Here is a 144,179-nt window from a genome sequence, read left to right on the forward strand (position 1 = left end):
CCCACCCAAATTTCCCTAGTAGAGCGGCGCCCGCTCACTTTTGTTATTACGAACAAGTACATACCTTGGTAATGCGATATTTTCGTTGTAAATCAGCAGTTGATATTAAAATAAGTTCAATAATTACTGACATCACGTGATCCAAAATTTAGGCGGGGAAGAGAGGAACACGAGGAAGGAGGAATCCAGTCTATTTTTTCACATCTGGAATATTAAATTGTGAGCAACAACACAGATGTTCTTTTGTTGGCGTGGTGAAGTGACCTAAAGTGATAGACAAAATGATGTGAAGTCGGTTGGAGGAGAATAATTGCAATTGGTGGCTGAATTAAGCCATACGATTATCTCAAGAGTCAGGCTGGAGTATAAAGAGTTGTGTACAAGTATAGATGAGTTAAAGGAGACCAGACAAAGAATTTCCAGCTTCTATATCATTCATACAGTAGCATTAGACTAGTGAAATAAGCTGCAGGAACAGCAGTGTAGCGTATTACTAGGTAGCTAAATACATTTATGTACTTTTGAAACAGTTTTAAACCAAATGTATATGGAGTCCACTAAGTATGGACTCGTATTTTATGCTAGTTAGCCTGGTTGCGTGGGGTGAAATGTGTGGGTGAGTGTGCCCACCCATCCGTGGAGGCCTGGCTACGCCACTGCATGAATGTATGGTTAAATCATTCCAATATTGTTGTAACTGATGACTGTTTGTTTTTTTATTCATTACTGTATTGCTTATACGCATTGTTATACTACACATAGCTAACTATTACTTTGTTTAAATGATTACAGTAAAAAAATGTAGTGCCTTAAAATGTCAGATAATTTATAATCCATGCATGCATGGGGAAAGTATAAACACTGAGTGGACGGACTACTGGAATAGACTAATGGACTGGAGTTTTTTGGTTTTTAATTATATTTCATTGAAGAGAGATACTGCTAGATTTCCAAAGACACAGTGTAAAATTGTTCAGGGGACTATAGATGTTGAAATGATATAGGGTCATTCTATACCAAATCAAACAAAATAAATCCTGACCCCTTCGGATTTTCATGAAATTTGGCATAGACATGGACTCTACTAAGAAATGTTCTCACACCAAAATTTGGCCCATTCTATTGATCTCCCTACACAGAATTAATAAAATGGCCATAACTTTGTCAGTGATTACCACACAACCTTTCTGTTTAGAGTTTTGGAAATTGGAATGCTTATTAAATTCTCTTTCAGGTGATATATAATTCATTATAATCACTCAAAATAAAAGGTCAAACCACAAAAATGTGACTTTTCCCTTTTGATCTTAGTTTTTTTCAAAAACGGGTATTTTAATTGATTTCATTTTTTGTTCAAATATTTTTTTAATACCCTTCTTTCATGATAGTAAGTTTGAAGTTGGGATGGCAAAGAGATCATGATACACATGTAATTCTTACTGATGTTTACGTGTTACAGGGGGTATATATAACTATGAAACAATACAAACTTTTTAATTCAATTATAGTATGCCGGGAATCTCATCAGAATGTGATAATTTAATACACGTACAGTTGGAGGAATAGTACACAGGTATAATCATGAGATTAAACGGAAGTATATATCAATACTCTCCATTGCTGAAGTCACACCAATATACCCATGTTGTGTATGTTAATGCAGTTATGATAACTGGTGCAAATACCGTCAAAAGTCCATAATAGAGATTGTTTACTAAATATTGGGAAGGTTTGGTGCTAAGGTTGGTGAGGAAAATAGTTACTGATAATGGGAGGGTTTTAATTTGGTAAATTAAACAAATTTTCCAAACAATTTCTCCGCTAAACTTTTCTGTTATTATAATGTATAGTCCTTGTCTGACATGTATAATTTCTTTTGCAGGGTCTGTATGTAACATTGCTTTATGTCACAGCTATACTTCATAAAATCACAAGGAAACCTCCAGTTAGGGAACAACACAGACATTAGCATTGCCTTGTCATCACAGATATGTACTATAACAATTTAGGTGGTAGCATATAGACTGTCTGTGAGATCAAAACCCTCTAGCTATATATCTACTCTGTACATCGACATAAATTTTCAAAAATGTATTACACCAGTAACACTTAGAAGCTGCACCACTGGAAAACTTCATATGTGGACATCGACATAGACATCATTGCATATTTCAAAACCAAAAGAAATTTGTAAAGTAATTTCATTGTCTGAAACTTAGTATATCAGTGGGTTGCATGCATTCATTGCTGGACATATGTGTAGTAGTTCACCATCAGACAATGTATTCTTTTTGACCGACAGTGGTACTATATATGCCCAGCAATGAATGGAATCCATGCATGCACTAATATACTAGAATACTTAACTTTATTTTCAACAAATCCTTACCATTTCACACACTTTTTGTGTTGCTTTTCATGAACTAATGGATGAATTGTAGGCCACTTAGCTTAGATTATCATATTTTTTAAATTGATAAAAAATTATAAAATTTTAGTCTGCATAGATTAAGCAGTGTACATATACACTAGTTCCATATGAACTTGCATAATTTATTTATTTATATATTAGGACTTTACAGCACAAGTGTTGAAGGTCTGTAGGACAGTTGTTACAGAAAGTATATGTGTGAAAAGGTGGAGAAAGGAGAAAAATCCATAACTGGACCTGGGCAGCCTTGAACCTGCAGCCATTCAATTAACGCTCGAACGCTCACAGGAGTCTGCCAGGCGGTCAGGATGTTTTCTCCTTGTAATTGGTTTGTATATAGTTGTGTGTCTGTCCATATAACTATGCTTTGAACAGCCATGCTGGCTACTATGAAGTTCCAGGCTCTATATAAATCAAATCATATACCTCAAGGCAATTAAGAACTTGAGAAGCTCATGATCTGGCAGATATTCTAGAAGTACCATTGAATTTTAAGCCCCTATTTGGTGATTATTAGTTTCTCATCCACCACCCGCATCCTTAACCATTATTTACTCTGTGCATGCACAGAAGAACACGTGATACCAAACCGTCCGGCATAGTTTGTATTGAAACATGATGGCATTTTTAAATTAATGCTACAGTATACTATGCATCACCAGGAGAACTGTTGTTTCCTTGGCAAATTACTGCAGTGGATTCTATTTTTGACAGTTTTTCAATATTCAACTGAAATCCTGCTGTGATGAAGTCAATATGAGCATGATTGAAACTAAAAACTAATGTTAATTTGTGGGAGGAAAGAAAGACAATTTGGACAAGGTCTGTACATCAGTGTATTAATAATTATAATGGCCTAATGGTAAACCCTCCCGCCTGCACCATAATAATTAGAAAGACTGGATGAGTCACCAAATAGGGGCCTTATATGGCATGCATGTAACAAACTATGTTATTTTGGTGACAAACTGACAATAGGAGCACAATATAATGGCACACCTCATCTATTCCAAGTCAGGCAGCAGTTTGGAACTGTGATTTGTAGGGGTTCTTTGGGACTCAGATCACCATGTTCATTGCCATGCGAAACTTAATAGCTACACCTTCCTAAGTTAGGTAGAGATGCATGGGGACTAGAAGGTGTACTAAAGTTTTGCATGGCAATGAATAGATGCATAACTCCTGTAGCTTCATGCAGGGAGAACAATTAATAATTATTTATATAGTTCATATAAATGGTAGGAAGAAGTAATTTCCCAGCTATAATAAAGGTGGCATTTCTATGTAGGTAGTATCTGTGATGTAATAATTTTAAAGCCTGCACCCGCTAGCTATACTCTAATAAAACAATCACTTTGGTATATACTTTCGCAGTAGGATATAGGGCAACGCGAGACTATAATTAATTAATCAGCAAAAGAATCACATATCGGACTCGATCGGACAGCTGTGCACCGATAATATACTGGAGATCACGTGCGCCTGCTTATAATCAGTATTGCGGCGCCCGATATCCTGACGTCATGTTGTATCTATGGATGCAGTAACGAAAGCTCTTTCAACACCTCAAGTGATAGTTGAGTGTTTTTTCCTGAGTAGCTACAGTGTCACTTCCAATAAAAGTAGTGCCGTATTTCTGAAATAAAAGCTGTACTACTGCTCTCAAAGAGAACATCTTTTACCTTGATCGTGCAGTTAGCTATTACAATTTTGGCGGCTCAAATGGGTAAGTTCATCGTATCATAGATGTAATCTAATAACATAATTACATGTACAATCATGTATCATAAAACTACATACTATAGCTAAACAGTGATGCATAGCTAACAGAACGTTGTAGCTATTATAATACGTTGTTTTAATTGTAGACTCAACCACTTTGTTTCTGGTCGTCGATCCTACGACGACAGCAGGTGCGAACAAGTTTGTGTAAAGCTGCTCGAAGTGTTAACTTGTTTTTTATTAGTGATGGTCACACCGACAATTATGATAACCGATTCAGACGACGATCTATCTGGTGGAGAAATAGCTGGAATCGTTGTCGGATCGGTCGCAGCTGTTGCAGTAGTCGCAATAGCCATGACGCTGATAATTGTAGCCATGTAAGCATCTAGCTAGCTACAATATTAAACCATTCTGTGTTTTACATCAATTTTACTTTACAGATTGAAGGCAAAAGCGGCATCAGCGGCAAAGATTCTTCCAATCGTTGCAAGCTAATCAGTCATCACTCCTACCGTACCTTTTAAACGTGGATGTTAATACACTAATTTTTAAAAAAAATCTTGTTTCGTGTGTTATACTGTATACCCAATACCCTGTGTTGAAAAATTTTCAATGTTTCATTTTTTCTTTGTTACAAACAAGACTGCATATAGATATATACTCTTCACACAGACTACTAGCAAGTTATATATTACATAATAATGTACATTATTACATACAGTTATGCCGCATACAACATTATTCATGGTAAACATTATAACAATACAATATAGAATTGACACATAAAAAGATGAATATCTGAAATGACATGACATCCAGTACAGCAGACTGAAGGGAGTGTTGGTACAAAATAATGGGCTAAAATTATTTTTTTAAATTTCTAGAGAATTGTTATCACTGATATGGCCGTTCATTGCTGTAGGCGACGAATCACCATTGCTGTCTACAAATCCGTTGACAGGCATGCAGCTTGCATCACCAGGTAAAAATGCTGAGCCGTTTAAGTATGAAACTACTTGCGGAGGTCCAGACGATATGCATGTTGATCGACTGGGCTACAAACAAATCCACAAAAAACATGTGTACTTATGTACATAATATTCTAACTGTAACAAGACACAGACAATTTACAACAAGATAACTTACAGCTCCCATTTTCTGCTTTGCATATTCAATTCTAATTCCACTCCCACGTTTTGAACTGTCCATTACATGGCTAAAACATAAAGGAAATTATATAACGCACTCTAAAGCATGAGTTGACACATCATGCAGCTAAACTGTATAATTTAAGGAAGATACCGTTGCTAATGTTAACACAATTCACTGTGCTAATTATCACATTGTCACAGTAAACTGTGACAGATCCAAAAAGGAACACCACAAGGGCAAAGTAGCTGTTAATGTGAAAATATTTAAGGTTATTACTATATAGTAAACAGCCTACAAAGTAAACAGTTTTTTTTTTGCTTTGAGCAAGTATATATGAATTAGCATATACCATAGACACCATCCTACACAAATACCACAACATTAACACAGTGAAACCTCATTAGTGGGACCAAAAATAAGGACTCAATAAAGTGGCCTTACTAAACCTTTACTAGAAGTGGCCACTACAATGAGGTGGTCTTATCAAAGAGGTGGCTGCTCAGTAAGGTTCCACTGTACATTAATTCACTTACCCTTGCATATCATTCATAGCTGTAGTTGCTGATTCAACATCCTAAAATATACCACTTGATAAATTAGAATAAATTACACAATATAGTTCTATGATGGGCTGGCTACAAACTGACTGCTCTGTTAGAGTAGTAAGCTGTTGCATTCAACAACATAAGAATACTAGCTATGGAAGCATTACAGAAGGCACAGTTAGACAATTAACAGTGAACATACAAATGGAAAACACTTTCAAGGATTCCAAGAGGAAATTTATTGTACAAAAAATTGCTTGATACTTTCAACTACAGTTTTAAACAAAATAGCATATTTACTCGATTTGTGTTGCACCCTTCAAATAGTACCACAATGCAGTACCATTCAAAGGGTTTAATCCATGTTTCTGAAACTAATTTTATAACACCCTCGAATAGTACTGCTCTACATATGTGACCGTCTCAGCGAAAACCCGTCTAGTTCGCACAAGCATGCGTATTGAGAAAATCGAAATTTAAAAATAATTCATAAAATTACGCATGCTACAAGAAAAAATACGAAAGTTTTTATCAGGCCAGTACTCGAAGAAGGAAGACTCAAATCAATTAAAACTATACACCATCTTATTCGCCTATTCATGGGGAGTCGAAAATCTTTGTTTCATTTCTGTAGCCCCAATAGTTTGCGTGTGATATGCACTTGCTTACGATGCAGTAGACGAAAACAAAATCATTGCCATTTCTTCAACAAAACCGCCTTCATACACCTATGCGCAAGTAACTGCAGGGCTAAAACTATACCTTGGTTGATCTGCCAATCCATGATGAACATTGTAAACCAAATTTCAGCTCTGTAGACTAATCCAAACGGAAGTTATGGCTGCGAATGCAAGCGCCTGTAGTTTATTTTTAGTATAGCCACTGTACAAATCGATTTCCTTGTGCTTCCTACTTTCTAGCGCTGTAATTCCAAAACTATTCACCACAGAAGGCTGAAACTTTGGTGAACTATTCCTTGGACAATGTAGATAATGCTGAGAAATTATAAAAAAATTTGGAGGTTGTGCGAACTAGACGGGTTTTCGCTGAGATGGTCACACATACTTTTGTAAGTACTCATTACTAGTGCTCTTATACTTATAGTGTTCATCTCTGTAGTGATTTAAGTAAGGTATTGTCCTGGTAAACTTAAACAGCTGTCACATAATCGAAATTCCAGATATTAGTCAGTAAACTGAACACGTAACATGATACATGACCGAGTCGTACTTGGGAGATTTTTTTATAGAACAAGTAAGTACAGCAGCGTGTTGTGATTGTTTGCTTGTAGCGGCAGGTTTAACCCTTAAACCTGCATAATCCAGAAAACTGGATCTAATACTCATGTCTTAGACAAAGCGCTATAACTATCAAAGCATAGCTCCTACTGCTACGCAATTTACACTATTCTGCTCGTGATGTAATAAGGATTAAAATGGTACCTAGGGTTTTACCCCAATGCTAAACTCGCAGGCTAAAACTTGCCGTGTAAGCAGCGTTCTGGCAAAGAAGTACGCAAACCCTTTACATACCTTTATAAAATGATCCATGACTTGATAAAGGTTGTTCCAATCAACTTCAAACAAACACCACTCGACTCCATTAAATTCTCCGTCAGGCCATATATGATGCACGTGATTAAATCCACAATCAAAACTAAACATGAGGCAAGATCAATTCGCAGAATCGCTCATCGCCATCCTTCAACGCTTCATAACAAGTGAGTCTTTGTAGTTACAGTGTTCATTTAAACCTCTCCAGTGAACAGACTTTTGACCAATGTTTAGTTCAGGCTGTAGAAGTCAAGTTACCCCATTTAAAGCTGCCATGTATGTTTGTAATGTGTAAATGTGCAAAAGTTCTATACGGGTTTAAGGGTTAAAATAGTAGTAGCACACCATTGAAGTGCGGCACTTTTTATCCTTATTTGTGGGCAAATAAATAATATCATAAATCAGGAAAAATTTGTTTTACGTCAATGACTGTATCGATGAAAACTTAAATGATGAATTATTTTTAACTATACGAATCATACAAATATTAACATATAGTTATTCTGTCAAAAATTTTCCGTTGATTATGCCAGTGATGTTGTGTCAAAATTTTAATACACAAAATTTTTTAATGCCAAAATTTTCCTGATTAACGATAGTATCCTTGCGGCACAAATTGAGTAAATACGGTATCTGAATTAAGGGGGAAAAAATAACAAAGAGTTTTGACCTCAACAGGTCTGAATAATTTTACCTATAAAAGTGGAAAAACACATTATTGTACCAAAAGGGACCGAAATTCTGATCCCAAAGTGTGTGATATATTTGCTGCAGCGTAGTCACTTACCTTAAACTCTACAAAACAAACAGGGGGACCACCCTTGGTATACTGCTTGGCCTTGCCAAATCCATCATATCTGTGGGAGAAAATTAGCACCTGTGGCTTGAATTTTAGAGAACCTATCAACACTAACTTTTCAAATAAATGACCAATGTCATTTTCAGTGTGATGAGGCTCGAGATTGGCCACAAACAGAGTTGAACACGGCTGACTCCCTACCAAGTCGCTTGGTGAAATATCGCCAAGGCTACCTGTAGACAGGTCATCAGGAGCAGTAACATTGATTTGCTGGGGAACAGCTTCGTTCATATAATGTGCCTATAATAAAAAAATACATTGTAAATATCATAAAATAAAATACACTGACGTGTACATATGTTGTTTATAACCTCACAATAGACTTTAAAATTATTAATCCAAACTAACTGAGTATAATTAGTAATCCAAATAGAATTGAGTAAGTGAAATAATTAGAATCACTAATGACAATTACTGTGACATTAAAACCCAAATGTACCATTTCATCTCCTGCGATGTAAAACTGAGGTTGTGGTATCATATACTACAGGATGAACGGCAGACATAGTATTAACAGTACAAGAGCAATGTCCCTTTTTGTCAATGCTGATGATGTGGCAAATGCCCTAATGAAAATTTACTACAGCACAGTAAATTTCACACCAGGATTTCACTATTACAAACACACAGTGTATATCGTATTTACTTGGATAAATGCCACAGTGCTAGTTCAAAACATCAATGCGGCAACTATTCAAACTCAACCACTACTTGTTGCTCAAAAATTTATATTCAACATCAATTGTTGCACCACTCAAGTGCAGCTACTGTTGAAGGTACAGCATTTAACCAAGTAATTACAGTATATAAAGTTACGCACTTTTCCAACTACATAACTGCCAAGGGGTCAGTCACTTGGAAATTCACAACAATAATTGAAGCTTGTCCATCAAATTTCACACATTTCAGTGGCCTAATTTCTACTGTAAAGCTCTGATTTTTTTACTCAGAAAGTCACAAAGACTTTGCTCATCACTTGGTGACTAGTTACAGTGGATCCTCAGTTATCCTAACTCCAAAACTGATTGTTCTATTACAGAGGTGTGTGCTCTATTAGAGTATTTCAAATTTATTTTAAAATAATAAATTGCAAATGCGTTAAATACATTAATCATAAATTTGTTCAAAGTTGTGGATTTTTCAGCTATCTGAAGCTGAACTGGAGGTGGTCCCCAGGGGTTCAGATAACTGAAGTTCCACTGTATGCGGAAATATCTGGAAACAGTTGGCATTCCACAAATTTCATATTTCAGCACTTTGATCAACAATATTTTACGGAGTGACGGACCTCTTGTGAATTCTAAATCCAATTACATGCTTTCATACACACATACACACACACACATACACACACACATACACCAAACACTTCTTAACACAACTCTCCAAATTACAGACACAATAGAAAAAAACCTCTGCTATAATTTTTGATTCCAACAGGTCTGGCTTCAAAAAATGCAAAAATGGGCTGAAAATTTGAATGTACGTACATGCTGAGTTCAAATTGGTAAAGTACAAATACACAGTGTTTATGGCTTAGTAGACTTTGTCATGCAGTACATATACAACATCAAGTATCATTACACATGTATGCATATGTACATGGGGACTGATCCAAAAATATTACTATTCACGTAGAACCTTCAAAATGTTTGGATGTTTGCCCAATCACAAATATTATATTTTTGACAGTCTTAAGTTACACACTATAACAACTAGAGAACTTCTGTTCACCAGCAGTACGATTTATAGCACTGTAAGTACTTGAAAAATGCTGATGCTTAGAGTATATGCTAAATATAACCATACGTATATGTTAAAGATATAATTACATAATTTCCTTTAAATTTGGTACTAACTGAAACATATACCTATTTATAGCGGAATACATTTTTTCTATGTAATTTTACATCAACAGCATTCACAACAGTTTAAACATTGCTCAAGTGCGTCAATTTGTATAGCAGCTACAATTCGTGCCGCTAAAAATAAACACACCATATTTGGATAATAAACTGTATCACTGGTAGGAAACTGCAGAAAGAAAACATCCCACATACAAACAGCCCTCCCAATTAATGCCATACATTAAAAATTTGTGCTATCAGCCTTGAAAAATATACAGCTATATACACTTATTTTCATATGGTTGGTGGGTGTTAATTAGAAACTACATACACATCCTATTAATCTAATGTAGCAGAATCGCTAACTTACTCAGCTATCTGTTGCTTTGAACAAAAACGTGCAAACGCGTATACATGTACAGTACACATTACACGTACAACTGTACACATACACACAACACAATACATTACACACACCACACACGCACGCACGCACGCACACACACACACACACTACATCACATCAAACAAAACATACGCACGCATGCACACACTACATCACATCACACAACACAAAACAAAACACACACACAAATACTACAAATACATAGACAAACGGACGGACACTCACTGCAGTAGTTGACATGTGATCTCCATCGTTCATCACCTGAACAGCTGACATTGGTGAGGGTGTGGTCTGCCCCATCATGTGACCATGTGATGTCATCATGTGACCATGTGATGTCATCATGTGATTCCGTGCATTACCGTATGCCAGCTGCCTACATGACCAATGACAATATACATATAACCTTGTGTATGTGTAGATACTTATGGCCCAAGCACAACACACACACACACACACACACACACACACACACACACACACACACACACACACACACACACACACACCACGCATGCACACTTACATTGATGTTTGTTGAGCACTCCATGGATCTGGTGACAAGTGGGCTTGAGTAGAGTAAGGATTTCCAATCACATCTACCAATACAAAAATTAACAGCTCCTCGTGATAACACACACAGCAACATGACCATAAATAGGCAAATCCCACCAAAACTGCTAGATCAACAGAATTAAAGGAAATTGCATTACTACCTATTGATAATTAAAGTTACCATGGGTACCACCTCAATATCCTTATATAATGGGGGGCACTCTTCATGGTAACAATATAGCGACTACTGATCTCAGTGACTTGACCATCACTGTCAACTAATGCAGTTTATAAGTAGCTATAATGGGTTGTCACTAATGGCTGGGTTATACAGCGGGTTGTCTGGCAACACTGGCTTTCTGAAAGGAATACTACAGCAATCTTTGTGTTTATAACATAGTGGTACAGTACGCGAATGTATCTGCACAGCTTTATGGGTTGACTTTTCAAAGTGGATCAGAAATATGATTCATCATTTGTACCATATTCTAATGATAGATCGTTGATAATTAATCCATACAGCTGGTAAAAACTAGGCAATGGGAAAAATTTCAAATGCCTAACTAGCATAGTTGGTGTGTTAGAACAGTACTGAGCACACACCCAACATCTCGGGATAAGATGGGAGCTACACCACCTGCAATATGTACATTTTCTTTGATAACGTCATTTGGCCCAAATTTATACTACAATTTATACCAATTTGTGCCATGCTGTACCCAGGTCAGACAGTAGGGTGAATGGCCAATATATGTAGTCCCAATGCAGCAACCTTTCTTTATCTCAACACAAATAATCCCAATCAGTTTGATAGGCATAGTTTCACTGTGTCAAGATCTTGCAAGTCAGTTCCATAGTATTTAACATGCAGTAGTTACATATGTAGTAACAGACAACACTAAATTAAGTGAGGAGTTGTGATGTCAGAAAATACTCCACCATCACCGTATTTCTTCAATAAATGGTCAAACACGTCATATGAGTAATGCCATTAAGAATGCACTATAATAGAGTCTGTCTAATCGACCATTTCTGAATCAGTAAATTTCTAAACTTAAAGTTGGGTTACTAAAAAAGATTACCATGATACAGGTGGCCAAAAGACAGATTCCATGTTGTACAGACATACAGATTACAGTATACGTATATTCTCTTACATGTATTTCTGTTAGGAGTCAATGTTGTACCCATGGGAACTCCATTAATATAACGAGGTGACGTCCGACTATTAGCATGAGCAAATTCTAGTCTTAATGTGATATTGCTTTCCGGATCAAACCGAACACCCTAAAATAATATGACATCGTAATTACTCAATTTCATTATAGTCAAGATGATGTTCTAAACAACATAAGAAATAACATGACTTAGCACTGAGATTTTTAATATTTTAAATACACTTTTTTGCACTAGTAAAATACTACTGCAAAATTCTACAAAATTGCTTCAAGAAAAATGTACACCTTCATTATCAAGGTGTGGTATTTTTTGAGCTTCAATTTATTAACAAACAAAATAAATAATAAGAAAACTAAAACGCTTGCTTTTCTCTTGAATGTCAAGTAAGTAACAGCTACAACACTGTATCCCATGGCTACCATCTTTAAATTTACATCACATACTATATGGCAGTGTACAAGAAGCAATGTGCTCATTGTTTGGTCTAAGTCACATCATACACACGTATACAGAAACCACATTGACACACTCACATGACTTGAAACCACACTCAGCCGATCTCTTACACTGCATGCATAATAGGGTTTGAATAATGATTTGGTGAAATTCTACTTCATGCACCAAAAATATTATCTAACTAATATTCTCCATGCTGCATTCTGCAACTAATGTTAGCTATGAACAACCAGTTTGCCAAATCAACAACCAATACACACAATAGTGGCTTATAACATCAACCCGTGCATACCTACATACAATATATACAGCAGTTACCATTCAGTAAAACCGGATGTACACAATGGAACAAACATCTTTTAAATGGACAATGTTAAACCATGCAAGCTTATTTAAAAAGGTAGTCCATGCATACAGAAGGATATATGCTACGCCATTGGACCAAATTTAAAATACTCATTGAGTAAAATGACTTTCAATTCAGTAGGTGTTTATCTACACATGGAAAACAGTAGCCTACAGCATGTATAAATTTTTAGTCAATTTCTCAATAATACAGCAATGTTACAGTATTATTCACACTGTACACATAGACATTAAGGCTTCAGTGTACTGCAAAATACATGCTGTCATCCTGCATAAAATTGGTCCACAAAATTTGTACAAACAGCAACCCAACATATAAGAGATATGACTTACCTGTAGATCATTTTTCGCTTTCAGTGCTTGTAATCGAGTTTGAAATGATACAAATGCTACAGGCTGCAGAAAACAATACAACACATGAAGTTGATGAAACAACAACAAAGACCTGCTAAGCAACTACAGTGTAATTTATAGTGTATGATAAAAACAAGTTGCATGTCATAATCAAATGTATTTACACTTACACAGATGAATACTGTACAAGTAGAAGGAATTTTAAGCTGGATTAGGGATCAAAGGAAAAAAATAATGAAGGGAATAGCTAAAAAGTTGTGAAACAAGAAAGGTTGCCTATACCTGCAGATATACTAGAAGACATTAAATCCCTAAACTTCAGTCTATAACCATGACTGAATTACGGATTAAATGTCCACTAGTATATCTGCAGGTGTAGACAGCCTTCCTTGTTTAGCTATTCATTACTTTTTAAACTTGGCGTGCACCCACAGCCAACCAAAGGCCAGCCAGAGGCCAGCTGTGGACGCACGCTTGGTTTACTGAAATTTGTGTGTGTGTGTGTGTGTGTGCGTGCGTGCGTGCGTGTGTACCTATCTACATTACCAATGTTTGTCTGTACGTACCCACGTGAGCAAAATCGTTAAAAGGTAAAAGCAGCTTTTATAAGAAGTAAACACGAAATGAAGTCTGCATTAAACTTCTGCACAGGTAAACTTTGCTCTGAGGTGGTTTCTTTTCGGTGGTCTGAAATACGGATGTGGCAATTCTCCTCAGACTTTGTGAATTACCTTCCCTTCGGGTTATACAGGTGTTTAACAACTGAAAAACAACTGTACAGGCCTCATAGACTACTATCCCTTCGAGTTGGAAAGGGGGGGGGGGTGTATCCCCAATGTACACGAACAAAAATGAAGAGCAGTTTTGAGAATTTGTGGGAAAAACATGATAGTCAACTTATAAAACAGTTTAGAAGATACTCCAGTACGTAATGCGTTGTTTGTTTAACAAGAGTTTCCTTAGCAGTGCATAGCAACATAAATGAAGAATTACGAAAATTACATGAATTACAAAATACTATGTATTATTGCACAACCAAAAACCTATTGGTTAAAATAGTAATGCATTGTTGGTTAAGCTAGCTAGCTGCATGGCGCCTGGCTTTTAGAAGTAGCACAACATCAACTTGTTTTCTTTGATCCCTAATCTTCCTAATTTTTCCTTCTACTTGTTTTTATAACATAACTGTTACTACTGAAGCAGTGCATACCGCATCAAAATAAAGAATGGCACCAGGAATGTCATAAAAATAAAAACGCGTGTCCCAACAATCAATTACAGAATGGAAAAGGAGGTGGCCATTACGCTTGTTTTCAGCTATGCTCCATCTGTTACACAGCGCTACAAACAAAGAACAGTACGAGAAGCGTCGCTGCAATCAATCCAGTCACCATGAAAAATATGGACAATTCACGAGCCCCAATTACTCGAAATTGATGTGCTGGCCATTACGTTTCACTTTTGCCTATGCAAATCAACACCTTGCATTGTCAGCGAAAAGAACTGGAACACAAAGGAGGACAATTGTATTGTATGTACTGCGGTTGACAAAAAAGCACATCTGGGGACAAAGCAACGTCGAACAGTGAAGAAATCAAACCTATAGCCTTACCCATTGTTGAGTTATGTTTGGCTGGAGGCATCAGTTAGTTAGTTAGTCAATCAGCATAAAATTCTGTTAAATAGAAAATTTATAAAATTCCATAAAAACTTTTTGGAAGGGTTTGGGGTTGGTCTGAAGACATTTTTGGGCTTGGCTGTGCCTAACCAATGTTGCTCTAAACTGTCATGAAGGAAATTGAGGCTGGCTTTAGGGTAATAGTTTTTGGCTGGAAAAGCCAAGTCTTTCATGATCCCTAATATACAGTACTACTATACTGTATGATACTTATCGGCACTGCTAAGCACTGCTACAGTGCAAAATAATTTCTGTGTTACAAAGATAACATCGTTGAATTTGTAATGGCGTGAGTTGAAAATTTTGAAGGAACATGACAAACCTCTACCGACTGCCCTAGGCTACTTATATGCACTAGGTCATTAGTAGAGTAGTAGAAAACCAGCTGAGAATTTTGTAAGTAGCATAAACAAATTCCATTCATAGCATTATACTCATACCTGCCCGTTTTACCGTGATAGTTCCTTTCTGGATTATACTAACAATCAATCTTCATTTATCGTCCACAGGATCCAACACTTGAAAATATTAGAGTACCACAAATAGAGATCTCCATTTTTAATTGTGACATCATGGAAAGGCTTATTGTTTACACACCGTGATAGTGTGATATATTGAGTTTCATGATTTGTCATCATATGTGACCGGATCTGCAAAAACCCGACACAATCGCGCAAGCTTAAATTTACAGTATAAAGCATTGAATACATTGGGTGAAATACTTTTGTATTGTTCCGTAAATTTTTTGAACGCCCCTTTCTAAGTGAAGGAAGGGACTAACAATAAACCTTGGGTATCATCTTATTCGCCTACTCAAGAGGAATTGGAAAATCTTTGTTTCGTTGCAGTAGACCCAAGGATACGGAAGTTATGAGCGTTTGTTTACGTCACGTCAAAGCGATCATACACGATCGATTTTTCTTCACAAATTCCGCCTTTGTATGCGGTGAAAAAAGGTGAATAAGGAAAAACTTACCCAGTAATTGATTCCCCTGTTCATGGCGAACACAAAGGTGAAAATTGTAGCTCCGTACCTCAATTCGTTGGTAAGTTACAACCGTTTTTTGTAGGTGCCTGTAATTTATTTTCCCTATATTTGCTGTACAAATCAATTTTTCTGTTGCTGCTACTTTGTAGGGCTGTAACTCCTAAAGTTATTGGCATATGAGGCTGAAACTTTGCTACAGGGTACACTTGGCTAAGTAGATTATAAATATTTAATAAACAGGAATTTGAAAAATGCATGATTGTGTCGGGTTTCGCAGATTCGGCCACATATATTGCTTACAAAATGAAATATTGAAGCTATCTTACAAATCAGCGAATGGTTTTCAATATTTGTATTAGTGATAACTTTGGAGGTGTTTATGAGATGGATCTACTATTACAAGTTATCGTTATTACTTGTTCATATGTACATTTCGTGGCTTGCCTAATGTGCACATGATTGTCATGATAAATACCCCCCAAGCCCAATATTGCCTAACCTTACTTGTGTGTGGTGTGTGTATGAGGCAGCATAGCCAAGTGGTTAGAGCACCAACCTGGTATTTGAAGGGTTCCAGGTTTGATGCTCCATGATGCCCAGTTGCTGTTGTTTCCTTGAGCAAGAAACTTTACTCACATTGCCCCAGTCTACCCAGCTGTATAATGGGGACTTGGTGGCCTGGTGTCAAGTGGGGAGCCAAATGCTCAGCTATCCTTGTCTCGCTTAGTGGTGTTGGGGTTGTCATTGAACTTTCGGTTTTGCAACCTCTCTCCGTGAGACCTGGACAGCCCTACGGTGGATCACTAGTCCTGTCCCAGGAATATTTGCCTGACAGACTTGGGTGCCTGAGTGGTACACAGGCATCCCAGTTCTGGTTATAGTTGTGTTTCACACGGCTGGCTTTGTGCGTGCGTGCGTGCGTGCGTGCGTGCGTGTGTGTGCCTATGTGCCTATGTGTGTGTGTACACTTGCATCATGAATGAATTGAATAATATACTGAGAAGGTGATGTGATGCATGTTGAAGAACTGGGTGATATATTGGTATGAATCATAGGAGAAGTTTTTCATTTAATGATACTGTTTCCATTCTGGATGAGTTTAAAAATATTTTCTGACTGTCTAGAGTTAGATGGCAGCTGATTCATAACATTTAACTGTGAATTAATTGCATTAGCCCTTTGGCCCCAAGGTTAATAAAAAAGTGTTCCGTTAAACATGAACGCGACTATGGTGGCTCTCATTACATGCATGCGTCCAAACGCATATATCTCGTAAACGAAATATCCTATGAATATACGGTTTGGACCACGCTACTCTGCGGTTAACGCATATTATCCTATCTGAACATTGTAGTGTGCCAAGCGTGATACAAGGCGAATCTGCATTTGAAAGAATTTTCAGCCGTTTCTAAGATGATAATTACGTTACCTGTCACACAGGAGAGACGAAAAAAAAGAAGTTTAGTAATGATATTGTAGCTCTGTCTTTCGTGAGTAGTTTAATGCAAACCACAGAGGAATAGGTGGTCCCTACACGAATTAACAGGAGCCCAAGGTTTGTATGTAAAAATGCATATTTTATGTAAATAAGTTGCATTTTTAAGAACCAAAGCCACTATAGTGGCATTCAGGGGCAAAGGGTTAAATTCATCTTAGCATTTTTCATAACCATTTATCACACTTTCCAAAAGGAAGTTTTTATTACAACTACAATCCATACTGTGGTATATATTTATACTGTGTAATAATACCACACCGGCTTTGACAGGTCTCATATTTCCCATGTTGTACAAGGAAGGATATTCACAATACAATATTATTGTGTTAGAGCAATAGTTTATTATATTAAGAACCACTTATTTGCTAACTGGATTTGTGTATGGGTTACTATAGACGGGTTGCCTATTTAGGGCGTGTCCCTTGTGTAACGCAAAAAAATGCGACTTTCCGTTTTACACATGTTTACAATGTTGGTCAAGAAGTCAACAAAAAATTCATTTTAAAAAATAGTTTGACAAACGTTTTTGATTCTTCAATGGTACAAGGTGAGTTAAAATCATCCAGTCTATCATTCTAAGTAGTAGCAATGTCTTACAAATGTTTTCAACGAGTTTTATCGCTTTACAAAAACCTGAGATTGAGAGAAAATTATCTTCTCGTTCAGCTTTCACCTTACACGCTGGATATGTTATAGCTCGAACCTTTCTCTATGACATACTTTCTGTTCTGAAGGCTGGCTAACTCTTGCTTGCTAAAGTTAACCGAAACGTTCATTTTCTCCATTAGCCGTAATACATTTTTGACTCAGCGAACTCGGAAAGTATGTGGAAAATTTACAGTAAAACGACCACGCCTTAAAAAGGCAACCCGTCTATAGATGGTTATGCCACGAATATATTATAGTGTGTAGTAAAACATGATAAGTGTTCACCTGTAATATCTACAGCACATCTGACAATAGTCTAAGTACTCTGCTATAGTCAGAACCTTTTTTAAAATTAATTGGGAACTTTTTAAAATAGCATTTAGTTCATACCTCTATATGCAGTCTACTATTATAGCCATGGTCCAAGACTTGGTGTCTAAAGGCCAACTGTGTAGTATTTTGTGTTGTAAAACATCTGCAGAGCTTGTAGCTAAGATAGTGACATGGTTTAGAATGCACATTTTTTATATTTAGCATGAAAGGACAACTTTAGAGTGATGCTTATCTGTACTGCATTTAAATGTACTAGTATAACAAATATTGTGGTATATCGAATCTAGAATTATTTTGCAACAGAATCACAAAGTTACTTCTGAAGAACAGGTTTAATGCAGTACAGCCATAAAATGCCAATCAAGTAGGTCGTGTTTACAGTGTAATGTCATGAAGCTACGCTATCTGCCATTTTAATGTGAATCGTGTTTGGGATATCATGACGATATTTTCATTGCCACCAATCGATCGTTTTATCATATTCTGTATATAACACTAGTCTCCTGGTATTTAGTGGTCTTTCATTACTTGCTTTAATTAATTAATTAATTAACCTTTGAGGATCAAATTAATTTTCAAGTATGGAGGGACGCATAACTTTGTGTTATAAGGAAACCACTAGTCTTCTGTGAAACAAAGATTGATTATTATTTGGCATAACTGTGACAATAATAAACAACCAATGGTGTCTCTACTAAATTTCCTCTTTGTTTTCTCTTTATCGCGTATTCATGAGGTAGTCATGTGATCTTTTGCATACCGATCAAATTGCCACCATGTGTCGAGTCTAACGGCTTAGGATGAAGCACTATTGAGATATGGCCGATCAAAGTAGTGGGTGTAGAGAAATCGGCAGATGATAACGGAAGTGGACTTTGGCTGTAGGGGTGTAAATCACCAAGAAAAACCAACTACCACCTATCACTTAGAAGACATCATGATACTAGTGCATAAACGAATGCTAGAATTGAGCATTCGAATGTTTGAATGAAAAACTGTGGATTATTCGAATGTTTCTAATATTTAAAACCCACAATCAAAAATTTTAATATATTGAATCTAAGGAATAAGACCTATTGTTGTGAGGATTCTATGCACTTACTTGTAATACTCTTTGATATAGACAGTAAAGTGAGTGCAAACAGCACCAAAGTTAGTAGTTTTATCACTGTAATCAACATGCACCTGGTGCAATCAAACAGGTGTAGCATTTTTGGCTTCATATGCACCTGACTGTAGAGAACAGGCTGTTAACTAAGTGTAAACAATAGCGAAGTACATGTTAACAAGTTGACACTCGTGTCCTGTACCATTTTCAGCTGCACATGACCTAATTACCTAATTATATACATTGGCACCGCCCACAGGATCAGAATGCTATGAATTTGTATTCGAATGCTCCCAAATGAACGAAAATTCGAATTTCAGAACATTTGTTTATGCACTACATGATACAATATATATCACGATATTGTTTCAGATAGGTAACGTGTTTATTTCATGAAACTGAACCTGCACACTTAGTGTGTATAAGCTGATGACACATATTTACAAGTAACACATCTGAAAGACATGTGCACTTAGCTACATGGGTGGGTATACCTTGAGACATCTAGGTAGTCACACTACTGTTGACAAACTTTGTGCCAGCCATTTTTGCATTGAAATCGTGCATGCAATCTGCCACGTACAGCTATCACGATGTGAATATATTTTAATATTGGTATCATGATAATAAATTTTATATCAATATATCAGTATATTGTGCACATCCTTATTTGGCTGTCAAAGGAAAACTGTTCAGAAAATTGTTGGGTGCAGGCAAACACTTACATAATGATCATATACATGCACACTCGCCCCCACACACCCACACATGTCAGAAATGAGTTCATGAATCCTGATATGTACTCATACATGGCTGCAGCTGCGGTAAAAGGCTACTACAATGAATATTTCATTTGTATTATAAAATTGAGGTGGTCTGGTTAATTAGGTTGCCTGTTGAGATTTACTTGACATTACCACTATTAAAGAGGTGGTTACTAAGTGAGGTGTCACTAACCATACCTGATCGCTGCACCTTGATATAATCTTGCAATAAATAAAAAAACATTGGCATCATTGGAAACAGTACTCAAAAATATAATCAAATAGAAATTAGTATGACATCATTATGGAAAAGGCTTATCCTCGATGCTGTTTACATATCATGATTTTATCACAATAACAATGGACCTTATCTGCATTGATGTCATAATTGACAAAATGGCCGCGTTAGTGTGGGGACTTTGTCACGTTTTTAATAGTAGTAACTAACTTGTGTGCGGCTTTCACAACATGGGAACATTGGATAATGAAGGTAAGAGGCTAGTTAGTGTGATGTGGCGATGCAAAATAATCCCACCAGGTAAAACCAGACCTAAGTTTTGATACGGATATAAAACTGTGTGCATTTATCTTGTAAGTAAGCATGTATGCCTCACCTTACCCCTTACTGCTGTATATTAACGTTATCATAGCAAAACGCCACCTCTCCCAATACAACCCTGCACAAAGTCCCCACACTGTCGCTGCCATTTTTACATTGTGACGCCATTGCGGATAAGATCCATAGGTCGGTGTATTTCCCAACCTTATACATTAGCACACTTACATGGTGCATATAAATATGTCCAATATGTCCAATATGTACAGTGTAGAATATGACCACAGATATGTACAATGTGTAGATTATAAGCAATCAAATCAAAATTTGAACTTTGAAGGAAGTGCAATACTGTCAGATAAGGAACACAGACCTATTCCAACACACAATATAAAACATGCTAATACCTCGGGCACTATACATTTATTCTGGACAGTAATGTATGTATTTACAGCACCTGAGGTATCTTTCCGTGTTTTGCCATTAACTTTAGACTGGATCCAGTATAGCCACTATATGTTCTGAATAGTAAGTATATTTCTCTAGGTCTAACATCCATTGGGAGACCACTGACGAATAGTGTTCGGACCTAAACAATAGGTATTCTATTTAATGCCACTCAAAAACACGTTATACAATGACAAAGAACGTCCATGATGCAGGTGTATACATTCACAACCATGCAAGAAATTGCAGTGCGTGAACAAAAGATGTTTACAGACATTATACGGCGTGAGTTGCGAGCAAAGATGTTTGCATTTTAATAATCGCACCTCATCTTCTTGATCCGAATGATTTTGGTCCTGGTCGGGTAATTCCATAATCAACTTGGTTGTAGCGAAAGGTGAATAATACGCGAAAGCTTCCTCTATCGACATCCAGCATATACAACTCTTCGATATGTTTAATCCGGTTATTCTTCGTGTTATGTTATGATGGATTACGGATTGTGTGTTAGTTTGCTATTTTCCATAGCAACCACGAAACAACGTTAAGAATTAGTAGTTTTAGTTTTAATTTTATAGCTCGTTTATTAGTCAACAAAGTGCACTTTTAAAATGGTAAGGTGAACCCAATAAGGTTTATATGAACGAAACGATACATTTTAAAGCAATACACCATGTGTTCTATATAATGCTCACTATTGTAATATCTGACCAAATGTGTATTCGCGTAGGCAATGCTAAGACGTAGCTACCTCACACGAGCTCAAGAGGAAAAAATCAGATCAGATAACAGGAGGAGGGAATATGAAGTTGAGGACAGAGCCAAGATGATTGCACAAGACAGACTCCTAAGGTATGGTAGTAATTTGCGTAGTAAATTACACAAATTAGATTTCTTATCACTGTTACACCAAACCTACCCCCAGGTAGGGCTAGCAGCAGTAGAAATTTGTGAGGAGATTTGTAGATTTACCACCCTAAGTTGTCCTCAGGATAGGGACCCTGTGTGTGCCAAGGCGTGGTCTGCACGATAGTTTACGAGAAAAATGAGGGCAAAGGTATCAAGCGTTCTATTGCAAAAACCTTCCCTAGGCGGAATAACTCACTATGCAGCAAATATGTTATATACTTTTACCCAGTAACTCAATCTTTTAGCACGATTCCTTCGTATTAGCATTAAAAAAATTTCGTAGGCATAGAATGCATACGTTTTTGGCCCTCAAAAAATGGCGGATACATTATTTTGGTGATGTAATAAAGTGCCACGCCTTAGCGTGCACATGGTCTTAGGGTATATAGAAGCATTTGCACCTCTCTGCAAGTACAAGTGCCATTGTTAGCAATGCTGTAAATAAAAGGAGGTTTGCAATTTGCAATGTGAAACTATTTCCAGGTGTGGTGAATTTGTCCTTGCTTTTGTATTTCCCCAATTCCTGGAGTATGTTAATGATTAGTGCATTGTTCTAACTGAGAGGCTGCTTCTGTTTTAATAATGAAGTTCTTGTTTCATGGACACAATTTTGCAGTAAATTTTGATAACATTAATAAGTCTATCAATTGTTTACAGGGCTAGCATGATGAGTGATGAGAGAGTGGAAAACAAACGTTATGTCAGAAGAATCCATCAAGAAGTCAGAGAAAGAGAATTTGATGAGAGACTGGCAAGAGCTGAGCAGGAAAAGATACTACGACAGAAACAACTGGAACAAGAAGAGAAGCTTGCAATGGTACAGATCACGTACTTTCTGTATGGTGCTGGCTATGTGTTCTGGTGTCTGTGTATACGTATGTAACATATATATGATGTTTGTGTTGCATGTGCAGGTGTGCACATGGGCATGTGTTCATATGTGTACATGCATTTATGCTGTGGCACATTCCTGTTTTTCAAATTCTGCATGTATAATCCAAATAGGAATTAGAAAGGCTGAAGCTAAAAGAAATGAGGGACCTCAAATACCGACAAAAAATCAGAGAGACAAGGTATTAGCAGATCTGAAATAGTCCAACTTTACTATGTGCATCTTGTAGTGATGAATTGAAAGAACTGGAAGCTAAACTAAGAGCTGGGTACGTCAACCGAGAAAGGGCTGCCCAGTTGGCTGAGAAACAAGCCAGCCAGATGTTGGATCAGGTAAACTACCTTATGCATTATCACTGTACCTAATTATGTGTGTGCAAATCTTTTACCCCACTGTGTTGAAATACTTTCTAAATTGTATTCTAGCAACGGGAAGCAGAAATTGCTAAGATGATGAGAGAAGACTACAATCAAGCTATGAGACAACAAGAATTGGACGAAGAGGAAAAGTACAAGATGAGCATCCAATATCAAGATGAACTGGAGAAGCAACTTGAAGAACAAGTATGCAGAATAATGTATGGATGTTTTAGTCTATGTTTGCTTATTGTATAGGAGCAAAGGAGGCAAGAAGCTTATGAAGAATTCTTGAAGGAGAAATTGATGATTGACGAAATAGTGAGAAAGATTTATGAAGAGGATCAAAGGTATATGAAAACATACATATTGAGAACTGGGACACAGTTATTTTACTAACATCATGTAGAGAGTTAGAGGCCATGCTTGAGAAACGAAAAGCAACTCAAAGATACGTTGAAGAGTTTAAACAAAAGCGTGAAGAGGTTAGTCATTATTTGCTTGTCATGTACATCAATTGTTTGTTGTTTTAGTGGAAAGAACATGAAAGGATGTTGATGGAAGAAGAGAACCAGCGTATCTTACAGTATGCTAACGAACAGCAAGACAGAGAGATTGAAAGAATGGCACAAGCAAAGCAATCCGAAGAAGCCAAAACAATGGTGTATCAAAAGGTAAGTTACCCTACCATATTCATACAATATGAATTCTGTTTGTGGTAATCAGAGTGATTTATGTAATTATATAGATTAGTGATGAAATATCTAGAAAAAAAGCTGAAGCTGATGAAATGGAGAAGTATGTATGCATCATAACTCTTTACATTATTTTACATGCAACTTGTTTTAAAGAATACGTAATGATTTACATTTTGAAGAACAGGAAGAAAGGGAGAGGCAGAAAGAAAGGGTAAGACTTGCGTGTACTTGGTCAGTAATATATACAGAATTTGTTGTGGTGTAGGCGATGATAGAAGCTCAGCTTCGCCAGCGACTTGAGTTACAACAGGCTCATCAGGATTACCTAGCATTGAAGGCCAGGAAGTTGGTGGAGCAGAAGGAAGAAGAAGCAAGATTTAGGGAACAGGTGTATTTTTAAGTTAAATCGTCTGCGTCTTTTATTATTTTTAATAATCAGATGATGGCAAAATATGCTGAAGATGATAGGATAGAACAACTTAGTGCTCAGAAACGTCGAATGAAACAATTAGAGCACAGGAGAGCGGTGGAGAGACTTATTGAAGAAAGGAAAACACAGTTTCAAAAACAAAAGGTTTGTTATATGTGCAATTTCTATAGAGCAGTTTTTATATATGTTTTCAGGAGATTGAGTTACTTGATAAACAAGAAGAAGAAAGAATGGAAGCTCTTCGTCGCTCTATCATCGAACAAGAACGACAGAAATTACTCAAGGAACATGCGTCTAAGCTCCTGGGATATCTTCCAAAGGTGTGTACGTACCATGCATACAAGCACACTTTTGACAGAATATTAATTGACGTTTAGGGAGTGTTTAAGGATGACAGAGACTTGGAAAATTTGCCAGATGATTTCCGTGAGACTTATAAAAAGCGGCATGTGGACATATTCTCAGATGAGGGGTGGCAGTAGTGCCCTAAGTGTTACATTAACACTTTACTTGTGGTGAATTATTCTGTATTAGTTATGAGTGTACAAAAATCTGAAAAGAAGTCTAAAAATCTACTAAGATATATACATGTCGTGTATATGTAAGGTGTCTCAATTGTGAATTGTTATATATCCACTGTTAGTGCTTGTGTTTGTTTGACTTGTGCTGCTAGCTGGCGGTGATAATAAATTATTGGTGTCAACTTGTCTCTCAACTGGTGAATGTGATGGCTCCTCTGTCACAGCGTTCATTTTGACATACTGATTGTCAGTCCCTCCTATGGACTGCTCTACTATACTGCTACCATTGGATTGACGTAGAGTTGCATATCCTGCAGTTGTTGACTGGGTGTTCTGGTTAACTTCAATGTACCCAAGTGTATTTGTACTATTACGTTTGCTGTTCTTTTTTGATCTTCTTGTTCGGTTGCCAGGTGGGTGAAATGTACTAACAGAGTTAGCTGAAATGCCACCATTCACTTCAATGTATGGATAGTCATAAGGTAGAGTTGGTGGACCAGTCACAGCATATCCTTCATTGACAACAGTGGCAGTGCCTAAACGATTAGTTATAGCAGTTACTGGATAAAATAAACTGGTTTTCACCCTTCTTGGGGTAGATTCCTTGGGAGTTTTTTTACACTTGTTGCACCTGTGGAGTAGAGATATGTAAATTTAAAGATGTTTATGTTTGTCCAGGTACTTACCCAATTCTTACACACACGATGATAGTAATAATCACAATCACCAATAGTACTACACCACCCACAGCAACTCCTATAATGACCTTCAATTCAGTTCCATTGTTGTCACTTTCCTCATCTGCAGTTGACATCACTGTGGGGATATTACATTGCCTTGTGTATTTACTTACATATAATACCATGTATGGCTCAAGAAATTTGTAAACCTTGTATTTTAGTGACATCATAACACAAACAGTTTGTACTAGCTAGCACCTACGTTAACAGCATTACTTTTTGTCTTTCAATCATGTGATGATGTTTTTTTGCAAATCAGATAAATTGTAAACATTTTATACGTATGTGGGTGCTCTTATTGTACCCATTAAAAGTTATGGCTAGAGAGAGTAAATCACGTGTAAAAAAGTTTGGTAGTAATGTGTAATGCATAAAGAAGTTTAATCATGGTGTACCGTTCTTGTTTCCTCTTGTTGCCAAGTGCATAACATGAAGAAGGAGACAACAAACAGATACAATACATACTCACCTGGCAATGGCCATGTTATCATTTCTGCTGGTCCTGTCCCGACAGAATTTGATGTATACATTTTAATAGTATATGTCTGGTTAGCCATCAGGTTAAGTGGGTAACTTGTAGCATCAGGTGACAGAAGTATCTGCACGCCAGTCTCATTTTGTAATCCATACTCTAGCTGTTAAAAAGTAGAACTAGTTTTATGGCTATATACAGTAAAATAATTATAGTATGATAGCTATCCCTATAGTGCTGCTTTGTATATACTGCTACTCTTGTTAACAAGGTCAGGTATTGTCAAGAAAGGCAGCTACAGCCAGGGTGTACTTCGTGATCTCATTTAAATCCATTACAAAGTCAATTCACCACTGGCATTTGATAGTGACACCTTTAATTCACTGTGTACTAATGTTATTATAGTTAATGTATAATTAATATGTTATTATTCATGACACTTTTATATGGCAATGTTTAATTGCAGGTGGTGAAAAATAGGAAATTGCTGTGTAACAACACTATAAACACTCCACTGACCTTGTATCCTAAAATGGCTCCATTTGACTCTTCTGGTTTATCCCATTGTAAAACAAAATCATCTGTCTTTTGGTCGAAATTCACCACCCTCAGGTTCTGTGGTGGTCCAGGCTCTGTACAATATTATAGTATAGCTGTATACGTATACATGTGACACGTGCACAATTATGCAACAAAGGCTAGCAATGCACAAATAGCACAAGCAACTTAGAATTTATTTTCCACCTCAACGTATACGTACACTGCAACAAAAATCATAACTCACTATCTTCTCCTGACAATGGTAATAGAGAGTCACTCATAGGTCCTGTACCATTAGCATTTATAGCTGCAACCCTCACATCATAAATTATGTATGGTACAAGGTTACTGAGGGTCACACTGTGTCTACCAGACTGGCAATCCCCTGTATCATCAATACCTCTAGCAGTGCTGCCAGTGTCACATCTGTTGGCTGCAATTACTACACTCTGCTCATCACTTCTATTTCTTAGTGTTATTATGTAGTTTGTAATTTGTCCATTGCGGTCTAGTAGCCTTGGTTCAGTCCATGATACTACCATTGCTGATGGATTAGTGGAGTGACCTCTCAGATATATCGGAGGTCCTGAAGGAGCTAAATAAAAGTATCGTTGTATGTACGGTAGATCATATTATTGATTAATGCATGTGCCATACCTGATGTCCATGTGTTAATAGTCACCATTGATTTTGTAAATGAATCATTCATGGAAACTATTGAAAAAGTGTACATTGCTACTTCTTCCAAGTTGCTGATGGAGGTGGATACAAGTTGGTCAATTTTGTTTGGATCTTGACAAAAGTCAAACACTTCATCATCAGTTCGTTGCCATTGTTCCTTCCTATCATCCAGTGATGCAGCCCATGTTAGTTTGTGACTGTCCACGCTGGAACAGTTCCACTCTACATGAACGAATGTCGGTGACAATGGGACTATCCGCAGTGCTAAGTGATCTGGAAAACAAAACGAGCACGATTGCATTGTAAACAGTTATACTTATTCGTTCTTCAAGTAGTAGGTTACTGTACACCCTACTATTATTAACTCTTGGTATTATCATGAGAATCATCTGGATTGATTGTAGAGGCGTTTCTCGTACTATTCTTTCCATATAGTGGGTGGAACAAATTTGAAAGGAAATGGAATGACCACATCACTTTTCAATGCACTTTCATTGATTGATAGTCAGCGTACATGTCAATTTGCTAATTTATTTTTATGACAAGTATTATTTGTGACCGGATTTGCGAAAAGGGGTCTTCCACACACACCCAATTCTATGAATTTGGAAGAATTTAGTGTTCAAAACACACACAAGCTTGAGCTTTTCACCATCCATTCACCAATTATGGTGCACACTACTGAGAAAATTTCAAGGCAAAATCTTTTCCCAAACTGAAGTTATGAATTGTCAAAGTTGGTAAATTGGATGTGTGTGGAAAACCCCTTTTCGCAAATCCAGTCACATTTATCTACAGGCTGTCCTACTTTTTATGTGCAAACTAGAAGTGATGAATCACATTAAGCCTACTATTAAGCCAACAACAATTATAGCTATTCTATATACTGTACACTGAATATTGCAGCAAAAGCAGAATCTTTGTAGCTATAGCTTTTGTATTATAATACGTATTATGCATAAAAATTGAGTTGCACAGCTGTTCATAATTTATAGAAACAAATTTAGTATAGTCTGACCTTCATGTATGGCATCTGTTGGTAGAATAACTTCTAGTTGTAGAACCATAATACTCCAGAGAAGAATCTGAGTCAACATTTCTCCACTGTGATCAACCTTCCAATGCCTAAAGCTGTAACTCTGTGCTGAAATGACTAACTGGCTGTTCTCATCTAATAAATAGTGATAGGAATCAATGGTTGATTTCCCAATGGCTTCAGTGGTGTCCACACCCAGATACAACCCAAAATCCACTTCAAATATAGCTCAATTATCCCCAACAATATGATTAACTCAAATATGGTTATACAGTGAAGGGATTGGTTGGCCTACAACAATGGTAAATAACCACATAGATATGTATTTACAGTGGGCAGTAAATATGATGCCATAAAATTAGGATACTATATACATGTATAGTTTTGTTGTCTGATACATAAACATGGAAGGGTTCATTCTTTGAACTGTTCCACTTGAGTCACATGTGGCCTCATTGTTAACAGTTCTTTAAGATTCTCTACACATAAATACATAATAGAACAACAGAAATACAAAGTAACTTGATGTTCAAGTAGGTAGGTATAAGTTGTAGGCATCTTTTCTTATTGATGTAATGTTAAGTTTTGTGCAGTAGTTTACCTATTGTTTGTTTGACAACACACCTAATATAGACATACATCATAATATTCCCATTAACCATTCCCAACAGATCCAATTAACCATCCTGTAAAGGATAAACTGGAACAATAATATAGAAGTAACGCAACTCAATTAAAGCAGCGCATTTGTCTAGAAGCCTTCTAAGTCAAGTGGTGGGTGTACTTTTGACTCAATCACATTGTTGCAAACTAGTATATGAGCAGCATACCTGTTCAGTGGCAGATACAGGGGGGTTGCAATGAAACCCTCTCTGAAAATAGCGTGTGCCCCTAATTTATTTACGATTCGGCCAAACTTCATACTTTTGCCTTTGAAAATGAGCATTACATCGTTCAACAGCAGGCAGTGACTTTTTTTTTGTGGTCTTCAACTTAAACTGAGCTAGGCTGAAGTTGCAATTCCAGAGTGGACACCCCTGACAGTTAAGAAACTTCCTCAACCTGAAACACCCTCTGAACATTTCTAGATCCGCCACTGCATTAATATTGTCACTGTAATTTTTCTCTCTCACTGCACTTGTACCATTGCATGCGCATTGCATGTAGTCCAGTCATTTTACTGTTTAACCTTTAACTAATTGCAACAAAAACAGTTTCAACTGTTTCTGGTACAGAAAAATGTGCTTTACAACATATTAAAAGTCTCGGTGAGTCTCGTGAGGGGAAAGTGCTTTTTTGTGACCTTTTATGGCCATTTTTAGTTATTTTCAGTTCTATTTCATCTGTGCATTATCCAAACCACTTAAATTGGGTACAAAATGATTGGTCTTACCATAAGCAACAATTTGATACTTGTTTGGTGTCCATAGCTTAATCTGTTTCAAAGTTATAACCATTTTACCTGTCACTTTAGTTTCGCCCACGCATATAATTGAATTTTGTTAAAGCAATTTCTTTCTGGATTAATGATATTTTAACCATGGCAGGAGACAAGTTTTCACAACAGAGGGTCATGATGAAACCTTATATGTATTTGTTACCATGGAAACACATAAGTGTGTACTTTTGTACAGTTATTGTGATAATTATTGTAAGATATCAACAACACTTCAGATGATATGCATTACGGAAGATGTACACAACTGAGTCTAAAGTAGAATGAGTGCAATACAAATATAGTTACTCATATCTTCATCATTATCATTATCATCATTATCATCATTGCTTTTGATTACTTCTGAAATAGTACATCCCGACTCTCTGTATTTGCCACAAGCAACAGAAAACGTTTTGCTTACTTATTAATTTATTTTTACTGGGCAGACAGCAATTGCCGATGCACCCAGGGAGTGATGAACACTAAAGACATCACATTTACACAAAACATACAGCAAACGATTAGATAGACAATAAGCAATTGGTAAATGTATCTACATATGTTTTCTGATTCTATGAGACAGCTACTGGTAACCTGTTCCAATCTTTGATTGTTCTCCAAAATAAAGTGTTGGTAATAACTGGACCGTACTGGGTTGGAAAATTTGGTGAGTGTGGTGGTGTCTGGTGGATTACTGATTTGACAAGAAATTTGGTGGAACAGATAATCCTGATAAGTTGTTGATCCCTTCATAAAATGTTTGCAGTTGATCAATTCTTTGTCTAGATTCGAGTGACGGCCAATCTAAATCTCTAGTAATTATAAATCAATAACACTGGTAAGTCTATTAGATAGTACACTCAGCCTGACAGTCACATCTGGTTATGCTATCATGCCAGTCTGGAGTCTCAGTCTACTTTTTCTTCCAATAAATGTGCAAAAAAGCTGAACATCAAGGCTATAAATGAGTAATTGGGTCCTTTCTCTGCATGCATTCCTTGGCTGTGGTACTACCTCACACCTGTATGGTATCGTAAAGTGCACATATCCATCAAGTCATTTGAGAACAAGCCAAACCTGTAATGTTAAAGAGTCAGCTACCCCTGAAGAAATTTCCGTTGAAGAACAAACATTAGATATTTTGTACAATTTGACACCTGGTGAGTCACTAAAATTCTGTGCCACAAACATATCAACAAAAATTTGCCACAAACGCATCTTTTACCCATCCATACAAAATGCTAAGTTTATTTTCAAATATTTGAGTGAAGAGGTAGCTGAGGCAAAATGAACCCCCTACAATGGGCATGAAACTCCATTACTTTCTGATTTGCCACAAGCACCAAGTGAGGCTGACTTTAGCTGGCAGTATGAAGTGTACAACTGCACATGCAAGAAGCACAATGTGAAATGCTCTGTTGCTTATGGGAAGGCCAGGATGTACTAAATCAGAAGTACTTGAAAACAATTTTACTTTAAACTTGCACCAACTCAGTTGTGTACATCTTCTGTAATGCATATCATCTGAAGAATTGTTCATATCTTACAATAATTACAATAACTGTACAAAAGTATGTACTTATGTGTTCCATGGTAACAAATACATCTAAGGTTTCATCATGACCCTCTGTTGTGAAAATGTGTCTCCTGCCATGGTTAAAGTATCATTAATCCAGAAAGAAATTGCTTTAAACAAAATTCAATTATATGCGTGGGCAAGACTAAAGTGACTGGTAAAATGGTTATAACTTTTGAACAGATTAAGGTATGGTCACCAAACAAGTATCACATTGTTCCTTATGGTAAGACCAATCATTTTGTACCCAATTTGAGTGGTTTTGATAATGCACAGATGAAATAGAACTGAAAATCACTAAAACTGGCCATAAAAGGTCACAAAAAAGCACTTTCCCTTCACAAGACTCACCGAGACTTTTAATATGTTGTAGAGCACACTTTTCTGTACCAGAAATAGTTGAAACTGTTTTTGTTGCAATTAGTTAAAGGTTGACCCATTTTTTTGGCTAAAATGACTGGACTAATGGACCATCCTTCTGTATGACATGGACACATTGTTATTTGAATATCTGCACACATAAAATTTAAATATGCATGTAAACTCAGTAAAACAAAATTCATTAACAATGGTATAACAATTTAATAAATACATCTCTGCATGACGGCAAAATAGTAAAACATATTATACATACTGTAAAAGATTATATGCTACGTAAATGCATATATTTACACCAACACAACACAGACCTGCATTTTCTGTAAAAACGTAAAATGTACATAAATAAAAAGTGACAAAGAACACAATATATTAGACCCAATGTAATCACTGCATGGTTATTTATTGTATGATGGGTTGATTGTCATCGGTACATGTAGGTTAACATATACAGGAACAGTGTAAAATCTTCCGTTTAGCTCAACTTGAGTAATTATGGAATTGTCAGTACATGAACCAAATGAATGGCTCAATGCTTCCCTGTTACTAGGCACATGTTTGTTCTTGTGGTGTTTTGACTTGTGCTTAGTTGCTGTATCATCTAGACCAGCTTTAGTCGCAATGTCTGTCACATCCACTACAGCATATGGTTTCACTAGTTTCTTTTTCTTCACTTGAGCACTTTTGTGTGCATCCAGTTTAGATGTGGTCATTGTGGTCATGTTAGCAGATAACAGTTGTATGGGCTCTGATTTCATCATCATCACGTCTTTGTCGGTAATACTAGGCCTCTCTTCACTACCAGCTAGATATTCTAAACTAGCAGGGTCTGTTCTAGCATTTGGTGCAATATTCACTGAACCAACTGGGACTTCATAATCAACTGGTTTCGGATCATGGAAAATTTGGAGGTACCCTGGATGTGAATACAACTTCTTCCTTAATCTATATTCATTTCCAATGGTGGACACTACACTGACATAATGTGATCCCTTGTTTTGGTTGATAAGCTTTCTTCTTCTACAGGAAGAAGATAATTGAGCATTTAAATATACATATTTGGTACAAATGTACATAATGTATTTAGCTACTGGTTTACAATGAAATAAAAGATTTACCTTTTAATTAACCATAGTGATATGATTATAACTGTTATCACAACTGCAACCAGAGAGATGGTTACCCCAGCAGCAATACCCCCAGCATTACTAGCTTTGTCGTGATCACCAACTGAGGTTGTATTTGGGACAGTAGTATTGGTTGGGCCAGTAGAATTTGCTGTAAAAGTGAAATAGATAACATATGACTATTATTATACACAAAAACCAGCACTGCTTTGTTATTGTTAAACTTAAGACACGGCTTCTGTTTGTCTTCACTGATCATAAAAATAAACAATAAGGCTTCACAAGGTTAATATATAAACAAGAGCCACCATGTCAGTGTATTTTCTCTCAGCTACAAAAGAAAAAGCGAGAGTTAAAGATCACATTAGCTTAACTTATACAGCCAGTGATAGGGAAACTATAGTATAATTATGGTACAAATGTGATGAGGGTGTCACTGTATTGCAGGTTTTCTTTAGTACACTTATCAAAGTGATATACTAGATATGCAAACAAACTAATATGGTAGCAAGTCATTACTATAAACAAAGGTGGCACATAGTGATCTTACATATGCACAAAGTTACATACAAGATGAACAAGAGTACACACATACCCCCTGATCTGATCAACTTTGCACGACTAAAACGTTCCCCTCCATCACTGTACTTTGCAATAACTAACACCATATATTTCTTCTTTGGAGTCAAGTTCCTAAGATGAATGGTCTGATTTTGAGAGCTATAATTATGTATTGCTCTATTAAGAAATCCATTGCTTATCCCATACAGTATGTGGTAGTGACTGGGTGTTGCATTATTATTCACACATGATGTTGACAGGTTCAATTTAATTGAAATTGTTGCTGGGTCATCTGTTTCTAACTCAAACTTGGTAAATAACCTTTTTCCACATCTCTTTTGTCCTATACAGTATATAGCACAAATAACTAATATCTAACTACATATAAAACACTAATTCATAGCTAATACTGTACATGCTGACAAGTTTACTGATGCATGCAAGCACAACTTAAGTACTTCATCTTTACCTGAAGTGGTTGTTATCAGCAATAAGAACACACAAGCAATACACATATACTTTACTCCACGCATTTTACAATACACTCACACAACTCACTCTACGAACAAAATGAATATATGCACGTGGCCACGTATGTTTTATTATGCAGAAGCCAAGTGTGATCTGTATCATAATCATTTCCCACCCTTCCCATATGGTTTCCCACAAAGCCTTACAGTGGGAAGCCAGTGGTAGAAGAAAGAGTGTAGCTGAGATGGTAAACATGGTCCAATCAAGAAAATCATAACCAAATAAGAGCATAACTGCAAAGTGGAGTAATTATAAATATACCACTAGTTGTCATTTCGTTAGACACTGACTGCACCTCAAGATAACTGGCTACTAACATTGAATTTGCTGCACATAAATCTGTTAGGAAATCAGCTACAAATGAGTCCACTCTCTGAATATGCATAGGCATGCATGTTTAATTTTATGTAGCTCATGAATGGCTTTCACCTATATTTCTATTTGTGGGATTCTTGGATCTAAAATGATACATAGGATCTAATCATATTCCATGGAAGCATCAATAGCTGATGTTTTGAGCTCTTCTATAGCTTTAGTCTTTGCAGTCCCATAAACAGCTATACAAAAGTGCATACACTATGTCCATAATTGGATTAGGTCAATCACTGATAAACTACATCACCTTGAATAGTTGAAATCATATAGTTAGCTACTTGGAGTATAGTAATAAGATTATGCAATAACTGTGAAATACCAAAAATGAAATATGATCACAGTGTGGTTGGTTTACATTTATTCAGTTTCAGAACTGACCAAGTGTGGATATCAACATCATTTGACGTCATGTAGAACATCAAATTGTGAGACATATATAATTCCAACTAGACCAGACAGTGAGTGTTATTACACTCCTGCTATTCTGATAGAGTTGACCAATCATTTGCTAAATAAATATTTTAATAATGCAAGGCAGTGGGGACATTCAGTGAATAATTTTCTCCAGCACAGAATTGTTAGTCAGTGTTAATATACCATCACAAGTATAACTGAAGAACTTTCTATATACCCTTTAATTTAAGAGTGATTGAGTGTTGTCATAAAATCCATCCTTGCAGATAACTTGCTATACAATGTATACTGAGTTTGCGTGGACAGATTGTACTGTAGAGAAGATATTCTCACACACAAAAAAAATGGTTTTGCCACATTGGACTAACAGTAGCTATAGGTAACTTAATCCAGCAAGCAGACTAGCTTCTTACATGACTGGGACTTTAAGGATTCAAGTACATCATTTGAAGCAAATAAACAGTCGCATGTTGTCTTCTTTATCCCACTTCTACTACTGAGATAACATCCTCTTCAGTCTTACCATCATAAAATATTATTTGAAGAGCTGACTGGATAAAGATTAGCAGCATTCAAAGTATACCTTTTAGAGCTTATTATACAAGCAGTATTCATAATTAATAGTATACACTTAGCTTGAACAAACCTGCTACTCAGTACTGACTGACTGAGCTCATGCACGACCATGCACATGTACCCATGACATCTATAATTATACTTTGCATATTAGCACCTTGAACTCAGAAGATATAATTATATTACCATGATAGTAATTTTGGTTGACCCTACTGACTACTTTCAATCTGTGTAAATCATGATTTACATACTCACATGTGGCAGAATGCAAAATTCCAAAATAGTAAACAGTTACTGAAAATGCTTTACTGGACTGCTATACAAAACATCAAAACTGACTAAAGAGTCTACATGTAATTCAAGTAGTAGCTACAAGATCACAATTCTTTCTGGTCCATTGACCGCTACACAACAAAAAAAAATACAAAGATATTGATATCATTGATATAATTGTGATGGTAATACTCTGAAGCCGGACAGCATAGATGTGGTGGAACCCTTTGAAAGTATATTGTGACCACCCTGTCCATTTATAGTCCATTGGCATAGTCTCTCTTGTAAGGACATAAGGTGTCCAGCTAGACTGGAGGAATTCCACTATAGGTATGACTAGTAAATCATTACAGCCCAGCAGAGTTTACTATAGCTAGAACTTTATATTGAGAGTTCATAATAATTGTAACCCCCCTACAAATAATGAACACTTAGAAGAAGTACATCTACAATTGCTCTGAAAATAGTAGCATATTAAGCGTTTTCTAGTGAACATTGTCACATATTTAACCAATTAAGCAATAATTAGCATAGACAAAATATACCTACTAGCTAAAGGATTTCAACATTAACTCATTCGGATTCTGTCTGTAGTATGTAGACTACAAACTCATCACCACAGTTAAGCCATTTATAGGCAATTAATAATAAACACAATTATGATTTTATGATATAATATTACTAGGTGGCAGACTGTGCGACATACAGGTAGTATAAGTAGAAGGACACTGTAAAATAGTCAGGGGTGGATCCAGAAGAGGTGACATGGAACATGGAGCAGGAAGGGTCTGGATGTGCAGCCTCCTGAAGGTTGCTGTTGTAGACATTCTATAAACTTAATACTCAATAGCTTTACAGTACAAGTTCCAAAATGGTATAGGCTATATATCTATTCTAGGATCAATGCCAGCTGTGATTTTCATGAGTGGCTTATGGCCTAAATGTAAACTGTGATGTACCAACAGTCATGTCAGCTTAAAACTTTGCGTTTACAGTAGGGTGTCATAGGCACACTAATTTTGTTAATGGTATTTCATTACAGTGTTGCATGTGTCTGTAGATAAATCTGGTATTTTTTTCTACATTCAACAGTTTCAGTAACATGTTTCTGAGTCCTTGCTACACAGGCTTGCAGTAGCCTTCTTTGCAGGTCCCTACTGACTAATTATGTGGTGACTGTTCTATTAGAGTATTTGATTGTTCTATTAGAGTATGTAAAGTTTAAGGATGGGAGGAGTGGTAAATGTCCCCAGTTTGGGAATGTCTCCTTTTGGCTGGTAATAATAAATTTAGGTTAAAGTGTAGATTTTATTATTTCTTCCAATTTACTTGCGGTTTACAGAAATGAATTTTTGTCTACACCCATTCACTAATCACACTGTAAAGTGATGAATGACAGCAGTTAGTACAGTGAGGTAATGCTATTAGGTAATTCTTTTGATAAACACTTTGTTTGGCACAAAAAATGCTTCAATACATACATCAGCTGACAAGAAAATCGTTGGACGTTAAAGGAATGCATACATACAGACACACAGCTTTAGATGACTGTCATTAGAGTTAACATTTCTCCCATTCTGATACAGATCACCAACCATTTGATAAGCAGGCAAATCAGTTAGCAATATTTTTTTCTAACTTCAGTTTATTTAGTTTTCTCATAGAATTGTTAGCCAGTATTAAGTCAGGCATGAAGAACAAGATTAAGTTTTCATGTCAGTTGAGTCATTGTTGTACTATATTCGTGTGTATAGTACATTTTGTATGTCCTTCACCTGGATTGATAGTCGAATTATTTTCCACCTTCAGTGAAGCTATCTGTTGATTATATCTTTTCCTGGGAATTAACCTCTATACAGGTATGCACCCCCAAAAGTTTATCCTCCACATGCATAACTTGCTATAGAGTAGTTTGGTCTCATGTGCCCTAAATCAGGCTATAACTAGGCAAGCAGTCAGCAATTAATGTTTTTCCTTTCATACTGTATGATTGGGACTTTGACAACTCATTTATAGTCTACATAATGTCTCTCTTATAAGGTCAAGGTGTCCAGCTAGATTGGAGGAATTCCACTATAAGTATGGCTAGCTAATCATATGTAGGTAAATACAGCCCAGCAGAGTTTACTATGCTATAAACTATATTATATTAGGAGTTCATAATATTTGTTACACCCCCCAACGCTTAGAAATATATCTACAATTGCTCTGAAAATAGTACATTAATCATTTACTTTAGTTTACTGTGCACTTATTTATATTAATAGGTGGAATGTATCCACTGTCATACTAACCCAACGACTCATCATAACTAACACATACATTTTAGTCAAAATATGCCTACTAGCTAAAGGATTTCAATACTACTGACTTCAATTAAATCATGCCAAGTAAACTTCAGATATTGTTTGCAGTATGTAGACTACAAACTCATCACCACAGTCAATAATAAACATGATTTATGTTGTAATTAAATAGTGACATTAGCTTGGTACTACCAGGATGGATCCAGAAGGTGACATGGACAATGGAGCAGGGAGGGTCTAAATGTGCAGCCTTCTATAAAAAGGCTGTAGACATTTTAATTAAACTCAATACTCAATTGTAGATTACATTTACAGTACAAGTACCAAAATTACATAGGCTATATATCTGTTCTAAGTGGCCTTTTGATCAGCACCAGCTATGATTTTCATGAGTGGTTTATGACCCAAATGTAAACGGTAATGTACCAACATTCATGTCAGCTTAAAACACTTTGCATTAATTTTACAGCAGGGTATCATAGGTATTTTAACTTTGTTAATGGAATGACATGGGATTAGAGTATTTGATTGTTGTATTAGAGTATCTTGATCTGTAAAGTGTTAATTAGGATAAGAACAGTAGTACATATCCCCAGCTTGTGCATGTCTCCTTTTGGTTGGTTAAATCACAGGTTAAAGTGAAGTGGGTAGTTTGCTAGGCAAAAACTAGCTAGTCTTGCTCACCCGACCTGTGAAGAGACTGGACTGGTATTACTCAATGCCAAATCCATTCAAGATCAAGACATCCAAAACCATAAGTTACAATAAGATACAAGGTCCTCATAGACCTGTCATAGCATAATGATAAAATCACATTTTCAACAAGTGCAAATAATTGCAGTTCAGTAGATGAGCAAGTTTCTCAACACTTTGTCATTGCTGTAGTAGTGAAGTGGATACGAAGAATGCTGCCAAAAGGATGACTGCTAATCAGCATTATTCAAGAGATGTTTGCTAAAGTTTTTGTGACTTATAATGATTTCATTACCATAGATATAACATTAAGTAATTTCCTGTACAAGGTTTCTAATGGAGTTGCATGCTCAATTTTGGGCACACAAGACTAATGACCAGCTAGACATGTCAGGGCATGACTGATAAACAGTCTGTGCTGCATGTAAAAAAAAATTATTTCATATAAGGCTTGCAGTATATATATATATGTAATCACAGCTAAAGCTGTATAAGTTACACATCTATGAGAAAGCTTCCTGGTTACAATATTGACTGCTACACGATCTAATTATGAAACCAACCGAACAGAATAAACATGATATTAACAGGCTTTGAGCAGCTAAAAGCTCTTGTCTGTAGCAGTATGCATTAAGTAGTCAATATCATCCCACTACGAAATAAGCTTATAACTAGCGGTATTGAAAAATAGCAAATGGTATACCTTATGTAAAAAATATCACAGTATTAATAAATATCATGGCTTTAATGTAAAAGCCATTAGTAATAGCCATTTACCTCAATATAAGCACCAAATACCCATGGTAGTACAAATTACTGCAGATAAACTTGTTTACATAGTTTGGTTAGCTGACTACATCTGCACCTGCTTCGCATGTCTAGTTACCCTCTAGATATGGGATGAAACATGAGGCCATACTGCCTAGACAGTATGCGGTATTAAAAAAAGCAAGCAATATCAAAACCGGTATGACTTGAATATCACAGTTTACTGGTATATCACCCAGCACTATACTTATAACTAAGCTAATAGATACATTTCAAGCTCAATTGCAACAATAAATGTTACTATTTGTACACTGTAATCTCATGTACCAGAACCATTTTTTCTTTTGTGTCGGGCTCCCCACCTACAGCACACAAAGACAAAAGTGATCTGGCCACACAGTTCACTACATTGGTCACATAGAAGTCTCTATTACAAGGTGGGGACCATAGACAGTGTATTATCCGGACAGTACACCATTTCTGGTGAGGACTAGTCAGGCACCACCTACCCCTTTGCAAGAAGAAAGGGTCTGGTGAAATGCAGATACCAAAACATTTCTAATGCCAAAATTCTATGCTAGTCAATTAATGCAGGTCAATGATGAAATTGCCTTGACAATGCAATGCTTTCATTCAAATTGCCCTGGGTGAGCAAATCATCTGACATAACTAGCAGTTACGTATGCTGTCTAATTTATTTCCTTTGAAATGATATGGGATCTACATTTCACCAAGAAGCTTACTTTTTGTGAAAGGTCAGGTGGTATCAGTCTATCAGACTATAGGTGAGGGAGGATCTTGGTGAGGACATAATGTGACATGCTGTTTTAACACATATTATTTCCTTTTGAGATAAATAACTGCAAGCATGTGCACAAGGTAAAGATCTTATACACGTTATTCTGTAGGTCATGAATGGCTTTCATCATGCAAGATTTGCAGGATTCTAAAAACTAAAAAAGATCTATTATATACATATTCCTGGAAGTAACATCATTGTCAAGAAGATGAGGTTTTGCGCTTTTCTAGCTTTAGCCCATAAACAGCTGTACAAAAGTTACATATATCACCCCATAGTTGGATTAATTAACTAATCACTATAGTTGTTTGTCAAGGCTACTATATAGACTAATGTGCATTATATCATTATTTCTATAGTATGTTCACGTTGAGATGAATCCTGAAAAACAGCTAAAAATTAAAAGTGGAATTTTTCTCAACAGAGTTAACATTTCAGCTAACCAGATGATTATTGGTAACAGCAAAGGTGTCAACAACAGACACGTACAGGTTGGCTCCAGTACAAGTTCGGGAAAGGGCTGTAATGGACACTGTACTTATATGGCTTCCCCATAGGAAACGTATTGTGAAAATTTTGATTGGCCGTAAATATCATGTCAAACATTTGAACAAAAAGATTTTGAAATATTTTTAGCAGATAAAGCAGTATTACAAATGAGCCAAATTTCAAGATCGTGTGTAATTGCATCCATGAGTTATTAAATGTTTTTGAGGATTCAGCTCAACGTGAACATACTATAGTCTAGACATAGTTGATTTCAACAGGTGATGTAATTTATCAGTACTAATGTACTTACTTTAGCATTTATTACCTTAGTTCAAAAAAGTTAATGCAGTGACTATATATTCAAACTTGACCACTACTTGACGCTCGAAAACCATGTTTAAACCCATTATTTTCAAAATCAATTCTGGCACCACTACTATTTAAAGTGCAGCGATTAACCAAGGAAACTGAAATGAAACTAGCAAACTGAAGACAAAGAAATGTTATCAGTGTGTTTGGGTTACATCTTAACATGTGTCTGTCATCTTTTATAGACCACCCAATTCTGGAATAATGTCAACTAGATGATGACTGTTATTGAAGTTAAAACTCATGTCATTCTGATACAGTCCACCAATCGTTTAACCATGCATATGGAATCAGTCAGGAATAATATTTTCTAACTTCAGTATCAGTATTTGAAAATTTTCTTATAGAATTGTTAGCCAGCATTAACTATAATTTTCAGGCATGAAGAACAAGATTAAGCGTACATTTTCATGTATATTGTTTGTACTGTTCATTTTGTATGTCCTTCACCTGGCTTGCTAGTTGAATTATTTTCCCCATCAGTGAAGCTATCTATTATGATTCTGTCTTTTTTCCTGGGCACCTCTATACAGGTATGTACCTACTGGTTTTCAAAAAACTTGCTACACGGTAGCCTGGTCCTATATCAGGCTATAACTCAGGCAAACAGAGTCAGCAATTAACGTTTTTCCTTTTATGCCATACGATTGGGATTTTGAGGACTCGCTACATCAAAGCAACTGAATATACATACCTGTCTATAGGTTATTTCCAAATCCCTCTAAATGATATGAGATAACATCCTTTTTATAAATATTTTATTACAGTCAGTTCACACTCGCTTGAGCCCCCGCCAAATATGGTAATATCAAAGAGGTGAATATGTATTCACTCCCAATGGTTTTGTAGCATGTTTTCATGCTGTAAACATGTTTGCGAACCTGAATCAACCATACTAAATGTATGGAATATTTATAAATCCTCATAATTCACTTGTTCTTGCTCATATCAATGTGCTTTTTGACAAACAGTTCCAATATTTAAAGGGCTTCGCAGTGCTAATAAATGTTCGGACCTCTGTGTTCAGACAACTAGCGCATGTAACAAGAGTTAACAAAAAAACGAGGGCTTGGGTCAACGCAAACCAAGTATAGGTTAGGTCATCCAAAGGCTGCAACACAAGTTGCTGTCAGACCTTCAGTGCTGGACACTGCAAAGCTCTAATAGTACAATAGTAAGAGCTGGCTGGATAAACTAGCTACATTCCTTGCTGCATTCAATAAAACTGTATTTCAAAGCTTAACAGTTAGCTAATACAAATATGTAGCACCCATAAAATTAGTGAAATACATACAAACCTGCTACTCACACAATTACCCCATAATACTTTGGTTCTGCATCTTGAACTTCAACATAATTATCATGCAGTACAGTAGTACTGTATATTAGCGACCATGAAGGTTTGGGCTCTTTCTGGCCAAAAACATCACCCTAAAACCATCCTCACAATACCTTCATGGCATCTTGGCAGTATTGGTTAGGTATAACCAAGCCCAAAAGTGCCTTCAGTATGACCTGAAACATTCCAAAAAGTTGCTACAAAACTGTATTTTATTTTTTATTTAGTGGAATTTCTACTGACTGACTGAGTAACCGATTGATGTATTCAGACAAGTGTAACTCAATAACAGCTACAGGCTTGATTTTTTTAACATCATTTCAGCCAGACAGGTGCCTTTTGGCATACCACATGGACTTACATGTGTCCTCCTTTGAGTCCCATTTATCTTTGCTGAATGTGTAAGGGATCGATTCATACACGATGACTTCCCTATGGGAATCATTTCAGTTTCCATTGCAATTGATTGATTTCAGAGGTCATGCTTCTTGTTTGTAATGCTGTGTAGTGGGCTGAACATAGCTGATAACGAAGTGCAATGGCCACTTTGCTATTTCAAAAATTGATAGTTTGGACATGCATTCAGATGAAAACAATAAGCCTGGCGCTATTCTTTCCAGTATGCATGAGTTCACCAGTCATAATAATGTTACAAAACAGTAAACAAACAAGCATAAGGAAAGTTCAGAATTTTAAGTTTGATTAGGGATCATAGAAATAAACAGTAGTGAAACAAGCGAGGTCACCTACACCTGAAGATATATACTAGTGAACATTTAGCTAATCCCTAATTCAGGGTATAGACTGTAGTGTGGATTAAATGTCCACCAGTACATCTTCAGGTGTAGGTGACCTCCTTTGTTTCAGGGCACTTACTTTTTATTTCTATAATCTTAAAATTCTGTGGTGTACACTATATAGCTGTGGCAAGTATCCTCCTGATAATCAAGGAGTTCAAGGTTTATATCTTGTAAAAAGTTCCATTTAGAGTCTTCCTAAGAACTATAACTACAACAGGAACAATTATTATAACAGTATCAACATCCTTTTTACTAAGTCCATGAATTTTTGGTTTCACTTTGCAGTAACTATGTTGTATAGTAGCAGTCAATGGAACAAGAATTGGTATTGTGGTCTTGTAGCTATTTGAGCCAGTTTGGCTGTTCCTATAGCATTCATTTTGAGGTGAAGACAATATTTTTAAACAAAAGGTTGGATTCAACACTTTGAATTGTTCAACATACATATACAAAACATTCATACAATACATTTCAGTGGATATTAATTTTAATCATTTAAATACACAGTTGCTATGAAAATTTGTATATCTTAGCATACTAATCGCCTATAATGCTGGTAACCATGTACTGCATGTCGCAGTCAATACTTACTTAATAAGACACCTGCACAGTCAATATACCTATACTAACTAAAAAGGCTTTATAAATACCACACTTCTGCCAAGGTCATTGGAGTTTGCATATGCAGTGCAAACTCATCTACTACAATTACTGAAAGATTGTTACATTATTAGATGGCAGACTGTAGGCAAGAAGATACAGTAGTAGTAGTATTGTCCAGTGTTTAGGGCACTGAATTTAGGACAGATTCCGAAGAGGTACACATTGGGATACTAAGAACATGGGGCAGCAGGAAGGGTCTAACTACATCCTCTCATAAGGCTGTAGACATTTTTATAATCTCAATACTCAATTGTAGATTAGCTTTACAGTACAAGTACCAAAATTATATAGGCTATAATATTCTAACTGGTCTTGGGATCAGTGCCAGTTACGATTTTCATGAGTGGCTTATGACCCAAGTGTAATATATGTACCAGTATGTAAAACACGTTATGGCTCAGCTTAAAATTTTGCATTTTCAGCATGGTGTCATCTTATGGAATGGCATTTGGAGTATTCTTTCATTATGCGATGACTGTTCTATTAGAGTATTTAAGAGTACCTTGATCCTGTATCAACTGTGAAGTGTTTAATAGGATAAGAGGAGCAGTACATATCACCAGCTTGTGTTGTCTCCTTTTAGCTTGTGTAATAGCACATTAAAACTACTGTTTATGCGGATGGGTAGATTTTACTAGTTCGCCAGTTAGAAAACAGCCTGTGGCTGGTATTGTCATATGCACATGTTAAATTGACATTTTTTATTTATGAGCTTAATCCACTACACGTACTCAGCAGCTAAACCATGGCCAGTGTATGGATCATGCATCTATGGTTTCCTAGTTACAATATATTGCTACTACATGATCTCTAAACCATTAAACCAACACAATAAACATGATATCTGATACTGTTGAGTTACCTAGAAGATATCAACCACCATTCTATGGGCTTGATTGATAAGATTAAAATATTTAGAGCAACTATATGCATAGCTAAGCTCAGTCTGTGGTGGCAGTATGTACACTCAGTAGAATATTACAATGTATGTTACTTAACATCAAAAGTATATCTGTAACATTATAACACACCTATCAATGATACTTCCCTCCTCCTCACAGTAATATGGGATATATGTATGTATATACAATATCCCAATGGTGAGACGTTTGATCACAAGGTAGGCTGTTTTGTCTACAGGACACAGGAGTGAAATTTGTAATGTAATTAAAATAGCTATGGCTACAATTGTACGTGAGCATATTTATAATTGCTGTAGTGAGGTTGCCATTTGTATGTCATTGTCTCATATAGCAGGACTATTTCTTTTGTGTTAGACTCCCCACCTACAACACACAAAGACAAAAGTGATCTGGCTACTTTCTCTACATTGGTCACATGGAAATCCCTATTACAAGGTGGGGACCACAGACAATATACTTTCGAGAATGTATACTAGCTATGTGCATAAGTCTAGCAAGATATTTTTAGATAGGGTGGGGCTCTATTTTGGTGTTAAAGAGAGAGAAAAAAAAAAAACGGTCAACACATGCTAAGAATGGCTACCCTCCACTGAATAACATAGATTGTGTCACTGGTAGAGCACATGAAATCCTTATTCACAACTTCATCGCTTGCTACACAGCTTCTCTGAATAGTGTGACTGTGACGAGAACCTCGGCGAGGACATGCTGTTTTACACTTACTCAACACACTCAAACAAATGAAGACAAAAATGAAAACGGCTTTTTCTTATTGTATGTATGCATGCATGTTTTTCTTTCTTTGCCATGCCCACAACTGACTACTGCGTAGATCAAATCTGTGGTCGCATGTTAGTCCGAGGATTCACATACTTGTCTCTTTTGTTGTTGTTATTGTTGTACACATTCATCATAATCATGATGGTCTTCTCTCTCAACACTCAGCTAGTACAGCCACACGTCAAATATCATCTATGGTCACGCAGCAATGAGGGTTGAAAAATAATGCACTTTCAATGGTAATTAACACACGATATAGAATATTACACACTGGCATTTCCATCGATGAGATGCTACCATAAATTTTGTGCTAATTTTACAAACTCCAAATAATACCCACGTTGGGTTCTATCTAGTGCCCACCAAACCACGTGTAAGTGAAATGGTCTTGTTTCTTCATAAGATATTATGCAGCAAGCGAAGCGAAATCTTGAAAAATATGGCTGGAAGGAAGGTTTGTTAGTTTTGAAGCATACGGTAGAATTTTACAAGCTGTTCTAGGAAAGGGCCTAGGAAGAGACGAAGATGGGATTACACAGGCTATTAAAGTACCACTGAAAAAAGACACAACTGGGGTACGTACTAATTTGTGTGTGGTCTAGTTGGCAGAGGTGTTGTTAGTGTGTGAAATTATTGAAGGGCAAATTGTTATTGTTCTGGTAGGCCACTAGAATAGTTCAAGGTTGGCTTGCCTTTGCCATTCCAACCCTTGCTCACCAACCTCACCAAAGACTTCTCCCTTCATACGAATGTTGAAAGATCATATTTAATGTGTAAAAATTGTCTTGAAGTACACATTGTTTTCTGAATTAGTAGTATAGTGAAGCCTTTATTATGAACTCTTGCTATGACTATAGTAGAGTTTATCACAGTGAATATACCAATTATTCCTGGCATAGTAACATAAAGTATATTGCCAGAATAATAGGTACAGCTTTTGGTAGTTAAATAACCTTGGCTGCCTGTTCAGCTGGTCTCTTTATTAAGGGAACGTTGTATTAGTTTTACCAGTTTGGCCCTGTAGTATGTGGCCACTGGCCTTATTAATGAGATGACTCATTAACAAAAATTAAATATGGAAGATATATCTGAACTTGCTAAAACTGGTCTCTGTAACAAGGTGGCCTCATTTCTGAGGTGGCCACTAAGTAAAGTTTCACTGTGCGATGCGTCCTTTGCCAGAATTTTTAATGTGTTCATAATGACTCCTTATCCAAATGTCCGACCAGTGATAAATAAACTATCATTGTGATCTATAGTTTGCATACCTGGGTAGGTTTTAGTTGTGTGTTATTGAAGTCGAACTTGTTGTTGTTGTATTGTGAAATGTCTTGCTAAGTTAACAAGTTATAAAGAATTTCAAGTTCAATTAGCGATCATAGAAAAAAAGTAGGGAAACGAGGTAGCCTACACTTTCAGATATACTGGTGAATATTTAATCCCTAATTCATTCTTCAGTCTATACCCATGACTAAATTAGGGATTAAATGTTCAATATTATAGCTGCGGCCTCCCTTGTTTCCCTACCTTTTTTCTATCATATTCCTAAATTTTCCTTATACTTGTTTGTTTACTTTTTCTGTAACATTGTTATAACTAGTGAACCTGCACATACTGCATCAAAAGAAAGAATAGCACCAGAGTTAATATTTCATCCAAAAGCTTGCCCCAGCTATCAATTGCTGACTCTAAAGTGAAATGGCAAGTCTGCTTCACTTTCAGCTATTTCATCCCGTTACACAACGCTACAAATGAATAACGGTAGGAGAAGCGCCTCTGCAATCAATCCAGTCACCACGGAAAATATGGACAATTCCCAGAGGAGGTTGGACACGATATAAGAGCTTCTGAAATTTATTACTGTTAATTGCATATCTCTAATATGTGATGAGGAGTATTAAAGTGATAGAAGAAATGTTTAGCAATATCCATACCACGTTACCTTGTGCTTCTTAAGATGAACAATAAATTCTTATTGCAAGGTGAGTGTGCGAGTTTCTAATTCTCTGTTCGATTCTCTGTGAGGGCAAGCTAGCAGCGTCTGCTCTTCTTTTTCAATATCTTGAGAGGCTTTGTTAGCATGCACATTGCTTTCTTCAATAATTATTGTGCTAAAATATATGTACATAAGGTGTCCCTATAGTATTACACATTGATTCCACCCAGCAAACGCTTACACATGTGATCCCCGTAGATTTCAAGAGCGATTTATGTGCCTGGAGTAGTGGGGTTGAATGGGTAGATCGGCTGAATAGACTAAACTTGAAGTGCACTCTTGAATGGTATTTGTGAAAACTTTGGTGAGCGCTTGGTTAAACTTTCAATACAAAATGTATGCGCTCACATGTGTGTGTCCAACCTCCTCTGGACGATTCCCATTTACAAACAGGAAGCCATGCATTGCACTACCACGAATTAATACCTTGTGCTGTCAGCAAAAAGAGATGGGACACAAAGGAGGATAAGGTAAGTCCATGAAGCGTGCACTGCACATACTGTGGTATGCCAAAAGGCACATCTCGGGACAAAGCGATGAAAAAATCAAGCCCATAGCCTTAGCTCTTATCGAGTTATGCTTGCCTGAAGGCATCAGACAGGTAGTCAGTCAGTAGAAAATTCCATTGAATAATTTTTTTTCTCAGAATTTTGTAGCTATCTATTAGAGTCGTACTGAAGGCACTTTTGGGCTTGGTTATACTGCCAAGGCACCAGGATGGTATTGTGAAGCTGGTGATATTTTTGGCCAAAAAAAACCCAAACCTCCTCATATACAGTACTACCATACTGTACGATAAAGTGTAATAGTTTTGTTATGTTAAAGTAAAATTCTGACTGATTTTAGGAACAATTTAAGAAAGGTAATTCTGAGAATGGTAGATATGCTAGGCATGACATCTAGTACTGAGATTTCATTCGCATCTTTAATACCTACAGTATAAAGTCCTGCTAATAGTACGAAATGTACATTGTTACTAATTTATTGTATGGTATCTAAGAGCAGTTATCACTACACTCAGCATTACAGTACATTTCTGGAGCACAGCATAGCTAAAACTACTGCATGAATTTCAAAATAAACATGTCTCACATGTCAGTTGGATTACCATGAAATATAATATATTGTAGACCACTTTACAGCACCAAACAATATGGGACTAACACATGTGAGTGCTAATAATATTGGTTTCAAACATAATTATATCAAAACTTAACCAATGGGATTATACCTGTACATGTGCTTCACACAAGAATTACTTCATTAATTTACAAAGCAGTCAATCTTTGATTTTTAAAATGTAATTTGAATACTGCTGAAACAAATATTCAGAGTTTGAAGTTCAACCTTAAGTGAACAGTATGATTTAATTCAAAAGTTTAGTATTTCTCAAAACCATACATTATGAATGATGAAATTTAATATGCTTATATGGCAGAGAAGTGAATTGTTGTTCTTTGTTTTATGGCTTCGTTTTTCAACACTACAAGAACTACCTTTTATGATTCTTCTTAAGTTGCAGTTATATCCTTTTACGAGGGTGATATCATCGTTATTATACGAGTACAAGACGAAGCCAAGGATGAGTGTAATAACAATGATATCATTGGGATATTCAGGATATATATAACTTTTATATTTCAGTGCACGGGAATGCACGACAGTTTACAGATATTAAAGTAAGTTCCTGTTTGAGTTTCATTGTAGTGAGTTCTAGTTCCTGTTAGTACGCTCAAGATTAGTCCAAATTTAACTTCAGATAGACACAGCTAGGCTATAAACTGTGATGATGGATGTTTTTACAAAGCAGCAGTTTCCTTAGATATGATTCGCCTTGTCTGGGATAGATGGAGTGGCATCATGTGGCGTGTAAGGGCTAAAAAGTGGCAAGGATTATTCTCATTGGAACCAAACGTTATTGATTCTTCGCTTTACACTGCTGGGACTGATCGCTGGAGTGACTGAAATTGAGTTGAAAATAGACACAGAGCCACTGTGTAAAGGATTAACCATTTATTTGTTCCATTTGTAGGTTTCATGGTTATTATGATGTCACGAACCGGTCTGAGTGGCTTGTGCCTCTGGGTGATAACTCTGTCTAGCTGTATGATAGGGTAAAGGATAGAATTACACTATTTACATGCACACCCCCATGTTATATAGGAGAGATTTTGCATAAGGTACGCAAAATCTCTCCTATCTAATACGGGAGCATGCTTTAAATAACATATTTCTACACTATGGTGTTTTCCCATTAGTAATTTTGCGTACCCCTATGCGAAATAATCCCCATATAATATAGGAGTAATTTTGCATACCCCGTGCAAAATTCCATGCAAATGTTGGTAGTATATTTATTTCTATCTGCACTGCTAAATGAATTGAAAGCTCTGTCATTAATTCAATTGTTACCTTCTTTGTTGACATTGACAAAGGTCACTATGATCATTTCTTTAATATACAAGTACACAAAAAATTTGGAATTTTCAACTAGAGTAGGGACCATAGCACATCGATAAAAGGTACTGAAACAAGCTGGAGTAGTGCATGATATTAAATCACAGTAAAACAATAAGAAGTGTTATATCCCTACTGTGCATTTCCATTATGGTATCTTGAGCACTGTAGGGATACAACACTTCTTATTGTTTCACTCCCATATTATCATACAATACAATAGTACTGTATAATAGGGACATTGAAAGTGTGGGCGTGGCTTGTGATAATCATACATTATAACCCAAAAACCTGCCTTGATTTTTCCTCACAACAACTTGACAGTATTGGTTGGGTAAAATCAAGCCCAAAAGTGTCTTCAGATCGACCCGAAATGTTTCCATCAAGTTGCTACAGAATTTTATTATTTTTTTAAATTTATTCAACGGAATTTTCTACTGCCTGCCTGCCTGTCTTACGCCTTCAGTCAAGCATAGCAGAAAACTGGCTACAGCTACAACCCTAATTCTTTCACAGAAACGTTTCATACAATGCTTGTGCTATTGTCTTACATTTTATCCTTCTTTACCATGGCCATCAGTCAAGGTTCTACCGTTGAGTGTTAATAGACTAAAGTAGGGCTTCCATCTACCGGTGTATATTGCATCAAACTATTCGAATACACATGGTCATTGCGCCAAACTATTTGAACACACGTGGCTTGCTGGTTTTCAAAGTTGGTAGTTAATATCGATTAGTGAGAGCAACTCGCGGCAAACTAGCAACGTGTAAATCAATAATTAATATAGTTTAGTAACAATGTTAAAACTGAGTTGGGTCATCCAGGTCCCGTTTTACAGATTATCCGTGTCTGAGCCCACGTGCTAAATTAATTAGTGTAACGATGTGGACATGTAGTAACACGACATAACGTAGCCCTGCTTCTTTCGGAGCCACGCCCACTTATGTAAATTACTGTCTGTAGACATATGGTAGCCATGCCCATTAATCAATCTATAGGTATGCATGAATCCACGTCCATTATTGTCTGCAGGCTTATGTAGAGCCACACCCACTGATCAGTTGTTATTGTGTAAATCATAATCTAGTATAATAGTGCTGTCATTAACTCTTTTTAAATATTTTGTCTGGTTTTGTGAAAAGCGGACTATTTAGTGGTCATGAGCTTACAAAAAAACTTCACAAACAAGTATAAGAAAAAATCTTGGAATTTAAATTAGAGTAGGGACAGTGTATAGTGCTGCAATAAAAAGTATTGAAGCAAGCTGGATCGGAGTAGTACATAATGTCCAAATACTGTAAAACAATAAGAAGTGAATAGCTACTTTGATCCAGCTTGTTTCAGTACTTTTTATTGCAGCACTATACACTGTCCCCACTCTAATTTAAAATTCCCAATTTTTTCTTATACTTGTATAGGAAAGATTTTGCATACCCTTACACAAAACCTTTCCTATATAATATGGGAATGCATATCTAAATAGTGTAAACTTGTATATATCCAAGTAGTTATAGGTGATGACAAGCAAGGCCATCAAGTGATACCTCAGTGCTCTGCTTACATATGGGAGCACAGCCTGAATCCAAATTATTTCATGAAGTTTGCAAGCCACTGCAGATCAACAAAACCCATACAACAGTATCTGATGAATTAGTGGAAAGGTTGAACCAAACTATCCAGTCCATGTTAGCCACAACTATTGTTGAATCTGGGGGTGAATGGTAGGAACACTTGCCAAAGGTTTGCTACAAGCAAGGAGCCATCTACTGGCATTTCAACATATGTTAGGGCAACAAACAAGGATCCTTTTGGATGTGATATACAAGACCCCATACCAGAACCAGCAATCACTCCACAGTAAGTGGTAATCGCTAGAAAAGCCATATAAGCTAGCTAGGCAGAACTTGTTGGTAGGCAGAAAGAAAGGTATGACCGCAAGGCACATGGTAAATCCAATAAAGTTATGCTGCATAGCACAGTTATACTGAGGGGAAGAGCTAAGAAGCTACATCATCCATGGAGTGGACCTTTCATGTAATGAAATGCACATCTGGTGCAGTTTACCAGGTGCAAGATAGCAGAGCTAGGAGATCATATATTTTGCATTGCACTACACTAGGTTCTACTCTTCTTGCAACAGGATACAAATTGTGTTGTACAAGTGTAACGAACCACTTACATGTTTTTGCAATTGACTTTGCAATTGAATTTGTCCCGTTTGCAATTGAGTTTGCAATTGAGTTCATCGTCTCTTTTGCAGTAACAAGAATGGCAGCTGGAGCAAACACGAAAACATGATGTAGCAGCTGCTACAAGAACTTGTTCAAGTACAACAGTAGTAAACAACTCTTTATAAGGCAATAGTTCTTCCTCTACAGCCTATCCAGCAACATTCCAAACTCTACTACGCCATTCGCGATGGGTGTGGTCACAAGCTAATTAACTTGTCAGACAGCTATCAACTTCGCATACTACCAGCTTCAATTACCTTCTAGTGTCTCAAGTGTAACTCTCCAAGGCATAAATAGTTCATCTCTTAATGAACGGGTTGGTTTCTTGGAGCCGTTTTGTTTATGACAAATTGTAATGCAAACGCGACGAATTCTATTGCAAAACCGACTAATTCAACTGCAAAACCGACGAATTCAATTGCAAAACCAACGAATTCAATTGCAAACGGGATGAATTCAATCACAAAGGCGACGAATTCAATTGCAAAAACCTGTAAGATTTAATGGAATTTAGTGCCGAAGCACACTACAGTTCCTACAGTAATGTAGGGAAGATTTAGTGCCTAAGTCAATACAGTTCCTACATTTCTGTAGGGAGGATTTAGTGCTTATGGCACTAAATCTCCCCTATAATAGTGTGGGAACCAAAGCCCCTTTAGTGCCATTTTGTACGGAACCCCCAGCTACAGTATGGTACAGCTCAAAATTAATTGCGGTGAGTCAATTGTTCCATGCCAAACCTTACCCAGCCCAACACTAATACCACGTTCACACTATCTTGTAAAGCACAGCATGCTCTAAATAAACTGCAGTGTGAATCAATTGTGCCATGCCAAGTGGGGCCCAGCCTGACATGGCATGACAAGGTGGACTGGCACAAGTTAGCCCACAATAGGTCTAGGAGGGATGGATAACTTGTATATACTACACTGTACTTCCTGTTCTCATTAATGCATATTCTCAGAAATCATCCGATTTCTTTGATGAAACTGTGTGATCTCCATATAGTGACACTTCACAGGATCAATAGTGCATGGGTTTTAGTTTTGTAAAATGAGCCAAAGCATAGATAATAACCTGGAGAAGAATATAGTTAGTTGTTTTACTGAATGAAGAAGGTCACTGGTTAGTTTATATTGCTGTTGTGTGTGCATTCTAGTCATGTGGTGATATCCAGACATTAGGCATAGCGCTTAATTGATTTGGCCATTAGTGTAAACATATTCACTACTTTGGATTATTCATGGCTAGCGAAGTAAGTACTTTATAGTGCACTTAAGCTTCAGTATGAGCTGCTCAGCACGCATTTGGGCTTTGTGTGTTTAATTGCATACCTACAATCGAAGTGATTTGTACCAAAGCGCAAGGCCCAAACAGTGGTCAGGCTATGTCAAACTAGGGGAACTGTGGGTATTCCCTCACAGGAACTTTTTGAAAATTTAGCCCTCTGAGAAATTTGGAAGCACATCTGACTGGAATTATCAATGCAAATTGTAAGATTGGTATTGAAACCTATAGCTGACTGCTCTATTAGAGTTATTGTGCTGACTGTTCTATTAGAGTATCGCACTGACTGCTCTATTAGAGTATCTCAATCTTCAACAAAATTCCAAAATAGCTCAAAAGTAGTTTGGCCAAAACCAGACCAGCCAGACTGCTAGCTATGTCCCTGTGTATGCTGGTGTCGATACAGTTACGTTTGGCCTCTCAGCAGCGCCTTGTCATTGCTCTTATGACGTAATCCACAATCGAAATCCACATGGTCCCATAGTACTGTATAGTAGGGACCACAAAGGAGTAGGCATGGCCCACGAAATAACATCAAACAAGGAGTAGGCGTAGGCGTAGCCCACAAAATAATGTCAATAGCCTGTGCGTGCTTCCAGTGGATTCTGTGACAGCTTCACTCTGGCAACGTTTTGGTATTGGTGGCCCCACTAGTTTAAAAATAGCATCCTTAACATTGTACGGCTTATTTCAGCTGGTCCATCACTTCATCACTACAATTCTAGTACATAAATAACCAAAAGCATATTAATTATTGTGCTCTTGTTTTAGCTCATTATTATGGGAGTGTGCACTATCGAGTTTGTGTCAGATGCAGTTGTGTGAACAAGAGCCAACCTGAGTTTATTAACCTGAGGTGAAAACTAGGCTGCAACGAATGTCAAAATATAGTATCTGGATATTTGGATGTTCTAATGAACGAATACCGAACTATTCGATATCATTTAGATTAGTGCAAAAATGCTAGAAATCAGCAATATTTTCCACGTACTTACCAATTTTTATGCAAAATTAATAGTAGTTGTCTCTATAATCAGTGTTACAAAGCAGAACAGGCCATCTTGTAGAACTATAGCTGGTAATTAAAGCCATTTCCACTGTGCACACTTGTAATTTACTAGTAAACAAATATTCGAATGATAAATTTAATATCTGGATAAAGACTAAATCAACGAATATCTGAACGAATTGCAGCTATGTAATAATTCTATTGAAAACACTCTGGCCAACCTGGGATAGTGTGAACGGGGGTGTAAGATGCAAGGTGGGCTGGCAAGGAATAGATAGGATGCAATGTGAACATATTGCAGGATCTGACAGTAACCTGTGCTGCAGCCTTTTGAGTTACCTGACCTAGCAAACAGAAATTAAAGATTTTGACATTACTTAACACAGCTAGTAAGGTGAAACAGAAAATGGGCAAAATCCCTCCTACCCCAGGATTTGAACAACATAGTGATTCTGTGACAGTTATGCTCTGGTGTGCATTGGTATTCATAGTTAAAGGAGCACCCACTAGCTCGAACAACACGGCTGACAACATTGCATGGCTTATTTCAGCTGGTTCTATGCTTTATCGCTATAATTCCAGTACATTTTATTAAGTGCGTAACTATTTAAAATATGAAAAGTATTTTGCACTTGTTTTAGCTCATTATTAATTGACGTGTGCTGTTGAGGTGCAGTAGAACCAACATGAGTTTAATATTCCTAATTGAAAGCGCTCTAGTCAACCTGAGATAGTGTGAACAGCATGTAGCAGTCAAGTAGGACAGAATTGTGATATGCATTTCTGTGGTTATACAATAGTAGAAGTGCATTTAAAAGCAACCAATGAGGTAACAATAAAGTAAGCCATTGAGTACAACTAGTGGTATCATTAAGTAGCCAATCAGATTGTGAGACTGTTTGAGTGGTTAATCAATGGTGTTATCATCAGTTATAAGTTAGTGGCCACACGCTGCTGTACACATCACTGTCAAATTGCACTGTGCAATTACTTGACTGGTACAAACTCCATTTTGCAGTTACTACATGGGCAAAATCAGAGTGTAGAACCTATTGTGAATTTCAGAACGTGAAATTTGCAGTATGCAACTTTTGTTTATCACACAGAGTAATCAGAGGAGGTAGGACATGATGTCACAATAATTGCGTGACGTGTACATACTGTACATTTTGCCATATAGGCTTTGATTCTAGTAAACCATGAAGTTTAGCACTGTATTTATTGTCAGAAATGATAGTACAGTAGTGAAGAAATTGTTTCATACACCAAGCTCCAGCAATTTTACAGTGAACTTTGTATGTAAAAGACCGTTATTTAGAATATATTTTGATCTTAGTTTCAGGTACCTGTGTCACCGTTCGCATTAGTCGTTAGTAGTAAATGCAACTGACTTCAGCGTCTATAGTAATGCAAGTAGCTGCTACATTAGTTTTTTGTCATGTAATTATCATTGGAATTCAATTCAATTATGCTAAATCGTATGCATAATTATGTCATGTCCACCCCCCTGCAGAGTGACAATCAATAACTGCTGAGTTTCAAAAATTATGAACAATGATCTATAGTAGTCTTCCAAAAATTTCTATGCAGTTGTTAATGGTTACAAGATGACTATATATGATGAGTATACAACTAAAAAGTTGTTAGCTAATACTATGTGTGAGTTAGTTTTACTGAACGTAGAGCTCCAGTTGATCAATCAAAGGAGATCCAGTAACAAAGCCATGATATGAACACAGTCTAGCTTGTATATCACTTGTAGTTGTTCCATTTAACTCACGATAAAACCATGGTTGGGTAGGGATATCACAACAGTTACTAGTGATGCAACCAGATCTGTCCCACAATGGGTCATTAAAGTAATAGGCAGAAGCATTGTTAACATCAGCAACTCCTGATTCACAGTAATAGTTAGTACCCACAAAAGGAGGAGGAGCTGATCCTCCACCAACACCACATGGACAGTTACTATCACTAGTAAGATTATCCCATCTTCCAATGGTATAACTCCAAATGTGTTGACGAGGACTACTATAAGTTATTAGTAGACCATCAGCATAGTAGCCATCAATTGTTTGATAATAATAGTGATAGGAAAAGAAACTAATCGTAACTCCCTTCTGATATCCTCTTGCTCTACCACACACCCTCTGGTAACTTGTTCCATTTGTGGAGAAGTTGGCAGAAGAGCAAGTATCTCCAATGTCACTGACCACACGACAGAAACTAACACCAGAGTAAGTGTCTTTACGCCATCCACTGGGACAGTCATCTCCTGCACTGATATCAATGTTGATTATTCTTCTCCATCCTCCACCCACACCAGCACATGTGGGGATCAAGTCTCCTGCAATGATTGTAAAGTCTGTCATGTTACAATATGTCCATTGTGTGCCATTTATACGATAGTAACCTGACTTGTCACCAGTTTCAGGATTATTGTTGTAGATGTCCTCACAAGATGATCCAGTATAAGTCATCCCACAATATACCTTGGTGGGACCATCAGTGATCCAGTAATATCCTGGTATATCACGACTTTCAGTATTCTTATTGTAGATGTCCTCACAAGAGTCTCCAGGGTAAAAAGGCGACTTAAAATGATACTTTTTGCACTGGTCAGTAGCCATCACCAGTTCCTTAGTAAGGATCACTGTTACAATAATGTAATACACTAACAACAACATCATCACCAATAGTATACCACTAATACTACAATACAGTTACAGAATAGTTAGGTCTCAAGAAACCTACTTCATATATAGTATTGTTTCAGTCATGCAATCTTGTAAGGTATGAAATAGTATATATCTGAAAATAGTTTCTGTAATATTATCTTAGCTTCCATATAGACCATTACTGGCTTCTAGTTTGGTACAGTGTACATACAGCCATAGACTCTGTACTCACGTTCTCCGCTATACCATTATCAAGACACACGTACATATGTCACTAATGTTCAGTACTCATACTGTGTACAATTCATGCCATCTTAATATAGTGTGCATTTACTTTTCCAAGTTTTTAATGTGTTCAATACATGCATTATAAACAGGTTTCTGTAATGTTATACTACCACTCCTTCAGGAAATTACATCTCATCTTAAACTTGAGTCCAAGTAAACAAAACAAAAGAGTTCATTCCATCACCTTGCTTAAGTTCAACATTTTCATGTATAAATTTACTTTTATCGGTGTGTATTTATTAGAGATAAGCTGGGTCCAAATAAAATGGCACTAAATGAACCTTTTTTCCTTCATTATATGGGCAAAATTTAGTGCCACTAAGCACTAAATCTTTCCTTTAATACTTGTGGGATGGAGCTCTGTATTCAAATGTACTACTTTCACACCTCAGATCAAAGGAAAGCCAGTACATATGTACTGCATATTGCTCTGGTTCAGGAAATTTGACAAGATATATGCACTGTAAACAGTGCTTATATCTTGTTAAGGCAGTGCGTATAACTCATTAACTCTTTGACAACCATAAGCCTATATTTAGGCTTTGACGCATGCTTCTATACACACTCAAATAACTTCTCAGGTATTAACGACAGAAAGATCTCACAGCCACCACGTTACTTACTCTGAACTTTCAATAGAATGGCCCCAAGCATCGAAGATTTTGAGTAAAATGCTGTTCATTACACCAATTAGAAAAGAACCTTTTTCATCAAATGTCCGCCATGGCTGTACACTAGTTCATTAATCAAGACCTATCTTTGCCATACTTAATGTTATGGCCTTAAATTAAGCGCCATTAGAATCCTTGTGCGCTACTGAATTGAGTCGTATACAATAGATCATGTGATTTTTAAATGAACGCTTGTATCAATTAAAACGTCATTTAGTTCCGGTGAAGACGATGTCTGCTGTTCATCGCTTTGTATCAAAAGTACTCTTTAGTGTTGTGTAAATCTGTTTACATGTTCTTGTAGTGCTTGAAAATATAGTTTTATTTCACGTATAAGAATATCCCATTGTGCAGTAATAGAAGCCTGACTACAGTACACACACATTATTTCATATTCAAAATTAATTTCGTCTTTGAAGGGTTTTAATTAACTTAAGATATTGCACAGTTAGGTATGTACATATCACGTTAACCCATTCCAAGAAATCCTCACTTTTCTTTGATGTCCTTTGCTATCTCTTTGTGCCATTATATGGTCACACATCTTGAGATCGATTGTGGGATTTTGTTAACTCCTTGGGGTACATATAGTTGACATGTCTGGTAAAGGAAGGTGCAACTCTGACCAGTATACAAGTAAGAGTGGAACAGTGAAATTGTCTGTGAATCCAGCAGGGGCGTTTTACAAGGATGGATTAGTAGCTGGAGTTAATATATCTTTCATGTTGGACACACTAGGGCATCAGTTTGCCTGTTGCAATCTGTTGTATGTCTCTTCAGACCTACAATGGAATGGTTCTTAAATAGTAGGTGTAGATAGTAGCTCCACTGAAGTATTGGTCGTGGCTTCCTGCAATATCAGCCTTGCTGGGATCACAGTAATTTTTTTGTTGAAAGCCACTTCAACTTGGTTAGTTGCTTCATAGGCGAAAATCTCACGAGTATAGGGTCGGTAGGTCAGCATATAAATAAACATATTAACATAAACCAGGACAAAAGGAGTGCTAAATGTAAGTAAGGGGGGGTGGTCTCAATAAAGTGGGCAGCTCGTTTGCAGCCATACTGTGTTATTTAGCAAGATTTTGAGACCATATTTGCAGGTAAACAACATTAGGAGAATACAAGGCCTGTGTACAAAGTTTATAGAGGCAGTTTAGCTTGATTTTTTTACTCCTGAAATTAATTTTAATTTTTCAGTGTGTGAAAAAAGTGAGTCGGTAGGGCCCGTGAAGCAACTAATCAAGTTGACATGGCCTAAACTTCCTAGAACAGCACATTATTTTATGTAATAAACCAGCCTTGCACATACAGGGAAAGGCATTACCAGTGAAAGGGAAAGATAGAACATCCCAGTCCCAATGTTCATCAACAATTGTGACTGTTTCTGGGAAAACTAGTCTTATCGCCCATATACAGGTATTGAGAAATGCCGATTTTAGCTTGCCAATGGTAGAAGCTATGTGTACTAAATCAAAAAACCTGAGTCAATGCAGTTCCTACATTACTATAGGGAAGATTTAGTGCTTGTGGCCCTATAGTAGTGTAGGAACCAAAGCCCTTTTAGTGCCATTTTGTACGGAACCTAATTTAAATCACTTGGATAAATTCTGGGAACTTCTTAAAGTTCCCAGAATTTATCCAAGTGATTTAAATTGAGTTTCGTTCTGTTTACGTAAAGGTTCTTTATTTATGATAAACTTCTCTTTGCTTTGTGTAGTTTTGTATACCAATTTAGAAGCAACTGTAAGGTAGTTAATGTATGTATGGCCATATGGTTCAACGATGTTGTGTTGTCTGTACATACTTACACATTGACTGATATACATACAGGTTGGGTTTAACCTCAGTGATGATATCACCTGTCACTGGTGGACTGATTATTTCAATCAAACAGCCAAGGGAATTTCTGTGAAGCGGAGCAAGGTGTGTGTTGTGTGTGTGTGTAGTGTGCATGTGTGTGTAGTGTGCATGTGTGTGTGTGTTGTGTGTGTATTTCTATGTCTCTGTGCCTGTGTATAAGTGAGTACGTGGGTGTGTATGCTTTTATATAGTAATAGTGACATGGATGATATTTCACCTCAAAACTTTAGGGTGGTGTGCAGGTTTGTACTGATGATAATGAAGGATCACTCAAACTTGGAAAGAGAAGGAGATCAACTGGTCTCAGCTCACCGCATGGTTATAGGCGGTTTGTAAAGGTACACAATACACGCACACACACAAACACAGACAAAGCTTTCAGCTGTCATGCTAGCATGGTAATGCCTACCCAGTAAACCAGCACTGGGACACCTGTGTATTACTTAGGTGCTATGAGTCAGCACAGGCAAATCCTCCTGGGGCAGGACTTGTAACCCTAGAAGGCTGTACCATATCTCACAGGTGAAGGTGTGGGCACTCAAAGTCCCACCTGGATTCCACCTGCTCCTGGACCAGGTCCCCATTTAAACAGCTGGGTACACACACACACACACACACACACACACACACACACACACACACACACACACACACACACACACACACACACACACACACACACACACACACACACACACACACACACACACACACACACACACACACACACACACTAAATAGGATTTACGTATATGAGTATATATCTGTTTGTGTCCATGTTATTTCTTAAATTTACATTAATGTCCATGTGAGAGGGCAAGTCGACAGAAAATCAGTACAGTGACAATCCAATACAGTAGATCTTTCATTATCTGAACACCTGTGTGCCAGTTCAATCACAGTAGTGTTCAGATAAGTGAATTTGTTTTGATAAAAGAGGCCCATTCATTAATATACAGAGCTCCGTTCAACTACTCTAATAGAACATACACCTAATGATAAAATACTCTCTCTTGACCTCTTGGTGCTGCCCACTGAAGTTGTTCAGCAATAGCGGGACCCAAAGTAGGGACCAGTGACAAGCTGTTGTCTTCACATAGATTACAGTAGTGACGATGTCGTGTCAAATCCCCCTGACAGTGGGGCTGTCGACCACAGGAACAGTTTCTTATGGAAAAGAGTTTGCAGCACAGGTGTTCTGCCTCCTCGATTGTGCCACTTTACACACTTGAGCACTATATAATTTAGTCCACTGACTCCTATCTTGGCATAGAGCATACCAGCAATTATCAATCGCGATGGCTTTCAGATCAGACAACACCCCATCTCACCATCATTTCTTGGTCCCATGAAAAGGCTGCTTCCTCTGTAATTCTCCAAATGGTAGCTGCTTGGGCAGTCTATCATCAGCCATACAACCAAGGTGACCAAACCAACGAAGGCGCCTCTCCATAATAAAATCAGCTATCAACCATTGCATACCAAATGCTTCTGACAAATTGTTAGTAGTAATACGTTCTCTCCACTGCTGATAATGACACACACCCAAAATAGTACGAACACAACAGTTATGAAAGGTGGAAAGTCGTGGTACATCAGGAGTTTTTATTGTCCAAGTTTCTCCACCATAAAGTAAAATAGACAACACAACTGCTTTGTATACATTGGTAGACACAGAAAAAGCCCTATTCATAAAAATAGCATCACGCAAGCTACCAAATGCCTTAGAGACTTTTGCAATTCTACATGCTACCTCTCTAGTAACCTCTCCATCATTACACAGACATGAACCCAGGTAAGTAAACTCAGTTACCATCTCTATTTCACTCACCTCCACACACAGTGGAGTAACATCATCTTCGCCAACACCAGCCCCCATAGCCATACCCTTAGTTGTGGGAAGACTAACAGTCAACCCAAACTGACTTGCTCCCGCAACAAAGCTCTTACCAACAGATTCAATGGCAGACCGGGATGCAGCATACAGTGCAAGATCATCTGCAAACTGCGACTCAGTAACTTGGACCCTTTGCAATCTAGACTTAACAGTATAGTCTCCTACCAGCTTCCTTCCATGTTTGTACAACACAGTAACTCCAGCACCCTCAGAATAATCTTGCCATGTGGCCACCATAGAATTAAAATAGACGTTAAAGAGTGTGGGGGCCATTGTTCACCCTTGCCTTAAGCCATTCCTCACTTCAAATCTACCAGAGACATCAGCACCCACACGAACTCCTGCATGCATTCCCTCATGAAAGGACCTGATTATATTCGGGAGGCACACCACACTTCTCAAGGATTGTCCACAAGGCACCCCTAGGTACAGAGTCATATGCCTTCTTCAAATCAACAAACAACACAAACAGATGATCACCATGCTGTCGGGTCTTCTCCATCAGTTGTCTGGCAGCAAATATCATATCAGTGCATCCTCTACCTTTACAAAAACCACACTGAGAGTCAGGGAGCAACCCCTCAGCATGTAGCAGTCCCCCATAATGTAGCAGTCACTTATACTGTTCAGATAATTGAGGGTTCAGATAATCGAGAGTTGGATAATCAAGGTCCTACTGTATTAGCAAGAGTTAATAATAGTAGGGAGGGAGAGTGTCTAATGCTCAATAGGCCTGCATAAAATGAGCGCGTAAGACAATCTGGCTTCTTGCCCAGACGTGTTGATTGCATGAAGGGAGATGTGAAATGAGGCATGCCGCATAAGGGCATAAGGACGTTATCGATACTAATAGCTGTTCACGAATCAGTCTCGTGAGCAACGTGCGAGGCAACGTGTGCAATCAAACATGTCAATTTGTGATGAACAGCCCTCGGTACTGGCCGAAATTGAAGCAGAAACAGTTCAGCCTAGCAAGAAGAAGCGTCAGAGAAGATCAATGAGGAAAATCGGAGATGAAGCACGCTCGGAAGCACAGGTAGAATTGCATCACGAATCTACCATTCAGCCACATCCCGAGGTAAGGCCCGTCAGTCGAGGAGTGATGAGCCGGAAGTAACCAATAAGAAGTGTCAGACGAAAGCAATGGCCAGGAAAAGAAGCGGCACCGATGAAACACAGCCTGAAGAATCCCAACCTAAGAAAAAGCGCCAGATGAAAGTTATGAACATGAAAACCAGGAAGACTCTACAAGACTCAATAAAATGTATTGATGTAGGCACTCTTATTAAAGAAGGCACAACTGCATTAACAGAAGAGTTTTCTGAGGGGAATTTGGCAGCTTTTATACATGATGTGTGTGAAGCAAAACAGTTTTTGACAGAGTTGGGAGAATATCTACATGATAAATTTGCTACACTCCATTTTGAATGTAAACAGGAAAAGAACTCCCAAATGCAGTTCCAACTAAAATGGTATTCCTACTGCAGTGCATTTCTGCTTGAGGAAAAGCACACATTAAGTGCAATTAATCTGTTAGAAGCTAAACACCCGGTATTGGCAAACCTTAGACAGGTATGGCTAGAGTTTTGCAGGGAGCAGTCTATATCTGTTCCTGAACAGAACTCTGTTATGACAACATTGTCACCTGCTGTCTACAACTCACTGTTGGAACATATGGCATCATTTCAAGAATCTCAGAGTGGCTCTGCAGATGTTTCACACAGTGCAATATCAGAAGAAGAAGATGGTGTTTATTATCGGTTTGGTGGAGGAACGCTTTGTGAGATGCTGCAATGTCGATACAAACAAATACGGAGTGCATCCAACAAGAATTTGATGTCACTTGAAATCAGTCTTTTGCAAGCCATCAATACAAAGGACAAGTCACAGATACCAGACTATCTACAATATCGAGATCGTGGCTTTATGTATTTTCCTCATAAGGTTTTCATTCCATTCCTAAAGAAAGTTGATCACAATGTGAAGAAAGTTACGAATCTGTCAAGTTTCAATGAACATGGAGACAATTTAGTAAAGGTAACTGATATCTGCAATTGACAATTATATATTTTATCTTACTTTAGATTGCTCATGAGGAGTTGGAACAGAATTCCTGTAAAGAGGACTTTTTGGTTGCTTTACGGAAACGACTACCTGTGACATCTGTTGACGTTGACACCGAAATTGCCATGGAAAACCTCTACTAAGAATGGACAAGGAAACTGTGTAATGCTAGGATACAAGAATTTATACTGGCTACTAAACAAGATTTTGCATCAAAAAAGGGACTGGCATCCACCACAGATGTTAACCTATGCACTACTTTGTTAAGTACACACACAAAACTTTCTAGTAAAGTAAAGAAATGTCAATAGATGAATTACAATACAATTTATGTACATACAAGTTGTACTATTATTTGTGCACGGTGCCATATTTCTTCTTCTTTAATGGAATTTCTATGTAACTGAGGGTCTGGTCACGATACCCTGATCCGCTGTGGTGTGTAGCAGCACTCTGTTTCACTAAGTGTGCACACCTGGCAGTCGCATAGTTACATGCGTCTAACTTTCCACCGGAGTTGTGCTTGAATTGACTGAATAAACTTTCTACAGCCGAGCCAGTTATTCTTAGAGGGGAAACAAAGTATCCTGGATGTTGCTCAAAAAAATATTGACAGAAGGCTCTGAATCCATAAACGTCAATACGGAGGAGGTCCCATGCTGTATTTAAGGACATATCTAAATGAACATTGACTACAAATCACTTACTTTGCCACAAAAGAAAATACTTTTGGGTATTGGACGTATGCGGAAAATCTTTATCTAATAAAAACATAAAGAAAATGAAGTAAAAATCATGAACATACCTTCACAAAGAAGTGTTGACAGCCACTCTGAAAAATACTTGTAACCATTTGAAATGTTTTGTAGTACTGTTGAGCCCATACTACAAATTTTCTGGTGACACAGAAAGCCTTTCTCAAATATCTGATTGCATGCCTCCAAAAACTGATGAGTTTCAGTAGCTCTTGCCGCATCAACAGGTAGGGGGTTCTGGTGTGTATAGGAGTACAGTGCCATTGAGACTAGTTCTTGCTGTAGTGAATTAAACAACAATGAATTCACACACTTGATAAAAATAAAACAAAACCTGCATGATTTTAGCTGGTGACACATTCAACTTAGTCCAGGCATCCCTGATAACATGAACTTCCTTTAGTCGAGGAACCATACGGGTCTGTTGTTGCTTGACTCTGTTTACCTCTCGTGCATACATATCAACAATTGTGGCCCACCCAAAAGTGCTCTTATCTCTTCCACGCTGAAAAAGTTTAGTGCCACAACTTTTTGATGAAAAAAGAGCATTGATCATGTTCTTAAGCTAAACAATAAATATATATATAAAGATACACATTGTACAAATACACTCTGCACCTGGTGTGTGGGACATGTCATCCAAAATATGAGATCTGGAGGTGCAAAGGGATTAATGAACCATGGCTGAACTTCAAATCGGTCTGTGGAAGCATCATCTGTAATTGAGTATGCACCAATGTGCTCATGTGTTGCCTTGATAGTGGTGAGATTAGGTGCACAGCCGTCACAAACCAACAAGCTGGTCTTTAGCCCATGGTGTTGAAATAACTTGATGGTCTCCAGTACACATGTAAGAATGTACCACTCTGCGTGGGCAGTTCAAAGGCACCGCCAGTGCCATAATTTGTATATTGCACTGCTGCAGACCGCAGCGAGTGCATTATAACTTATAATGCACTGGTTGCGGTTTTGTAGACCACAACGAGTGCATTATAAGTTATAATGCACTGACCGCAGTGCAATATACAGATATTGCACTGGCTGCGGTTTTGTGCAGCATAACACAAGTGCTGGTGGCGAAGACCACTACGACACCTCACCTAATAGGTGGAAAGACACTTCACAGATCACTCGAATTCTTTTATAGCCCGACATGTAAAGGTCGATTGTGGGCCATGACGTCACCAATACGTATAATGTTTACAAGCAGCCAATGACGATCGAAAAAGCCAACGCGGGTGGCCACAACTCTAGTCTACATATATATAAACGTACTTATACACCTTACTAGTCTGGTGCCATCTTAGCCCAGATTAAACTGTAGTCCACTTCGACAATGACTCAATAAAACAAATATATTCTAAATAATACTAACCTTTACGTTCGATTGTGGGAACCAGTTTTGTCATACTACCAGATTTGAGTTTAGTCAGTGTCAATAGTAAGAATTAGACTAGTATCGTTTAGTAGTTAGGTTTAGTTTACTTAAACCATCTATTTAGCTGCTTTTTTTCGCTCGAGAGAATCACTATGGTAATTAGTCTGGTGCTTAGTCTATATGGTACACTGGCATGCTGAGCACTACATGATGAGAGTCGAACAGCGAATGCAGGTTAGTGATATAACCCATAGCGTACTAGCTTTCAATATCTCTGGTGGCTGCAGTACTGCAGGGGGAACGTCATCGCAACGTATGGCTTGGTTACCCACAATCGATGTTAGAAACCTGGCCTTTATAAGTGTTACAGCTGTCTTGTGAGACTCTCCCCACCTATTAGGTGAGTGGTACATAACAGTTATACAACGTGCACTCGTGCTCTGCCTGTATAAACGCACTTGCATTCGGGCCTGACGGCCCTCAGGCTCGTGCGTTTATATCAGGCAGAGCACTCGTGGCCGTTGTATAACTATATAATAAATGTGGAGTCTACAGAACCAGCACAGGTAAAGTAAGGCCCAACCATGTCATAACTGCTGGTTAGGTCACGCCACAAGAACTGAAGGATGTATGATGTCTGAGCAACAGTTTTCAGGGTCTGTAGAAGCCGGTTGAAGAAGACATATCTTTACTGGTCATTGCTAAACCAGTTAGAGTTTGGCTTCTAGAGTTCCACATAAGCTGGCATGCCACTTTAACTTCATCAAATACCACGACTCCGTCTGATTGAGGAGGATGCCTGCCCTGCTTTTCGCACTCTGCCTTAAACAACACATACTGGGCAACCTGATCAGCGATGCACTTCTTGCTGGCTCCTGGCTCATGCAGAAACGTACCAGTGTATGACTGCAGCAATGATCTTGAAGGCAGCTGCAGTATATCAAAACTTTTTAAAGCTTCATACGCTGCAGCACTGTGAGTAAAGATTGCCAAAGCTGCAAACAAAACAAATAATTATTTTATTTGTATTTAGGAATGTCTTACCCATCCTGATCGTCACCATGCTCCACTGGTTACTATGTTTGCCGGTCACTAACATTAAAAACAGAAATATATTTAATAATATATTCACACTATGTCTATGTTCTAAACACTTACCATTTTTCGCTTGATCTTTTTGAAATTCCTCCTTTTGCTCTCTCTTGTCAGTTGTCCAGATCTCTCTCAGTTTCCCTCCAACACCATGAGCTTCTCCTTCTTCAAAGATGCGTTGGAGATCATCAGCAGCCACTTGATCAATGGCATCCATTACACTGCACATTTCTGTGTGCTGCTCATCTGCCAGTGCAACTTCAGTAGCTTCATATCTTGCCAACTTTTATCAACACCCCTCTCCATTATAGCACGTTGGCTTCTCTTCATTCGACTCCCAGGAGACATATAAGTCAACTTAGCCCTTGACGAAGCAGCTTGTCGCTTGATCTTTTTTGACGGACCCTCACTCATAGTACGTTCCAGCTGCCAATTCAAGTCAGATACCAATCGTTTGCAAGCTGAGCACAAGACTTCACCAAGGGCTTTGTCTGCTAGCTTAGCATTAGATGGTAATTCAAACCAAAGTTTGCAATTTACTGAGTCCACTCGGTAAAATGGAACCTCTGTATGTCGAACACTCTTCAGGTCAAACCCAATTACATTAAAATAGTGTTGCTGATAATGTGTCCAGTCTATTCCAGGGCAGAACTTGCAAGTGGATGCGCTTGAAAATCGGTCCAATAAACAATGTACATCTTCTTCATTAGTGATAAAGCCACCTTCCAGCTTTCGCATAAGAATATGCACTTGGTATGCACAGTCTTGCTGTATAGTGATGTTCACTCGTGAAGTGTAGCCAAAAGGCGGGTGGTAAGACGCCCTGCGTTGAGTAATAATCAGAATTGGCTTGTCATCGTCGCTGGTGCGCCCAAGAGCAAAAACTAGTTCCGGAAACTTGTTCTCTTCAACGGACAGCACACATTCTAATTGAAGCACGCTTGTACTAACTGTAGCTTCGAGTCTTGTCGCACTGTTCACGTCTCCTCCAACGGTGGGGCATGCTAAATCAGATGAAAATTTCACTGAAGACGACTCTAAGGAGGATTCCTCGCAACTTCTTGTGCCACTGGAGTCTTTTCCGCTTTCCACAGTAATTGGGCGGATCGATTCTCGCATGGATCGTAGCGAAGACGATTTCTCTTTGGTTCTTCCGTCACTCACTGGAGTAACCATCTTCGCATCACTGCTTTCTCACCGACTATCGATTTTGCAAGGCCATACAAAATGTGACGTAACGTGTTTATTGCAGTCATCAACACTATAGGAAATTACAAAGGTATATGATAATAAGTGGGGTGCTCTTCGCGCTCATTTTATACAGGCCTATTGAGCGTTAGACACTCTCCCTCCCTACTATTATTAACTCTTGGTACTAGGTAATCCACCATTGCTAATTTATATGAAATATGGGATGAATTATATCTAAATATGGGACTGAATTTGACAAAACAAGGCTTCAACGCACAAAGCTTTGTTAGGAGATATGGCGATTTTAAGGAATCATTGTGTAATAACTTCCCAGTGCCTACAGCTGTGCAAACAAAATTTGCACCAATTGTTCATCTGTTCACTAGCTATCACTGAGTGGGTGTATACATTTCTGATACCCAAAATTTGCCCTGTTTTGAGCAGCTTTTTTCGAGCGGGTAATAATATCACAGGCGGTAGTAATAGGGTGGGAGGGTGGGGGTGGACGGTGGTCTTAATATACGGGTATAAAATGAAGTAAGAAGACGATTGGAATCCAGAGGCCAAGTTTGGGCTCTCCATGGCCCTCAAATTACTCCAAATTGACTGAGAGCACTATTGGCGAGCTCTCTGTGAAGTCCCAGCTCACTACACACCATTATCACAAAGCCATGGCCATTTAATGGTGCCAATCTCACACTCGTGGCTTTGACAGGGTCGGAAGAAAGCTGCTACAGAAACCAGACTTGTCAGTGCTGAAGGAAGTACAGTGTGAAATATGATAGTGTATTAGGCCAGCAATCCATTTCTGGTAAAATCGTAAGTTTGATTTTGTGTGTGTGGAAGCCTTGTTATGTGAAATCCGGTCACATATGCTTATTTTTGAGGTTGTGACAAGATAACAAAGCGTAACAGTTCTTAGTTAGACATGACGTGCTCACAATACAATCCTAACAAAATGGATTTTGTAATCCAAAGCTTACATTTCCATCCCTATAATGTATGTATGTAAATAGCAGTTGTAGCATGCATGTGTTTTAATTGTGGCATATATTTTGTAGTTTTGTGACTCAGTACATGTACTGAGGCTTTTGATGTAAATACATGTCAAGCAGTTACATTTGTGTGCTTTAATAAAATTAATGACGATGATTACAGCTATACATATTAATGATTATATTGGAATAGTTAATTGTTAGCAATCAGCAGTCTTACTTCTTTGAACAATACTGCCTGTACAGCACGTGTGTCTTCTTTTCACAGACTGAGAGAAACGCCAAATTTACAATTTGCTCAATAAAAGTAGTGGTCAAAAAAGCTCAGCAGCTATACCAAGACTATATAATAGTAGCCAAGAGTATCGAACAGGTGTATTACCCTGTGATTAATGATTGCATAAGATATTTCAGTAATTGTTGGTTATAGTGCTATTAAGGGTTGCTGTATTTAGCCCAATTTGGCCACTAAACCAAGTAAAAACATGATAGTGTTAAAAGGAATTGGCTAATCTTAAAGTTCTGATACTGCCAAAAGGATCCCCAAATATGCTTGTTTGTGCAATCGTAGCTGGGATTATCTTAGGCCCTTACTACACTTTCCTTGTACAATAACTGTTGAATACTTGGTTGAATAACACGAAAAACTGGTATACAAAGACCCGTTGCAACGTACGCATTTCAAATTACCATTTCGCGTAAATGAACAATTACTGACATATTCGTGTTACTTTATGCAATCATTAATCACGGGCTAATACACCATTTGATACTCTTGGTTTCTATCATATACTCTTGGCTATACCAAAAACAATGTGAAGAGTGCATAAGTGAATGGTGGATCTCATGGCAGCAGCAATCTTGTGTCATTTGCTCAAATTCTGTGCATGATGTTGTCTAGCTTCAACTTGTATGTGTAGATTCCAAAAGCCACAATAGTATTGTAGGGTAGTGACTGTTGGAGGTCATTATCACCAGTATATCTTGGTTTATACATTAGTGTTCCACTATTTTAATTGTTAGTTATGACTGAAGTAGGAATTAAACATTTATACTTGCACTAATATAGCTGTAGGTGTTGGCAACCTCACTTATTCCATGATCCTTACTCAAATGTATCAAAATCTGGTTATTTTGCTTCATATTCTGCCTGTTAGATGTTATGCTCGTGTGAAACAGTATAATAAGAGTCTCTACAATCAATCCGTTCACTTCAAGTGTAGGAGGTGTGTTACCCTGATTCTCTTTTCATTCATGATAGCTAGCACAAGAAACCATAAGTTGAAAGGTAAAGTCCATGATATATGCATTGTATAGATACTGTGATTGCTAAAAAGTATATTTCAGGCCCAAACATTGTCAAAACAGTGAAGAAATCAACACACACGCACACGCACACATTTAAATGCATGGATAAGGTCATTTCAAATTCTAGGAAGTTATATACCCGTCATACTTGTGATGATAATGAGCTGTTATTGTTCTATTGCAGGCAACTGGAGAGGCTAGTGAGATGACCAAACATGATGATGATGTTAAAATTCAGCACTCCACAAAAGTCACTAAACCAAGGTATGTGCGTACCTGCATGCATGCATCTACAAGAAGACACTGCAAGTTAGGTATATGACTTACGTACACATCTACTTTTCATGCCATTTTAAATGTGTTGAGGGTCGTTGAGGTTGGCGAGTTATGTACCCATATATGTACCCATAGCACATTTTTGCATGTCATTTTACAGGTTACTATCAGATGCAGAATTGCTGAAGGCTTGTGAGGGCAGGACTGCTCACAAGTGAGTATACATTTGTCCATTGTTATGAGAACTAGGCTTCCTCGCAATGTGTATATACATACTAGCCGATCAATTGTCGCATAGAATTCTGTGCAATTGTCCTTGAAGATGTGCATTAAAAATGAGACTTATAAAAATTATGCCTTACATTGACCTAGCTACCATTACTACTGTTGTCTGCATATACATATGACTAGATATTAATGAGCAAAATTTGAGGTTTAGTCTATTAAACCTTTTCATAAAAGTTAAGGCACTGAGACTTCCATTATGTACCACTCAACCATTCAGTACATGTATCTATCAGAGATTGTATAGTGGTTGTCTGTATTTTAGGTGGGTATTTAACCCTTAAACGTGCATGAAACTTTTGCGCACGTAACTTTTAAGGAATACGTCTTTAGACAAAGCAAACTTATATGGTGAGGCAAGATAGCCTGTCCTAACTCTATTAGCCTGTCCTAACTCTATTAGCCTAAAACGAGATATCAATAGAAAGCTTATTCATTGGCCTACTTGGGGAAGGCTAAATAACCACTGTAACAACAAAGGCTTACTTGTTATAAAGCAAATCGTCTCACTTTATCGCAACAGTATATTCTTCATCTTGCCTGTCATATTGATTGTGGGTTTAATCACGTGAGCTGTATATGGCCTGATTCGCCATTGAATGGCGATTCGACTAATACTTGTTTGCAGCGATTCAGACCAACTGGCAAGGAGTTATGGATCATTTTCTAAAGGTATGTAGCACATTTTTGTAGTTCTTTGTTAAGAATTATATTCATGGCGAGTTTTAGTTCCTATACTTTAGTCGTAGGGTAAACCCCTAGGTATCATTTTAATCCTTATTACATCACAAGTAGAATGACACAAATTACAAAGCCATACGATGAACACTTCGAAAGTTACAGCGCTTTGTTTACAGCCATGTGTAAAAGCCTATATATAGGCTTATGCATTTTCCAGGGGCATGCCTAATCTGCCTATATATAGGCTTATGCGCATTTAAGGATTAAAGAAAGAAGTGCTTTTCTCAGGGGAGATACAACAACTTTTCCTTTGTAAATAATTTTTGTATAGCACCTTTTGGACAAATTATTTGCCTTCGCAGACACAACTTGCATATAGTGTAGAAATGTCCCGTACAGGTTAAGATCTGTATGTGTACGTTTACATTACAGAGGTGCCAGACATGGGTTGAAGCAGACTGGGAAACTACAACGACTAGAAGAGCAAGAGAAACAACTGGAGTATAATAAGAGTGATCACAAATGAGTAAAAGCACAGTAACAATGGATGGATAAGATCTGTGGGAGGCTTGCGTGTCTCCTTAAATGCCTTGGAACAGTGACCTCTTACAAGCACATGTACACTCTTATATAGAAATGTATGCCTTCACATGTCTGCAGTTCATCAAAGATCTACCTACATCAATGAATTGCAAATGAATGGATTGATGCACACTTCACACGCACACTGTTGCTTGTAAGCAGTCAAGTGTGCATATAAATGCCTGGTCTCTGCCAATAGCCAATAAATAAATCATCTTGTGAGAGAACGTTGAGAATTCATTGCTGAAGCAAGTGTAATATTCTCCTGCCACCTGAGTGGTGAATCATACTTTTTTCTATTCTTGATAGAGCACGCCATGACCTGGTGATGGTAGACATCATAGTTATCACCTATTTGACTTGATTCTTGTAACTTGTGAGGTTGTATGGAAAATTAAGCATAGTTTATGCCATAATAGTATACCACATCAGTAGAACAGCATACAAATGTGGGATGAGTTGTACACTTTATGATAAAAGAATTTTCCACAATAGCTACATCTGATGACAAACTATGAGAGGTAGTCATTACAGATTTGACCTTTAGTGTCCTTTACAGCTTGTTATGTCCTAAAATAGTGACCTTTGTCTATGAAACATTGAGATTGTTCAAACTGGCGTCAATTGAAGATCTTTATCTAAAAAAACAAGTTGATACTTGTTCCAAGTTCATAGCTTATCCCATTTCAAAGTTATGGTCATTAATAAAATGTAATCTAATTGATTGTGTGGGTGGTCAACTTTATGTGAATCTGTACTTTGTATGAATGATCAATGGCATAAACTATGAGCTTGCAACAAAGATATCGATCAGTTTGTTTCTTAGACAAAGATATGATGTATGTTAGTGTATAAGTGTAGGTATGCCTTGATATATAGCTGCTACAATTGAAATAATGAAAAAATGACTTACCGCATCCAAGATTTTGTGTATGAAAAATTTTTGCTTGGCCCAACTATGTTTCCTGTGAATGTTCTATTACAGTGAAACCTTGATTATCCGAACACCAAATCAACTGCTCAATTAAGATATTTTGTCAACAAGTGTATGCTTTATTAGAGTAGTTGAGCAAAGCTCTGTATATAAATATATGGAAGTTCAATTTTACGTACTATTCAATTATATGAACACCCTTTCCCCCCAATTAGTTCGGATAATCGAGGTTCCACTGTATAATAGTTTGGTGGCTGCTCTATTAAAGTATCTCAATCTTGTGCACTTCCTAAGGTGCACTGTTGTACAACCTTTAGCACAAATAAAGTGACAATAGAAGCGGACCTTTGAATAGATGGTTCTAAGATGGAGGGTGATGGCATCAGTAATGTTATTATTCTAAGACAAAAGTTCATGATAATCTTTTCTCTACTGCCTGGTGAGATAAAGTGAAATGTGACTCCTAATAAAATACCTGAAGTCATGCTATTTATGTACTAACTGAAAGCTGTGTGGCTCCTCAGGCACTAAATTGCAATGGCTCCTTTCAGTAGCCTTGAACTCCCTATAATTATAGCGGGATAAATAAAATAAATAAATATATTAAATTTGATATAATACATTAACACATTGGTCCGCATTTTATTTATAAAAAACATACATAGATAAAGAGCAATGAAGGATTATATATATATATTATAATGTAATTACTACACTGTTATGTATGATGGGTTGATTGTCATTGGTACATGTAGGTTGACATATAGGGGAACAGTGTAAAATCTTCCATTTAGCTCAACTTGAGTAACATTGTTATTGTCAGTACATAAACCAAATGAATGGCTCAATGCTTCCCTATTACTAGGCACATGTTTGTTCTTGTGGTGTTTTGACTTGTGCTTAGGTGCTGTATCATCTAGACCAGCTTTAGTTTCTGTATCATCTTTAGTTTCTGTATCATCTAGACCAGCTTTAGTCACAATGTCTGTCATATCCACTACAGCATATGGTTTCACTAGTTCCTTTTTAACAAATAGCAGTTGTATGGGCTCTGATTTTGTCACTATAATGTCTTTGTCAGCAGTCTCTTCACTACCAGCTAGATATTCTAAACTGGCAGGGTCTGCTCTAGTACTTGGTACAATATTCACTGAATTATCTGGGACTTCACAGTTAACTGGTTTCAGATCATGGAAAATTTGGAGGTACCCTGGACGTGAATACAATTTCTCCCTGAATCTAGATTCATTTCCAATGGTGGACACTACACTGACATAATGTGATCCCCTTTCTTGCTTTCTTCTACAGGAAGAAGATAATTGAGCATTTAAAAATACATATTTGGTATAAATGTACATAATGAATTTAGCTATTGGTTTACAATGGAATACATGATTTACCTTTTAATTAACCATAATGATATGATTATGACTGTAACCACAACAGCAACTATGATCCCACTAGCAGAAATCCCAGCAGCGATGGGTGCAATGTTGGCTTTGTCATGATCTCCAACTGAAGTAGAATTGGCTACAATGACATTAAATGGATATGATACAATAACGTATAATTGTATTGTTATTATTCACAGAAATTATCCCTACTGTGTTGGCATTGAGTATAAGATACAACCTCTGTTTTCTGAACAATAGGGCTTCATGAATTAATATATAAACCTCCCTCAGTTATGAAACAAAAGTAAGACCTTGAGCTGGTTATCAAACATGATAGATCATAAATAGGGCTGTGCGATAATAACTGAACGGTAATGTGGTTATCGTGATACTTATGTCATTATTATGATAAAGATAATGAATTTTCTATTATCAATATCTCAAGATAATAGTAAATGTCTGTGATATGTATATTAAAAGCAGGTAGATGGTACTCTTGTGAGCAAGGTCACAATCAGCTGTATTAATGCTGAAAAAGGTGATTCTTCCAAGAGTTACTAGAATTATTACATTAGCAGAAATGCGGTGACTACTCTATTACACAATTTACAGTATTAGGGAGTTTTGTCGTAATTCAACTTGCATCTCCAGTATAGTTGTAGATCTAACTTCAGTATACAGTGGATCCTTGAGTGGTGGTTCACTATGGTATGTCTGCTTAATTAAATCCTTAGATCTAGAAATGCTAAGCGTGTTCATAATTATGGCTTTCGGCTACATTCGTGGTCATGTGTGGTAAATACCTATCGCCGAAGATTTTCTTAAAGCGATTCATACCACCAATAAATTTATTACCACTTATGGTGCATTTTGTAGTCTTCTAATGGATCGTGGTATAGTAAGCTACTGTAGCATGATCGTTTTACCTTCAATTAACTGAAATCCACAAAATCAATTACTATAATAAAACTCTCTAATAGAGTGTTCAAGTTTGACCGAATTTCTGCTAATGATTACACAAAACTGTGCTTGTAAAAGTACTCTGTGACAATATACTTTATTATCAAGGTATTATTTTTTATCATGATAAAAAGGTTTTTTTTCTTGCTATCAAAACTTAGGGTTTTTCATTATCGCACAGCCCTAATCATAAATTATGCAAACATGCTAATATGGTAACACTAAAGGCAGTGCCTATAGCTGTTTTTACATGTGCACACAGTTACACACAAGAACATGTAGCTACATACCCCCTGATCTGATAAACTTTGTACAACTAAAGCGTTCTTCACCATCACTGTACACTGCAATAATTAACACCACATATTTCCTGTTTGGAATTAAGTCACTAAGAGTAATGGTCTCATTTTGAGAGCTGTAAGTGTGTGTTATCGTATTAAGAACTCCATTGTTCATCCCATACAGTATGCGGTATTGTCTGGGCATTGCATCCATTACACATGCTGTTGGCAGCCTCAGTGTTATTACAATAGATGCTGGAATATGTGATTGTACTCTGAACCTGGTAAATAAATTCCTGCCCCCACAACTTTTTTGTCCTATATAGAGTAACACAAAGAGTAAAACTTAGTTACAGCACTATAACTAATAATGCACATGCTGGCAAGTTTACTGATGCATGCAAGCATAACTAAAGTACTTCATCTTTACCTGAAGTGGTTGCTATCAGCAATAAGAACACACAGGCAATACACATATACTTCACTCCACGCATTTTACAGTACACTCTCCCAAAACTCACTCCACGAACAAAATGAATATCTGCATGTGGTCACACATGTTTTGTATCTTAAGATACCCTATAGCAGGAAGCCAGAAGAGAGGTAGCTGAGGTGATAACCATAAGGATATCAGAGCACAACTTCTGAATTGGTGTATATATATAAGTTGTCATTTCATTGTACACCAACTACACTTCAGGATAGCCGGCTACTGACATCATTAAAGTTTTTGCACTGTAATATATCTGCTAGGAAATCAGCTTTAATGAGTCCACTGTCTGAATATTCATGTGTGTGTGTGTATATTGTTGGGCAATTCAAGTTGCTTGGTCAATGTAATATGTTACATATTACTGGGCATCAGAGTGTAGGTGTGACCAGTGAGGCCAGAGCTTCGCCGCTTTTTAGAGATAATTTTAAAAACATTCAAGCTTGATGAAACCAAAACTAAATGGACAAGCAATTCTTACTATTTGTTTTATAGCAAAAATTAATAAAAAAAATACTCAAAACAACTTCATTAATTAGTTCAAATGGTTTTAAGTACAGAGGTGATTTTTGGTGTCATCACTATAACATATTGCAGATACATAGATAGTTACAGTATTAGATCCCAAAATTTCCTCCAGATAGCATCTCGACATGCAAAATTATCCTGTGGAGCTTGCCTTCACATCCCTCATTTAAATTATCCCTACTAATATAATTGCCTTCGGTACAAGCAGTCGGTGTATCCTATACCCACTGAGCCTTACCATCTGACGCCCTTGTTCTGGACATAATAGCTAAGCAGCTAGGCTATATTACATCAAGTTACTTTTACGTAGCCAACTAACTAGCTGTAGCCAGCTCACCTAGGTCTAGTTATCAGCTGTAACATGTTACTATAACTTATACAGCATTGCACAATAATATTACTGTGCATTAGGTAACAGTTACACATCACAATGAAACCTGGATAATCCGATGCTCATTGAGGAAAACTGTGTCAGATTACTGAAGATGTCAGGTTATCAAGGTAATATTACATAGATGAAATCTTCTTAGTACAGAAAGCAATGTTACAGGGTTGCTGTAACATTTCTTTCAGTTCGTATTGTTGCATGGATATAATATTATGATTTCTTCAAAGGTAACTTAAGAAATGGGAAGTCTATGAAGTATACTATTGAGGAAACCTTTGAAAGTAATCCCAAGTCAGGTAAAGGAAATCCCTAATTATGAAAAAGTCATAACTGGATTATAGTAGATGCATGGGGGTTGTATGGTAACATATCCCTCTCAGAAATTTTGAGATTGGAAGCAAGTCTATCTGAAATTACTGAAAAATTGTTGTACGATTGCTATAAATGGAACATATAGCTGACTTCTATTATAGAGTTATTGTTTTGACTGTTTTACTAGAGTATCTGCAAGCCAGTGGTCTGGCCAAAACTGGAGCACTTGCTATCAGTCAAACTCTGAAAATGGTTGGGTATGACCATGGCCAACTAGAATTGACAATGCTTGGTGGGACTTTCTATCTAGGAGTGCACACGGTCAGTATATGATTGAATAGTCTTATTAGTGGCAATGAAGCAATGTATTATTGTGTGTACTGGGACTTTTGAGATAGATGAAATGTACCATTACAAATATGCATCAATCACTAACTTAATGTACAATCCATTTAAAGTAATCCCATGCAATCCCTCAGTGTAAAGGAAATCCCAATTAAAACAGAAAGATCAAAAGAACAGAAATGCCTGAATGATTATATATATATATATATATATATAATATTTTTTTTATACTGCTATTTTGTATTTTATTTATTTCATTGATTATTTACTGTATGGCATGACTATTTGACAAGGTAAAATTTTGATGAATTTGATGATCAAGCATTTGATGAGTAAAATTTTGATGAAATATTCCAATACAGTGAAACCTCTATAAATGATGCTCATTCGGGATAAGAAAATTGTGTCGGATTAGAAAGGATGTCAGATTATTGAGGTAATATTATATAGAAAAGGTCTTTTTGGTGTACAAAACAATGTCAGATTATAGAGGTATTCTGGATTAGAGTGGTGTCAGATTAGAGAGGTTTCAATGTATTGCATAAGAGAATATATACACAATATACGAAATTTTAAATTTTTGACAAATGTGACTGGATTTGCAAAGAGGTATATACCTTTCCACACCTTCAGCAAACAAAATAATGTAACACTGACTTGACTCCTTCTACTGATTAACTTCTTCTTAGTATAAAAATGCAGCCAGATACTGTAACTACACTCATGGAAATTTTCAGGCAATTATATGCCATGATTTAAAAGTTATGAAGCTTCAAAGTTCAAAATGGGTCAAATTTTGTGTGTGAAAAAGGTACCTTTTCACAAATCCGGTCACAAATTGCAATTAAAATTGTCAAAATCTCTGCCGTTAAACTACTGTACAGCACAATATTTGATGTACTTGCTGACTTGATTAATTGATTTGAGTGCCAAAACTAGACTGCTTATTTGAGTCCTCAGTATATTATGAAATGTTGCTGTTACATAACACGTTACTTTAGTAATGCATTATTCCCAACAATGAACACACACACAAATGGTCTTATACATGTTGTTGTATATTATGATTTCCTTCTTTTGTTGGTATTCTTGGAACTAGAAATGAAATAGGATGTAATCACATTCCAGGATGCATCAACAGTTGATGTCATGGTTTTTGTGCTCTTCTATAGCTTTAGTCTATATACAGTCCCATAAACAGCTATACAAAAGTGCATACTGACCTGATGCCCATAATTAGATTATCTGGGTTGATCACTAATAAACTGCATCACCTGTTAAGTCCTGTTTTGTATGCTAGAAATCATGTAGTTACGCCTCAACTCTATAGGGTAGTGATTACATCATGCATGCTACAACCTTGAGTAATAACTGTGTAGGCAATTCTAAAGGGAGATATCCCCCCTCCTGCTGAAAAATAACTTTTTAAGGAAAGTTGTAGTACAGATTGAAATTTCATGTTTTCAGTATCAATTGTAAGTTTAAAGTAATAAATTTGCAAAAATCCTGCAGCTACTGGGGGTCAAAAACTCTGCTTTATACTACAGCCATAAACAGCATTCATTCTGTGTCCTCCCTGCTATGTCAGGTTTAGAATTGCCACTGTTATCTATTTACACTACTTGAAAGACAAAGAAATGTAATCATATATTAACGTGGTTGTTTTATATTTTAAAACAAACTCTAATGAAACACACAAAGTCATGTTGCTTAAGTACTGATTGAACGTATAGAGATCAGGTACAATATTTATATATCCTGTAGCAGTATTTAGTAGCAGTGTTTATAATCTAAAATGCCATGATTTTGACAAATTTTGAGACAAACAGCTGCAATATCCCATAGTATGGCTCCTCAGGCACTTGCAAGCTGTCTGTGGATCAAGTCACCACCTGGTCTGGGATTTTTTTCTGCATTCGACAGTTTTTAGTAACATGTTTCTGACTCTCTGCTCACAGGTTTGTAGTAGCCGGCTTCTTTGCAGGTCCCTAGTGGGATAGTGCGGATAATTTTATTTGGTCAGTAAATGAATAATTGATTGGATATCAACAACTGATGCATGTAGACCACCAAATTGTAGAACATAATGCCAACTAGATGGTGAGTGTTATTGGATCATACTATTTTGATAGAGTTGACCAATCTTAACCATGCATAAAAGCAGCTATAGTGGGGAATATTTTCATGAATAATTTTCTGTGGCATAGAATTGTTCAGTAGCCAGTATTAACTATGCTCTATATACCATCACAAGCATGAAGTTAAGATTGATTGTTGCCAAAAACCCATCCTTTAATTTGCAGATGACTTGAATGGCTTGTGTGGACAGATTGCATTTTTCTTTTGTGTGGGTAGGAAAACTTCACAAAAGAAAAAGGGGTCCAGTCATGTGAAACTATAACGGTATAGTTCAGTATACTAATCAAGTTAGACTAGCATAGTCAGGCATGCATGTCTGAGACAATGCAGTAAGAAGGCATGTCTGTTTGGTTATTTCTGTATCTCACTAAATACATCCTCTTCATAATCATCTTCCATAAAACTATTATGTAAACAGCTGTCTACAGCTGGATAAAAGTTACTGCCAGAGTGTTATGGCATGTATGTGAGCTTGTCAGTAAGCATCCAAATGGCACAAATCAGCTCTTTGGCGCTGCACTTTGAACTCACATGTACATGTTTAATAATATTAATTACTCAAATGCAATTTTGATTTGCCTCAATGACTATACAATACAAACCTTCTACAATTGTACAAATCATTATTTACATACACCAATTAACTAGCCAGCCATATGGTTGAAATCAAACTTCCCTAGTTACGAGACCGAGATGCATGTCCTGATTAGAGAAGTTGGATTGGTCTAAATCTAGGGATGTACACTATACATTCATTGGAATATATATGGAAAAGTATCCTCTTGTTAATCAAGGTGTCTTTTTAAAGGGTTCCACTTTATTTTAGAGTCTTTCTAAGAACTATAGCTACAACATGACCATACAGTATCAATATCTTTCCTTACTAGGTACACGTATTTTTGGTTTCACATTGCTGTAACTAGGTTGTATAGTAGTCAATGGAACAGCGAGTATTGTGGTTTTTTAGCTACTACTTGAATTACATGTAGGCTTTGGCCGGTTTGGCTAAAGCATTATCAGTAGCTATTATAATAATCATTTAAATACAACCCAGCAGAGTTTACTATAACTGACCAGTTATCCATTTAGCCAACTATATTGCAAGATGGCAGACTTAGGAAGTAGTAAGCAAGTAGACATACTAATAGTGTAGTCTAGTGTGTAGGGCATTGACTTGGTAATACCAGCCGGGACAGATTCAGAAGAGGTGCACACCGGCACAGTAGTAACAGTGAGGGTCTGAATATGCAGCCTCCCCAAAGACTGCAGACATTTCAAAACTTAACGCTCAATTGTAGATTAGCTTTACAGTACAAGTACCATTGGCCATCTGAGGGTCAGTACCAGTTATGATTCTCCTGAGTGGCTTATGACTCAAGCATGTGTAAACAATAATGCATCAGGATGCAAAAGACAGTTATGGCGGTTCAGCTTAAAATTTTGCATTTACAGTAGCTATATAGGGTGTCATAGGCATACAGTAGCTACTAGTTTGGTTAATGGAATGACCATTTGGATTATTCTTTCAGTACAGTGCTACATGTGATATAGCTGAGTATTTGATTGTTCTATTGGAGTATCTTGATCTTGTATGAACATGTGAATTGTTTATTTTCTTAGGAAAAGAGGAGTGGTACATATCTCCAGCTTGTGCATATCTCCTTTTGGCTGGTAATATTCATGCAGTTGAAGAATGTGGATAGCTAAGATCACTAATCCACTAGGCCGGAGAAAAACCCATACACATTGAATAACAGCCCCATATATTACATATAAATAGAATCACAACTACTGTAAACCAACCCAACACAATAAACTTGATATTTGATAGGCTTGAAATGTTGAGCCCTGGGATTCGACAATGAGATCACGATTTATTGGCTATTGGCAGAGGCCAAGCCAAGAGAAAGAATGACGGTATCATTTATATGCACACTTGACTGCTTACAAGCAACAGTGTGCGTGTGAAGTGTGCATCGATCCATTCATTTGCAATTCATTGATGTAGATAGATCTTTGATGGACTGCAGACATGTGAAGGCATACATTTCTATATAAGAGTGTACATGTGCTTGTAAGAGGTCACTGTTCCAAGGCATTTAAGGAGACATGCAAGCCTCCCACAGATCTTATCCATCCATTGTTACTGTGCTTTTACTCATTTGTGGTCACTCTTATTATACTCCAGTTGTTTCTCTTGCTCTTCTAGTCGTTGTAGTTTCCCAGTCTGCTTCAATCCATGCCTGGCCCCTCTGTAATGTAAACATACAGCATCAAGAAGATCTTAACTTGTACAGGAGATTTCTATGTATGCTCATATCAAGTTGTGCCTGCGAAGGTAAGCAATTATGTCCACAACTATTGAATACTGTCCTATACAAAAAATATATACCACATTAGTAGAACAACATACAAATGTGGGGTGAGTTGTGTAGTTTGTGATAAAAGAATTTTCCACAATACACCTGATGACAAACTGAGAGGTAGAGTCATTGCAGATTTGACCTTTGGTGTCCTTTACAGCTCGTTATGTCCTAAAATATTGACCTTTGTCTATGCAACACCGAGATTGTTCAAACTGGGTGTCAAATTGAAGATCTTTATCTAAAAAAAACAAGTTGATACTTGTTCCAAGTTCATAGCTTATCCCATTTCAAAGTTATGGTCATTAATAAAATGTAATCTAATTAATTGTGTGGGTGGTCAACTTTATGTGAATTCGTACTTTGTATGAATGATCAATGGCATAAGCTATGAGTTTGCAACAAGGATATCGATCAACTTGTTTGTTAGACAAAGATATGAATGTATGTTAGTCTATAAGTGTAGGTATGCCTTGATAGCTGCTACAATTGAAATAATGAAAATTGACTTCTCACATCCAAGATTTTATGGATGAAAAAATTTTGCTTGGCCCAACTATGTTTCCTGTGAATGTTCTATTAGAGTAGTTAGGTGGCTGCTCTATTAAAGTATCTCGATCTTGTGCGCTTCCTGAGGTCCACTGTTGCACAACCTTTAGCACAAATAAAGTGACAATAGAAGTGGACCTTTGGAATTTTGAATAGATGGTTCTAAGATGGAGGGTGATGGCATCAGTAATGTTGTTATTCTAAGACAAAAGTTCATGATAATCTTTCCTCTAGATTCACCCTGCCTGGTGAGATAAAGTAAAAAATGACTCCTAATAAAACACCAGAAGTCATGCTATTTATGTACTAACTGAAAGCTGTGCAGCTCCTCAGGCACTAAATTGCAATGGCTCCTTTCAGTAGCCTTGAACTCCCTATAATTATAGCGGGATAAATAAAATAAATATAACAAATTTGATATAATACATTAACACATTGGCCTGTGTTTTATAGATAAAGAACGATGATGAAAAAAAATATATATATATATATATATAATATAATGTAATCACTGCGCTGTTCTGTATGATGGGTTGATTGTTATTGGTACGTGTAAGTTGACATATAGGGGAACAGTGTAAAATCTTCCATTTAGCTCAACTTGAGTAACATTGTTATTGTCAGTACATGAACCAAATGAATGGCTCAATGCTTCCCTGTTACTAGGCACATGTTTGTTCTTGTGATGTTTTGACTTGTGCTTAGTTGCTGTATCATCTAGACCAGCTTTAGTTACAATGTCTGTCACATCCACTACAGCATATGGTTTCACTAGTTTCTTTTTCTTCACTTGAGCACTTTTGTGTGCATCCAGTTTAGATGTGGTCATTGTGGTCATGTTAGCAGAGGACAGTTGTATGGGCTCTGATTTCATCATCATTACATCTTTGTCAGTAACACTAGGCCTCTCTTCACTACCAGCTAGATATTCTAAATGAGCAGGATCTGTTCTAGCATTTGGTGCAATATTCACTGAATCAACTGGGACTTCATAATCAACTGGTTTCGGATCATGGAAGATTTGGAGGTACCCTGGACATGAATACAATTTCTTCCTTAATCTATATTCATTTCCAATGGTGGACACTACACTGACACAATGTGATCCCTTGTGTTTATTCATAAGCTTTCTTCTTCTACAGGAAGAAGATAATTGAGCATTTAAATATAGGGGTATAATGTACACAATGTATTTAGCTACTGGTTTACAATGAAATAAATGATTTACCTTTTAATTAGCCATAACAATATGATTATAACTGTTATCACAACAGCAACTATGATCCCACTAGCAGAAATCCCAGCAGCGATGGGTGCAATGTTAGCTTTGTCATGATCTCCAACTGAAGTAGAATTGGCTAAAATGACTTTAATAGATATTATACAAAATAACGTATAATTATATTATTGTTATTATTCGCAGAAATTATCCCTACTATGTTAGTGTTGAGTAAAAGATACAACCTCTGTTTGTTTTCTGAACAATAAGGCTTCATTGAATTAACATATATATACCTAGTATTTCCCTTCAGTTACAAAACAAAAAGTAAGACCTTAAGCTGGCAATCAAACTTGTGATAGATCATAAATAGGGCTGTGCGATAATAACTGAATGGTAATGTGATTATCGTGATACCTATGTCATTATTGTGATAAAGATAATGAATTTTCTATTATCAATATCGCAAGATAATAGTAAATCTCTGTAGACTATTGTATATTAAAAGCAGGCAGATGGTACTCTTGTGAGTAAGGTCACAATCAGCTGCAGTAATGCTGGAAAGGGTGATTTTTCCAAGAGCCTTAAACAATTATTATTACACAAAACTGTGCTTGTAAAAGTACTCTACGACAATACTTTATTATTAAGATAAAATCTTTTATTGTGATAAAATGGTTTTTTGTTATCATAGGTTTTTTCATTATCGCACAGTCCTAATCATAAATTATGCAAACATACTAATATGGTAACAAGTCATTACTATACACAAAGGCAGTGCCTATAGCTATTTTACATGTGCACACAGTTACACACAAGAACATGTAGCTACCTACCCCCTGATCTGATAAACTTTGTACAACTAAAGTGTTTTTCACCATCATCGTACACTGCAATAACTAACACCATATATTTCCTGTTTGGAATTAAGTCACTAAGAATAATGGTATCATTTTGAGAGCTGTAAGTGTGTGTTATCATATTAAGAACTCCATTGTTCATCCCATACAGTATGCGATATCGTCCGGGCATTGCATCCTTTACACATGCTGTTGGCAGCGTCAGTGTTATTACAATTGATGCTGGAATATGTGATTGTACTCTGAACCTGGCAAATAAATTCCTGTCCCCACAATCTTTTTGTCCTATATAGAGTAACACAAAGAGTAAAACTTAGTTACAGCACTATAACTAATAATGCACATGCTGGCAAGTTTACTGATGCATGCAAGCATAACTAAAGTACTTCATCTTTACCTGAAGTGGCTGTTATCAGCAATAAGAACACACAAGCAATGCACATATACTCCACTCCACGCATTTTACAGTACACTCTCACAAAACTCACTCCACGAACAAAATGAATATTTGCATGTGGTCACACATGTTTTGTATCTTAAGATACCCTATAGCAGGAAGCCAGTGGTAGAAGAAAGAGGTAGCTGAGGTGGTAACCATGAGGATATCAGTCATAACCAAATATAAGAGCACAACTTCTGAAGTGGTGTATATACATATACCACTAGTTCATATCAAAACATATGTATGGGATTTGTCAAATCAAGCATTTTCAGGTGGTCAACATTAAAAGTTTTCAAAACACTGGGTTAAACCTTTAAAAATTACTTTTTTGAAACCTCAACTTGGTAAAACAGGCTGATCATAAAATCTCATCATTCCTTGTCAATACAAAATACATGTATTTTACACTACATACAAAAACACTAATTTACAACCTTTAACTCACAAAATCTCTACAACACACCATACAATAAAAGAAAGCCCTTGAATTTCTCTATCCAATTCCAACCGTACAAATGGGAAATGTTGCCATAGCAACAGTTATTTACTGCTGATGATGACATAATACGCACTCCATACATTAACCTATTGGAAAATTTAATTATCTTTGCGGGAAAATCCCAATTTACAAATTGTTATCCTCAACCAAATTCGTTAAATTTGGTATCATTCTACGCAGCGAAGGATGCTTAATAAGACTCCGACCGTACAAATTGGTAAACAGGTTAGTTTACAGAAATATGTTTTAAAACACATGTTTTTACGGGCATTCTGAACACGTAAATTTCGCGGTACAAGGCTCCTTTTTAGCTTCCCCTTCATCACTACACAAAGAACTTACACATGAATCGAATTGCCTTTCATCAAGGAATCTGATAAACCAAACTTCGTGTCTGTCAACCAGCATACGCGGAAGTTACGGCGCCTTGTTTAGAAGACGGTGTTATTTTATACAAAACGGGCATAACCCATTCGGAAATCTGGAATATCTTACACAAGTTTTGATATGTGTCATTTCATTGTACACCAACTGCACCTCAGGATAGCCGGCTACTTACATTAAATTTGCTGCATATAATATGTAATAGTTATACCAGGGATTTTGTTGATATATACACCCAATGCCCGAGGGTCGCAGGCCCACGGGTGTATATTATTATTATTATTATTATTTATTATTAGTGCTTTACAGTGACCAGCACTATATGTCAGCAAAATCCCAAGCAGCCGTGGTATATGTGATATATATTACTTGGGGCACACTCATCTAATAGGTGAAAGAACTAACGAGAACTCATCCCATTTGTTTTATACAGTAGCATCTGAAGATCGTGGTTTTAATAGCATGGGTTAATAGCCATCAAAACATTGCCCTTACGTCAAAATGTCATTAAGGTGGAATGCTACTAATTGCTATGGCTTCATGTGCAAAATCTTGGTTTTCATTCATCTGTGCTTGCCTTCCATCCCCTTTTGCATCAGATGTGTTTGTGGCAATTAAACATCACCATTTCCATTTAGAAGTACTGATTTTAAGGCTCAGTTTAGTATTTTAGACCTAAAGAATGACAATTCTACAAATTTTGGATCTAGTTTCACAGTTTTAGTTCTACGCTTCATAAACTTTGTCATCTGCTACCTAAGTATGGAAGTAAAAAAAGTATGGAAGTAATTATTTGAAGTACTTGATCAAATGAGCTATTGAACTCTCTAAATTTTCTATGAAAAACAGTAATCTCCTCTTTTGAAGCCATAGTAGTCATTCCTAAAAATCTGTTTCCACACTTTTAAAGATAATGTTATTACAAGCCACTACAAGAATTTTTGGGGAGTTTCACAATCAGCTGTAGGAGGAGAATCAATGTTAGTGTTAGAATTACAGTGTTTTGTAACCATGCCATAATTTGTACATACTTCAGAGAATTTCACTCAGATAAGGCCAGGCAAACTTGATTAATTGCTTCTCATCCCCGCCCGCATCCCGTCTTACTCCACCGCCTCTAATTTCATCATTGCTGTCATCAGTTGGTGCACACGTACTAGTAGTCGGTGCATACGTACAGTCGGTGCACACGTATGTTATCACTCGGTGCATACGTATAAGTACTAGTTCTTAAAAGGCTTTAGCTAACCTTTATAGTAACAGACAGCTTGATTTGGGGTATTTTCTTTAACAATGAATAATGAAAAAGGACCTCCAGCCCGCATGGAAATCCGAATTTTTGTGGATGAAAAACAAGTAATCAAGTTTGCCTGACCTAAACAGAAGTTCAATGTCTCAACTAAAACATGTGTTATTCATCAGGTGAAGAACAGTATGGTAGCATGTGTCCGAGGATATAATTATACTGTTACTGTGTTTTTCATCAATAAAACTGATGGTTTTTCTCTCTATGTGTGTTGGTTTTACAGCTACACATAATTTTATTCACGGAAGCCATAGGACATAGTTGCTTGCCCCTTAATACGTTAGGCCATACCTATTTGATCTTATGTTGCGTGGGCAAAATTATTTTAAATTTGGATAGGTAGGTCGGTTGAATGATAAAAATTTTAAACACAAGCATACAAAATGCAAATAATGACTGTAGCTATAATAGTACATACACAGTTAAAAATCTAGGTTTCATACTCTCCAAAAGAGCTTTCCCATCGTATTCTACAATTTAGAGCATTGGATGATCTTCAATGGTCCATTTTGGACTATATCACGAGGGTGCTGATGATGTGTTGTCTTTAATTAAGAACACGTGATCCGCACACGTGATTTTCAAATTTATTTCATTTGAAGAAAAATGCAGTTGGTCGGGTCCGCGCAACATAAGATCAAATAGGTATGGCCTTACTATGCTTCAACACGTAATGTCAAAAAACTTGCGCTTGTGGGATGGAGTTTATATTGTTATCATTTTTGTACTAAGTTAAGCCAACTAACTTCGCTATTGGGACAGTAAGTTATTAAGTTAAGTACTTAGGACTGTAAGTTACTAACCTATTTCAACGTAGCAATAGTAACTTTGCTGTTCCGTGGTAGAGCAGCTCATGTATTTTCGACCCCCATGAGTGTTCGGACGCGATATTTCCTAGAAGAATAATGAGAGCCGATCATTTATGGCACTATTATGAAGACCTATCACTATAACCTCCATGTATAAAATTTGAAAGGATTTAGTTATATCGTGTGGCTGCAGTGACCTTCGAAAGCCACTGTCCAAAAAAATGGATGCTCGGACAAAGTAACGTTCGTTCGGACTCCTCCATCTCTACCCTTCCCATGCAACTTATATGCTATTGTGTGGTAGTGATTGGTAGAGCTATCCTTGAGCTATTCCGTGATATAAGCAGATTAGATTTTTATCAGCTACAGTTGCAGCTATCGCCTTTTCCCGAGACGTGGTAACTTGACGAATCGTCGGACACAAAATTGCAATTATAATTCCGGACAAAGTAACTTATTGCGATTACTTTGGCATTTTTTGAGTTTAAGTATAGTACTAGCTAAGAAACATTTGAAAACAGCTATTTAGGCACCTGTGTAGAGTGACTTTTTATCAATTCGAGATGGAAATAGTAGCTACCTCATTTAGCTACAATACATTAGGTCTAGAATAGCTACATAAAATTGTTCAAACTTAATAATTTTATATATTTGAACTTACTAGGTAAGAAATAAACCACAACAATACACAGGAGGTCGCCACTACTTTATAGCCTTAGTGACTGTTCTATTAGAGTATATTAAATGCTATATTAATTAAACTTCATTAATTGCATCCATAGTATAATTTTATGCATATGCAGACTATCTAAGGGTGCATTAGTGCGAAAACCAGTTTAAAAACTGCGTTAAATTAATATACTCTAATAGAACAGTCACTAAGGCGATAAAGCAGTGGTGACCTTCTGTGCATTGTTGTGGTTTATTTCTTACCTCCCTAGTCTCAAGTAAGTTCAAATATATGAATTATTCTAAGTTTGAGCATTTTTATGTAGCTATTCTAGGCCTAATGTATTGTAGCTATATGAGGTAGCTACTATTTCCATCTCGAATTGATAAAAAATCACTCTATGCAGGTGCCTAAATAGCTGTTTTCAAATGTTTCTTAGCTAGTACTATACTTAAACTTAAAAAATGCCAAAGTAATCGCAATAAGTTGCTGTGTCCGGAATTATAATTGCAATTTTGTGTCCGACGATTCGTCAATTTACCACGTCTCGGAAAAGGCGATAGCTGCAACTATAGCTGATAAATATCTAATCTGCTTATATCACGGGATAGCTCAAGGATAGCTCTACCAATCACTACCACACAATAGCATATAAGTTGCATGGGAAGGGTAGAGATGGAGGAGTCCGAACGAACGTTACTTTGTCCGAGCATCCATTTTTTTGGACAGTGGCTTTCGAAGGTCACTGCAGCCACACGATATAACCAAATCCTTTCAAATTTTATACATGGAGGTTATAGTGATAGGTCTTCATAATAGTGCCATAAATGATCGGCTCTCATTGCTCTTCTAGGAAATATCGCGTCCGAAAACTCATGGAGGTCGAAAATACATGAGCTGCTCTAGTCTCGCGTAGCCAGACCCTTTTCTTTCTTTTGTGTGGGGGCGGGAAAGAAAAGGGTCTGGTGAACATAGTATAGCATCGTTGTTGGGCCATCCCGAGATTGTGGGGATGCTACTGTGCAGCTTCCGGATTGTTGTTTGGTGCAAATGACGTGATCTGCTGCATTTGTGGCCTGTTACCATAGATATTTCAGTAGTAGCTATGGTAACAGGATGCAAATGACGCAAATATTAGAAAATCACGTCATTCGTGCCAATCAACAATCCGGAAGCTGTGCAGTAGAATCCCCACAATCTCGGGATGGCCCAACGACGATGCTATACTATGTTCACCAGACCCTTTTCTTTCCCCGCCCCCACACAAAAGAAAGAAAAGGGCCTGGCTACGTGAGACTAGTTCCGTGGTCTGTTCAAAGGCTGATACGTGGTGGGTAGAAATACGCATCCACAATCGCCCAAACAATCTTTAGTAACAACCAACTAGTCTATCTTAGCAAATGTACTAAGCTTATCAACCACTACAAAAATGAGTCCCACAATACAATGCGGGACTCATTTGCGGATCCACGAAGGTGGCTTTGCTCTCCACTTGCAATTCCACCGTAGAAACATCTACGCTTCCATTGTTCAAAGGCAGCAGTAACAAGAGTAATGGGTGGAGCTATAGATACATTGTGGCCGGGTAGTGGTGAAGACACGAAGAAGTATGTCGTTAAACAAAGTAGCGATAACCTGTGGAGTGTCGCTAACGTGGTCGACCCGGAGATAGAGACAGCGGACAGCACTGAATTGGTGACGGAATTTAGTCACCATGTATCTTATGATGATTTGGCAGATTTTGTCGACATTTCAATTCAACGTCTCCGAGTGCTGCGTCACCCTAACCTGCTCAAATTCTTGTCATCCTATTATTATTATTATTATTATTGTTACTGAGCAGACAGCACAGCTGATATGCTCAGGAAAAAAAAAGCAATCATAAAATGAATTTAGCTACGTAGTTACAAAGATTACAGTTATTGGGTTCCATACAATGTTTGCAGTTCCGCTGAAAAAGAGTCAATATTGTTGCTCTCAATGATGGAAGATGGTAAGTTGTTCCAATCCTTAATTGATCTGAAGAAAAAGCTCTGTTGGTATGAATAGGTAGATGAATTTGGTAGAATAAAACGATGTGGGTGATATAGTCTGGTGGATCTTGTCATTGAAATAAAATGAGGAGGAATTGACAGTGAATAATCTTGATGTATAATTTTAAAAAGTGCTTGTAATCTGGATATTTTACGTCTCAGCTGAAGGCTTGGCCAAGAAAGATGCTGTAACATAGCTGTGACTGAACTGAATCGATTGAAATCATTTAGGACCCATCTAGCTGCCCTACGCTGTACTTTCTCTAGCTGTTGAATATTGTTATGGTGGTATGGGTCCCAGATGACTGCAGCGTATTCCATTGACGGTCGTACTATCGTAAGGTAGGCTGTTGCTTTGATGTTAGACGAGCAGCAACTCAGATTGCGTTTCAAGAAGTTTAATGTTCTATTGGCCTTAGCAGCTATATTACTAATATGTGGAGACCATGATAGTTTGTTATCCAATATAACACCAAGGTAGGAGTGTTGGTTTGACTATGCCTACGATGATGCCATATACTTGTTAACAGAGTTAGTGTCCCCACTGGAAGTTGTCATCAAGAGTCTTAGTGATGAGGAGATGATAAAAGGACTAAGAGATGTTGCTAGAGGACTACAGTTCTTACATGAAACTGCGTTGCTAGCACACAATAATTTACACATGGGAAATATCTTTGTCCGAGAGAAGCCCTGGTGTTGGAAGATTGGAGGATTTGAATGTGCTCTAGAACTAAAACGTGTAGATGATAAGTTCTTGGAAGATATTGCTTTAATCAGGAAAAGCCCAGTGATTCCTCCAGAAGACAAAGTTAAGGGACCAACAAAGTCACCACCGTTTACCAGGGATATGTGGGAATTTGGTCAGTTAGTGGTTGCCGTGGTGACCACAATGGAATCCGGCTCCCATGACGGACTACTGGACCATAGCAAGACTTGTCTCCTTAGTGACAACCCAGAGCATCGTATAACTGCTGGACAAGTGTTAAGGAAACCATGGTTACAAAATGAGCTAACTGATATTGTGGAGTTCCTGGAGCAGTTGACTGTGAAGAAGAGTGATGAAAAAAGTGAATTCTTCAGGTCCCTGCCAGCTAGACTACTATCCCTACTATCACAGACATTGTGTCGTCACATTGTACCACTACTGTTAACACCCCTAGTGATGGGAGAACCTGCTGCACAACAATACCTATGGAAACACCTCTTTACCCCTGCTGTTGGCGACAGGAGACATCATTTTCATCCTGACATAGTGTGTCCATTAATTCTGGAGAGTGATTATCGTCGTCATGTGTTCTCACACATCATATCATTACTGGAGTCAAGGGAGGGACACATTCGACAAGTGTTGCTGGAGAACTTGGATGGCTTCTCTTCCATCTGTACTGGTGATGACATGGAAACCATAGTTTTACCACAGGTGCTTATTGGTCTACAAGAAACTGACGATGATTTAGTAGCAGCAACTCTACAGGGGTTGTCTAAGATGGTGCCTATTCTTGGAGCAGATGTTGTCATGGGAACAACAAGAAGATCAATATTTGTTAACACTCGACCAAAGACACCTAGTAATGCTGTGAGCAGTGAGAACAAACCCAAACCTGAATCCAATCGTCACACTACTCCGTGAACGATTGCTAAACCACTCACCCTAACTGCCACATTAAGTCGGCAAGATGAAATGAAAGCCAGAAGAGAAGCTATGAGACTAAAGAAGCCACCTTTGTGGAGAGCAAAGCCACCTTTGTGGATTTTCTCTCCACAAAGGTGGCTTTTGTGACGCGTTAGCTCTCCGTTATGGTTGGTCTCCTAAGAATCTTCCTGTCAGTTGTGTCTGTGGCAGATCCAACAACATTGAACATGCTCTCAGCTGTCCGAACGGAGCCTTCCCTACCATCCGCCACAATGACATCCGAGATTTGACTGCAGAATTAATGTCAGAGGTTTGTCATGATGTATCTACTGAACCTCCCCTTCAGCCCTTGAGTGGTGAATCTCTCTCCCTACGTACAGCTAACCAAGATGTCGGTGCTCGCTTGGACATCAAGGCTTCTGGATTCTGGGGTTCTCGGTTTGAACCTACTTTTTTTGATGTTAGAATATTTAACCCTTATGCCCCTTCAAACCGTTGTAATCCCTATCGCCAGCATGAAACTTCGAAGCGCCGTCAGTATGGGGAGAGAGTGCGAGAGGTGGAACATGGTAATTTTAGTCCTCTTGTTTTTTCAACTTCTGGAGGCATGGGTGCCTCCACCACTGTGGCTTACAAGCGCCTGGCCTTCCTCCTATCTTGTAAGTGGAAATCACCCTACTGTAGGGTGATGAGCTGGCTTCGCTGCCGTCTTGGCTTCTCTGTATTGCACTCTGCCATCATGTGCATAAGGGGTTCTCGCTCCTCCTCTGGTCATCCCTTTAAGGGTCATGTTCCAGCATCAGTTGACCTTGCACTGGGGGAGGGGCATCTTGGGGCCGTTTAAGCCCCATTTCCTTTTTTTTCTATTCTATGTTCTGTAGGTTCTGTTTCAGTAGCTCTGTAGGTGTAGGAATAGGCTAAACCCATTTTATAGAACATCTTAGCGTAGAGTAGAGTGTGGTGGATGGGAGTACCAACTTGGGCCGGTTCTTCTTTCTTTAAAAAAACAAAACAATACAAAGCTCTATGTCGCTCAATATAATGAGTCAAAGTGCATCGATTCTTTGAACTGGCTGGGTATCAAAGTCATTGGCAAACCGCTTTCCCATGATATTGCCCGGGCAGTATCTTGATATTGCGGGCAATATGCGAGTTAAACACCGAGCGGCGTCTTTGAACACCCACGCTAAAGTGGTATATAGCTATCTGTTAGGAAATCAACTATAAATGAGTCCACTGTCTGAATATACATGTGTGCGCATATTGTTGGGCAATTCAAGTTGCTTGGTCAGTGCAATATGACTGGGCATCAGAGTAGGTGTGACCAGTGAGGCCAGAGCTTCACCACTTTTTAAAAAACGTTCAAGCTTGATGAAACCAAAGCTAAATTGTGGACAGGCAATTCTTACTATTTGTTTTATAGCAACAATTAATAGAAAAAACACTAATCTTACTCAAAACAGCTTCATGTCAACTTTGCCTCTAAAAATAATTTTTGTTCTATTAACAGCTTTGGCTTTGTGTCTCTTAATTTTGTAAGCATATCTTTCGTCATTAAATTTTTATCTCTTATTAATGATTTTAAGTACAGAGGTGATTTTTGGTGTCATCACTATAACATTGCAGATACATAGATAGATACAGTATTAGATCCCAAAATTTCCCCCAGGTTGCATCTCAACATGCAAAATTATCCTGTGGGGCTTGCCTTCAGACCCCTCATTTAAATTATCCCTACTAAAATATAATTGCCTTCGGTACAAGCAGTCGGTGTATCCTACCCACTGAGACTGACTGAGCCTTACCATTTTCGCCTCTGACACCCCTGTTCTGCACAAAAGTTACAGTATAATAGCCAAGCAGCTAGGCTATATTACATCAAGTTACTTTTTGCATAGCCAACTAACTAGCCAGCCTCACCAAGGTCTATGTGGTTCTAGTTATCAACTGTAACACGTTACTATAACTTATACAGCATTACACAACAATATTATGTAATAGTAACACATTACAGTGAAACCTCTATAATCCGACGGTTGTTGAGGAAAATTGTGTCAGATTACTGAGGATGTCGGGCTATCAAGATGAAATAGATGAAATCTTAGTACAGAAAGCAATGTTACAAGGTTGCTGTAACATTTCTTTCAGTTCTCATTGTTGCATGGTAACAGATTATATATGGTTTCTTCAAAAGTAACTGAGGTCTATAAATATAATTACTATTGATGGATCTATTGAGGAAACCATTTAAAGTAATCCCAAGTAAAGGAAATCCCTAATTATAAAAATTCATAACTAGACTATACTAGGTGCATGGGGACTGCATGGAAACATGTCCCTCTCAGAAAATTTTGGGATTGGAAGCAGGTCTATCTGAAATTACTGAAAAATTGTTGTACGATTGCTAAATGGAACATATAGCTGACTTCTATTATAGAGTTATTGTTTTGACTGCTTTACTAGAGTATCTGCAAGCCAGTGATCTGGCCAAAACCGCAGCACTTACTATCAGCCAAACTCTGAAAATGGTTCATAACCGTGGCCAACTAGAACTGACGATGCTTGGTGGGACTTTCTATCTAGGAGTGCACGTGGTCAGTATGACTGAATAGTCTTATTAGTGGCAATGAAGCAATGTATTATTGTGTGTACTGGGATTTTTGAGATAGACGAAACCGTTACAAATATATAAATTCAATGCATCAATCATTAACTTAATGTACAATCTATTTAAAGTAGTCCCATGCAATCCCTCAGTGTAAAGGAAATCCCAATTGAAACAGCCAAGGATCCGGTTTAACCAAAAGAACAGAAATTCCTGAATAATTATATATTATATATTTATACTGATATTTTGTATTTTATTTATTTCATTAATTAATTTGATTTATTTACTGTATAGCACAACTATTTGACAAGGTAAAATTTTGATGAATTTGATGATCAAGCATTTGATGAGTAAAAATTTAACGAAATATTCCAATACAGTGAAACCTCTATAATTGACGCTCATTCGGGATAAGAAAATTGTGTCAGATTAGCAAGGATGTCGGATTATTGAGGTAGTATTAGCTACATAGAAAAACTTTCAGTAGTTGGTCACAGTGTATAAAACAATGTCAGATTATAGAGGTATTCTGGATTACAGAGGTGTCGGATTAGAGAGGTCTCAGTGTATTACATAAGAGAATAGACTCTACATGCACAGTATACGAAATTTTAACGGAATTAAATTTTTGACAAATTGCAATGCATATCGTCAAAATTTCTGCCATTAAACTTTTGTGCAGCATATTTGATATACTTATTGATTTGATTAATTGATTTGAGTGCCAAAACTAGACCGCTTATTTCGATCCTCAGTATATGTGACCCAGTCTGGGAAAACCGGGCTCAGTATCGCCTATTTCAAAGTAGCTATCGAGAAATGCCGGTTTTAAGTATTTGTGTGTTGTAGCTCGCCAATGGTCGAAGCCGCTGTGCGTGTACCAAATTTTCAGTCACACGTTTTACACCAATTCCTTACCTCAGTTCCACAGCATCCACTGTGCTAGTAGCCAACAACTAAGTTTCACGCCATTTTAGATGGTTTTTAAACCGAGGTTGACTATATCAGGCGAGCTGGGTGGGAGGCGGGGGCCTGGGGGAAGGTGGGCAATATGGTGTTCAAAATTAAAAAGGAATTAATGCGTAGGCCTGGATGAATTAGGCCAAGTTTTGGGCCATTGAGGCCTCAAAATTGGCTAAAATGAAAGGAACTCACAGCAGAGGTACTTATTCAACACCACAGAGCTGTACAGCCACATACAGTTATCCCCAGGCTGACCATAGCTCCATTAAGGCCCCACACCGCGCGTACGATATCACCACTGGGCTTGGGAAAAGCAGTCAGCAAAACCAGACCACTCAAGTCTAGCTGATTTTGATTGTGGAATTAAATAGTTTATTCGTGTAGCTTTGTGTCCTGGGTGACTGAAAATCGAATTTGCTGACATGGGCGATAAGACCGCGGTTTTGTCAGACTGGGTCACCATAGATTTATAAATCTATGGGGTCACATATTATGAAATGTTGCTAGCTATTACATAACACTTTACTTTAGTAATGCATTCAGTATTCCCAACAATGGACGCACACTGACATGGTCACTTATCATAGATAATATAAGGGTAAGGTATATGGTCTTATACATATTATAATATCAGTTTTTTCTTTTGTTGGGATTCTTGGAACTAGAAATCTAATCACATTCCAGGATGTATCAACAGCTGATGTTTTGTGCTCTTCTATAGCTTTAGTCTGTGCAGTCCCATAAACGCCCATAAACAGCTATACAAAAGTGCATTACTAGCCTGTGATGCCCATGCATAATTGGATTATCTGGGTTGATCACTGCATGATAAACTACATCATCTGTTAAATCCTGTTTTGACTAGTAGAAATCATCTAGTTATGTCTCAGCTATATAGGGTAGTGATTACATCATGCATGCTAGCTGCAATCTTGACTAATAACTGTATTATATTTAATAGGTAATTCTAAGGGGAGATATTCCCCCTCCTGCTGAAGAATATTTTTTTTAGGGAAAAGTTGTAGTACAGATCGACATTTTATGTTTTCAGTATCAATTGTAAGTTTAAAGTAATAAATTTGCAAAAATCCTGCAGCTACTGGGGGTTGAACCCCCTAAAACTCTGCTTTATACTGTGTCCTCCCTGCTATGTCAGGTCTAGAATTGCCACTGTTATCTATTTACACCACCTGAATGACAAAGAAATGTAATAACAATGTGGTTGGTTTATATTTTAAAACAACCCCTAATGAAACACACAAAATCATGTTGCTTAAGTACTGGTTGAACATATAGAGATCTGGTGCAATATTTATATATCCTGTAGCAGTATTTAGTAGCAGTGTTTATAATGTAAAATGCTGTGATTTTGACAAATTTTGAGACAAACAGCATGCCATAGTATGGCTCCTCAGGCACTTGTAAGCTGTCTGTGGATCAAGTCACCACCTGGTCTGGATTTTTTTTTCTGTATTCAACAGTTTTTAGTAACATGTGTCTGACTCTCTGCTACACAGGTTTGTAATAGCCGGCTTCTTTGCAGGTCCCTAGTGGCTATGGTAATGACTAATTTTATTCGGTCGGTAAATGAATAATTGATTGGATATCCACAACTGATTTCATGTAGACCACCAAATTGTAGAACATAATGCCAACTCAGTAGACGATGAGTGTTATTGGATCATATTATTTTGATAGAGTTGACCAATCTTAACCATGCATGAAAGCAGTTAGTGGGGAATATTTTCATGAATAATTTTAGAATTGTTCAGTAGCCATGCAGTATTAACTATGCTCAATATACCATCACAAGCATGAAGAACTTTCTATACCCTTTAATTTAATTAAGTTTGATTGTTGCCAAAAAAATGAAGTCCGATGTTTCCAACCATCCTCCCCTATTTTTAGATAACATTCAAATTCCAGAAGTCAATTCAGTCAAAGTCCTTGGATCTACTTTTGACTCTTCTTTCACTTGGCAAAGGCATATAGACAATGTTTTGAGCTGTGGACGACAACGTTTAGGTCAGTTATATCACTGCCGATCATTTTTTGAATGTCAAGATATTTTCACACTCTATAAATCTTGGATCCATCCTATGCTAGAGTACGGTTCCATCTTGTGTTCAAGTACAGCTTTGTCTCATGTAAGTCGTTTGGACAGTCTCGTATTGAGAATATGTGCGGCTTTACGTTTCCCTCTTTGACTGACCGTCGCAATGCCTCCGGCTATCTTGGGTTTTATATGACATCTCCAGGGCGACGCAACCTTCAAACTTCCCGCCCATCATTTAAGACAACAACACACAGATTATCTAGTAGACTACACAGTTTTGATCCAGCCAGCCATCTTTGTTTTCAGAGCCCCTGTAATTTTCGAGCGTTGGATCACTTTCGCCATAGTTGGCAATTAATATTAGTAACTTTGTGGGACTCAATTCCAGCAGAGCTTCTGTTACAAGGTGACTGTAGGGGATGGAGAATTGTTTTAAAAGACATCCAGAGAACTATTATGATGTTATGATGTGGTGCATACAAACGTAAAAAAAAAAATAATAAAATCCTTTTGCAAATGACTTGAATGGCTTGTGTAGACAGATTGCATTTTTCTTTTGTGTGTGTGGGTAGGAAAACTTCACAAAAGAAAAAGTGGTCCAGCCATGTGAAACTACAACAGTATAGTTCAGTATACCACTCAGGTTATTACACAGACTAGCATAGTCAGGCATGCATGTCTGATACTATGCTGGCAGTAAGAAGGCATGTCTGTTTGGTTATTTCTGTATCTCACTAAATACATCCTCTTCATATCATCTTCCATAAATCTATTATGTGAAGATTGTGAACAGCTGTCTACAGCTGGATAAAAGTTACTGTCAGAGTGTTGTGGCATGCATATGTATGTAACCTTGTAAGCACCCAAATGGCACAACTACTATTACCCATGATATCAGCTCTTTGGCGTTGCACTATGAACTCGCATGCACATGCATAGTTATTCAAATACAATGTAGACATTTTGATTGACTATAAACTTTCTATATTGATAATTGTGCAAATCATTATTTACATCCACAAAGAATTCCAGTTAGCTATAGCCATATTGTTGAAGTCCAACTTCTCTAGTCACCGTGACCTTAATTGTGACCAAGATGCATGTCCTTATTAGAGAAGTTAGATTGGTCTAAATCTAGGAATTTACACTATACATGGGATTATGGAAAAGTATCCTCTTAATAATCAAGGTGTCTTGTTAAAGGATTCCACTCTATATTTTACTAGAGTCTTCCTAAGAACTATAGATATACAGTATCAATATATCTTGCCAAGTATTTGGTTTCACATTGCTGTGACTAGGTTGTGTAGCAGTCAATGGAACAGGGAGTATTGTGGTCTTGTATAGCTACTACTTGAATTACATGTAAGCTTTGGCCGGTTTGGCTAAAGCATTGTCAGTAGCTAGTAATGATCATTTAAATACAGCCCAGCAGAGTTTACTATAACTGACCAGCTAGCCAACTGTATTACAAGATGACAGAGTTTAGGAAGTAGAAGACATAGTAATAGTATAGTCCAGTGTGTAGGGCATTGACTTGGTAATACCGGGACAGATTCAGAAGAGGTGCACACTGGCACAGGAGGATCTGAATATGCAGCCTCCCAAAGGCTGTAGACATTACCATTGGCCATCTGAGTGGTCATAGGATCAGTGCCAGTTATGATTCTCCTGAGTGGCTTATGACTCAAGCATGTGTAAACAGTAATGTATCAGGATGCAATAGACGGTTATGGCGGCTTAGCTTAATTTACAGTAGGGTGTCATAGGCATAACTACTAGTTTTGTTAATGGAATGATCATTTGGATTATTCTTTCAGTACAGTGCCGCATGTGATATAGCTGAGTATTTGATTATTCTATTATAGAGTATCTTGATCTTGTATGAACATGTGAAGTGTTTACTTTCTTAGGAAAAGAGGAGTGGTACATATCTCCAGCTTGTGCATATCTCCTTTTGGCTGGTAATATTCATGCAGTTGAAGAATGTGGATAGCTAAGATCACTAATCCACTAGGCCGGAAAAAAACCCATACACATTGAATAACAGCCCCATATATTACATATAAATAGAATCACAACAACTGTAAGCCAACCCAACACAATAAACATGATGATATTTGATACAGCTGAGGAGGTCGATAATGTGTCATAACACTATTATGTGAGATTATGCAACCCGGCAAGCATTGTTCCAGGTTTATAAACAGCCAGGAATATGCATGCTGTACGGGCTTGAAATGTTGAGCCCTGGGATTCAACAATGTATTTTTGAGATCACGAGATGAATGACCACATGTGAACAACCTCTGGAGATATTAACCGCCAAATTATAATGGCTTCAGTATTTTGAGCAGCTAGCTATAAGCTCATCATGCACATGCTGGCTGTCAAGTATTTAGCTAACATTGTCAGAGTTAACAAACACCATTGTATTGTTCCTGAGTGTATATGCTTTGCACCTATATAGTTACAGCTTTGATATATCCATGCTATGCGCACATGTCGGCAGCTCTGTGATAAGAATAAATCAAATACGCAGTGGTAGCAACAACATTTAACACTGCTGCTCTGTTGGCTATGGTGGGGAGACAGTGTGACATGCTGTTTACCTCTATTAGCTATCAGGGAATTCAGCACTGATGATCACTGCAGCCCGGCACTGAGCATAGCTAAAATACCTGCATTAGTTTCCGAAGCATTTCTGATGGCCTATAGCTAGCTAGCTAACTAATGCACCTATCAATGTATTACCCCACTACCCATCGGGCATATATGGGGCTATAGTGGGGATTTGACACAGCCAAATACCAAATACCCCATAGTAGGGCAAACCTATCATGTCAAATCCCCACCGTTGGCCCCAGTTGCAACGCGGGATTTGACATATAGCGAAGAAAGTTGCATGTGGGAGCTTAATTAAAGATTGTCAAATGCCCCATAGTGCATGGGGCAGCAGTTTCGTGTCAATTCCCCCTGTAAAGCCCCACTTACACCCGAGGGGGGGTGGGGTGGGGCAATACATTGGTAGGTGCATACTAGTACGCTTGTCGTTAACTACATGGCCCCGGAATGAGATGCTGCGGGCGCCAGCTAAACTTTTGTGTTATTTGTTTTGTTTTTTTTGTTTTTTAATGTTATTTAAACAGGGAGACAGCATCAGCAAAAGCTGTTTTTCAGCTGTGCCCTGTTAGTCCGCTTACAGAGATGGGGTGCGTTTAGGGACTTCATTGCTGCTGAAGCATGTCATAATGTGGCCATTGAACCAGTGCTGCAACCCCTGTCTGGTGAGTCCTTTCGCTATGCCACAGCTAATGTGGAGGATGAGGCACGTTTAGATGTAAGTGCACATGGTTTTTGGGGAAGTCGTCATCAGAAGGCTTTCTTTGATGTTAGAATTTTCAATCCAACTGCTCCCAGTTATCGAAACACAGCGGTTTCTTCCTTGTACAGAAGGTTTGAAAGAGATAAACAAAGGATGTATGAACAGAGAATAAGAGATGTTGAAATGGGCTCATTCACTCCATTGGTTTTCTCATCAGAGATAGTAGAGGTTACATAGTCTCTACTATCTATGGTTTTCTCCACTTTTGGAGGAATGGGTAGTGCAGCTACAGAGTTGCTTATAAGCGTCTAGCTTCTATGCTATCTACTCAATGGGGTCAATCTTACAGCAGTGTTGTATCATGGATTAGATGTTCCACCAGCTTGTCTTTGCTCAGGTCAGCAGTGACCTGCTTGCGTGGAGCAAGGTCACACCGTGGCAGCCCTGTGACTATTGGAGCACTTGACCTTGCTATTTCGGAAGGCCAAGTGTTGCCATCTCATTGATTTTTTGAGTTTACAGTTTTTTTGTTTTTTTTTGTCCAGCACTTTTACCATCTGGTGCTGGGGGTGGTGGCAAGGGGTGCAGGCACCCCGGGGAAATAAAAAAAAAAAAAAATTAAAAAAGAGATGGGGTGCGTGGGCGGATGGGGAAGAGACTAATTACCATAAAGCGGGTTATTGTTGCGAGGTCCAAATTTTTGTGAAACAACTGAATTTCTGCGATTGAGGTATTTCTGCGAGCAGAAACTTTTTGCGTTCGTTTCGCAAAAATTGTACCTCGCGTACAGTATTGCGGCAACTCCAAATAATGCTCACACTAGGTTTACAGCGCAACACACAGCAAGCGAATCTTGGAAAATATGGTTGGAAAGAAGGTTTGTCACTCAGGCTGTTCTAGGAAAGAAGGACCTGGGAAAAGACGAAGGATTAGACAGTACCACTGAAAAAAGACACAGCCGGGGTACTTATTGATTTGTGTGTTGTACCATAGATACTAGACTTATAATAGGGATTGGCAACGGAGGCGTAAACAGAAGTTTCGCTTTTCCGTAATACTGTTAGGAAATTTCAAGTCACTATCGCGGATTGCACATCCGTGGTCACCAATTCTATGGTATTACGGCTTGATGTAAATGGGCCAATGAGAGCGAAATTTGAATGGAAGTTCTCACATTTGATTGGCTATTTGGTTGAATCCAAAAAAAAATTATGACCGGATGTGTCAACCAAAAAAAAATTTATGCATTTACATCAAGCCGCATCATGTTAAGTTAGTAACGGTTACTAGACACCATGTTTTTGAGGCAAAAATCAATGGGACCCATGCGAGAAAATGAAACTTTTTGCAATTTTGCGCAATTGAAGAAAGACTTGGGGGGGAATCACTACACCGATTGAGTTACTTATAGTAATAACCAATTGAAGAGCAGGAATAAAGGAGACTGGGTTAATTCAGTGGTACAAGCCAGCGAGCAGCTGGAGTTTAATGGCCCTGTTTCTTCCAGCTACAAAGCGGTATTACTAAGCAATGAACAACATAACAAATGCACCACAACTTTCTGATCTTCACTAGCGTTCTTCGGCTTGTAACTCACTCTTGCTTCATGCATTCACGAAGATAACCTGTAATTATACGGAAAATATTTAGTGTGACGTCAAACGGATAAGCCTTATACTACTGAGAATGTTTCATGTGTTTCCACGAAGATTTAGTCTTTAAAGGTACGTAGCTCCATTAGGGATTCTTGCTAGCATGCATGATGGAATTTCATTACGGAAGTGAAACCTGCCTTGCATCTTTATGCAGTGCAGTGAAAATACCTTGCGTCTTTATCTCTCGCATTGCAACAGTGAGAAGACTAGACTAATAGATGAGAGTTAAGTAGCTGAGATTAATAACTTTCTCTTGCCATCTTTCTGATGGCGGATCTGGGACGGAACAATTTTCCCTCTCCCACATTGTATCTGGACAAAAGTATGCCGAGAAGCTGTAGCTAATCTGCTAAAGCATGAATTTAACTATAGGACATCCTCACATTTCTCTGTGGCTTACCTGTACAGAATCACAAGTTATTCACACTTCAAGCACTGACTTTTCTATTAGAGTTATTGACTGCTTTATTAGAGTATATCTGAACCTTTGAAGTCAGCATTGATGATTACACTCCATCAGTTTAGACCACTCAAGTTCAAATGAGGTACTGTAGTGGGCTGGGTGTGCCCCTCTTCTTACAGCTCCTGGACTCTAGTAAGAGTAAGACCTATTATGTACACCAGACCGTAAACTGAATTTGAAGTCAGTGAAGCATCATCCTTGGTCTCAACAATGAGGGACATCCCATATCCATGAGGCAGTACTGTCACACAGGATCAAACATAGCACAGTTTATACACCCTATGCAACTTTGATTCATGTGCCACACAACTCAAAGTTACAAATAACAACACCTTGCCAGGCTATTATTTACATGTCATATGAAACTACATGATGTAAACATTGCAAATCTGACTAGCAGGTTGGTTCTTGCTCTACTCTTGCATGGGCCTGTTGCAGCTTGTCTTGTGTTATACTTCTGACTCAATCTAGTCTGCTAGCAAGTCTGTTGGTTCTGCAACTGCTCACTCAGATGCTAACAGCTTACCTAGCATTACAATAAATCAAAAATCAAATTAAGACTACTACATAAACACACCACAAATAAATCATTTCTCCTGCCAGACATTTTAAGTGGGCAGCAGGAAAGACTCCTGGTCTCTGTTGCACAGTTTTTCCCAAAATACAATAAATTACGTCATCATATTTTTTGCACTAAAAGTGACAAATTTACATATGCGTAGTGAACCAGATTCAACTCTGTATTGGGGAAGTCAAGAACCTAAGTCCACGGCACTTTCAAAGTTCAGCAAAAAAAAAAAAAAAAAAAGGCTGTAATCCACACTCAACCATTTGCTGTGCAAAGAATGTGAACTATACAATGTGTAGAGTTAGCCCTGTCAACACTGCAGCTGTGGTCATGAAATATGGAGAACAGTGACCAGGTGATTTACTTGCAGTCCCCAAACAAAATGTCTGGCACGTAAGACTAATACCAAAGGAGATCAGATACCTTTGTGCAATATGTTAGATTGCTTACTGAGGTAGTTGGTAAAAGTTATGTGCATAATTATATTCATGAAGAGGGTAATTTGTTTGAAACAAGTTCGAAAAACATGACCCTCATGTCACTCATTGTTTTCTCATTGCCACACCTATGTGTTGGTAATGCAGCACACACACAAAAAGTACACACAAAAACACACTTTTATACTACAAAGTCACACTCACACACACACATACACGCGCGCATGCACACGCACACTAAAGCAAAGCTTTTGGTAATAGTATAGCAGCCACGTACACACACATTAAAGCAAAGCTTTCAGCAATAGCATCAAAAAACGTAATTCCAAAAACCCAGTTTGAGACCTTTGCCAAGACACACTATGCCAAGACTATACATGTGAAATTTTCTGTTGCTCATTTTAAACTCTGCCTACATGAAAGTAACAGGAAGGATTCATAAACTAGATATGGAGTGACAGTCTCCAAAGTTAACATTTGTACTGAACCATGGAAACTCTTCAGCCAGTACTTCATGAAGCTCAGTAAAACTATACAAACTTGTACAAATATTGCTCTGAAATACCCTGTAAATAAGCATTACCCTTCAAACAACGCCCCTATTGTTAGAAATTTTGATCCATTAACACTTCCAAGGTCACAATTCGAGGGTGGGAAATGTTAACACCGTTTAGGAACGTTGTGTCACTTCAAAAAAAACTACACAACGGTAAATAGCATTGAACTCCACAGTAAACAACAAAATGACAGCTTGCTAAAACACACAAATAAGAAACTTACCCATCCAATCTACTTCATATAGCCATAGCCTCAGCCTTAACACACGAAGAATACGTGCACTGCACGCCTGCTTGAGTGCCTGTCACTCAAAGGCTCCAACATCTTTTACTTCACCAGCGAAACAGCGAAACGTGCATTAATTTACAAAAATAATAATTTTATAGTGCGTTGCCAATCCCTATTAATTAAATGTGCTCCCTTGGTCTGATGTAATCACTTTTGGCAACCCAAACTGCATAAACAATTTAAATAACACATCACAAACTGTAGAAGCTTCTTTGTCACTACAAGCAAATGCTTGGGTAAATAATCCAATTCTGTTAAAATGTATTGATTCCCTTGTCGGGATTTGTATTTAAGAGGTCAAATAAAGTCAATGCTGAGGTGATGCCATGTTGACACAACAGGAACAGGTGGAGCTCCTGTATCCATTTTCTTTGTCATCCTCTGACATATCTCACATTCCTTAACTAGAGCATATACATCTCTTGCTACTCCTGACCACATCTAACATTCAGTAACACGAGCTAATGTTCGCTTTGATCCTGATGTAGCATCTTGATGACATCCTTGTAAGATTCATAGTTGCTCAGTTAGATCTAATATGTATCTCACCCTTGTATTGTCTTTCTTCATATACAGAAGTTCGCCATCCTGCAGTAGAAACTTCTTAGCTTTTCGTCGAATTGATCTCTTGTAGTTCTTTGAGCAATCATTTCTATATCTATTTTCTTGCAAATAGAGTATGCATCATCCAGGCAGGAGCTGCTCCTGATGCTGACTTTTTTCCACAGTTTCATTTAAAGAGCCTGACATCATAGATATGGGCTATTCACTCATTCTAAAGCTAGCTATACACTCAGAACGTCAAGCAGATCACCTATAAGCTATAACTTGAACTTTAACTACTGCCAGAGCAGTAACCTTGAGAGATTTAAATGTTTTTAAAAAACTCTGCCACTTTTCAAAAATCTCTGAGTATATGCTTCAAAAGGATCTCTCACCATTGGCTTCTCGAATAAAAATCTTCCTGGTGATAATCAAAAATCTCTCAGAAAATATATCTGCACATGCGCAACTTTATACCGGAAGTGAAACAAAGAGACCAATTAGTTACGCAGACAGCTATCTAGCTTGATAGATAGTCTAAAGCATTCCTGGCTGCTATAGCTCTTGAAAAAGAGAAATTTAGGTTAGTCAATCTGCTGGACTAACAATGTGTAGCTAGTTTTAATTTTGTTTGTTGTGTGAGTGGGTTGGGGGACCGTTTGTGGCAGGGAGGACCAACTGCGGCAACATTATATGGTCCAGCCAGACTGTGATTGGTCCGGCTGGATCACCTATGGCGTGACAGACCTGGACTCAAGGGCAGCTTCAGGATTTTTGGTGACTGGTTTCTGATCAACAACATAGTTAGACTTTTGGTGAAGGCCAAAAAAAGGTCACTGCATGCTCAAAGTACATAAATAGTGTGGAGTCAGCAGTGTATGATGTAGCTCAGTATACATTTATTAGATAACGAAACTCGTACATCTTCTTTCCAACAATCTTATTTTAAGCACAGGGCTAATTATGAAGACAGATCAGGCGTGAGAACTAAGCTGAAAGAGTGAGAAACAGAGGGTAAGGCATGAGATTACTGCCAAAGAGTGAGATTCACGTCTAATGCGTGAGAGTTGGCATGTGTGGGTAGGTTCACTTATCACTACGATGTAGTACTGTCTTGTCTAATGAACTACTTGTTCTGTTATCTATAGTAAAAGGAGTCAAACTTTCAGCCTTTTGTAATGAATAGTCGCACTTGTTACATAATGTGATATTATTTTATTGCTACAGGCCACTGGAACACAAAAGGTGTTGATTACTTCAAAATTTTGAGCCAACCCAAATGATGCAGTCTGAGATAACACATCAATTTTCAAGAGTCATTGATATCAAGTCATGATGTTGCCATGGCGTTTTACAGGTTACTATCGGATGCAGAGTTACTTTTTGTGAAGGCAGGACAGCCCACAAGTGAGTATTCCCATATTGTTGTGAGGGTTAGGCTTCCTCAAAATGTGTACATACTGAATGACGAGTGCTGCTGGAACATTTGCCCTGAACGTATTTTTAAGACTGTGAAATTGTCCTTTTATAGGCTGGGACTGTTAGGTAAACATAAATCCTGCACTAAAATCTTTAGTCTAGGATAGTGAACCATTTGTGAACTGGATGGTTGTCTAAATGAGATGTTTTAATAAAATACATCTACTACTACTAATGCATGGCTGGAGGTTTCAATATACAACTTTTACAGGTATTAAATAACCTGCTAATTGTACCCCTGAAATTTCTGTGCAGTGAAACCTCATGAAGACAAAAGTATTTGATGTGCACACTCATGGCTTCTCAGCTCCACCAACATAACACACATTAAACATCTATTGATGCTGTATGCTTACATTACAGAGGGGCCAGGCATGGGTTGAAGCAAACAGGGAAACTATGATGACTGGAAGAGCAAGAGAAACAACTGGAGTATAATAATTGACCACAGATGAGTGAAACACAGTAACAATGGATGGATAAGATCAATGGGAGGCTAGCGCGTCTCCTTAAATGCCTTGGAACAGTGACCTCTCACAAACACGTACTAAATTGTTAGAAATAGAAAATGTACTCATGTCTGTGGTCTATCAAAGATTTACCTACATCAATTATTTGCAAATTAATTACTCATTGGTTGTTGTTTGTGTCACTGTACACATGTAAACTTCGATGTACCATATAGCTTGGGGGGGGGGGGATATTTGCAGATTGGCAGCTGTCCATGAAAATTTTACCCCTCAAAATTCAGAACTCAGGCATTGCTTAAGTATTGTAAACACATAAAAGATTCTGAAGAAGTGAAAATCCCTCCTCCAAGTTCTGGATGGTGGTGATCCACCAAATTTATCCTCAAAAATAACCCGCTATATGGTACATATTCCAACAATACACACACAGCATAACCACATACTTACTATACACATACAATGCTTCAAACAACACACAACTTATTTAAAGACACAGACAGACACACAAAATGAACTGGCCAGCCAATCATGTATAAGAGTTGCGGTATAAACATATCACATCGCTGACTACATAATCTTTATCCCTGTGTTGCCACACACTTCATGTACACAGTGTTAATACGATTATTACTACATAATATACATACACAGTGAATTAGAAATTAAGCCTATTAAAGTTGACACTATTTCTCAAATGGTTGTACGTTTCTCTGCAAAGAATCTCCTAAGAATCAGTACCTGTCCAACAGCTACCACAACTAAAGCTATTGCTTCAGCTAAAGACCAATACAGTACTCGTTCATTCATTTTCTCGGCTTGATCTCTGCCAATAGCCTCCCTTAATCTGTGATGTGTCTGATAATCGGACACAAGTTTTAGTGATTCATGAATAGAAACTGCAGATGTTTCTAACTGAGTTAGTGCTGTGTGGTGTGCCCCTGCGTCAGCAGTTAGAGGTGGTTCTTCGCCAACTATGAAATCAAAATAAATCATCTTGTGAGAGAACGATGAGAATTCGTTGCTGAAGCAGAAGTAAAACTCTCCTGCCACCTGAGTGGTGAACTCATGTGAATCATACTGTTTTCTCTGTTCTTGATAGAGCACACCATGACCCGGTGATATTAGCTTGACATCAACATCATAGTTACCACCTTGAATAACCTGTGAGATGATAATGAAACTGCTAACATAACACACAGACACAATGTTCACTACACACAATACACATACATTAACTATCAGCAGTAATTCATACCATTATTGATTTCATACCATTATTGATTTGAAACACAATGTAGTGAGATGATATGGAAAATTAAGCGTGGGTTACAAGGCAAAGTTGAGTAGTACTTTTATTGGTCTTGATAGTTCAGCCATAAATAATGTAATCAACAGAGTTAATAAAATGTGACCAGATCTGCAAAAACCAGCATAATGGTGCAAGCCTAAATTTTAGTATAGGCCATTGATTGCAATGGGTAAAATATTAATTTGTGTAAGTGAAAAAAAAAATTTAAATTCTTTTTTTTTTGTGAAGAAAGGGTCTAATGATAAAAACCTGGATATCATCTTATTCGCCTACTCAAGGGGAGTTTGTTTTGTAGCAGTAGACTAAAGGATACGTGAGGTATGGGCATTTGCATCATGTCAAAGCAATCGTATGCGATCAATTTTCACTGGTTTCGTTTCTGTATGTAGTGAAGAAAGGTGAAAGAAGGAAAAACTTACCAAGTAATGGACTCCCCTATTCATGGCGAACATGATGGTGTAACTGCATTGCATTTGTAAGTTACAGCTGTTTTTTTTAGGTTCCTGTAATTTATTTTCCCAATACTTGCTGTACAAATCGATCTTTCTGTTGTTGCTTTCTGGGCTGGAACTCCAAAAGTTGTTGGCATACAAAATATTCAATAATAAAGAATTTGAAAAATGTACTATTATACCGGGTTTTCACAGATCCGGTCACAAATGCTTATAAAAGTGTAATAATGAACTCCAGCTCCTCTTCTTTGAAGTGCAATGGACTTAATCTTTTCAATTTCACGGGGCACATTTTAAAATGTCACACACATAATTTACAACCTAGAGTTAATATGAGAGAGGAGAGTGTCTAATTAATGCTATTATAGTTCTGTAACAAATGATTGTGTGAAAGTTTAACAGCTTCCTTTCCATACTGTAGTAAATTTTGGCATTTAACCACAAAGATCAGGAGAATGTATGTTCAAACATATCAAGCCAACTAGAGCAGTACTGTTGTATTAAAGAGCATGGCTGATAACTTTGACAATAACTATAACAAATGCGTCTGAAGAACTAATAACAGAAGGCGAAGAAGTAACACTCCAAATTTCAACTGTGTCACCATGTTAACAAACAAAACCAGCCTTCAAGCATGCTGTATAGCTAAAGGGTTACTGTCCATTGTACATCCTTGCTCAATCGCCAGTTCAGTAGCCTTCGAACATTCATCACTGTATAGCTAAATTAATTTAAATTACAGTAAGGAAATTAACAGAAAGAAGCCATTTAACTTCCGCATAATTGTTTCTTACAGGACTATATGGCATCAGACACTCTCCACTCATATTAATAAGTCTTGGTACAACCACACTTTATTTTCCATACAGCACAATTACTACTTTATGGGAAGCACACTTCAGCACCCTATCATATAGTGAACAAGTGTCCCCAAACAATACAGTTTTTCTACAAGGGCAGGGTCACAACAAAACAGAATGTTCAGGACCCACCTGTGTAATTTGTGTACAGTGAATGAAAACAAACAGATTATTTGGGTATGGACTAAAACACAGTACTTGTAAAGAGACGTGAATGTGTGTGTGTGTGTGTGCGCTCACACGTCCGTATGTATGTATATTACATATAGCACAATTATTACATTTGCAGGGCAAATGCTTGTTTCAAAACTTTTATGCACTTCAAAGTAACATCCTGACTCTTAATATACTAAATCCTTGTGTATATCGTCTAATAAAAACTGTACTCAAACATTATGTTATGCAATATCTAAAAGTAATTTACATGCACCATATACAGGCAAAAGTGACTACAACAGAAATAACATAATAAGAACAACTCCAATACTTTCAGACTAATTGTAGTAATAAAAGTTATAGTAGAACATGCTAACAACTCACAAGTAAGTACATCGACCTCCTTGTCAGCATGTTCTAAGTACATGTATGTTGAAATTTCTGAGTGAAATAGATGAGAAGTGTGTAAGAAAATAGGTACTAACTAGCATCACTTTCCCACTTTGAGCACAGTGGCAGCATTCCCATCCATCCTGTGAAATTTTTTTTTGGCTTGCTGATTTTCAATTGATCAATAACCACAGGGGAGACCACAAGTCAGTACTATATACTACATATTTCCACACAATAGCTGTGCATTAATTGGAATTAACACAATGGGTCTTGGTATAAAGGATCTATGGTTTAAGTAATCTCATCGTGAAAAGCGCACATAAATTACATACGAATGCTTGTATATAACATACCTGAAACTCAAAGATGACATTAACGTCTTTGTCTATTTCCTCGTAGAAACATTGTTCTTCACGATCAGGGAGCTCGAACGTTAGTTCAGTAGAACCACTTAATCTAGTAAATACACCTAGCAGAATCAGCGATAAACAGAGCGCTTCTAGTAGCCGTATCATCGCTGCATAAAATTTTGAAGTGGGACAAAGGACAGTCGATACTCTCAAACGATTTTCGATCAAAATTTAGCGGTCTATCTGACCCACGACATAGTCTCGTGCCCATGGGGCTCGCGCTAATGGCAGCCCGGCTGGGCTTCTTGCCTCTTGAATCAAACGCCACACTACTTTGGTTTAACGCCGTGCTCGTCTTAGTCTCGCGTAACCAGACCCTTTTTTGTGTGTATGTGTGTGTGTGGGGGCGGGAAAGACCCCGCCCCCACACAAAGGAAAGAAAAGGGCCTGGCTACGCGAGACTACGTACGTAGTATATAATATCTATGGCGAGACTAACCTCGTCTCAAGCTAAAGTTTGAGCACGCCTTACGCTCTTATCACACCGTTAGCAGTGGCTGCTAGGGAAGTACAGAAGGCGACCACAAAAAATAGTCCTGTGCTGGTGTGTTACCAGTTGTTCAAGAACCCCAAATATCTGCCATGTTATCATTCCTATTGTGAAGAGTGTCTGGATAAGATGGTGGTACAATCCAAGATCACATGTCCCGAGTGTAGACAAGAAGCCAAAATTCCTTCAGGTGGAGTGAAGGAGTTACTGGCACTAATTTCCTCATCAATCGTAACTGATTTTGAAGCGTAAAGTGGATGGCGAAAAAGTGAGGTGTGACAATTGTGACGAAGATGACTTTTTGTCCAGATTGCAACATGTTCTTCTGTAGCCTTTGTAAGCAAACATGCCGGCTAAAGTGTCTCGCGGTCATGGCATAGTCCCGTTAACTGAACTGAGATCCAATAAAGATGTCATACAACCCAAGGTGAAGGCGAAGGTCCCACTGTGCAAGAAACATGAGATAGAGTTGATGTTCTACTGTGACACATGTGAGGAGCTGGTGTGTATGTATTGTACAGTAAGGATCATGCTGGACATGAACATGACACTGTGAAACTAATGGCAAGCAAGCACCGAGATGAACTTCAGAAAATCTGCACTGCTCCAGTTGAAAAAATGATGGTAGTGATTCGGGAAAAAATTGAAGAGTCCAAGAAGAAGAACAGAGAATATGTGATGAAGTCAAAAGGAACATTGATCAACATTGTGAGGAAATAATTCAGAAACTATTGAACCTAAAAGACCAGTTGAAGCAACAAGTGCAAAATGCAATATATCAGAATGAGAAGGCACTAGTAGCTAAATTAGAAACTGCAAAGTGTCTGCAAGCTGAGGTGTTAAGCATGAAGGAACTAAAAGATGCTTTGGAACAGAGTTCTGACCAAGAAGCACAATCCGTAAAGAAGCAGGTGATAGATCAGATGAAATGACTGACTGAAAAGTACAAGAAATTGAGTTTTCAACCATTGCCAATTGCTGCTCTAAGATTTGTGCTTAATAGGGAATGTCTTTCTCAATTTGATCATCTCAGAACTCCTGAACGTTTTACTAAGATCATTATATGCTCTACAAGATGGCGAACAATGATGGTACTATAGGTAAACCCTGGGGTATTGCATTTAGCCTACAAAGGAACATGGGCAGTAACTGTCTCATCCAACCATTGCGTATATCTACTAACAACTGCTCAAGATCAGTTGATAGGAAAGTTTGGTGGTTGTGGCAGAAAAGACAGTCAGTTTAATCATCCTGATGGCAGCGATGACGATCATTTGTTTGTGGTTGATCGTGACAGCCACAGGGTACAGAAGTTTGATATCAATGGAATGTACTTGCTCCAGTTTGGCACTAAAGGAATTAGAAACAGTCAGTTAGACAACCCACATGGTATAATGGCTTACAATGAAAATGTTTATATTGCAGATTGTGGCAATTCCCATATCTCAGTATTTCAAGTCAGTAGTCAGATCAGTTCCATAGCATCATTGGTATGGGACAGCTTGACCGGCCTTATAATACTACAATAGATACTAAAAATCATTTAACTTAGTGGCAATGATTGTATAATAATGCTCTTTCACTTTGAATGGTCAATACTTGGGAAAGTTTGGCAGTACAACAGAGATGGAAGTTCTGTATGGTATTGCAGCAGATTCATGATCTTGTCTTTGTGACTAGCAGTGATGGTTATGTTTTTATCTTTGATAGAGATGGTAACTGTGGAGTCCAGATATTTTGATTGCTTGATTTCTGTATAATTATCTGCTATGCATACTTGTGTACTTTTTGTAAATTTTTCTTATATTAATTGTGCATATATATTAAAGTAATGAAAGTCTTTACTTTTGTAGTTCCCACCAGTACTTATAGTGAACATCACTATATGTGTATACATAAAATAGTATTGAGGCAGAAATTATAATAGTATAATGGGCAGCAGCCTTCACTAGTTGAATTTGGTTTTCACTGCATGTATGCGCAGGAAAGGGGTCAATGCAGCTAAGTGACTGTTCTATTGGATTGATATTGTTTGTCAAGTGGTTGCAAAATTATTATTGTTCAGATATTGACACACTGAATTAATGCCGAGGGGAATTGATACTATTATGTGAGAAACCATAGGTTCACCAAGAAAGGTAACAAATGTATCATGTTGTATGATGGATCCCTGAATTGTCAAGCTTAATGTTCCAAGTATTGTGTGTAAAAACAGGAATAAAATCCTAATGGACAAATAGTACAATCATATATGCCTAACTTGAAAGAAATTTACAAAACGCTACTGCAAACAATAACAGGCACCATAACACACTTTAGCCATGCAAGCACAAAATTATGGAACAATTGTCAGTATTAGCAAAGGTCCTTTGGCTTTGCATGGTACATTGGACTGGTAGGTATTTTCCTGTACTAGCTATATAGTTTGTCTTATATTGTCATCATTGTATTTGTAAGAAGAACAGTGATTACAAATTTTGTGTAAAATCAAGTTTCACATCCAGTTTTATGGTTGGCTTTGGGATATTTAAAACACAGGAAGAAGTGAAATCCATGCAAAAACAGCCAAGCTGGGTGCGGCCTGGGCGAAAAACTTGTGAAATCAAAGGTGGAGGCCACAAAATGGCTAAAATGATGTTAATGATAAAGATGTAATGATAAAAGTAACATCATTGCAACCATTTCTTGGCCGCCACTTTTTGATTTTACAACTTTTTTCATCCGGGCTTTGCACTCTTTTTATACAGCTTGACCGTTTTTTGCATGGTTAAGTTCACTACAATTTTATTTTGTTTATTTTACTGTGCTGTCTTGTGTGACCAGACCGCTTCTTTCCTTAAGGGTGGGGTTTATAGTCATTATCATGTGCACTGTGTTTATATAGTCACATGCATTAGGAAATTTTAGTAATCTTCCAGTGTAGGAAGATGCCATTGTTTGACTTCACTGTTATATCTGTGATACATCACATCACCCAATATGACATACATAGACTAAATAGCTGTAGACTAGTTGTACAACTCTCATACTCAGTTTTGCATCACCCACTTTTATTCATAAAAATACTTAGAAGGGATTGGAAATGATTCAGAATTTCAGTGTTTTTCATTGAAGAAGAATACTCCCAGACCAAACGTTATAATTAATTCTACATCGCTAAATCTGTTAATGCATAGAAATTTTGGAATGCTCTACTAGAGTAAACTCGACTGTTCTACTAGAGTATCTCGATCATCAAAACTGAGTTTCAATGAAGGTATCTGTAGATCCTTCCCTGAGAGATATAATTTATGCACTACTATGTTGTGTAGTACTATATGCTGTTACTCACTTAGTGTCTGAGGTTCCTGCCAAAATTTTAGGAATCTAAATTTCAAGGGGGTAGGCCAGGGGGTGGAAGTTCATAAGAAAACCCTATTTCTATGCCGCTGAAAATTAAAGAATAAGAGTTCCTGTATCTAGGACCTCTGAGAAATAACCATTTGCTATATTTTACTTATGTAGCACTCCCTTTGACTCTTTAGTTACTCCCAGTCCCAGAGGCAAGTTCACTGAAGTTGTCACCACACATTAGCTTTAAAAATCATCTCCAGAAAGTGCATATAGCTAGTTAGGTATCCCCATTCAGTATGCTCTCCTTGTCAGTAGTCTCAGCTCAGTACATGCATATTTTTTATCAAATCATATGAATACGAAGCATTATTGTTGACATTTTGTAGCTACTGAGCTCGAGGTGTTTTTTTGCATCAGAGTTGATGTATTTGTAATACTAGTAGATCTATCCTACGCACATGATGTTTGCATGATCAATTGCACAAAGAATTCATATACTCTTGCTGACTCGACCACACTCTTGCATGGAAGGTATCAAATAGTCTATATATATATATATGGTTACTGACAGCTCTTAGAATCTTCGTTGAGTAATGAGCCAAAATTAGAGCACTTTGTCTTCCTTATTTGGCAGTATAATTAGTAACTGATCATGAAAAGTCATCTCTCTGACTATATACTTTGGGGTTGTCTCGCCAGCTATACACATTGTCAGCATAACTGGAAGTTAACATGACACATTGTCTGACACAAACATGGGGAACAATCACAAAGTGATAGCAGTTCCACCCCCATGCACCAGAAATCCCATTCCCTACTGTACAATGATCACACATATGTACAATAAATGCTTGTAAAATACAAGGTACTGTAGCTACAAAGTTTATTGGTTACAAGAAAAATGTAAAGTATCAATAATAAGCTAATAACAAAGTTAACAATTAAAATATCTGGACCCTACAGTTGTCATAATCAGTAACATAAAGTAAGCCATTTGGGGCTATGGCTACAGTGTAGGGATGATTAAATTGGCCATCATCAGATCCACTAGACCCAAAACAATGCATCATGCACTTCTCATCTTCATTAAAGAGTAAAATCTCATACAAAGACAAGACCAGTTGAATCTGTTGTAATTCCATATGGAACCTTCATCTCTGTTGTGCACTTGCCCAAATACTGTCCATCCAAACTGAATGAGAAAATACACCCTTTACCACAGTCAAGTGACAAGTAACCAATTTTTTGTGTCTATATTGCAACATTGTAGGGTGTCCCGAGTACCCCCTTTCCAATAATGCAATGAAACTAACCATTGGCTTGAAATACTGAAATACGGGAACTATCATGATCTGCAATAAAAGCTTTACCATTATAAACCATGATACCTCGTGGTTTATGCAGTTGACTGTCTGTGTTCCCTTTGGTACCAAATTTAAGCAAGAATTTTCCACTGACATCAAACTTCTGTACTCTGAGGTTATCAGTATCAGTATATGACAGGCTAGTCACTATGGACTGTGTAGACAGGTTAGTCACTATAGACTACATAGACAGGTTAGTCAGGACAGACTGTATATAGACAGGTTAATCGGGATAGAGTATATAGGCATGCAGGTTAGTCAGGATGACTGTATAGACAGTTTAGAGAGGATAGACTGCATAGACAGGTTAGTCAGGATAGACTATATAGATGGATTAGTCAGGATATACAGGTTAGTCACTATGCACTGTATAGACAAATTAGTCACCATAGACTGCATAGACAGGTTAGTCAGGATAGACTATATAGACAGGTTTAGACTATATAGATAGGTTAGTCACTATATAGACTATATAGACAGGTTAGTCACTATAGACTGCATAGACAGATTAGGCACTATAGACTACATAGACAGGTTAGTTACTATGGACTGTATAGACAGGTTAGTTGCTATATATAGACTATAGTCTTTATAGACAGTTTATTCACTATGGACTGTATAGACAGGTTAGTCACTATGGACTGTATAGACAGGTTAGTCAGCATAGACAGGTTAGTCAGCATAGACAGGTTAGTCACCGTAGGCTGCATAGACTGGTTAGTCACTCAGTATATAGACTGCATAGACTGCATGGTTAGTCACTATGGGACTGTATAGACAGGTTAGTCACTACAGACTGTGCAGACAGGTCAGTCACTATAGACTGTGCAGACAGGTTAGCCAGATATCATACAGTACAATTTCCCCTGATGATGATGAGGCAGTATTGGTTAGGTAAACCAATCGCAAACAAGCTTTTAGATCAACCCGAAATGCTTGCTACAGATTTTTTTTACAAAATTTTATTTAACGGAATTTTCTACTGACTGATTGACTTCCTGACTGACTGACTGACTGATACCTTCAGACAAGCATAATTCGATAACGGCTAAGGCTATTAGAAATATTTGAAGTTCTATTAGAAATATTTGGCTATTAGAAATATTAGGCTTAGGCTATTAGACTATTAGAAATATTGGGCTATTAGAAATATTGAAGTCCTAAAGTTCTATTAGAAATATTTGACATGTACATTCTGATTGGACATAATTTGACAACAACATTAATGGCCACATTCACTTCATCGCTTCATCACTACACAGTTGCTACCTTTATGTGTATACTTTGTAATAACAAATTGGAGAAATATCTCTAATACAATGCATGTTATTAATGGTATTATAATACCATATAATACGGTATTATAATACAATACCATTAATAACAAACACTATATTAGTGACATGTCTCCAATTTGTTATTACAAAGTTTACACACAAAGGAAACAACTATGTAGTGGTGAAGCGATGAAGTGAATGTGGCTATAAGAGTTGTTATCAAATTATGTCCATTCAAAATGTACATGTCTCCAATAGAACATACAGGCGACATGAACTAGTACAGTAAAATACAACCTTTTAGTTTATAGCTAGGCCATAGCAAATAAATCATGTTTTGCAGATTATTTGCCCTCCAGTAGTGACCTGGCCAGTTGAAATTAAAAAATTGTAAATTACATCTGACCATTTTATTGAAATAAGTGACTGCTTTATTAGAGTATCTTTATCATAATAGATGCAGGAGCTAAAGCTCTTCTGAAGTATAGTAGAACAGGTCCATTTCCCTACTACACCAATAATTTCTTGCACAATACTTGGGAATTTACAGCCATATAGCTATCTTTTAAGAGATCACGTGATTTTAATTTTTAGTGTTTGCCAAACTACTGACCCGGCCGCATCCGTGAAACATAAAAAGTGACTTTGTCATGCCTCTACTTTAGTGCAATAGTACTGGTACCAGCATACGTATATTACTTAATGTAGCATTAGACTTATATTATGTGGTAAGGCCACTCCAATTGGTAATTATGTTTCTGGTCCTTTGAAAATCAGTTTTAGGTGCGGGCGGGCGGAATTCAGCAACAAAGCAACAATGAAGTGACTGCTCAATTAGAGTATTTTTGTGATTTACTGACTGTTCTATTAGAGTATATCGATCCGTACTATGTACTCTGCCCAATTTTCTTGCAGGTTTTCACTGATAAATACAAATTGACACTTAGATAGTTAGATTTAGCATACTTGTTGCAGCCCAATATTTGTTTCTGAAATCCAGGTTTTTCAAAAAGCTGATGCGGGCATTTTACCCATGTATTTCTGAAATTTCAAAAAAGGATGCGGGCGGTGGACCAGAAACATAATTACCAATTGGAGTGGCTAACATAAGTCCAATCATGTGCATATGTACGCCGGGCACCTGCGTGTGTATGTGTGTATGTGTGTGTGCATTTATGTGGGTCTGTGGTACCAATCAGTTGTGTTGGGCCTAGCAATGTTCAAGTAGTGGGCTAATAATGCATATGGTAGCATCCCTGTCCCTAACCGTGTGGTGAAGACCTCGCAGGGGCAGGTAGTATATATATAAATTATAGCACTATATATTATTAGTGCACTATACATAGCCTATAATCAAGTTTGGAATGCTACCTTTAATGCATGTAAACGAACTTGCTGACATATTGTTTTTTATTAAATCATTTAGAGTTCACTAATAATATAGCTTTAACATACGGGTTACTGTATTTGGCGGATCACAGATCGATGGATTACGTGATGAACATATTCCACTGCTCATTGGAGATGTTTTACAGCTGGCTGCAGTCCATGTTGCAGCTGTAATCCTACGGTCATTCTATAATTTACCTTCTTTTCTCATGGGAGGAGAGTGTGCCCTGGCCATCAGAACACTGAATTGACCTGCTTTCCTGTTCAGAATCTTCGCTTCAGTAAAGAAGATCGTCACCAATCAGCTTGCCAAGTTAACTTACTCAAAAGTTGATAAAATTCAGTTTCCTCAAACACCTGGCCTATCCTGTGTAAGGGCCTGTGCTTTCTGTAAATGTTTAGCTTCTTTGCTCTGTGAAAAATGGTCTGAACCTTATGCTGCTGTCAGTGATGGGATGGCTTCGATGCTAGCTGTTTGTCTTTCTCCTTGTTACGTTCTGCCATCCGATGTATGATGTATGAGCTAGCTCTTCTGCAGGCTCCAATAAACATCAAGTTTTTTTTGTGTGCTATTGTTTTTATGCTAATTTAGCCAAAAAGAAAAAAAAACTATACGTATGACCATAAATGGCTGGCATAGCTAAATCTGTAAATCTGAAATGATGCATGGGAATTTTAGTGATGAAGTGTGCAGCATTCCCCCCCCCCAGGGTTTATAGTACCATCATTATTCACCATCTTGTAGGGCATAGTGGTCTTAGCAAAACGTTCTTGAGTTCTGAGATGACCATAATTGAGAAAGGCATTCCCTATTAGGCACACATCAACTAATAGTTATTCTCATGACTAATTAGCTGTAGACTAGCAGTATATAACTCTCATACTCAGTTTTGCATCACCCACTTTTATTTATAAAAATACCGAGAAAAATACTACAATTAATTATCTAAAAGTATTCCTTCCTCAATATCTGAGGTTCCTGCCGAAACCTTAGGAATCTAAATTTCAAAAGGGGGGGGGGAGTTCCTAAGAAACCCTTGGAAACTGTCTCTATATACCCCTGAAAATTAAAGAATAATCATTACTAAGAGTTGCTGTATCTAGCACCTCTACCATTTGCTATATTCTTATGTAGCATTCCCTTTGACTCTTTAGTTAATCCCAATCACTCCCAGTCCTAGAGGTGTTAAATCAGAGGACAAGTCGACTGCATTCAGTGAAGTTGTCACCACACATTAGCTTTAAAAAGTCATCTCCAGAAGTAGCACAAGAAACAAATATAGCTAGCTAGATAGCCCCCATTCAGTGTGCTCTCCTTATCAGTAGTCTCAGTACATGAATATTTTTTCAAATCATGTGTATACAAAACACTATTGTTGACATTTTGTAGCTACTGGCATTTTTTGTGTCACGAGTTGATGTAGTAGGTCTAACCTATGCACATGATGCTTGTGTGATCAGTTGTTAAAGAGTTCATACTCTTGCTGACTTGTTCACACTCTTGCATGGAAGGTATCAAATATTTATATGGTGACTGACAGCTCTTAGAATCTTCATTGAATCATGAGCCAAAGCTACAGCACTTTGTTCTCCTTATTTGGCAGTATTTTATAATTAGTAACTGACAAGCCATCTCGAGCTCTCTGACTCCAAAATTCGGTCACAAATGAAGTACACTGTAAATGACAAAAGTTTTGCATGATTTTAGTTTGGCGAATCAGTATGCAAAGCAGGTTGGCAGATAAAAATTTGGTGGCGAAATTATCACACAGCCAATAGTGAAAGCATAATAACTTCATTGGCAAATAGAATTTGGCAAATTTCCTTGATACCAAATTCACCAAACTTTAGTTCATGTAGAACAGTTGTCATTTATGGTTATTATAATATTGAAAAGCTTCAATTCCAGTACCCATAATTACATGTTAACCTTCATAAATGCCATATACTGCTTGTAACACATATAATAAACATCATTTAACTATATGCATAACAGATCGTGCTTGTATATTGATATAACTACATGTGTATCAGAAAACAAGACTAAATAAAGTTGCATGTCCATGCATTACAAAGTAAAGGGAACAGTAATATTTGTCAGCTAAAGGATCAAATACTTTAATCACTGTTATCATCTGTCAGTGTGGCTGGCCCCTGGTTCTGTTGTTTATCATCTATCAAAAACCAAACTCTAAATGTTGTCACAACATAGTATACTAGTGTTTTACTAATTTTCTATTGCATATGACTGATGGGCACTTAATTTAATAAAATCAACTCACATTGTCTACGGCAAAGCTGTTGGGTGATGTTTTGCTCCACCTGTTGGATAGCCATGACATCAGATTCAGTTGTAAGGAATACTAGTGATGGAGAACTGGCAATTGCATTTAGCTCTTCAATTCTAATGTTTGTACCAATCCCCACAGCATAAACCTGGTAAATATTTTCTGCATGAAGTAGGTTAGCCTGTTTAATAGTTGCATCTCTATCAATGGATCTACCATCAGTCACAAATATAGCAATGTGAGGAAGTCCATCTCTCAGTCCCATCCTTCCATCTGTTGCACTTTGTCGTAGAAGTCTTATGGCGATATGTGTTCTAGTTGTCCCACGTCCTTGTGGAACAGTCTGAAGAGCTGGAATAAGTGTATCACTGCTTGTGTGCTCCAGTAGGTTAAATATGACTTCTGCATCCCTAGTGAATCTTATTAGTCCAACCAAACTTTGGTCCAAGCCAATATTAAGTGTTGAACTTATTCCAACAGTGAAGTTTCTTAATGCTGGCCACAAACCTTCACGTCTAATACTAAATGAACTATCCAGTAAGAAAACCAAATCCATTTCTCTGATTTCACATTCTGAAAATAAAGATGGTGCAACACTTACGTATATATGATGTATGTATGTATGTATGCACCGTACGTATGTATTATGTGGCTGGGCTTAATATTCTACAACAGACTGTTCACTGAACATGTTTGGTTGCTAGCTAGGACACAGTTTCACAAGCACCTCATGCAGAGATATCCACCACGATATGTGCTCATGATTTCTACTTGATGAACCTCGCCATGACAATTAAGACAAATTGTAGCCTGTGGTATGATGTTTACTAGAATGAGATCTTCAGGCAGTGATGACTCCTACATGGCTAAAGCATAGCTAACTGATCAATGGTGACTGGTGAGGTGAATTAATAGTAAAACAACTCTAAACATAGCTAGCACACATACTAGCTAGCAATGGAAACAATTTTGAATAGTTAGCTACTTGATGTACATATGTAGCAGTACACTGATCACAGGTTACCAACACAGCTTGCAGCTAGCCACCTATCATAACCTGTTTTACAAGATTGAGTCAATCCATATTCCATACTATATTTAGGCTTGCTTGATGATGGAAAAATGGCAGAGCAGCCCTTATAGTTGTACTCCATGGAATTATGAGTCATGCGAGCTGCACTGAAATAGCATGACGCATGCAGTCAATAGCTGTAGTTGAAGTGCCAGGAACTAAACATTGGCTTCTATCCTTTCTCCAGTATCAAGTGTATATATATTGCTACATTTACTGCTCATGTTCTATTGCAAAGGCATGCAGTATTGTAATAAAGAGTAGTGATATACATGATTGCCTTGTAGCAGTTATCAGAGGAACCAGGTTTTTTCCTGTACAGTTAAAAAGGCTACCAGTTTTTCCACGGGCTGTCTTGGGGCTGAGAGTTTGGCTAGCTCTTGCTCTGTGTTTTTTTGATCCTTGTAATGATAGTTCAATGTAATACATGTTGGCAGTAATATAGCCAACTGCCTGTGGTAGCACAACCAAATAGTGATAAAGGGGAAGTATAATTGTACGTGTGTTGTATACATCAAGAGTCAAAGTAGTAGTATGGTGTGAGAGTTAGCATACTGTAGCATATCCCTTAATACTAGTTTGCATGTAACTGCAAATATATAGGGAAGGAAAATTTTAGAAATAATATATATTTCATCCAGGATAGGACCATTGTTACAATGACTTTTCTCCTAAACTGATTTGGCTTCTTTTCTTGCTCTAGGATATACATCAGTATGGGCTCAGTGTATGCTACATATGGATTGCATAACTAATATATAAATAGCAGCTTGTTTTAGGGTTTCAACAAAGGAAGTACTTTTATGCCATTGTTAACCCTAGCTATTGTTACACTGTTATATTGAAATGTTAGCAACAGTATATAACTACAGGAATATTTAGAATCTCAGGGGCGGTGGAGAAGGGGGGGGGGGGGGGGAAGGGGGCTGCAGCCCTTGTCTTCCCTAAAATTATCTGTAGCTGTGATGGAGAGCGCCTAGCTCAATAGCATCAATAATTCAAGATACTCTAATAGAGCAGTCACAGTATTCTTAGAGGAGCAGTGTAGCATGTAGTTATAAATAAAGGAGATACAGTCTAGTTGGTGAAGGGAAACTATTGCCAGCAGGTAGTGACCTGTAAAGGTGTGTCCGCTGCCTCTGATCTAGATCATAGCTACTTGTATGTACTGCATTATCAGTAGACTATTATGGTATCTACTACTTCATGATGATCGGATTACAGTGGAATCTGTCAGAGCTGGTCACCTTCAGGCAGATTCATTTGGAGGTGGAGCCTTTCAGTCATCTGAAGATTCTGAACACCATGCAGGTGGACCAACGGTTATATTGTAGTGATTTATTAATTTTAGATCACACCTTGGCCACAAATAGTAGCATAAATAGTTCAATAATACACATATATAAAACTTGGCTATGCACAATGTTGGACCTGTTACACACATACCTTCTGGACAACTGGTACAGTTTCCATTTGAAAAAATATATCCACTTGGACAGAAACATCCTTCAACACAACCACCAATACAGTCTACTGTCTCATCAATGTCACATCTCTGGGGACACACTTGTCCACATTGTTGATAAAGCATGCCTTCTGGACAACTAATGGCTGAATAAAAACATAATATCAATTATAGTAAACTTTAGCAAATTCTGTAAAAACTTACGACAGAAAAAATTCCTCCAGTTGGGAATAACAACTCCATTAGAAGCACATTCATCTGCATAGGTTGATAAGCTGTCACAGTAACATCCTTCTCTCTCTGTATCATTACAAGCACAATAATCAAACACACAAGCATCGATATAGCTTGTGGGGTCTACTACACTGTTGCACACACTGAATACACCTCTCATTAGTTCACTACATCGTGATTGTGCTGTAGCCATAATAGTGTCAGGGCATTCTTCTGGTTCAGATGGTTCACAGGTTGATGTGTTATTGGAATACAACCAGCTATCACCAAAGTTATTGATAGAAGTTGTTAAAGAACCATCTGGCAGTGTATAGTCATCATTTCTATCATTGCTGTAGGTCCCACATAGTCCACACAACATTCCCTCCCATTCAGTGGATACTGTTATCCTAACTTTACGCCTAGCATCCCAATGTATTGCTACTGGGTAAGGAAGTGTTAGTAAAACATAAGGATGTCCACCTGTCCTTAATACTTCAACACCACTTGATTGATATACTACTCCATCACCATTGTTTAGCTGGATTTCACCATTAATTGCAATTGTTCCACCACGTCTTCTTGCCAGATGAATTTTTAGTCCTTGACTTGGTATGATGATTCTCACTTCAGATGTCTCTGTTGCGTGTGCATTTGTGGGAACATTTGAACCAGTGATGATAAATTCACTGCTGTTGCATGGTTGTGTGAGGACATACTCACAGCCTCCTTGAAAGTCATATCTGAGATTGTCAAATGTACGATAGTGAGGATCTCCATATACACGACAGGTGGGACCATCAACAAAACATGATTGTGATCTACAGCTAAAACCATCCTCTAGGCAAGTACAGACTGTAGAACAGTTGGGTTGTATCACATCTCCAACTCGATATTGAATTCCCATGAAATCACAGGACAATCCTAACACAAAACAAAAGTTTTAAAAAGGTACTAGTCTTTGTAACATTGTTAAGTTCATATCATCACATTTATTCACAGTGTACAGAACTTTTGACTGAAATTATTATACATCTCAAGTAGATTTAATATATATTATTATCAATTAATATTTTGCTTACCATCGTCATCCACAATTACTACTCTGGATTGTACAAGACGGCCAGTGTTAACACGAGTGGGCAATGAACTAGTATCAATTATCAGAGTAAAATCCTCTTCATTCTCTGAGGTATCATCATCAGTAATTGAAATATCAATAACAACACTGGTCACTCCAGCAGGAAATGTAACAGTGTAAGGTCCAGAATTATAATCAATACCTCCTCCTGAAACACAATAATCATTCACTACAATATAGTACATCGAATATCTTAATACTCACCAGTAGCTGATCCAACACTGATAAACACTTGTACAGTAATATCAGTTGATGATGAGTTACTGAGAACTAGTACAGGTTGTGCTGGTCCATTGTTTTCATCAACACTGTGTACTGACTGGTTGAAGCTTACTGTGACAACTATGGAAAGAACAAAAACACATAACTATGTACAGTTACACATACAGCCTGAAAGTCAACCCTTAAATGATAAATATACATACATAATGTACTATTCCCTGAGGATCTGTCCCTGATGATGGAATTACTTCACAACTATAACATATGCACTCACTTTCATTATCTATAATGGTCACCACAGCTTGACTAGGATCAGTAACAGTTACACGTCTTGGCAGAGATGATGGATCAATAGTGAGATTAAACACTTTATCACTTTCTAATATATTATCATCTGTTATTAGAACGTCAAAGGACACCTTAGTCACTCCAGCAGGAAATGTGACAATGTATGGTCCAGAAATATAATCAACACCTCCTATGATGTATGCTATATTTAGTACAATGTAAAAATCTAAATATATCTAACCAGTTGCTGATATTTGGGTGTCAATAATTTGAACAGTAATATCAGTTGATGATGGGTCACTGAGAACAAGTATTGGCTGAGCCATTTCATCACCCTCTCCAACAGTGTATGTTGATAGATTGAAATGCACCGAAATGTCTATCAGCCAAAAAAAAAACCTTGTTACAAATATAGATCTCCATAATACAATTTTATTTACATGTGTACACATAGAGTGGTACCAAGAGTTCAAGTACAGTTAGACATCCTTACCATCATTGTCTCTGATTATCACAGTAGTTCGATCAATATTACCAGGAGTAACATTCCTTGGTAATGAAGTAGGACTGATAACAAGATTAAATCTCTCATTAATTTCTAGTACTCTGTCATCATTTATTGGAACATCAAATGGAACTCTAGTCACTCCAGCAGGAAATGTGACACTGTAAGGTCCAGACGTGTAATCATCCCCTCCTATATATCATTAATGTATATATTGCTGCCATAATAATATACTGTGTGTATTACTCACTAATAGTGGATTCATCAACTGTAAATACTTCTACGATAAAGTCAACAGATAATGGAGTATTAAGAACTAGTGTTGGCTGAACTGGACTATTGTCTTCATTAACTCTGTAGATTGACTGGCTGAACTGAATAGTGATAACTAAACAAATACATTCATTAAATGACTAATCAGTGCTTAATGTTTGATAATCAACTCACAACGTCTACGGCAAAACTGTTGGGTGATGTTTTGTTCCACCTGTTGAATAGCCATGACAGCATCAAATTCATTTGTAAGGAATACTAGTGATGGAGAACTGGCAATTGCATTTAGCTCTTCAATACTAATGCTTGCACCAATCCCTGCAGCATAAACCTGGTAAATATTCTCTTCATGAAGTAGGTTAGCCTGTCGAATTGTTTCTTTTCTGTCATGGGATTTGCCATCAGTTACAATTATAGCAACATGAGGGCGCCCCTCTCTCAGCCCCATCCTTTCATCTGTTGAACTTTGTCGTAAAAGTCTTAGAGCAGTGTGTGTGTTAGTCCTCCCACGTGTTCGTGGAACACTCTGAAGAGCTGGAATAAGTGTATCACTGCTTGTATGCTCCTGTAGGTTAAATATGATTTCTGCCCTCCTAGCGAATCTTATTAGTCCGACCAAACTTTGGTTCAAGCCAATATTAAGCATTGAACTTATTTGAACAGTGAAGTTTCTTTCTGCTTCCCAACCTACACGTCCAATACTAAATGAACTATCCAGTATGTAGACCAAGTCTATCCCTCCAATTTCACATTCTGAAGATAAAGATGAATATGAAATGCTAAATTCTTGTCAAACGATTCTTGTATGTACCGTATGTGCGTACAGTGTGTATACGTACATCTATGTATGTAGCTAGGTTTACTGAACTAACCTGAACATTCCACAACAGATGGACAAGGAGGTGTCACACACGTCACATTACTGGTCACTGAACATGTTTGGTTGCTAGCACATCCACCATTATCAACATCACAAGATGGATCACAGTATGTTTCATTGGATGGTCCATGAAGTTTACACACTGATCCTCTTGGGCAGACAACTTCACGACATTCTGTATGACAATTACATGATTAGTATCATAACACCAGGTACGTTTACGTAGTACTGTATAAGACTCACGTGCCAGGCGGTTGTGCATTTGCCGCCCCCACACAAACCAATCGTCTGGCACGCGAGAATCATAGTATGAGCTAGCGGGTTTGAAAATTGCGCAGAGCAGGCAGAACAGCTCATGCATGGAACTGAATTACACAAAAGCCATGCAAGCTATAGCTACTAGCCATTCTAGCAGAATGCTAGATAATTATGAACCCTGTTAGCTATATGAAGTTCTGAGGCTTAATCCGCTTAACTTCCTCCAGAATCAGGTAGCTAGCTATAATATATAGTTGTACATCATCACACTCATCATTCTCACCTTCTATCACAAGGGCCTGGCTAAGATACAGTATTGTTATAAAGATTAGTAAGACAGATGATTGCCTTGTAGCAGTTATTCTGAGTAACATTGCAAAACGCTAATATACTTTGATTAGCTATACTGGTATGGAGCTTACAACTGGAGATTTTATAGTCGTCCAGTTCTATAGTCTTTCCTTAAACGCAAAATAATTCAACACCTAAAGTGTGTATTGATGATATCAAAATAGTAATGATCTAATTTACTGTACATGCAACCATGCATGTATACTTGCTACAGGAGCTGCAGGAAACATATCTACAAGAGCTGCATGTTAATTTCTACCAGGAAAATAGTTTCTTGGCTTGAAACTAAATATTGTTTGATGATACCGGGAAACAAAAATGATTTCTTCCATTGCAAGCATTTACCTTTTGTGCATGATTAGCGCAATTACTAGAGAAGTCATGTCCAGATTGTGGGTAGAGGTTTACTACTTCTGCACAGAAACATAGTGTGAGGCTATATGGTGTAACCTTTACGTGTTAATTGATCAAGTCATGTATAGGCTTCTCCTCAGCTCATTCAGTGTGTGCTCATGACTATAGAGACTCAGCAGTTTGGGCAGCGTGTGAAGTAGGGCTCTAGGGAAAGTAGAGTATAGGGACACACAGACTAACTGAGGGACTCCTAACAAGGATGAGGTTCAAGGAAATGTGAGTGTGTTGGCAAGAGTATTAACTCTAATAATTGGTGTTAGTTTTACTTTTTGTGCTAAAAATTAGAAATTCAATGTTGTACTGAAAATAACACTTAGTTTATACTAGTTAGTAACTGCAAATCTACTACAGGGAATGAAAACTTTAGAAGTATATTTGTTTCATCTAGGGTAGGGCCATTGAGAGAATGGGTTTCCTCCAAAACTGATTTGGCTTCTTTTCTTGCTCAAGGATATACATCAACATGGTTTCGGTGTATGCTATTATATGGATTGTATATACTGTATGCAAGGCATTTTGGGGTTTAACAGAGAAATCGTTTTTATGCTTTATTATATTATAGCACTATAACAGGAAGACATTAACCTAGTACTGGTTGCTATGCCTTACACTGTTATACTGAAATACAAAAGGGTGAGTGTAAACTTGAAGGAGGAAATATTGGTCACTATAGTGCTTGAAACCTTACTGGGTAAGCCAAATGACTGGCCAGTTATTCTTATCAGTTTTTTTTTACATAACCAAATATTCAATATCTAAGATATTCGCTTGGGTACTCAGTTTTCTTGCACTTTAAAATTTATAGAGCACTTGTAGTAGGATTCTGTTGTAGGTATAATCATTCGGTGCCTGCTTCTTTTGGCTGGGACAATCTGACAAACTGTTAAGGGCATGTATCTCTCATGCTATAGGTGCAGTATAAAAATTGTAGAAAATGTCAGTTAACTGGTTAACCGACAGTTATGAACTGCTCAGTAACTGGTTATGATATTCTATCCAGTTTCACAGCTCTATGGGTCACCATTCAAAACCATTACCACTGCCTGTTCCCTTGTCAAATATATTCTGTAACAACTTTAAACAGGCTGTAGGACCAGGAGTCCTACAAACCTTCAGCACTTGTGCTGTAAAGTCTTAATAAATAATTAAATATGTTGTGACCATGTAGCTACAGGAATAGCTAGCTAAGTCTGGTTGGGTAAATTATAGTTTGACATACAATTTACATGAGTACAGTAACTGTAGTAGTTGCCAAGTCCATTACATCAGTAGTGTGAAAATGACACGCTGCTTTGCATGTCTCTGTAATGGCATGCATTTGTGTTTTGTGTGCATGTGTGTAGTGTTAAGAACTAAGTTGTCCCCATATGTTTATTTGTTAAGGGTTTACACAAGTGCTGAAGGTCTGTAGGACACCTGGTCCTACAACCTGTTTAAAGTTGTTACATCAAGTGTGTTTGAAAAGGTGAAGGCTTCTCAAGGTCAGTCTTTCACTTGTTGAAGGTTAATCAGCAGAGTCAAATGATCGAGTATGAGCTCTAACCTCGGATGCATATAGGTCAAAGTATGTAGGAACCATATATGCTTGCACAGACACATAAACACACAATTAGCAAACATAACCAAGTGGATTAACATGCATCATAATGTTAGCAGGTTGTTGAATGCTAAGTTTCTTGGTTGTCGTGTCCCTCAAGAGCTTTTATTATACTTCAAATTATGGTACTCTAAAGGTGTTTGGTTAGAAGTACGTACTAACTTTGTATCTCCACCTATAGGAAGCTATATGTACAAACTCATATCTATAGGCTCACCCCCTCAAGCAGATACAGGAAATAGTAGACAGTGAAGTGTGTTGACAGGTACATTCATCATCATGTATAGAGTACAACAGGGAATAGAGTACAGAGTGCTACCACATGTAAAGCCACTACATACTTTTTCTGTATCATCACATACGTATAACTATAGCATCTTGATGTGTTCACTACAATACTAACCTTGCATGTACAGTATTGGTAGGCGTATAGGCCATATAAGCAGATCAAATCGCTACAACTCCATACTGCACATTTCATATATAGGCAAAATCCCAAGAGTGCCACTGCCAATACTCATGAATGCTAGCCACACTTCACATGCTCCAAGGTTGGGTGTCCACCAAGTTTGGTCCAAAGTATGCAGATTTGCAAGACACATACACAAGCACACATAAACTTTACTAAAATATATCAGGTATGATCATGAAATATGATGCAACACCACCTCAATGACATCATGCTATGATTGCTCAAGAAATGTATGTACAATTTCAACTTTTCATACATGCTTAATACAACGTGCATGCTGTAGGACCAGGTACGGTGTCCTACAGACCTTCAGCACTTGTGCTGTAAAGCCTTAATAAATAAAATTTTGTGATTATATGCTAGCGAGTGATACTCTTTTAAACTTTTCTACTTATTTTAATCGTTTATATATACCATATCCACTGAGTCCAAATAGAGATCTGTGTATGACAATTGTGTTAGGCTTCAGTGGGTTTGATGTGGTTCCATTGACTTGTTAAACTTGTTCTTTTGTTTTTTTCAGTGATCTGTCATCTCTATTCTTGTATTTGATTTTCAAAATTTATGTTTATGATATTTACTAACAGGTCATTGAATACTGATAAATAATTTTTTTGATTGCTGTGTCTTGGACTCTTATTGTGGTTAAAACACCTCTAAAATTTATTTCACAGTACTGATTTACATCACAGGAACTTAGTTATACATACGGAGGAAAGCTAAACTATAGCTAGCTATACATTTATGTAGTGTACAAGCTCTAGGAAATGTTGATATGTTTGTATGATTGCTTAAGGATGTCAGTCGAGGCATATAACAAATATGCATAATTGTATTTGTGCAGCAGGAAAGCCTGGAGCTATGGGTGCAAAGCAGTTAGCAAATTGAAGAGTTTTTAAAATATAATAATATAATTTACTAGTAGGCATGGTCATGCTGTGGCTGTGGCTTCTGCATTGATATACATGTACACCCCCAGTTTTTCCTAAGATATTGTGATACAGTATTGTTTTATACAGAGCGAAGTGTGTTGGCAGATGTGCATCAACATACAAAGTACCAGCCAACTCTACACACTTTTCTGTATTATCACATACGTACATACGTATCTTAATATGCATGTTCACTGCAGTAATATAGTATACCTTTCATGTACGGTAGATAGTGATATGATAGCTGTTCAAGAAATTAGTGTTGTTTTAGTAATGCATTTGACTTTTAGTTTTAGTTTTAGTTATAGCTGTAAATAGAAAAACATTTTAGTTAAAGTTTTAGTTTTAGTTACCATCATTAATATATTTTAGTTATAGTTTTAGTTTCAGATGCTGGGCTTGTATAGTTTTAGTTAAAGTTTTCATCTTCAGTTATAGTTTTAGTTTTAGATGCTAGATTTTTATAGTTCTAGTTAAAGTTTTAGTTTTAGTTAGGTGTAGGCGAACCTCCCTTGTTTCCCTACTTTTTTCTATGATCCCTAACCGACCTTAAAATTCTTACTTTTTCCTTAAACTTGTTTGTTTACTTTTTTGTAACATTATTATGACTGATGAACCTGTGTATACTGCTTCAAAAGAAAGGATGGCACCACAGGTAAAACGGTTTTCATCTGAACGCGCCCCAGCTATCAATAATGTTAAGTGGCCATTGCGCTGCTTTGTTCAGTCCATTACACAACACTACAAATGTAGGACAGTAGGAGAAGTGCCTCTGCAATCAATCCAGTCACCATGAAAAATACAGACAATTTGCTCGCCCCTATACTGACTCGAAAGTGAAGTGGCTGTATTACGCTTCGCTTTCTCTTATTTTCAGCCTGTTACACAGAGTTACAAACAAAGAACAGTAGCTATTAGAAGCACCTCTGCAATCAATCTATAGTCATCACATAAAGTACAGACAATTCCTGTTTACGGGAAGCCATGCATGCATCATGCTACTGTGAAATGACACCTTGGGGCTGTCAGCAAAAAGAAATGGTACACAAATGAGAACAAAGATAAGTTCATGATGTGTGCATTGTATGTACTGCGGTATGCCAAAGGCACATCTTGGGGACGAAGCAACATCGAACAATGAAGCAGCTTAGTTCATAGGCTTAGCCGTTATTGAATTACGCTTGCCTGATAGCATCAGGTATATTAAATTCCAAAAATTTTGTAACAATCTATTGGAAGCATTTAGGGTTGTATTGAAGGCACTTTTGAACTTGGTTATACCTAACCAATACTGCCAAGGTGCCAGGATGGTATTATGAAGCTGGTTTGGGGTGATATTTTTTGGTAATAAAACCCAAACCTCCATGATCCCTAATATACACTACTGCTGTACTGTATGATTTAAATTCACAAGTTAGCTGCATTCTGCTTGAAAACATTGCAGTAGTAACTTTTTAGCATTCAAGCTGATGATTATTAATATCTTCATAGCAAAGCACTATTAGTTGCTTTAAAAGCTTATATATATATATTGATAGTGTGTGTATAGTGAATAATTAGCTATGTGTTCATGTGTTACTACAGCATAGCAAAGTACTTTTAGTTTTAGTTCTAAACAAGCAACAAGTTTTATAATTGTATTGTGGTAAGTACTTTTAGTTTTAGTTTCAGTTATTTGTAAACATTAAGTAATAGTTTTAGTTTTAGTATAAGTTTCCATGTAAAAATTAAGGCACTTTTAGTTTTAGTCTTTTGAAAAATCATAAAAGCTTCAGTTTTAGTTTTAGTTTCAGATAACTAAAAGTATAAGCCTCAACTGGTTAGTTTTAGTTACTAAAACAACACTACAAGAAATGTGAATAATAATTTTAATATTGTTATTAGGTAACATTAAATAACATTCTTGCATGATGAATACTTAGGATCTTTTTAAGTGTGTGTGTGTGTGTGTGTGCGTGCGTGTGTGAGTGTGTGTGTGTGTGTGTGTGTGTGTGTGCGTGTGTGTGTGTGTGTGTGTGTGTGTGTGTGTGTGTGTGTGTGTGTGTGTGTGTGTGCGTGCAGCAATGGTGGGTATACACCTGTATGTTGTTAACTGTGCAGGCAAATGCCAGTTGTCCATATCTCACACATATCCATACGGGTTGGACTTCAGCCTAGACATGGCACAGCCTCCTGTGGGTTGCTAGTAGGATTTTCTTTAACCAACTCACAGCACCTGAGTAGTGCACAAGTGTCCCAGTGCTGGTTCACTGGGTAGGCATAGGCTTTGCTTTTACTTTTGTGGTTACTCTCAAGTGATGTGACTACGATAGTCAGTGCTCAGTTTGGTGGTCAAACTTTATCTTCCTTAAACTTGTTGTCTCTTGTTACTGTTAGCACACAGTAATTTGGTTTAGTATTGTATCTGTTTACAAAACAATCAATATTACAATATAGTGTTTGATGGTATCAGTGCATGATATGTCATGAATTTCTTAAGAGTACATAGATGCAAGCTTTATGCTGACCACATGTCTAGCTACATTCATACAAGTGCAGAAAGCCATGAACTATATTGGAATGCATAATCAACACTGAACCAATACAAGGAGCAGCTTCAAACTGGGAAAGGAAATTAAAAACTGTGGAATAAGGTTCCATTATTACACGTTTCATAATCTATAGTAGCATGCCTTAAGGTATGAGTGAGGTGCCAGATGGTTTGTTAGGGGTCTACATGTTTTCCACCTCCTCCCCCCCCCCCAAAAAAACACACACACACAAAACTGCCTGACAAAGATAAGGATTTCTGTCACTATAGAAGCCTACATGATGCTTTAGTCATATCAATGTAGGGCTGAGTCAAACCTTCACTGTGGAACAATTTGTGATATATAAATAAAGCTGCTTTAATGTGTTGTATAGAAAAGATCACAAAGGTTTGTTTTTCCAATGCTGGACCAGATTTAAGAAACCAGCTTCGCAATTCCTTCATGGTATCCTCCTCACTACGACCATGATACATTTGACATTAAGTAAGTGATTAATTGTTAGGCTAATTGTGCTATAAGTGATTGAGCATAGGCGGATCTAGAGGGGGGGGCTGAGGGGTAAGAAGTTATAGGATAAAACAGTGTTTATTCCACTAAGAGAAGAAGAATTCCCACAAGTTGTAAATTGTAATATAATCCACTCAGTAAAGCTGATTTTCAGTGGAACCCTGCACTTACATACAAATATACACAAAATATTGTACTTATATTACAAAATCACACAAAACTAAACTACATACAACACAAAGGCAATTACAACACAACCAAAAACAACAAAACATCAAGAATTCAAGTAAAATTTTTAAAATGATGGCAATGTGGTTATATTCATTTACATAACTTTGTTTGGTATAGCTGGATAAATGAAGGGCATACACTTTCTAAGATTGTACTTGGATATCTTGAGAAAAATTTTATTTTTAAAATTAGACCTCCTAGGTTTGAATTTGGGAGCATTTTGATAGCTATTTAGCTAACAAAATACATGCTTTGCATATAAATTGGTTATATAAACCTGTTTGATGGTAAACTGTACTAAACAAAATGAGGTAGTATTGTTACAGTTTAATAATGACATTTGATTGTGACTGTTCTATTAGAGTAGTGATTGCTCTATTAGAGTATCTCAATCTTTAGCAAAAAATTCAACCTTATTAGTCTTTCTTCACAGTATACTGTTCATAACATTTATAATTGTTGTCTTTCTGTACTTTTGAATACAGTGTGAATGTATGATTCCTGTTTCTGTCCTGTAAGTCCAAGGGGGGAAAATCGATCTGCCTATGTGATTGAGGTTGCTCTATGTATTGTGTTTATGCATGGTGTGGGCATTTACCATATATACGACTATAGACAGGTTATCTGATTGGATTAAATGATAGTATATGATAAATGTTAATGATAATAAATGATATTATGGACAGGTTATCCACTACATTATAGAACACTTATTTTACAGTAATAATTAATATGCTGGAAAGATTACAGGGTTGTGCAACTTTTACACATGCATGTTCCACCAGTGTTAAAACTTTGTCATTTATAGCTATAGATTCTGTTAGTATTCATTCTTAGTCACTCTGGATATCAGCACCTTTTGTTGCCAGTTATATTTCATGGATGTGCACTTTTCATACAAACTGATTATTCAAACAGTAATTACTGACAACTAGGAAGTGATACTTATAATATAGCATCAAGAGTCCCTCTCTTATTATGGACTCTTGATAGCATGCATACATAGAGAGACGTAAGTTGATACATATGTGCAAGGTAGCTTCCCTGGTTACGACTGAAAAACAATTCTGTAAAAGCTGAGGTCAGAATCTTTGTATTAGGTCTTTGTTGAATGTACATTATATAGAAATGTCAAGAAAATACGAGCCACATTTTCAGCATATAGCAGATATGGTGGATACATGCATTAGTACTATAAACTACCTGACTCATTTTGTTAATGTCAAGAACATCTATGCATGTAGCTGTTTGTAATTTTAAAAAGCATTGTATTCAGTACAAGCTACTATATGTAAACTATATTTACTCCAGGAAAAAAAAAAATGCCAGGAAAATTAGTCGACAGTGTGACTAGTTGTGCCAGTGCTTATAATTTGTAAATCGATAAGTGCCTGCAGGTTTGCAATTAGTCTGGCCACACTATAGACTATAGTGTTGCTCTTGGTTGGGATCAATGCATGGTTGAGGAATTTCGATTAAAAATAAACAAGATTTTTTTCTATAGTTATAAGGAAGTGATGACTGAAAGATATACATCTAACAATAATTATTATGATAATAATGATTGATTAGCTGTGAAATTATTTTGGTAGCACGTGTGCTTATTTTATTGTAATGCTGTACAGCTGCAATCCTAATCTGGCTTGTCATTATGACATTATACTACATGTATATCTGTGTACGCTCATGTACTAAATAAGTATATGGTGAGGCAGTTGTCCAGAGAGACTATGTAGGTTTAGAGTCGAGAAAACATACTAGTAGGTTTGCAATGTTCATCATCCCAATCTGGCTCTATGCATAAAGCATGCTCTGGTATACAAGTATAAACACCATAGTATATGTGTGCCCAAGTAATACTGAGCACAATGTATAAATGTGACAGAATTTGGAAAATCAACCATATGGGCGCACATGAAATAATTAGAATTTTCACATTTAGTGGGTTGCTAATAAGACCATGGCACAGTTTTAAAAATATTTCTTGTAATTTAAGGTATTGAGAATGGTTACAACCATTAACAAGTGTATGTTCACTGTAAGATTTGTGATTTGATCATTAAATATTTTAGGTGTCAAATGCGCCCATATGGGTGATTTTCCCCCTACTTGCAATTGGTGGTTGACACATTGTCTGACATGAACATGGGGGACAATCACAAAGCAACAGCAGCTCCTCCCCCCCCCCCCACACACACACACCAGAAATCCCATTCCCTACTGACTGTACAATGATCACATACCGTATAGTGGGAAATTTTCAAGGGATGAAACTTTCACGAAATTGCATAAAATACGATTCTTGTTCTTTTTAATTCACGAAAATCTAGAAAAGGGCAATAGCTATGAGTATAAACCTGAAACATTTCACGATTATATTTTCATGAAGCTATCATTACTCGTGAAATTCGCGATAGTTTTGTCCATCGAAAATTTCTGGCTATACGGTAAAATATACAATGATCTTTTGTAAAATATAAGGTAGCTACAGTGTTTGTTGATTATACGAAAAATGTAAAACATCAAAATAAGCTAATAACGAAGTTAACAATTATGAAAAATTAAAATATCTGGACCCTACAGTTGTCATAATCAGTAATATAAAGTAGTCCGTTTGAGGCTATGGCTATGGTACAGAGATGATTAAATTGGCCATCATCAGATCCACTGAAATGATGAATATGCACTTCAAAGATTAAAATCTCATTTTGGCTGGTTACAAAGACAAGACCAGTTGAATCTGTTGCAATTCCAAGTGGAACCATCGTTGTGTTACTAAACTTGCCCAAATACCGTCCAGCCAAATTGAATGAGAAAATACAACCTTTACCATGGTCAGTGACCAGCAAACGATTTTTTGTGTCTAATGCAACATTGTAGGGTGTCCCAAGTACCCCCTTGCCAATAATGCATTGGAACTGACCGTTGACTTGAAATACTGAAATACGGGAATTATCATATAAAAGCTTTACCATTATAAACCATAATACCTCGCGGTTTATGCAGTTGACCGTCTGTGATCCCTTTGGTACCAAATTTGAGCAAGAATTTTCCATTGACATCAAACTTCTGTACTCTGTGATTATCACGATCAACCACAAACAAATGATCATCATCGAATGCAAGTCCATCGGGATGACTGAAGAGGCCATCATTTGTACCATAGCCACCAAACTTTACAATCAGCTGATCTTGATCAATAGTCATTAAGTACACACAATGGTTGGACGAGTCAGCTACTGCCCACATTCCTTTGCTACTAATTGCAATACCCCAGGGGTTGCCCATGGTACCATCATTACTTACTACCTTGCAGGGCTTACTGATCTTAGCAAAATATTCAGGAGTTCTGAGATGTCCAAACTGTGAAATGAATTCTCTATTAGGTACATATCTCACTGTAGCAAACGGAAATGAACGAAAACTCGACTTCTTGTACTTTTCAGTCAGTCGTTGCATCTGATCAATCACTTGCTCCTTTACGAATAGTGCTTCTTGGTCAGAACTCTGTTCCAAAGCATCTTTCAGCTCTTTCATGTTTAATGTCTCAGCTTGCATACATTTTGCAGCTTCTAGTTGGGATTCTAGTTCCTTCTCATTTTGTAATATTGAATTTTTTACTTGTTGCTTCAACTGGTCTTTTTGATTCAATACTCTCTGGATGATTTCCTCACAGTGTTGATCAATTTTCTTATTGACTGCATCACCATGGTCTTTGTTTTTCTTCTTGGACTCTTTGATTGTATTCTGAACCATAGAGAAATGTCCAATCATTTCTTCCACTGGAACAGTAATTTTCTGAAGCTCGCTTCGGTGCTTGCCTGCCATTAGTTTCACAGTGTCATGTTCATGTCCAGCATGATCCTTCACTGTACAATACATACACACCAGCTCCTCACATGTCTCACAGTAGAACATCAACTCTATCTCATGTTTCTTGCACAATGGGACTTTTGTCTTCGCTTTGGGTTGTATGACATCTTTATTGGACCTAAGTTCAGTTAACGGGACTATGCCATGACCACGAGACACCTTAGCACATTTGTGGGCCTCATTACAAAGGTGACAGAGGAACACACTACAGTCAGGACAAAAGGCAACCACAGGATCATCTTCATCACAATTCTCACATCTCACTTCTTCTTCACCATCCACTTTACGTTTCAGAATCAGCTCATCCACAAGACGATTGATGAGGAAATTGTTTGCTAACACTGTCACTCCTCCTGCAGGAACTGTGGCTTCCTGTCTACACTCGGGACATGTGATCTTGGATTGTTTCACCATCTTCTCCAGACACTCTTCACAATAAGAATGATAACATGGCAGATACTTGGGGTTCTTGAACACCTGGTAACACACAGGACAATTCAAGTTTGTGGTCGCCTTCTTTACTTCTTTAGCAGCCATTGCGAATGATATTCTTTGATCAGCGTTACAGCTTGTTTATCACGTGCTCCGGTATCTCTAGCAACGAATCTATGATCTCGCCTGCCTTAAGCCCGTAAACACAACCGGATGACAAAGACAGAAACGATTCCGTAAGTTCCGTAACACGGAATTGATGTACAGTAGTATACGGAGGTTTCAGGAATCCCAGGGTACAACAATGATTCTAGAGACTGAGTGATTCTTGTGATGCCAGCGATTTGAGTGGGTTGTATACAATCAGTGGACTGGACTACTGGACTCAGGTTGTTTCCAACTATTTGAGCAACTAGCTAAAACTATTATACATTGAATGTAGACTATGCTAGTCTCATGTAGTTAGACCACTCCCTTCCACACAAAGAAAGCAGTGTGGCCATGCCAGACTGACTTGGATGACCATTAGTTGTATATCATAATGCATGGTTACTACACAAACATGTAGCTACTATATAATTTATACCAGAAGAATGGTAGTATTGCAAGAGAGAAGTTTGACTGTAAAATGGATGAACATATACTTTCATTTAAACATATTGATGTAGCTACATGCTCAACTAAGTTGTTATGAAAATTGTACACAATCCTATGGAAGATGCACAGGCTGTGCCAATTAGACAGGTCCGCATGCATATTGTACATTCAGTGTAGCAGTAGCTACTACCATTTGACAAAATATGGGCTTAAAAAGAAAAATAAACCCGAGTCCAGTCCACCAGTCCAGTCCACCAGTCCAGTCCACCAGTCCAGTCCACCAGTCCAGTCCACCAGTCCAGTCCACCAGTCCAGTCCACCAGTCCAGTCCACCAGTCCAGTCCACCAGTCCAGTCCATTGATTGTATACAACCATTTGAGTGATCATAGTGATTGGAGTGGATGACGCACTGACGCACAATTATTATTGTCAATGTTTATAAATGAAAGAATGACAAATCCTCGGTCACATTCACAGTCATAATCCATAACAATTTTACTCAACTAGCTTAGCTACGTAAGTAGCTATCACGTTTTTGATTCACTGAGTTGATTGTGGTATTATTTAGTGTCCCGTTTCACCTTAAGATACTTTTACTCTGCAAAGATTTAGGAAAGTTGTATGTACTGAAACACCTTGTACAAGCTCTGCCTTCTGTGTTCACCATGGCTCAAGTGCCTAACAGCTGATCATGATTTGATTTTTTTATTTACCCTCACAGTAGTCGGCAGAGCCATTTTTCCCTACTGGAGCACACATACATACAATAATAACACAAACATGAGCAGACCCAGGATTTGGCAAGGGGGGGTAGTAGGTACTGATATGGAGCAAGGGGTCTGGGGGGCTGTGCTAAAGCTATTGTATGTTTCAGGATTAAATTTTTGATGTAGAGCAGTTTTATGTACAAATATCTAAATGCATTGGTCAAGAGTTGCAGGGATTTGTGACTCAGCAGTCATGTAGTAGCACGTGCATTTCATTTGCAAAATATTCCTAGCAGGCGCTTAATGTGCCCATGGGATGGTGCTAAACTTTCATAGCTGGAGATTCTTGATATGAGGTGACTGTCCTATTAGAATATTTGACTAACTGCTCTATTAGAGTACCTCAGTCTTGTATACAGTTTTTTTGTAGGGCTGGGAGTTGGAACAATTTACAGTTGAGAAGGGAGCAACTGTTGAGATGTTTGCACACCATCTCATCGTTAAAGATATCCTTCAGTCAATGACAAGCAAGATCCATTTTACGTTGCGGATGGATCTTGGCAAGCTGGTTTACCTACACAAGCATGTGTCCATTCAGTATAGCTATTGGTTATTATATAGACCATTTTATCTAGTGGATCCATCTTTGAAACCATTTTGTGGCAAGAAAGTTAAGAATTTTGTGTACACTATACTGACAAGTGTTTGTTAAACAACGATCCAATGATATATATACTGTAAACACTTGCCGCAATGGGTGCTGGTTTTGACTGTGCTAGTAGAAGTGAAATCCATGCTGTATTAAAGCTCGGTGTGGACCCTTCTCGTATCGTATATGATAATCAGGCCATGCAAACAAACTTCTTAGTCAAACATCATGACCATGTTTATGATCATCATTGCTCTACATGGTAGATTTGCGGCAAGTCCAGGTGATGACATTTGATAATGAAGATGAATTGTCATGATCCTTCAGCCTAACTGGTATTGAGGATCTTAGCTGATTACCCTACTGCTGTCCATAAAGTCACATCATAGATGTTTGTGGTCTGAGAATGTACTATTAATTTTGTTATGGCCAATAGCTTGGCATTAAATTTGGAGCTGAAGTGGAGGCAGCTCCTCACTTGTTGTTGGTTGCAAAAAAAGGATTGGAATGGATGCAGTAGGAGTAAGGTTAGTGGTACACACACACACACACACACACACACACACACACACACACACACACACACACACACACACACACACACACACACACACACACACACACACACACACACACACACACACACACACACACACACACACACACACACACACACACACACACACACACACACACACACACACACACACACACACACACACACACACACACACACACACACACACACACACACACACACACACACACACACACACACACACACACACACACACACACACACACACACACACACACACACACACACACACACACACACACACACACACACACACACACACACACACACACACACACACACACACACACACACACACACACACACACACACACACACACACACACACACACACACACACACACACACACACACACACACACACACACACACACACACACACACACACACACACACACACACACACACACACACACACACACACACACACACACACACACACACACACACACACACACACACACACACACACACACACACACACACACACACACACACACACACACACACACACACACACACACACACACACACACACACACACACACACACACACACACACACACACACACACACACACACACACACACACACACACACACACACACACACACACACACACACACACACACACACACACACACTGAACCTCTTGGAAGTTAATTGTGTGTTGAGTCTCTACAGAATTTATGCCCATATAGTGCTCTTCTGATGTGGTAGTATGCAACAGCAGTATTTGGGGTCCGATGTGTGATAGTTTGACAAAATCAACGATGACTGTCTTATACCAGAACTAAACATTACACTATGAAGACATGGGGCATACACAAATGTGGCAAGTTCTACTTTTTAATGGATTTTCAAAGCCAATAGCTCAATATTACTGCATTGACAATGAGCAGTAAGTTAACTAGTTGTTGTGTTGAGCGTGTTTTTTTTTTAAATGCACTTTTCTGTTTTAGTATGGAGTTGGAGAATTTGTTGGTGAGTACACAGGCTAGAGAGCCAATTTCCTGTCACAAGCAGAATCACTTTTAAAGTACAAGTGTAGTACAAGAATTAAAGTGCTACTGAAACTTCTCATACATGTAAAGTACACAGAGATGTTTATGTTATAATTGGAGCACTCATGTACCATTTTTAACTCTTATCTACTCTTAATTCTATTGTACAATGATTATCTTAAATCACATGTGATCAGGGTAGAACTCTCGCATTAACTAGTTTTAATTTTCACTGAACTATTCATGTCACTTCTAGCTCTCTTGATCAGGTAATGGAAAACAAATAGTATCCTAAAGTAAAATGTTCTCATTTAGTGCCCACTTCAGACCACATTGTAATCATAGATAGCTAAGGTATACTTATAATGGCCTATTGATAAGACTACTTTCATGTTCACCTTTTATAAAGAC

The 144,179-nt window shown here is 37.5% G+C and overlaps 12 protein-coding genes and 1 long non-coding RNA gene across 22 annotated transcripts; 5 read left to right on the forward strand and 8 right to left on the reverse strand.

Moving 5' to 3' along the window:
• Positions 1–4,762: 4,762 nt before the first annotated feature.
• LOC136237813 (uncharacterized) lies at positions 4,763–21,955 on the reverse strand. 4 transcript variants are annotated; one of them, XM_066028019.1, is made up of 13 exons: positions 21,775–21,953; positions 21,459–21,590; positions 13,408–13,470; positions 12,231–12,360; positions 11,045–11,117; positions 10,744–10,894; positions 10,264–10,299; positions 8,705–8,749; positions 8,321–8,505; positions 8,194–8,263; positions 5,842–5,882; positions 5,303–5,372; positions 4,763–5,211 (listed from the first exon to the last, which is right to left on the reverse strand). In XM_066028019.1, exons 1-13 carry the CDS (start codon positions 21,877–21,879, stop codon positions 5,029–5,031), a joined length of 1,284 nt encoding a protein of 427 aa, XP_065884091.1. In that variant the 5' UTR covers positions 21,880–21,953; the 3' UTR covers positions 4,763–5,028. The 4 variants fall into 4 exon arrangements, 3 of the variants coding, with proteins under 3 accessions (XP_065884091.1, XP_065884092.1, XP_065884093.1); XR_010692609.1 differs by lacking the exon at positions 4,763–5,211 and adding an exon at positions 7,386–7,646 and having other exon boundaries at positions 21,775–21,955; XM_066028020.1 differs by lacking the exon at positions 10,264–10,299.
• LOC136237811 (meiosis-specific nuclear structural protein 1-like) lies at positions 21,943–25,312 on the forward strand. The gene is made up of 15 exons (XM_066028018.1): positions 21,943–22,062; positions 22,179–22,300; positions 23,015–23,174; positions 23,363–23,430; positions 23,479–23,581; positions 23,675–23,812; positions 23,864–23,955; positions 24,015–24,090; positions 24,139–24,279; positions 24,354–24,403; positions 24,457–24,514; positions 24,569–24,691; positions 24,743–24,877; positions 24,928–25,053; positions 25,111–25,312. The coding sequence occupies exons 1-15, from the start codon at positions 22,060–22,062 to the stop codon at positions 25,213–25,215; spliced, it is 1,500 nt and encodes a 499-aa protein (XP_065884090.1). The 5' UTR covers positions 21,943–22,059; the 3' UTR covers positions 25,216–25,312.
• Positions 25,250–28,858, reverse strand: LOC136237810 (cell adhesion molecule Dscam1-like). Its single transcript, XM_066028017.1, has 7 exons — positions 28,706–28,858; positions 27,664–27,960; positions 27,251–27,601; positions 26,986–27,098; positions 26,464–26,629; positions 25,941–26,070; positions 25,250–25,885 (listed from the first exon to the last, which is right to left on the reverse strand). Exons 1-7 carry the CDS (start codon positions 28,782–28,784, stop codon positions 25,345–25,347), a joined length of 1,677 nt encoding a protein of 558 aa, XP_065884089.1. The 5' UTR covers positions 28,785–28,858; the 3' UTR covers positions 25,250–25,344.
• A 3,367-nt stretch (positions 28,859–32,225) lies between these two features.
• LOC136237863 (uncharacterized) lies at positions 32,226–77,011 on the reverse strand. Of its 3 annotated transcripts, none has more exons than XM_066028089.1 (4): positions 76,883–77,010; positions 76,462–76,770; positions 75,218–75,347; positions 32,226–33,132 (listed from the first exon to the last, which is right to left on the reverse strand). In XM_066028089.1, exons 1-4 carry the CDS (start codon positions 76,944–76,946, stop codon positions 32,514–32,516), a joined length of 1,122 nt encoding a protein of 373 aa, XP_065884161.1. In that variant the 5' UTR covers positions 76,947–77,010; the 3' UTR covers positions 32,226–32,513. The 3 variants fall into 3 exon arrangements, with proteins under 3 accessions (XP_065884161.1, XP_065884159.1, XP_065884162.1); XM_066028087.1 differs by lacking the exons at positions 75,218–75,347; positions 76,462–76,770; positions 76,883–77,010 and adding exons at positions 33,234–33,393; positions 33,838–34,146; positions 34,273–34,377 and having other exon boundaries at positions 32,226–33,135; XM_066028090.1 differs by lacking the exon at positions 32,226–33,132 and adding an exon at positions 74,400–75,119 and having other exon boundaries at positions 76,883–77,011.
• LOC136239331 (G patch domain-containing protein 4-like) lies at positions 46,235–72,986 on the forward strand. The gene is made up of 7 exons (XM_066030066.1): positions 46,235–46,355; positions 46,403–46,476; positions 60,350–60,442; positions 60,610–60,717; positions 71,244–71,323; positions 71,496–71,549; positions 72,734–72,986. Exons 1-7 carry the CDS (start codon positions 46,310–46,312, stop codon positions 72,825–72,827), a joined length of 549 nt encoding a protein of 182 aa, XP_065886138.1. The 5' UTR covers positions 46,235–46,309; the 3' UTR covers positions 72,828–72,986.
• On the forward strand, positions 63,623–64,742 carry LOC136239386 (uncharacterized). The gene is made up of 2 exons (XM_066030122.1): positions 63,623–64,313; positions 64,361–64,742. The coding sequence occupies exons 1-2, from the start codon at positions 63,729–63,731 to the stop codon at positions 64,481–64,483; spliced, it is 708 nt and encodes a 235-aa protein (XP_065886194.1). The 5' UTR covers positions 63,623–63,728; the 3' UTR covers positions 64,484–64,742.
• Positions 64,692–67,782, reverse strand: LOC136239160 (uncharacterized). The gene is made up of 8 exons (XM_066029895.1): positions 67,632–67,782; positions 67,518–67,565; positions 67,166–67,468; positions 65,714–65,961; positions 65,430–65,660; positions 65,146–65,374; positions 65,048–65,101; positions 64,692–64,999 (listed from the first exon to the last, which is right to left on the reverse strand). Exons 1-8 carry the CDS (start codon positions 67,780–67,782, stop codon positions 64,692–64,694), a joined length of 1,572 nt encoding a protein of 523 aa, XP_065885967.1.
• A 7,034-nt stretch (positions 77,012–84,045) lies between the features above and the next one.
• LOC136237864 (uncharacterized) lies at positions 84,046–97,030 on the reverse strand. 5 transcript variants are annotated; one of them, XM_066028094.1, is made up of 4 exons: positions 96,948–97,030; positions 85,622–85,930; positions 84,795–84,933; positions 84,046–84,702 (listed from the first exon to the last, which is right to left on the reverse strand). In XM_066028094.1, exons 2-4 carry the CDS (start codon positions 85,815–85,817, stop codon positions 84,075–84,077), a joined length of 963 nt encoding a protein of 320 aa, XP_065884166.1. In that variant the 5' UTR covers positions 85,818–85,930; positions 96,948–97,030; the 3' UTR covers positions 84,046–84,074. The 5 variants fall into 5 exon arrangements, with proteins under 5 accessions (XP_065884166.1, XP_065884165.1, XP_065884167.1 ...); XM_066028093.1 differs by lacking the exon at positions 96,948–97,030 and adding an exon at positions 86,929–87,074; XM_066028095.1 differs by lacking the exon at positions 96,948–97,030 and adding an exon at positions 86,533–86,600.
• On the forward strand, positions 91,242–93,515 carry LOC136239162 (protein-associating with the carboxyl-terminal domain of ezrin-like). Its single transcript, XM_066029897.1, has 2 exons — positions 91,242–91,567; positions 92,270–93,515. The coding sequence occupies exons 1-2, from the start codon at positions 91,310–91,312 to the stop codon at positions 93,416–93,418; spliced, it is 1,407 nt and encodes a 468-aa protein (XP_065885969.1). The 5' UTR covers positions 91,242–91,309; the 3' UTR covers positions 93,419–93,515.
• Positions 97,031–103,102: 6,072 nt separating the features above from the next.
• On the forward strand, positions 103,103–108,933 carry LOC136237865 (uncharacterized). The gene is made up of 3 exons (XR_010692614.1): positions 103,103–103,336; positions 108,113–108,292; positions 108,728–108,933. It is a non-coding gene; the product is annotated as an uncharacterized lncRNA (long non-coding RNA).
• Positions 108,934–109,434: 501 nt separating this feature from the next.
• On the reverse strand, positions 109,435–112,591 carry LOC136238696 (transmembrane emp24 domain-containing protein 7-like). The gene is made up of 2 exons (XM_066029253.1): positions 112,358–112,591; positions 109,435–109,995 (listed from the first exon to the last, which is right to left on the reverse strand). The coding sequence occupies exons 1-2, from the start codon at positions 112,517–112,519 to the stop codon at positions 109,525–109,527; spliced, it is 633 nt and encodes a 210-aa protein (XP_065885325.1). The 5' UTR covers positions 112,520–112,591; the 3' UTR covers positions 109,435–109,524.
• A 9,593-nt stretch (positions 112,592–122,184) lies between these two features.
• On the reverse strand, positions 122,185–131,814 carry LOC136238409 (uncharacterized). Its single transcript, XM_066028862.1, has 13 exons — positions 131,638–131,814; positions 128,607–128,789; positions 127,909–128,487; positions 127,712–127,849; positions 127,450–127,653; positions 127,198–127,335; positions 126,943–127,146; positions 126,651–126,788; positions 126,388–126,594; positions 125,297–126,229; positions 125,074–125,238; positions 122,550–123,128; positions 122,185–122,441 (listed from the first exon to the last, which is right to left on the reverse strand). Exons 1-13 carry the CDS (start codon positions 131,642–131,644, stop codon positions 122,386–122,388), a joined length of 3,531 nt encoding a protein of 1,176 aa, XP_065884934.1. The 5' UTR covers positions 131,645–131,814; the 3' UTR covers positions 122,185–122,385.
• Positions 131,815–138,862: 7,048 nt separating this feature from the next.
• On the reverse strand, positions 138,863–140,317 carry LOC136237632 (E3 ubiquitin-protein ligase TRIM56-like). The gene has a single exon (XM_066027848.1). The coding sequence runs from the start codon at positions 140,315–140,317 to the stop codon at positions 138,863–138,865; it is 1,455 nt and encodes a 484-aa protein (XP_065883920.1).
• Between the last annotated feature and the right edge of the window lie 3,862 nt (positions 140,318–144,179).

This window comes from Dysidea avara, chromosome 11 (genome assembly GCF_963678975.1).
Source record: "Dysidea avara chromosome 11, odDysAvar1.4, whole genome shotgun sequence".
NCBI classification, from domain to species: domain Eukaryota; kingdom Metazoa; phylum Porifera; class Demospongiae; order Dictyoceratida; family Dysideidae; genus Dysidea; species Dysidea avara.

What these genes read in the sequence shown, in the direction of transcription:
- LOC136239162 (XM_066029897.1), top strand. Translation starts at nt 91,310, where the DNA reads ATGGGTGGAGCTATAGATACATTGTGGCCGGGTAGTGGTGAAGACACG. An exon ending in TCAAATTCTTGTCATCCTAT is followed by an intron (nt 91,568 to 92,269) that starts TATTATTATTAT and finishes ACACCAAGGTAG; the next exon opens with GAGTGTTGGTTTGACTATGC.
- LOC136238409 (XM_066028862.1), bottom strand. An exon ending in CACCCAAATATCAGCAACTG is followed by an intron (nt 127,147 to 127,197) that starts GTTAGATATATT and finishes CATACATCATAG; the next exon opens with GAGGTGTTGATTATATTTCT. An exon ending in ACAGCTTTGCCGTAGACAAT is followed by an intron (nt 122,442 to 122,549) that starts GTGAGTTGATTT and finishes GGTTTTTGATAG; the next exon opens with ATGATAAACAACAGAACCAG.
- LOC136237810 (XM_066028017.1), bottom strand. Translation starts at nt 28,784, where the DNA reads ATGTTGACTCAGATTCTTCTCTGGAGTATTATGGTTCTACAACTAGAA. An exon ending in ACCATTGTCAGGAGAAGATA is followed by an intron (nt 27,099 to 27,250) that starts GTGAGTTATGAT and finishes AATATTGTACAG; the next exon opens with AGCCTGGACCACCACAGAAC. An exon ending in GATAACATGGCCATTGCCAG is followed by an intron (nt 26,071 to 26,463) that starts GTGAGTATGTAT and finishes ATATCCCCACAG; the next exon opens with TGATGTCAACTGCAGATGAG.
- LOC136237864 (XM_066028091.1), bottom strand. Translation starts at nt 86,106, where the DNA reads ATGCGTGGAGTGGAGTATATGTGCATTGCTTGTGTGTTCTTATTGCTG. An exon ending in GCTGATAACAGCCACTTCAG is followed by an intron (nt 85,931 to 86,042) that starts GTAAAGATGAAG and finishes TACTCTATATAG; the next exon opens with GACAAAAAGATTGTGGGGAC. An exon ending in AAAGTTTATCAGATCAGGGG is followed by an intron (nt 84,934 to 85,621) that starts GTAGGTAGCTAC and finishes TATCTATTAAAG; the next exon opens with TCATTTTAGCCAATTCTACT.
- LOC136237811 (XM_066028018.1), top strand. An exon ending in CACAGTTTCAAAAACAAAAG is followed by an intron (nt 24,878 to 24,927) that starts GTTTGTTATATG and finishes ATATGTTTTCAG; the next exon opens with GAGATTGAGTTACTTGATAA. An exon ending in TCCTGGGATATCTTCCAAAG is followed by an intron (nt 25,054 to 25,110) that starts GTGTGTACGTAC and finishes ATTGACGTTTAG; the next exon opens with GGAGTGTTTAAGGATGACAG.
- LOC136238696 (XM_066029253.1), bottom strand. Translation starts at nt 112,519, where the DNA reads ATGATACGGCTACTAGAAGCGCTCTGTTTATCGCTGATTCTGCTAGGT. An exon ending in ATGTCATCTTTGAGTTTCAG is followed by an intron (nt 109,996 to 112,357) that starts GTATGTTATATA and finishes ATCATCTCACAG; the next exon opens with GTTATTCAAGGTGGTAACTA.
- LOC136237863 (XM_066028087.1), bottom strand. Translation starts at nt 34,336, where the DNA reads ATGCGTGGAGTAAAGTATATGTGTATTGCTTGTGTGTTCTTATTGCTG. An exon ending in GCTGATAACAACCACTTCAG is followed by an intron (nt 34,147 to 34,272) that starts GTAAAGATGAAG and finishes TATACTGTATAG; the next exon opens with GACAAAAGAGATGTGGAAAA. An exon ending in TCACTATGGTTAATTAAAAG is followed by an intron (nt 33,136 to 33,233) that starts GTAAATCTTTTA and finishes TTCTTCCTGTAG; the next exon opens with AAGAAGAAAGCTTATCAACC.
- LOC136237813 (XM_066028019.1), bottom strand. Translation starts at nt 21,879, where the DNA reads ATGTCGATAGAGGAAGCTTTCGCGTATTATTCACCTTTCGCTACAACC. An exon ending in AACACGGAAAGATACCTCAG is followed by an intron (nt 13,471 to 21,458) that starts GTGCTGTAAATA and finishes TGTTTTCTGCAG; the next exon opens with CCTGTAGCATTTGTATCATT. An exon ending in CAGTTTATTATCCAAATATG is followed by an intron (nt 8,750 to 10,263) that starts GTGTGTTTATTT and finishes TTCATCCTGTAG; the next exon opens with TATATGATACCACAACCTCA.
- LOC136239160 (XM_066029895.1), bottom strand. Translation starts at nt 67,782, where the DNA reads ATGGATGCCATTGATCAAGTGGCTGCTGATGATCTCCAACGCATCTTT. An exon ending in AACTGGTTTAGCAATGACCA is followed by an intron (nt 65,962 to 67,165) that starts GTAAAGATATGT and finishes CTGCCCACGCAG; the next exon opens with AGTGGTACATTCTTACATGT. An exon ending in GTATTTTCTTTTGTGGCAAA is followed by an intron (nt 65,000 to 65,047) that starts GTAAGTGATTTG and finishes CCTTAAATACAG; the next exon opens with CATGGGACCTCCTCCGTATT.
- LOC136239331 (XM_066030066.1), top strand. Translation starts at nt 46,310, where the DNA reads ATGCAGCAAGCGAAGCGAAATCTTGAAAAATATGGCTGGAAGGAAG. An exon ending in TGAAAAAAGACACAACTGGG is followed by an intron (nt 46,477 to 60,349) that starts GTACGTACTAAT and finishes ATATACATACAG; the next exon opens with GTTGGGTTTAACCTCAGTGA. An exon ending in GAGGGCAGGACTGCTCACAA is followed by an intron (nt 71,550 to 72,733) that starts GTGAGTATACAT and finishes TTTACATTACAG; the next exon opens with AGGTGCCAGACATGGGTTGA.
- LOC136239386 (XM_066030122.1), top strand. Translation starts at nt 63,729, where the DNA reads ATGCAGTTCCAACTAAAATGGTATTCCTACTGCAGTGCATTTCTGCTT. An exon ending in ATGGAGACAATTTAGTAAAG is followed by an intron (nt 64,314 to 64,360) that starts GTAACTGATATC and finishes ATCTTACTTTAG; the next exon opens with ATTGCTCATGAGGAGTTGGA.
- LOC136237632 (XM_066027848.1), bottom strand. Translation starts at nt 140,317, where the DNA reads ATGGCTGCTAAAGAAGTAAAGAAGGCGACCACAAACTTGAATTGTCCT.